At 41.0% G+C, this 137,673-nt stretch overlaps 2 protein-coding genes across 11 annotated transcripts; one reads left to right on the top strand and one right to left on the bottom strand.

The window, feature by feature from the left end:
- Positions 1-3,838: 3,838 nt before the first annotated feature.
- Positions 3,839-20,049, top strand: LOC103050312 (5'-AMP-activated protein kinase subunit beta-2-like). The gene is made up of 7 exons (XM_088153263.1): positions 3,839-3,982; positions 5,137-5,234; positions 13,735-13,826; positions 15,815-15,937; positions 16,019-16,152; positions 16,826-16,894; positions 17,399-20,049. Exons 1-7 carry the CDS (start codon positions 3,839-3,841, stop codon positions 17,474-17,476), a joined length of 738 nt encoding a protein of 245 aa, XP_088009389.1. The 3' UTR covers positions 17,477-20,049.
- Positions 20,050-20,560: 511 nt separating this feature from the next.
- Positions 20,561-117,657, bottom strand: PDE4DIP (phosphodiesterase 4D interacting protein). 10 transcript variants are annotated; one of them, XM_088128521.1, is made up of 38 exons: positions 117,308-117,657; positions 103,257-103,333; positions 97,936-98,044; positions 97,028-97,185; positions 96,303-96,420; positions 85,393-85,509; positions 82,396-82,512; positions 80,728-80,820; positions 78,886-79,104; positions 73,623-73,781; positions 72,303-72,416; positions 71,641-71,778; positions 70,739-70,906; positions 70,236-70,430; positions 69,296-69,439; positions 67,431-67,512; positions 67,258-67,349; positions 66,550-66,666; positions 66,091-66,228; positions 65,594-65,706; positions 65,176-65,303; positions 52,568-52,656; positions 50,367-50,581; positions 47,658-48,024; positions 46,508-46,688; positions 43,913-44,029; positions 43,132-43,606; positions 42,370-42,605; positions 41,422-41,473; positions 40,695-40,918; positions 38,763-38,903; positions 33,467-33,661; positions 30,608-30,823; positions 30,102-30,233; positions 26,683-26,860; positions 25,208-25,332; positions 24,803-24,957; positions 23,091-24,176 (listed from the first exon to the last, which is right to left on the bottom strand). In XM_088128521.1, the coding sequence occupies exons 1-38, from the start codon at positions 117,446-117,448 to the stop codon at positions 23,748-23,750; spliced, it is 6,264 nt and encodes a 2,087-aa protein (XP_087984647.1). In that variant the 5' UTR covers positions 117,449-117,657; the 3' UTR covers positions 23,091-23,747. The 10 variants fall into 10 exon arrangements, with proteins under 10 accessions (XP_007428954.2, XP_087984646.1, XP_087984647.1 ...); XM_025167067.2 differs by having other exon boundaries at positions 82,396-82,515; XM_007428892.3 differs by lacking the exons at positions 96,303-96,420; positions 97,028-97,185; positions 97,936-98,044; positions 103,257-103,333; positions 117,308-117,657 and adding exons at positions 20,561-21,769; positions 22,279-22,325; positions 87,221-88,321 and having other exon boundaries at positions 23,063-23,180; positions 24,045-24,176; positions 82,396-82,515.
- Positions 117,658-137,673: the final 20,016 nt, after the last annotated feature.

The raw sequence follows: 137,673 nt of genomic DNA on the forward strand, positions 1-137,673 counted from the left end.
CCTCTCTGTCGCTCCGTCCGTTTGAGGATGAAGGGAAGAGCTCATTGCTTGCTTAGACCCCAAAAGGGTTAAAAATGCCTTCCAGAATTTAGAGGAGAACTGGACCCCCCGGTCGCTGATCACGCTTTCAGGACAACCGTGTAATCTGTATATGTGTTGGATGAACAAGGCAGCTAGTTCAGGCGTTGAGGGGATGGCTTTGCACGGGATGAAGTGAGTTTGTTTAGAGAAGAGATCAGTAACAGTCCAAATTACAGTCATTTTCCTGCTCTCTGGCAGGCCTACAATAAAATCCATGCTTATTTCTTTCTATGGTTTTTCGGGGCAGGCCACAGTTTGTAATAACCCATGTGGTTTCCCCCCTTGCCTTTTGGCCATAGTGCATACAGGACAGGTAGTTACATATTCTGCCAATCTCTCCTGAGCGAAGGCCACCAAAATTGCCTGCGGAGTAGATGTAAAGTTTTGACAAAGCCAAAGTGTCCTGCTGTTTTATCATCATGGCACCTTTGTAGTACCATTTTGCGAGCCTCCTGGGGCACGTACAGTCTATCTGCTTTCCACCATGCCCCCTCTCTCTGGGTTAGTTCCTCCTTATTCTCCTGGAACCACTCATCCTGTTCCAGGAATCTATTTAAGCCCGTTAATAACTCTGACTTGAGGAGGGTTTTGGTGGCAGTACTTTGTGATCTAGTGACTGCAGCAACCATTTCTGGCCCCTGCCGGTTTGGGATTACAGCTGACACCACCTTCTCCCTTTGGCTATTGTGCTGGGGCAGCCTGGAGAGAGCATCAGCCAAGAAGTTCCGCCCTCCTGGGAAGTATTTTAAAGTGAAATTAAATCTGCTGAAAAATTGGGCCCATCTTATCTGTTTAGGAGACAACTTTCTGGGCGATGTCAAAGCCTCCAAGTTTTTATGATCCGTCCAAACCTCAAAAGTTTCTTCCGCTCCCTCCAGCAAATGTTTTCAATTCATTAAAGCCCATTTCACTGTGAAAGCTTCCTTTTCCCATACTAGCCACCTCTGCTCAGGTTCAGTGAACTTGCGAAATAAGTAAGCACGTGGTTTTAACACACCTTCCTCATCCCTCTGTAAGAGGACTACTCCAGTTGCTACGTCAGAGGCATCTGCCTGAATAACAAAAGGCTTTGTTGGGTCTATGTGTTTTAGGATGGGTTCAACAGTGAATAATTTCTTGAGGGTTTAAAAAGCCTCCTGACATTCTGCTGTCCATTTTAAAGAGGCGCTGGGGGCTTTTGCAGCTGCCGAGGGTTTGTCCTTCGTTTTTAAAAGATCAGTCAATGGGAGAGCTACTTGTGCAAAATTAGGAATAAATTGTCTGTAAAGGTTGGCAAAGCCAAGGAAACTTTGCAGTTGTCTTCTGGTTTTTGGGGCCTCCCAGGCTAGAACCTCCCGCACCTTATTGGGATCCATTTCCACGCCTTTATTAGATATTCTGTAGCCCAGATAGTCAATGCAATCCTTATGGAACTCACACTTGGATAATTTAGCATACAACTGCGCATTTAGCAGTTTCTCCAGCACTTTCCTGACCACTTTCACGTGTTCCTCCATTGTTTCGGTGTAGATTAAAATGTCATCCAAGTATACCAACACTCCTCGGTAGAGGAACTCGTGCAAAACCTCATTAATCAGTTGCATGAATACCCCGGGGGCGCCTTTTAATCCGAATGGGAGGACTCTATACATGTAGTGTCCCAGTGCGCAGCGGAATGAGGTGCGCCATTTGTGCCCAGCTTTTATACGCACCCTGAAATATGCCTCTCTCAAATCTAGTTTGGTAAAAAAATTTCCTTTTGCCAGATGGGCTAACAAATCTTTTATTAATGGGAGAGGGTATTTGTTCTCTGTGCATATTGCATTTAACCCCCCTATAGTCTGTGCATAAGCATAAAGTCCCATCTTTCTTTTCTCTGAAAAGTACTGGCGCTGCCAGGGGGGATTTGGCGGGGACTATGAAGCCTCTGCTCAAGTTTTTTTCAATGAATTCCCTCAACGCCCCCATTTCCTTTTGGGTCATTGAGTACATCTTTGGGGTTGGGTACTTTGCTCCTGGCACCATCTCAATTTTGCAGTCTGTGGGGTGATGTGGTAGTAGTTGGTCAGATTCCTTTTTGCTAAATACTTTTGCCAAGTCCCTATATTGCTAGGGGATTTCCTCCCCTCCTCCTGCGTGGGGCTTCCTCCCTTGGCACTGCTCCTTCAGGGCTGCTGCCCCCAGCTCCCCTCATGGGTTGGGCTCCGCTTGCACAATCCCATGCCCGCCATCTGGAAAGGCCAGAGTCTTTTCCCGCCAGCTGATGCGGGGGTCCCACCGTTCCAGCCAGGACATTCCCAGAATGAGGGGGTAACTAGCCAGCAGCGCGACCAGGCACTTTAAAGTCTCCCGGTGTGTTCCGACTTTTAACTCAAAAGCCTCAGTATAGTAGCGGACCGCACCTCCCTCCACCGCTGTTCCATCCACTTGCCTGAAGATTATGGGCGTTTTCAGCCAATGCACTTTCAAATTTAATCCGGTGACGAGCACAGGGCTGATCAAACTCCGGGAGCAACCTGAATCAAGCAATGCTGTGAGCCGGGCCCGACGAGTTGATCGCGGAGCACGGATCACTACCTCATACGTCATGGGACTCACCCGGATGTCCTCGATCGATTTGCTCGGGATCGGCTGGTCGCGCCTTGGGCTCTCCTCCCTTTCGCCAGAGCTCTCCCATCCGTCCTCGCTGTCTGAAAGGTAGGCCATTCTCAGCCTCTCTTCTTCGCCTCTCGCCGCTGTGCTTTTCCATCGCTCTCGCAGGTTTCTCGGCTTTTTTCCCTTTCGGCGTGGTTTGTAGCCTTGGGTTCTGGGGGCAGGCCGCCATGAAGTGCCCCTTCTTGCCGCACATGAAGCAGGCTTTCCCGGCGGCCGGCGGCCTTGCTGAGGGGGTTAACTCCTTCCTTGCCGGTTTCCGCCCCGTTTGCCGTGCGCGGCGCTAGGGAGCCGCCCTCTCGCCTCCGCGCCATGCAGTTTGACTCTGGCCAGTTGCACCTCCAACATGGAGACGTGGGTGATCCATCCCGCCAAGGTCTCCGGGCACCCCGCACCACGGCCCTCTCGAAGAGCCATGGGTCCAGCCCCTCCTGGAACAGCTGCACAAGGAACACTTCTGGCCAGTCGGGCAGCTTCGCCACCAAGCGCTTGAACTCCAGCGCATACTCAGTCACCAAGCGCGGCCCCTGCTTCAGCTCCCGGATTGCCTCCGCTGCGTGCGAGCGGGCACATTGGTCCTCAAATTGGTCCCGTAGGGCGGTGATGAAGCGGTCAAAGTTCCCCAGTTCTGCGGCCTCCGCTTCATTCAAGTTGTTCACCCACTCAGCTGCCACGCCTACCAGGAAGCGGGACACATAAAGCACCCTCCAGGCATCGCTGGCAAACAGGCGCCCGCATGTGCCCATGCAGATTCTCACCTGGTTCAGGAAGGCGGGCAGTTGGGCAGGGTCTCTGTCATACTTTTCTACCAGCCCCCATCTTCGCAACAGGTCCCCTTCCGCCTGTTGAGGTCGTTGGGTGGCTTGCTCCTGGTCCGCTCCCCCGCCTCGTCCTGCGGGTTTGGGCTGGGGGCCGATGAGGGGGAAGGGTTGGTGGTTCCAGCGGAGCCATTGGGGAGGGCTGGTCGAGCGGTGCCGGCCCCTGTAGGGGGTTGGGAGGTTGCACGGAAGGTTGCGCCAGAATCCTCAGCTTGTCCAATTCCTTCCTCAGTGCGCGTACTTCGTCTTCCAGCTCCCTCACCTGCTGTCCCTCATCCCATGGCGTTGCCACTTTGGTCGGGGTCCCCATGGCCCTCGACCAACGAGGGCGGGCTGGCACCTCAGAGGTGAACCCTCCATCGTCTTCCCAGATGCTCCGGTCTCTCAGTGGGTCCCAGCGGTGGGCCAGTCGCCTCGTTGGGGTCTTCGGTCTGGCGCCCACTAGAGCTTCAGTGAGGGGGATTTGCGTTCCTCCTCTTCTGCTGGTGCCTCTGGTGAACTTTTCTGCAGTTCCTCAGAGGCCATGCTAAGTTGCTGGAAATTCCTCGTAGAGTTTCCTCTTGGGTGAAATCCAGTATCAGGGAGTTTTAGCAAAATGTCAAGTCCACGATGTCCAACTCTCAGTTCTGAAGCATTCTCACGCAACCAGGCTTGGGTCAGATAAATACTTCTTTATTAAGAGGTACATGTAGCTTGTAAACAGAACATTGCTAAAACTAAAGCCTTGGGTAAACCTTCCTCTATTTATCCCCCCTCCCCTTATTGCCTGGCGTCTTGACTCCTCTTCACCTGTTGTTGACCTCTCTCCTTCCTCTTCCGGGCTCTTTGGGCCCCAGCTGCCTTGCCAGCAATCAAGCCAGTCTAAATTGCCCATATATGGTTAAGCTGCTTCCCAACTCCCCTTACAACCATTAACAGCCACCCCCCCCCCCAAGGTACAAGTGGCAGAAACAAATCAATCCAACTCCCAACGAATGCAATACAATGGAAAACAACAACAGTTGGGTGATGCAGGTTCTGATAAGATCTTTCTTTAAGAAGAAAGTAGGCATAGTAGTTCATTGCAAATTAAAAGGCATAGTAGTTAATTACAAATTGAACAAGAGCCAGCAGTATGATATGGTTGCAAAGAATACACATTGGCAGAAGTATAATTTTCAAATTGAAGGAAGTCATCATTCCACTCTGTTCTGCTTTGGTCAGCTCCCACCTTGTCCAGTTTTGAGTACCACCATTTAAGAAGGATTCAGAGATAATGGAACAGGTTCAGAGAAGGGCAACTGGAGATAATCAAGGGACTAGAAGCTAAGCTTTATGAAGAGGGATGGAAGAAGCTTGATATGTTTAGCTTTGAGAAGAGATGACTGATGGTGGATATGATAGGATTCTTTGAATAACCTGAATGGATTAGAAGAAGAACAGGATTCCAATTGATGTTAGAAAAAGCTTCCTAATGGTAAGAGCAGTTCAGCAGCAGAACCAGTTGTCACTAGAGATAGCGGGCTTCTCTTCATTTAGTATTTTAAAGCAGAGTCTAGACGTCTCTCTGGGATATTTTAATTTGGATTCCTGGAGTGAGCAGAGGCTTGATTGGTTGGCTTAATAGTCTCCTTCCACAGTCATCTGCTGGACAGATGGAAGCAAAGAAGTTTTCATCTCAGGATCTTTCAACAATTGGAGGACTAAAATTCCTCTCATTAAAAGGTGAAACAGGGTGGCATGTGATTTTTTTTTTTAAACTTTGTTGAAATGGTATTTATATTGGTGTGGGGGGCATTGTTTGACCCTTATTCTACCCAGGGCAAAAAGCATTGGCTAAAAACTTTAAGCACAAACTAAGGCTGAAATCACCTGTTTTAATTTGGAAGTCCTGAAATGAGTCAGATATCAGAAATGGGAGATTCCTAACATCCAAGGTAATATAAAATATCTTTTTTTTTTAACAGAGCAAATCCATGCATTCAGTGATGTTTAGGAATGAAAAACATGTCTATGTGGGAAAAAAATGCCAGTAGTATACCTAAGCCACCCTCCATACTGTTAATCAATGTAGGCTCCAAGAATTTCATAGGAACCAGACTAGACTAGCTCATGTAGCAGCAAATAATGAACATTAATTACACATCAATCTCTTTTTTTAAATGCTCAAGTGGGATTTAAATCTATTTCATCTTGACTTCAGTTCAAGCCAGGATAAGATTACTTTTGTTGAGAATAAGGGAAAAAAGTTATAGTTCTCTTTTGGCTTACTGGACAGTATTAAGTTCCATAAAATAAAATGCAATTTATATTATCCATCACAAAGGAACTCTTAGTGTCTCTCACTCTGACCTGCCTGTTACTACACAGCCCTACGTAGAAGATAGCTGTAAGCTACAACTTGACACTCTGGCCCTAAAGCTAATGCTATGTGAAAAGTGTTGAACTACAGATTTTGTCTCTGTAGACCAACTGTAGATTTTTTTTATTCTCTCCCCTTTTCAAACGTCTTCTTAGTGTCCTCAGTAGCAAATCCTTGCAGCCAGAAAATGGGCTCTGTTCCCAGCATTTTGCAAGGAAACAAATAGTCCCCTATCCCCACATAGGAGAATCATAATGGTACTAAGATATAGTTGACACTAGGATGATACATTCCATAAGGAATATTCACCAGATTCCTTCTGCAAAATGGAATGCTTCTGCATACCCTGGCACTTTGACAGCATTCTAGTTTCAGAATTAAATAGAGAATGCAACATAACAGTGATAGTTGTTGCAGTGATTAGACTGCTGTTTCAGACTTCACTAAAATCAGGGAAGAATTGTCTTCCTTAACTACCTTGAATAACATCTATGAATAATTTCACCAAAATGTGACAAATGGCTCAAGGGACTAGGGATGGGCGGCACAGTGCTGTGCTGGTTTGCCTCCTTTCTCCAAGGTCGATTCCAAGGGGTGATGACTGGGGAGGAGAGGTCCTGCTCCCAGGTTCAGCTTATGGTCATTCACTCACACACTCACAGCCTGTTGAGGCACACAGATCTTGTAAGCCCCCCTTGCTTTCTACCTGGGTTTTCCAGAGAGCAGACAAGACACACAGCCCTGGGCAAACAGGAGAGAAGCAATTAGGGACATGCACACATCATTTTCAGCCGAACACTGAGGCACAGCAGGTTCTTTGGAATACATGGAGACGCAGTGAATTTAAAGTAACAGGAAAACTTTACTGGTTTCAATGTACATTTGCTCTTTCACACACGCGTGCACACACTCATCCACACTTACCCATGTCCTTCTCAACTAGGCTGCCAGGCACTAGCTAGAGGGACAAAAGTCGCCAAGTCTGGATCCAAAGGTGACTCAAAGATAACTCAAGGAGTAGGCGGGCTTCAGGACCCCTTTTATCCCCCAAAGTCCTTGCTTTGTTGATTCACAAGACTGGCAGCTACTCTTGCCTTGTTAATTTACAAGTCTGGTAGCTGTTGATGGGATTGGGGAGAGTTTCCATGTGCTGAGGCCCAACTTCCTCTCTTTGGTTCAGGTGACATTTTTTCCTTTGTCTACCTCCTTGAAAGGATAAGATTCCTGGCTTTTGCCCTCTCTGCTTATGTGCCTGCTTCACCTTTTAGTTATGGCAGCTTCAGCCTAATCCCACACTGCCCTCAGTCTCTACTATGCAAGGTGCTGCAGTGTTCGACACTCTCCCCTCTTCTATTTAATATCCACATGAGGCTGCTGGGTGAGCTCATCCATTGCAATGGGGTGAGGTATCTGATGATACCCAACTATACATCTCTGCCCCAGGCAAATTAAGTGATGCTGTGAATGCCTTATCCTGGTGCCTGGACACTGTGAGGGTCTGGATGGGGAACAACAGGCTTCAGCTGAACCCTGGCAAGGCTGAGTGGCTTTGGGTTTTGGGTCCTGCTGCTAGGACTATACCATCTTTGGTGCTGGATGGGGTGGCACAAGGACCTGGGGATCCTCCTAGACTGACAATTCCTGCTCAAAGAGCAGGTGGCAGTCATGGCTAGGAGGGTCTTTGCACAGCTTCATGTTGTGCACCAATTGCACCGCTTCTTGGATCAGGGGGCTCTGATCACAGTCACTCATGCCCTAGTCACATCCAGATTGGACTACTGTAATGTACTTTATGTGGGGATGTCCTTGAAGAGTATCCAGAATCTTCAACTGGTGCAGAATGTGGTGGCGGGGGCAGTTATGTGGGCCCTTAGAAGAGCACATATTACACCTCTGCTATGTGAGGAAAACACAGATGCCAAGTTTAAAATTATTCGCTACAGTAGTGTCATTTTTTTTAAGCAATAAAATTTGAAAATTACACATCTTTCTTATGTGACTCCTTTTCTTTTTAAAGGAACTCTGTTTTATGAAAAAAGCTAATATAAAACATGCCTTATAAATGGAGAAACTGGGAATAGATGACCAGGTGAACATCTTCTTTGGCTTAGTATTGCTTTTGAGGCTCCAAATCTTGTATTGCCATGTGTGCTGCAAGAGGGTACCAGGCTATTGCCCAGAAGAATCCCGTTTCTGAAATGTTGGCAGAGTATGAGTCTAGTTGATAAGAACAAGTCTGAAGCATAAAGGTTTAGCAATTAAGGATGGATGCTGGTCTTCTGAAAATTTGCTCTGTTCTGCTGCTCCTGAATCTATCCAAATCTCCTGCTTGATATTGGGAGGGAGGGAGGGAGGTACAAGGGCGGGAAGTGCTTAGGAGTGAGGCAGAAGGTTCTGTAACAGATATGTGAGTCCTCCCATTTGGATTAGGACTGTCTGGACACGCTTCCTTCTAGGTACAAAACATACAGATGAGCTCAGAGGGTTAAGATGAGCTCCTTACCTCCTGATTGCCAGCAGCTGCCCATTTGGGAGGCTTCCAGGCCAATGCAGACGGGCCCTTAGATCACCCCCAGGTGAGGGGCACTCAGTAACTCTCATCTGCACCCCCCAAATCCTCACCCAGAGTGGCCCAGACCCATCTTGACCTGCTCACGGTGAGTCTTTCCAAAGGGATTATTAGGTTACTATCTCTCTAACAATCTACAGTATTTCTTGGGCAGACCTGTTTAAAACAGCTTCATAGGACTGGAAGGGACCTTAGAGGTCATCTAGTCCAACCGCCTGCCCAGTGCAGGAATCCTCGTACCATGCCGGACAAATGGCTGCCCAGTCTTTTCTTGAGAGTGTCAGGTTCGGTCAGCATGGGGCTTCGGGGAAGCTTGCAGCCAGACCACGCGAACTCCACCGGCGGCAGCTAGTGAGGGAAAGAGGAACTGAAAGCGCCGCTAATTAATGGGCCACCTGCACCCAGCCAAACAGGAAAACCGCAGCGGGAGTTTTAACTATACACTGATAACGGCGCGAGCCAACAATGAACGGGGCCGCAGGCAGCGAAACAAGATCGCCGCGCAACACAGAACCCTCGGGCTTGCACGTAACGGGGGGGAACCAACCCAAGCCGGAGGGGGACTGCCAATCAAGGACAATGGACCCTGACCGAACCTGCCATCATGGACAATCAAGAGGGATTATTGGGGGGCCGATAATCCGCAGCGGTAACGCGATCGCGGGGCGGAAAAAAGCGCGGGAAGGGGGGAATATAACGAGTGATGCAATTGTACCAAGCCAGTCCTGGCTTTGCTTGTGACTGCTACGTTATGCATGAGTAAACCTCTTTTGTGAACCACACGTGTCACGGGAGTTTCTCTGTCGAACGGGGCACACCTTACATAAAGCCAGGACTCACCGTTAGCGCTACCCGGTGCCACCGAGGAGCGTTTCCCTTTCTAATACAGGCATGACCAGCGACGAGGAATCTGTGGGTCAGCTGGAGCACGAGGAACCTGGACTCGAGGAGGGACGGTCAGGGCCACCCGGGAGCGACGGGACAGCGGCCAGGGCCGGGGACCCTCCAACGGAGCGGTGGTCAATGTGCATGAACCAAGGGCCAGACAGCTCAGGCGTCACGATGACCCGGGGTTCGGGGGCCCGGAACCGCGAGCGGGACGAGAAGCTCGCCCGACTAGAGGAGAGGATCAAGCGGCGCCTAGACGCCGTGGAGGCGATGCTGCAGACCTTGCTACAGAGAGCAGGACCATCGGCGGTGAGTGATGGCACGAGCAACAGGGGTGGCAGCCCGGCACCCCAGCCGGCACCACCCACGATGCCCCGGTCGGTGGACCTACAGGCGGTGGATGCCCTGAGACTTCGAGGCATCACCAGGAAGTTCTCAGGGGACCCTGAACAGCTGCCACACTTCTTGACGCACATCAGGGGTTTCATGCAGAGGGGTGGTCACCTATTCACTAGGGACAAGGATAGAGTATCCTACGTGGCCGAGCTGTTAGACGGCCAAGCGGCTAGCTGAGTGATCGGACTATATGACACCAACGCGGAATCCCGAGGCAATATCGAGACCTGGCGGCAGCGTTCGGGGAGAAGGAGTCCGACCAGCTCCCTCCACACCGACCCAGTGACTACGCCATCGAGTTAGAGCCAGGGGCAAAGCTGCCCAAACCAAAAATGTACTCCCTGTCAATGAGGGAGATGGGGGCTCTGCGGGAGTTCATAGACAAGAACCTAGCGCGGGGATTCATCCAACCCGCGAAGTCACCATTAGCGGGCCTGGTACTATTCCGGGAGAAGAAGGATGGCTCGCTCCGGATGTGCGTGGACTACCGGGGGCTGAACGCAATCAGCACCGAGTACAAATACCCCCTCCCCCTGATGAAGGACTTAATGTCGCACCTATCCAAGGGGAGGGTGTTCACAAAATTGGACTTGCGCGAAGCTTACTTTAGGGTCAGGATCCGCGCAAAAGATGAGTGGAAAACGGCGTTCAACACGCCGCTCGGAAGCTACCAGTTTTCCGTGATGCCGTTTGGATTAAAAGGGGCCCCAGGGGTGTTTATGCAGCTAATAAACAAGGTGCTGCACGACCTACTCTACTGGGGCGTCCTGGTCTACCTGGACGACATCCTCATCTACACCGAAACCCTGGCGGAGCACGTGAGCCTGGTGCGCACGGTGCTCCAGAGACTGCTGAAGGCGCAGCTGTACGCGAAGCTATCAAAATGCGAGTTTCATCGGGAGCAGCTGGACTACCTCGGCTACCGGATATCCAGTCGGGGAATTGAGATGGACCCGGCGAAAGTAAAAGATGTTCTGGGCTGGGAAGCGCCTCGAACCCGGAGGCAACTTCAAAGCTTCTTGGGGTTTGCGAACTTCTACAGACAGTTTATCCCGAACTTCGCCCAAATCGCCCTTCCCTTGACAGACTTACTAAAAACCAAGGGCACTGGAAAAACCCCCAAGCCCAGCATGACACTCGCGTGGACTGCGAAATGCCAGGGGGCATTTGAGGAGCTAAAACGGCGGTTCACAGCGGAGCCGATCCTGCGCCATCCCGACCCAGATCGGCGGTTTATCATACAAGTAGATGCGTCAGTCGTGGCAACGGGGGCGGTCCTGCTCCAGCCCAGCCCGGAGGGGGCCATCCACCCATGCGCCTACGCCTCCCGCAAATTCACGGAGACAGAGAGAAGGTGGATGGTGTGGGAGAAAGAGGCGTACGCCGTCAAGTGGGCACTAGCCACGTGGAGGCATCTATTGGAGGGGGCAGCTGAACCATTCGAGGTGTGGACGGACCACAAGAACCTCGAGGCCCTGAAGGCCCCGCGTAAGCTATCCCCCAAATAGGCGCGGTGGTCCCAATACTTCGGGAGGTTCAGGTTCACCCTAAAACACATCCCCGGGAAGCGCAACTTCCTAGCAGATGGGTTGTCTCGCATGCCCCAGCACGCCAGCCTACGAGAGGAGATCATGGACTCCATCATCCCTGCCAGCAGGCTGGCTGCAAAGGCGGTGACCCGGAGCCAGACCAAGGGGGAGTGACGGGACGCGGCGCCTGAGGTAAAGCAAGGGTTTGCGGAGGTGGCGGAGCGGGACGCTTGGCTCAAGCAAAACCGAGAAGTGCTAACCAGCCAAGAGGGTTTGTGGTGGCACGAAGGGAAGTTGTACGTGCCCGAGGGGTGCCGACGGGGGGCCATGGAAAGAGCCCACGACAGCCGGAACGCGGGGCATTACGGCTTCATGAAGATGCTCCACTTAATTCGGCGGCAGTTCTGGTGGCCAACGCTCCGGAAGGATGTGGAGGCATACTCGGGGGGTTGCCCGGTGTGCGCGACGGCGAAAGGGGCCAAAGGCAAGCCTAGGGGGTTACTCCAGTCGGTAGCGGACCCCGACGGCCCATGGCAAGAGATCGCCATGGACTTCATAGTAGAGCTCCCGGAGAGTAAGGGGAAGACCACCATTTGGGTGGTTACGGACTTATTCTCCAAACAAGCGCACTTTGTAGCATGCTGGCGAGTCCCCACGGCAGAGAGGTTGGCGAGGCTGTTCGTGCAACATATTTACCGGCTGCACGGCGCGCCCCGACGGGTCGTCAGCGATCGGGGTGGCAACTTCATTGCGCGGTTCTGGAGGGAGTTCCTGAAGCGGGTGGGGACGAAGCAAGCCCTTTCCTCCGCGGTGCATCCGCAGACGGACGGAGCCATGGAACGCCTGAACGGGGGGCTCGAACAGTACCTGCACTGCTATGTGGGACACCAACAGGACGATTGGGCGGAGCTACTGCCATTCGCGGAAGTAGCATACAATAACGCCGTCCACAAAAGTACCGGCTTTTCTCCATTCAAAGTAGCCACCGGGAGAGACTTCGTCCCCATGCCAGAGTTGCCTCAGCCGGAATCCCAAATCAACTCCCTGGACGCCTGGTTTGCCCAAATTGACGCCACCCAGCGAGCGGTGCACGCGGCATTGCAAAGAGCCAAAGCCGATTACAAAAAACACGCGGACCGCAAGAGACTCCCCGAGGGGCAGTGGAAAGTGGGGGACCAGGTGTATTTGTCAACCAAAAACCTAAAGACACACCAGACATCGAAAAAACTCAGCCCGAGGTTTGTGGGGCCGTTCCCCATTGCAGAGGTCATCAATCCAGTAACCGTCAGGCTGACGCTCCCGAAAAGCCTCGGGAAGATCCACCCGGTGTTCCACTGCAGCCTGCTAAAGCTGCACCAGCCGGGGAACGCCTGGCACAAGGCAGAGGGGGTGCCACCACCCATCATGGTCGGTGGGGAGCAGCATTTCGAGATCAACCAGATACTGGACGCCAGGAGGCACAAGGGGCAGGTCCAGCTCCTAGTGCAATGGAAACATTTTCCCAAGTCCCACAGCGAATGGGTAAGCAAAACCCACATAAGAGCGCTGGACCTAGTGCGGGACTTTTACAACAAATACCCCGGGAAACCGAAATAAAGTCGGGGGGGACTTGTCTTCAGGGGGGCGGTATGTCAGGTTCGGTCAGCACGGGGCTTCGGGGAAGCTCGCAGCCAGACCACGCGAACTCCACCGGCGGCAGCTAGCGAGGGAAAGAGGAACTGAAAGCGCTGCTAATTAATGGGCCACCTGCGCCCAGCCAAACAGGAAAACCGCAGCGGAAGTTTTAACTATACACTGATAACGGCGCGAGCCAACAATGAACGGGGCCGCAGGCAGCGAAACAAGATCGCCACGCAACACAGAACCCTCGGGCTTGCACGTAACGGGGGGGAACCAACCCAAGCCGGAGGGGGACTGCCAATCAAGGACAATGGACCCTGACCGAACCTGCCATCATGGACAATCAAGAGGGATTATTGGGGGGCCGATAATCCGCAGCGGTAACGCGATCGCGGGGCGGAAAAAAGCGTGGGAAGGGGGGAATATAACGAGTGATGCAATTGTACCAAGCCAGTCCTGGCTTTGCTTGTGACTGCTATGTTACGCATGAGTAAACCTCTTTTGTGAACCACACGTGTCACGGGAGTTTCTCTGTCGAACGGGGCAAACCTTACAGAGAGCACCCACAATTTCAGGAGGCTGGCTGCTCACTGCATAATAGCTCTCACAGTCCAGAAAGGTGAATACTTCCATTTTAACAAGTTCAATAGGTCTCCTTCTTTCGGTTCATTCATGGGAACTTTCATGAAGCAACTTTGTAGATTCCTTTTGAAACAGTTGCAGCTGCTTAAACAGATCTTCATCTTTTCCTTTGGCTGAGTATGTCTTGCTGTTTTTATCCAAGCCAGAGAAAAGAGTCAAGACAGGCCACGTTCTTTGTGCTCTGTGTTTCTCACTGTGGATCGCTCCCTCTCCTTTCAGCCACAACGACTTTGTTGCTATTCTGGATCTTCCTGAAGGTGAACACCAGTACAAATTCTTTGTGGATGGCCAGTGGGTTCATGATCCCTCTGAGATAATTCCATTTTCTTCTACCTGTCTTCACCCTGGTGGCTGAGAAGCCCTGTGAGGTACAGGTGTGGATGAGGTGAGAAAAGTTGGTTTCTTGCTGCTGTGTCTGCGTATTTGAATAAGCCAGCATCCCAGGCCACAAATGGTCATCTGTGGTAAGGGTATTCTTCTGAATATGGGTAACTATGAAGGGAACGTGGGAACCTGTGAGCCTAGACATAGCCAAAGCATCACTTCCTTTGCAATCATCGTTATTTCCAGTCACTTTTCTAGCTTTCCTGCAGACCTTCTTTGCTTCTTTGGTATCTTGTTCCTTAGGATAAAAATCTGTAACAGTTAATAAAATCTGTATTTGTATGATAAAAATCTGTAACAGTTAATTATGTGGTGGCGCAAGGGCTTAATGACGCTGGAATGATCAGTCAGAGATGATCGGCCCGCCAGCGGTTCGAGCCCAGCTCCGCGGGACAGGGTGAGCTCTTGTCCCTTGTCCTAGCTCCTTGCTAACCCAGCAATTCGAAAGCTATTCCATCTGCAAGTAGATAAATGGGTACTCCCGTTTAGATGGGAGGAACCGGCGATGTTGCGCGAGGGAGAAAAATACCGGTGCTGGCCGAACCCCGAAGGCAGCTGGCAAGAGCGACGAGCGAGCGACGAGCGAGCGGCGAAAAAAGATCTACGGAGGAGGAAAGCCCGGATGGCCCCCTAGCGACCCCTGCCAGTCACACAGTGTAATTATATAATTGTATTTCATATGTACTGTACTTTGTGAGCCGCCCAGAGTTCCCCATTGGGGGTAGATGGGCGGAAAATAAATCAAATGTAAATAATAATAATAATAATAATAATAATAATAATAATAATAATAATATGGTGCTTCCATAGCGTGTATGTTTTTCATAGTAATTCTGATAATTTTGACTAACTTCTTTGTGAAGTTAGGCAGATTTCCACTGGAAATTCTAGTGGTTTTTGATACGGAGAAAGAGAGAACGTTCTGGATTCAGTAATCTGAACCTTGTGGTATTTGTTATACCAGATATTGTTTTTCACTGACTGAATATAAGTATGGTACAGGTTTAGGATCTGTAATTACTGGGAATGTAAAAGGAAATTGCTCTCAATACAGTAGATCTGTGGTAAACCAATTTAAAATGAGATTCCAGATGCTTTCAGTGAGATACTGGGAGGTGACATTTTATTTTTACAGTTTTAAAATGTTTGGCTTAGCTATGTTATCTCAGTAGTGTTTGCAATGGGTTGGTCAGCCCCCCACTTCTGCTCCTCCCCCCAAGACTGCATGACTGAAATTCAGCAGTAAAAGGACCCACTTTGGTGTGTAATCTATAGCAATAAGAAAAGTGGGAAGGGATCCAGGAGATGGTCACTCTCATTCCCACACTTATTCCCATGCTTGAATTATGAAAAACAGACCAAGGTTCAGTGGCAAAATGGTTGAATTTCACTGTCATTGTTTTCAGACCAAACCCACAAAAACGGGTAGGAGTAGGACGCCTCTGGAAAGCAAACTGGTCCCATTCCCACCTTTAATCCTGAAAATTGAGCAAAACAGAGGCCAAACCTGTTCAGCTTCACCCCTTCTAGTGATAGGTGTTTGAGTTGTGGTTCGCACTGGAATATAAATGGACCCCCCCCCCCCCATTTACAAAAACTTCCTAATAGTATACAGCCATCATCTCCCAGTTAATCATATTGGAAGAAGGGAGCTGAAGATGAGAAACAAAGTTCCCATAGTGAGTTCACAGCTGAGGCAAAGTTTGAACTGAACCACAATTGGAGCTCCTGTCCTCTTCCTACATCTGGTCTGAAATGTAAAGATATGGCACTATGGAGTTGGGTCTAGAATGTGAACAGGATCAGGACAGTTTTTATACAGCCCTCCTTGCTTTGTGAGCAAAATCTCTGTGTGTCGAAGGTGACTTAGCATTCGAGGTTAGCATAAACTCTTAATTCTGTCTTCTTTTTTTTTAGCCAGTGGTGACCAGTCAGATGGGAACAATAAACAATCTGATTCATGTCAAAAAGTCGGACTTTGAAGTATTTGATGCTTTAAAAGTTGACTCCCTTGAAAGTTCAGAGACCTCCTATCGAGGTGATTTGTCTTGCGCTCCTAGCATGAACATCCAAAATGATGAGCTGGTTTCTTTTCTCACACTATTTTAATTTTCAGTAGAACTTTCTGGCTCCCCTCCTGGAATTTATGGCCAGGAAATGTATGTATATTGGCCTGAAGAGCGATTCAAATCTCCGCCAATTCTTCCTCCCCATCTCCTTCAAGTCATCCTTAACAAGGATACTAATATTTCGGTGAGTACTAGTTCCTAAATGCAAAAGCTTTATAGTAACTGACTGGATCCCAGAAGGCCTCCATTGTGGGGAGATATTATCTCTTATAGCATCAGCCTGGTCAGGGTTGGTGTGCTCTGGGTTCCTTTGATTAAACACTGCCATCTATTGAGACCCTGGAAATGCACCTTCTCTGTCACAGTGCCTGCCCTCTGGATAAGGGTGCCCCCCAAAATCTGAATGGCCCTCACCCTACTGGTGTTTCAAAGGGCCAGAAGACATGGCTTTTCTCCCAGACCTATATCAAGGGTGAGTCAGGCCCCCTTGGATTCTCTTTTTTCCATTCAAGTCTGGTTCTGTCATCTTGCTATCTTTTATTTCCTATTTTTGTTTTTCATTGTAATTTAAAAAAAAATTTTTTTTTTTTACTTGTGAGCAGCCCAGAGTCATCGAGAGTCAGGAGCCATACACATTTAATTATAATAATAAAAATATAATAATCTTGCTCCAAACTTCATGATTGCAAAATTCTCACAGAACCAGAATCTTGGAGCAAGACAGCCTATGCCTACCTTTGGTGATACAGTATGTGTGTAAGATAATTTTTCATATATGTCCAGATTGAGGTGATGTTCTGACAGGAGATCAGAACAAGAAATAGCTGCATGATGAGAGTCCTATGTGTTTCTTTCAGTGTGACCCAGCCCTCTTGCCAGAGCCAAACCACGTAATGCTAAACCACCTCTATGCACTCTCCATTAAGGTAAATAATGTCCATCTTGCCTGTTCTTATTGTGCTCTAACACATCTTGTTGTACTTGTATGCTCTTATTGTTCTTATTGTGCTCTAACACATCTTGTTGTACTTGTACTCTCTCTCTACTGTAAGAATGGGAGGGAGTGACTTCTTGTCCAATCCAGCATTTCAGATTTCCAAGCAGGATGGAAATGCTTGTAGAGAAACCAAAATGCAAAACTCCAGTAATGCCTGAGGCTTTTAGCTTCTCCCCATCTTGTGGGCTGTTCTGCATTGGTGCCACGGTTTCGCATGACTGTGTCCTCTCAGATGTCACGGAAAGAGCCATCCTGTATATATTTTGATTCTCCACTGTCTTTATTTCAGAACATTTGGGAGGGAGGTAGAGAATGAAATCATACATGTGAAAAATCTCCTAGATAATAAAATTGTATGCATGAATCTGTTTCATCTATAACTGCTGTTCAGTACAGTTCTTCTTCAGCTCTTCTCTTGTGTCTTCTCCCATAGGATGGTGTCATGGTACTCAGTGCCACACATCGCTACAAGAAGAAGTATGTTACCACTCTTCTTTACAAGCCTATTTGATCCCTGCATCTCTCTGTAGGGGCACAAAGACTTGCTTTCTCCGCATATCCCAGAATACCAGTGGGCATGAGGGTGGGTAGTTGATTTCCAGATTCTTTTATCAGAGGCAAAGGTTTGGATGACCCAGCCCCTGTCCTGATTTTTCTGGACAATGAAATCTTCTTTCCCAAACAGCTATTTGGGACATACAACTTGCATCTCATAGTGGCACAAAGCTAGTAAAATCAAGTTTTGGGTGGGTTATTGTTATCTGTTATATATTGCAAACTGTACACGTGGGGTTGGCTTCTTCCTGGGGAACATTAAGAAATAAGGAGTCTTGCCTTGCAATCTTCCCCCTCCACATTCAAAAGGAAAGAAAGTTCTTTGCCACCTTCTTTTCAAATCATATGGCCATTGTGTATACGTCAGGGTGGCTGTATGGAGCCTCCAGATTTAGAGACTGCATATCTTTAAACGTTAACTACTGTGGATAGCCCATCCTCAAGTACTGAAAACCTCTTCTAGTAGGAAGTGAGGTGCTAGATTAGGCACATTTCTGCCCTAGCATAGTAGGACTGCTCTTACGTTCTCAATATCTACTGCTGCAAAGGCCTTCACATGTTTGCCCAGTTTTGTGGGTGTGATAAGGCCCAGTCCTGGATTGCCTGTATAGCTGGACCACTATGTAGCTTGTAGCTTCTGCACCATTCAGAAGCAGTTTCTCCACTGTTGGGTACACCAATGAAAGGCACTACAGTTGTGCTAGCTCCTGGGTTAAATAGGTTTATTCCATCTGCTGACTAATTGAGCCAAAAGACTCGATTGTGCAGAAGAAGTGATATGGCTAGTTATTGAAGATATTGGTTTTGGGCACATGGAACAAGCACGCTAAGGGTGTTTCCACATGGTTGCCATTTTATGGGAGAGAGGAGTTTTGGACTTCCCAGTGCTCAGAAGCAGCACAAAAACCTTCATTTTCAATGCTGCTGACCCGCAACACTGAGTCAAGAAGCAATGGTCAGAGCTGTCTTAGGTTCTGGAGAAAGAAAAAGCCCCTCACCCCTCCACTCCACACAATAAACAACTGTAGAGCTGGAAAGAGACCAGTTTAGTTCTCAAAACCAATTAATGTCTTATGATCGTGCCGGTCTTGACTGGTTCTGAACTGGTGCAGGGCCTTGTGTTGAAGTTCTTTGAGCCAAATCAGAAATCCATTTCAAAATGTAACTGCATCTTAAGATGGAAGTTCTGTTTCTATTCATCACAGTTGGTAGCTTTTTGCTAGCTCTAATCCTGAAGGATGTATTGGCTTGCATGATTTAAGAACTGCTGTGTTTACCTAGATTTCCCATGTATTGCTACTTCTAACTATTAACTGAGTATCTGAACTGCTATGGAATTTAATTAGTTCTGTCTCACCATTGCAGAATAAGTGGACAGAACTTTTGGACTTTTTGAGGGAGACGGGTTGAAATGAGAAAATGGTTATCTTAAGCCTTGCAAGGCTTAAGGAGCTTGTTAATAATCTTACTATACTGATCTCTTTCCTTTGATTCATAACTGTGGAAAAAAGCCCTAAGATTTATCTGAAATACCAAAGGAGCAGGTGACTTAAACTTAGGGCATGAGGCTCTGACTCTATTAGAGCCCCCATATTATGATTTGACAAGATAGCTGAAAGGGCCAGACCAGGATGAACTGCTCAGATGAGCTAACATGTGACCAATGCTAGTTGCAGCCACAGAAGAGGTAGATTTAAGGAGACAGAGCCTGCGCACAGCTTTGGGGAGTAGGAAGAATTAAAAGGGCCTGACTCAGAATAAGTGTGGGTCTTGCATGTCGATTGCTATGATAGAGCAGTTAGTAAGAGTTGCTTGTGGCTTTGGGGCTACTGTAGAACATGGGTACACTTTGGCCTCCGGTTTTGTACCTGGAATCAAGAGCACCGATTTAGCCTAGAACTGCTACTGGAATGAAGTTGATTTGAGGGATGACACTGGACCGTATTCCTTCCACTGCACGCTATCTAATGGACTTGGTTTGTCTTGCCAGACCTAACCTGCGTCTTAATGCAAGGAGTGTAATTTGTTCAGAAATTTCTTTGAATCAGAAAGGGCTGGATAAGCTGAGTCTTCTCTTTCTTGGTATCCTTCTCTTGTTCAGATATGAAACATGGCATGACCTGCTTGCAGTAATAAAGATATGAAATGAGAACAAGCTTAATTCTGAGTTCCTGATATTGGACTTTGAGTTTAGTTTGGAGCTCTTCCTTGGGGTGACCAGCAGAAAGTACTTTATTGCCAATGGCTGTAATGACTGGAGTTCTTTGAGAGCAGCACAGAACAACTTGGCAAGGAAGATAAGTAGTCTCTTATCTGGTACTGGGAGTAAATAAGATCAAAGGCTTTCTGTTATGTATTAATGCCTTGACTTCAAAAACATTTTAGGACAGCTTTTTAAAAAAGTGCCGCAGAACAAAATTATAACAGTTATTCAGTACCAGCAGCAATTAACAGCTGGGATTTTCAAAAAGAGAAACACTCAGACACCAGGTGGCTAAAATGCCAAAAAAAAAAAAAACCCAGACCAACCCAACAACTAAACACAGCTGGCAAGAATCTTTCTTGGGCAAATATGTCATAAGTGGGAGTGGTGCAGAAAAGGAGATCCCATTTTTACTAGCTCATGGGATGGGTACACCTTTCAAAACACGTAGGCCTGTGATCAAAAAAGCAATCCAGTCATGAAGTGATCTGAAGATAAGCATGGCAAAACTGTTCCAGCACTGATGCCTAATGCCCCCAAACTCATTTCTTCTTTGTCAAGTACATTGTAGTAGTCCATCCTGGGAGTTGCTGGTCAGCATGATTACAGCATGAGCCATAGCTGCTAAACTTTCTGTTCTGTGCCAAAAGGTCATTTGTGCTTGTCTGGACAAAGCAGGTAGGGGAAACAGTCCTAAACTATGAATTTGCTTCTTGAAGCCTCATCCTGAACACCATTAAAATAATCCAATCAACCATTTGCCCACTACAGGTAATCTTGTTTTACTATCACCACTGCCTCTCCCAGATCAATGGAAAATTTAAGATAAAACCCTACTTTAGGTCATGTCTCAGGTTTATTGTTGAGCAAACGTATGGGATCAAGTCCATAACATATATATGAGGAGTGAATTGTAGTTCTGCAGACTTTCTCCTCTTATTGTTCATCCAAATAGAGCTACTGTCAAAAAATGTCCCCGGTTCTTAATTTAAACAGCTTAGAAGAAGGACACTATGCTTGATGGTTTTAAAAGCTCTTCCCACAGGGTTTCCCCCTCTTAGAATAGGTTATCTTTCAAGGCCTCCAAGCCAATTCAGGCCTAAAACTCACCTGAAATGGCTCTTGAAATGGCACTTGATTCTGAAGAGAATGGAAGTGGTTTGCAATCATATGAAACGGTGTGATTTTCTGAAGCCAGCAAAGGCTTATTTAGGAGGCAGTGCAGGCCTCTTTATATTGAGAATAAGAAAAATGGATGCCAATTTCCAACATCTGCAAACTCCAGCTTGCTTTTCTTTTTTTTTTAACTAGTGGGAATTCAGATAATCAGAGAAAAAAGATGACTCAGGGGCTAAATGCACCTTATTGTCAGACCAACAAGATTACACTTGCCAAGAATATATCAAGGTCCTAATCCTTTGAAGCAACAGTACAAAGCAACAGTCTTAATAATAATAACAATCATAATAATAATACATGATGTATCCATTCCCTAACCTAACAGCATAAAAAGACTTCTGCACCGTACGCCAAAGAATCAAATGGTAAGACTAGGGCACCTTTGGAGGCCACTCTCTGAGGGTGCTATTCTTAGAGCACCCTTCTCTCTGACAGCAGCATGTGCCACTGTGGTCTAGTCTGTGTATTTGTACACTCCATATACATAGCGTTAGTCTTATTATCATATTGCACTGATGTCGGGAGCATTTCCAAATAAATTTCCTGCTGGAGTCCAGCAGCAGAGCATATGAGGAGATGGTTGAAAAACCTGTGTGCCATGCCACTGACTACATAGGAGTTTTACGCTATGCTAGCCAGAGCTGGTAGCCAAGATGGTGGTGAGGTTCTGGGATGAATTCTGGAATCCATGTCCTCCTGGCCAAAGGTGATTTGGCAGTTTAAGCAGCCTCATTCTCTTGCTTAGCTTAGATGAATTAGGAGTTAAAGTTGGATCTATTTTCTTCATCTTTTGTTTCTGGCCATGTGGATGGATTCATTTCTTCAATAGCCAATGGAAGAAATGGATTTAGGCTGCTGGGACATCCCCTGGAATTAAATGATGTAAAGAAGAGATGCTAACATTTCTACTAGGCTTTGTCCTCTAATACCCCTCCTCCCACCCTGAAGTATTCACAGCATCAGCTTTAACACATGCTAATACCCTTGGTTACAATTTAATGCTCTGACAACAGAAATGTAGAGCAAAAGTGGGCCATATGAACAGAACAGCAGGATGCCCTCTCTTGCCATCAGAATTGGAGCATTTGTATAATAGGGTCAACTGCTGAAGACATTCACCCTGATGTCAGTATTAGCATATTAAGCAAAGGCTCAGCTTTAGGGCTGTAAGGCTCCATATTATCTTGTTAGATAAAAAGCAAAAGACTATGTAAAAAGACTTTTGAGGGCCAGGTGATGAAAGCTAGGAGAGAATTTGCTCCGCAACCTGGAGGCTCCCTTTTCCTGGACCAGGAGACTGACAGCTTTGCATGTCCTCTCCCCCCTCAACCCTGGAATGCCAGCATCATATGAAGGAGAGCTGACATTGAACATACCTCCAGGTTAATCCTTGCTTTCTTCAGCACATGGTATGTCCCAGTCACTGTAGTAAAGAAAACGTCAACCATAACTTGAATCAGTTTGTTCCTCTCTGCTATCCCCAATTCTTCTCTCTGTCTTTATTGCCCACTTAGCAAGTCCATTGTGAGATGTTCCTTTCTGGTGTATAGACTTAGCTGGTGAAGAAGAATCATATCCTCTCTGAAGAGCTTAGCCATTGTCATTGTGGAAGGAGGACTTCATAAGGATTCTTTAGCCTCTTCATCTAATTTATAACTGTAACTATGCTCAAATATCTGAATTTCACTAGCGGAGCACCCCCACTTTAAACTCTGCAAGCAGAATTAACTTTCTTCCTTTTCATCAAAGAGCAGATTGAGACAGGTATCTCCAGTCCCATTCCAGTGGCATGTGGAAAAGTTCTCCAAAGCTTGTTGGGGGTTTGACACTTGAAAAATTCTAGGTCCCTTTGGGCTGAATAGGAGGGCATCACCCCTTCCGACACAAAATTCCCAAGATCCTGTGGGAGCAGCTAGTGTAAAGTTGCAAGGTAAATATGCCCCCCCTCCCCCTTCTCTCCATATTCCCTGGCCCAAACTCATTCAAGAGTTCTGTCAAGCATGGATTCAGATGCACAGAATAAAATGTAGTGGGGAGAGACCGTGACGCTCAGGCAGAGCCATATTACTGGTCTAGAGTTTGTTACTTGGGATGCTTGGCATCCAGAAACAGGAAGTCAGTCCTATTCTAATCCATTTCACAAAAGAGAAGGACACTTACAGTGAGTGAGAATGAAGTTCTCCATGCTTCCTTTAATATGGTTAGCGCTCTGCACACGATTCTCTTGCTCAGCCAACTTGGCTTTGAGTATTTGGATTTCTTCAGCTACTGACTGCTCCTGTGAAAACAAGGATTTTATTCCTTAGGGTTATAATAGCTGGATATTGTTAAAGAAAAAACAAGGAAAGAGTTTTTATTTTTTGAAGTAACCTAGATGTATAGACTCCTCTGGAAGATTAGATGGACTGTAACACTTTGTATGTGGGGAGTACGTATTTTAAAATTCTTCGCAAGCTTTTAAAATGTGTTGGAAGCTACATAGAAGTCTCTGAACCAATGTAAAAGTAAATTTGAGGGTGGGGGGAGGGGAAGCTAAGGATGGGCACATCTAGAGCAAAATGGATGGAGCCCCCAGGTATTCTCTCTTCTTTTAACTCCCCATTTTAATCTCTCTATTGTGATTGCCAAGCTATATTTCTGGATGCTATTCTCACTGGTTTCTGTATCTCTACCCTTCAACATCCCCATTTTATCTTGTACTCTTGCCTTCCTGTTTCCCTCTGCTGGGCTTCTGTATCCCCCCCATTTCCTCAACCATCCATCCACCACACTCCTGTCTCCCTATTCTGTCCCAGAGCTTGTCCACAAGAGCATAGACGGGCTTCCCTCCTCCAGCAACCCTAAGCTATTCAGAATGGTCAGAGGAGACTCTAGATGGAACAGTGTGGAATGACTGGTCAACTGCAATGGATTCAGCAAACAGGGCCATCTCTGCCACAATCCTATGAATTGAAGAACAGGGGAAGTGGTAGGAGCTTAGCAATAATGTTTCCTCATCCCCGTTCCCACTAATGAACTTTTGGAAAATTCGGTATTTTAATATGGAATGAGATGCAAATAAGGGGTGCTTGGAAATCCCCTTGAGTTGTCTAAAAAAAAAAAAAAGTAACAGCAGGATACTTTCCTTTGCAGGTTGCCTTACTGGAGCTGAAACGCAAGGCATGGGAGGCGATGATCTCCAAAACATTGCAAGGAGGGAAGTGGACTTCTCCAGGATCTGGTGCAAAGAAGTAGTATGGACAAGTAATTTCCTGATGTTTTCTTGGCAGAAAATCTGTGGAAATAGAGAGGTTGGTTAAGGCAAATGTCTTGCATTTCCCTCACTTGACTTCCTTGCTAGCCTTTGGTGGTTCCTTCCTCCCTCTGGCCTAAGATGAGCCAGAAAAGCAAGGGACCATAGCTTTTCTCCTCTCCCTTGCCCCAAAGGGCTGGTGAGGTACCTTTTCATAACTGCTGCTCTATCTCACTCTTGGGCCTGCTTAGAAGATTACCATTCCTTGCTTGAAAGAGCACAGCACTGCAGCATTCCCAATAATATGAAGATGGATTTTGAACTATTACTTATCCTGGACATTCAAAGTATTGCCTGAAACTGTTTCCAGTGGTGAAAGAAGGAGCCCTTAAGGAATGTAAATCTCAATGGAACACCCCTTTTACAGATGACCCATAGTTAAGAATGGAGCCTATTGTAGCAAAATTTGACTTAAATACACAATGGTTTGAGTTAAATACACAATGGTTCAAGTTAATTACCCAATACTACTTATAAAATATTACACGATAATACTGTTCCAGCTTACATACAAATCTGACTTAAGGACAGACCTTGGGAATGGAACTTGTTCTTAAACTGGGGACTATCTGTATTCCACTCCCCAGCAACCTAACCTTCCCAGTTACCGTGTTGTCCTGTAGTTTCAGACCAGGCTGCAGGAGTGATGCCATCTGGTGGATCAGAGTCTTGCCATCCAAAATCTGTTTCTTAAGAGTATTGTAGTCCTGAAGGTATCCTGTGACATGGATTCCTCGTTCTGCCAGCAGCAGCTTATGTGTCCCTACAAAGAAAACACCAGGCTGTCAACCCAGGTCAGCAGCTGCAGCTCTGGACTGCTCCGGCATCAGCAGCTATAGCTCCTACACAGTGACTCAGTTGCTGTTTCCTATAATCACAGAAGGAAGCAGAGAACTACAGTATTTGTGCAGGAAGCCTCAGATGGACTGCTGCTTTCTGAAATTGTATAAGATTTCAACTGAGCATCCTGCAGTGTAGTAACAAGGCTTGAGTGGGGAGGAGTAAGGACATACCAGAGGCTGCCTTCTGCAGTGGGCCATACTGTGCTTCATAGACACGTAATTCAGCCTGCTGGGTCTGGAAGAGCACTTTGTTTTCTTCAGACTGCTGCTGAAGCATCATCACTCTGTGTTGAAGCCTGCAAAAATCCCCCCTCCCCCAAACGAGAGTCATGATTGAGGCTTCTGTTGCTGGCTGAGCTGTCAAATGTCTCTGCAGTGCTCATACTAATGTTTCGCCAAAACCCGTGCACTGAAGATTTCACCAAAGTCTCATGGAAGGAGACTGCCATCCCTCACAGACAGAATCATAGGGTTAGAAGGGATTTTGGAGGTCTTCTAGTCAACCCCTGTTCCTGGGCACGAATCCTCAGACCGCCCCAGACAAACAAGATATTCTATTAAGCCTTGCAATGAGTTCCCTAAAAGGAGACTACAAATCTGACTCAAATGGTTCAAATCTGAATAAACTTAACAGTGGATTTCTCTTAAATACAAAGTGTGGCAGATTAGATGACACCACCCAAAGAAGAACTGAAAATCCCTCCTCTCACATAGTCTCTGCCCTCTTAAAGTTCCTTGTTCCTGCACTTTGGCCTAGGAAATTTATATGGCCAGATAGATGAAGAAAGCCCAAATGCAGATCCTCACATAGCCAAGAAGAAGCTCACTGAGAACTGTGGGATTACTGTGGGAATGCCCTATAGAAATACATTCTTTATTCCCCTTTCAGATACTTGTGGAAGGAGAGCAATGCTTCAGCTATATCAAAATGACTCATATGGAAGACACAAAAAGGGGTTGGTAGACCATTCTTATTTTTTTTCTTTCATTTTTCCTTCCTTTTGTCTGCTTTTTCCAGTTATTTTTTGTCCTGAGCTTGTAGCGTTCAATAACTTTTTTTTAGAAGAAATAAGCTAATAAATTAATTTCTACCAAAAGGTCTATTAAAGAAGCCTATACTAATAATAAAGCAAAACAAAAAAACCCCAAGGAATTTAATGACACTTTAGAAACAAAATTATTGTTCATAAGCTTTTATGGATTAAATTCCATGATTGGATGAACAGTGATCCCCAACAAACTTCTGCCATAGTAAATCTGTTAGTCGTTGAATTGCCACACCAGGTCTTGTTGTGAAGATGCACGTCACTAAAAGCAGCAGTGGAAGAGGACTATGGCCATCCAGTCCAGGCCTGTGAGTTTCCTAAATGCATCTAACTGTGATACAAAATGGTGAACTAATGGCCTAATCTGGCAGGGCTGTTCTGATATTTTAAAAGAAACCTAAGAGACTCCTGGAATCTCCATCAGTGCTTCCTAGCCCATCTGAAGTATCAGTCCTTTAGCATGCATAAAATGCAGCCCCTTCCATCTCAAGACCAAAAAATCAGTATGGAGTTTGGTAAGTGCCAGGTCAAGGAAAAGCTCAATCTCCATCCTTCTTTTCCATACCCTTTCTCAGCAGATTCCCACCAGCTTTAGCCCACCTGGAATTGTTCATCTGTAAAGCCAGGAACTCTTTTTGAAGCAGCACAAGGTCTTGCTGCTTGCCCTGGATCTCTTCCTGTAGTCGCTGCTGCTCAGTCCGCTGCCGTTCCAACTGCACCTGGCTGTCGTGGAGTTTTGAATGCGAGGCAAGCAAAGCCTTCTGCAGGTGCTCCAAGTCTGGGAATTGAGAGAGGTGTCTGAGGTGATCTTACAATACATGGGTTTATTAAGGAAATCTAATAATAATATATGGGTTTATTAAAGAGCTCCCAAAGAGCTCTCTACTATGTCCTCATAACAATTTTAGAAACAATTCTAAAAGTAATAGAGGCTACTCTTAGGAAAAATTTTTGATTCAAGCAAGAATCATTTGGTGCTGGCCCAGAAGGAGAATGGAAGGATTCAAATACTGTCTTCTATTCGCCCCCGGCACCTGACGGACCCCTCAGGGTTTCAGAGGGAGCTGGGGGGTATTCCCGTGGATCTGCTGCATGGTCCAGTGGAGGCCTTGGCTGTTGCTTGGAATAGGGAGGTGGCTGGGGCCTTGGACAGGATCGCGCCTATGCGACCTCTCTTGCCACATCGGCCCCAACACTCCCCGTGGTTTACGGAGGAGTTGAGGGTGCTGAAGAGGGTCAAGAGACGCCTAGAGCACCGCTGGAGGAAGACAAAGACTGAATCCGACCGAACATAGGTTAGAGCTGCTATCAAGGCCTACATTGTGGCAATAAGAGTGGCAAAGCGCCAATATTTCTCCGCCCTTATCATGTCCACAGAATGCCACCCGGCGACCCTGTTTAGGATCACTAGGTCCCTCTTTGGCAAGGGGGATGGGGGGGTTCATTTGCAGGGCCATGCGAACGAATTTTCAGAGCATCTGCAGGACAAAGCTGCTTGGATTCATTCCAAGTTAGACTCCAAGTATGGGGCAGGGTCTGGGGAGATACCAGGGGACCGTTCTTACCCAGTAATCTGGGAACAGTTTGATCCTGTTGCCCTTGAGGAAGTGGAAAGGATCCTGGGGACTATGAAGGCCACCATTTGCCATCTTGACCCATGTCCCCCCTGGCTGGTGAAAGCAGCTCGGGAGGTGATATGTAGTTGGTTCCAGGTGATGGTTACTACATCCTTGCAGGAGGGATGTTTCCAGCCGCCTTTAAGGAGACGTTGGTGCACCCCCTCCTCAAGAAAGCCTTCCTGGATCCTACCGTACTGGACAATTTTCATCCAGTCTCCCACCTCCCCTTTTTGGGGAAGGTGGTTGAGAAAGTGGTGGCATCACAGCTCCAAAGGGTTCTGGAGGAAACAGATTATCTGGACCCCTTCCAGTCAGGTTTCAGGCCTGGTTATGGAACGGAAATGGCATTGGTCGCACTTATAGATGATCTCTGGCGGGAGCGGGATGGTGGAAGTGCGACCATCCTTGCTCTCCTTGATCTCTTAGCAGCTTTCGATACCGTCGACCACGGTATCCTGTTGGGATGACTCAGGGAATTGGGGGTGGGGAGCACGGTTGTGCTGGTTCACCTCCTTTCTTCAGGGTCGATCCCAATTGGTGGTGATAGGGAGCAAGAGGTTCCATCCTCGGCCCCTCCTTTGTGGGGTGCCACAGGGTTTGGTTCCCTCCCCGCTCCTTTGTAACATCTACATGAAATCACTGAGTGAGATCATCCGCCACCATGGGATGAGGTATTATCAGTATGCTGATGATATGCAATTATACATCTCCATCCCAGATGAAGTAAGTGATGCCGTGGGTGCCCTTTTTCAGTGCCTGGAGGCTGTAAGGGTCTGGATGGGGAACAACAGGCTTCAGCTGAACCCTGGTAAGACGGAGTGGCTGTGGGTTAATGGCTCCTCTGTATCCAGGACTTTGTCATCTTTGGTGCTCAATGGGGTAGCACTGCCCTAGACAGACCCAGTGTGTAATCTGGGGGTCCTCCTAGACTCACGGCTCCTGCTTGAAGAGCAGGTGGCAGCCGTGACAAGGAGGGCCTTTGCACAACTTCAGGTTGTGCATCAGTTACGCCCTTTCCTGGATCGGGATGCCCTTCAAACAGTCACTCATGCCCTTGTTATCTCCCAGATAGACTACTGCAATGCGCTCTACATGGGGCTACCCTTGAAGAGTATCCGGAAGCTACAGCTGGTCCAGAATGCGGCCGTGCGGGCTTTTTTTGGAGCCCCAAGAAGGGCCCATGCAACACCATTGCTCCGCAAGCTGCATTGGATACCAATTTGCTTCTGGGTCCAAGTGTTGGTTATTACCTTTAAAGCCCTACATGGCATGGGACCAGATTACCTAAGGGACCGCCTCTTCCCTATGACTTCAACCTGTCCCACCCGATCACACAAAGAGGGCATGCTTCGGACCCCCTCAGTAAAAGAACTTCGATTAGCGGGGTCCAGAAGGCGGGCCTTCTCTGCGGTAGCCCCCGCCCTTTGGAACATTCTGCCCCTGGAGGTGCGATTGGCCCCCTCACTCCTGCCCTTCCGAAGGGCCTTGAAGACCTGGCTCTGTCACTTGGCCTGGGGTGGGGAGGGAATACTTCAAGCAGGGGGATGGCTAGCCCCATAGTGGCCAGCAGTCCTCAGGCCGATTTTCCATCTTCTTGGATTTTCCTTTTTTAGTACTGTTTTTAAATTTTAGATGTATTATGTATTTTATATATATTTATGGTTTTAATGTTTTTTGTAAGTTGCCCAGAGTCCCCCATTGGGGGGAGATGGACGGGGGAGAAATTTAATAATAAATAAATAAATAATAAATAAATTTACAAATGTCAGGGGCTGACTGCCTGGAAGCATTGCTGGCATATGAATGTTGCTTTCTGGATGTGAGATCTCTCCGAAAGCTGGATTTTACAAGCTGTTCAAGGTGATATGCTAGCAGGTGGCATAATTAATGAACAGAAGCCAACCAGCAAAGGAACTCTACACTCAGAAGTCACTTACCCTCCTAATGGTTGGACACTGCTTCACTTACAGGAGGAAAATAGAGGGGTTGTTTTTTTTTACCAGATTTTTGCATTCGATTATGAGTCTTAGAGTACTAAAGACTGGACATGTTTCCATACTTAAACCATGGCAGCTAAGGCACTGCTTTTTAATGAAAATGAAGTTAAAGTGGAAATCCCACACAGCATTTATATTGTGTTACTTCATCAAACAATATTGTTCTTCATTGGCCAGACCTTTTAGTAATATCTAATAACTTGTGGCTTCTTTCAACAAAAGTTGCTACCAGTTGTAAACCTCCTACTGACACCACCAGACCATTTTATTATTATTTTTTTTCTGTTAAGTTGGACTTAGTCCAAGAGATGGATGCAGATGGAAGTAAGATCTAGGTACTGACAACAGAGCACCCATGTTTAGTCTGACACTCCAAGAGCAGATCATTCTGCTTTTCTCGCACCATTATTCTTTGCCATTGAGGTGAGGTGTATTTCCAGTTGCTCCCGCAAATGATCATTGGTGTAGATGGACTTCTCTAGGTGCTGGCAGAGAGTTCGAATCTCAAACATGTGTTCCTCTAGAAAATCAGCACCTATGTTCATTTGAAAACAAAGGGTGCAGACAGAATGGAGAAGAGAATCATAGTAATGTTTGAAAGATCTGAGCTAAATTTAGCACATTTGGAAATTCATGGCATAAGAAATTGATCAGATGAAATGCTCACATTTATAAGTTAGTAGTAGTATCATTCACACTGTAACTTGTCATGATAAGTAATGGCATGCATTCTACCCCCAAGGAGGAAAAAAAACAAAGACATGATAAAACTCATCTGGAAACAAATTTCCAATGGTTTATTTAGCTCTTATGCATAATGGCCTAAATAATTTAAAGGACCAATTGGTTTGTGATACTGGAATCAATTCCCTAATATCATTCACTGAAGGGTAGAATCACAAAACTTACCCAAGAGTTTCTGGAAAGGAACGGCTGGTGAACAACATGATGCGGAGGTAAGTCCTTCTCGAGGCTGTCTGAGTGGATGGGTACACCAAGGGCTGCATCTCTCCTCCCGTTGTTCCTTAGATTTGGTCTTCCAATCAGCAGAATTTTGCATATGAAACAAGTGGGGAACATGGTGGAAAGCCTGAGGGCTGCCTTTGGAGGAGATACTTGGGCCACCTGCAGCAAAACGTCCAATAAATTGTTCTGTTTTATTGATGGCAATATAGGAAGCCAAGGTACAGAGATAAATCACCAAATGAGGAATGCATATCGTGCCCACTCCCATAGAAGAGGAATCTGGAAAAAAGGGCCTACAGCACTGTGAATATAACAAAAGGCAACTTGGAACAAAAGTGATTAGGAGAGCTCCTCTGGGCAAATCTTTCATCATAGCACAGGGATATCTGACCGCTAGAAATGAGAGGGTATCACCATATTGGCACAGTTCTACAGGGACAAGCTCTTCCTGTACTTTATAGACCATACTTGTCAAGTTTCAGTAAAACTAGTGCCAAATTTTTTACGAGGAGATGAAATCAAATTGTCAACCATGGTATTGGAGGGTGAAGGAAAATAGATGCAATCAGAAAACATTAGTTCTGGTTCCATCGGCAGAAGAATGGGTAATTAAGTTGTGGGAGTAGGCCTGTGTCCAAAATAACTTTGCTATTGAAAAATAATGTAACTTGGAAACCATTTTAGGATTATAATTCCATATATCAGAATTATATATATATTCCATACATCTGAAATTTAGTTTCTCTTAATATAAAGTCTTAATATTCTAATTTTCACTGACCTGTTAAATAAGGACAGATCTCTTACTCTTCAGACAGAAATTATGTTATTCATGATTTGTACTTGCTAATTATTACCATTGATAATTATATACTAATTGGATTTTAACAATGATTGCAGTTTTTAAAATGACATAAAATATTCAGCTTTGTAAAACTAATGAAATATTGAAATATTTAGTCTTATTTAATTCTGTGATGCTTCTAAATTTCCTGTTTATTCACTTTGTGATTTATTTTTCTTTGTTTTGTCTCTTTGGCCTCTTCTTTGTTTCTCTTTTTTCTTCCTTTCTCGAAAATGTTTCATAAAAATATAATGAAAAAGAAAAAGAAAGTGAATTATTTCTGGACTTTTATAAAAAGACATTGCTAGCCATTTCTTTCAATTATACATTTTCTGATAATAAAAAGATATTGTCAGAAAGAAAGACCTAAAAGGAATGACCAGAAATTAAGAGTTTTAACAATTAGAAACAAATAACAGGACATCAGCAACTGGAATTTCCTAAACTTTGGAAAATCCATGGAGCATGATTTCTAGAATTCTTTTCAATTGCTTCACCAGAAGGGGTCATAGCAGTTGTTTGTATTTTCTTCTGGTGTAAAGAAGTAATATGTTGCATCTGTGTGTACATTTCTGTTCTCCCTATGTGTGTCTGTCTGCCCTCAGAAGCACTGGGCAGAATGATAATCAAAGGATGAGTTTGGCTGTAGCTGGTGCCTGGTAGGTTCTTACCAAACCCAACATAAAAACAGCCTGCCTCAGCAGCATCCATGGATGTGTATGTGTTTGTATGTCAAAACAGCATACTCATGCAAGCCCTGCCTCTTTGTCTCTGTGTGTGTGATGTTAATACATGTCCGAAAAAGGCAGAACTTGTATTCCAAAGCAATGTCCACCATCACCACCCTCTCGAATGGGGTTCCCCTTGAGATCTGAGATCTGGCTCCCACTCTGCTATAGTTTAAAAGAGCCGTGAAGACCTGGCTCTTCACCCAGGCCTCTGGCATTGGGCTTCTTTCCATCTGGTGTGTTTTGCTTGCATCTTTTATCATTATCTTTTATGTTTTATCGATTTTATTGTAATTTCTTTGATTGTTTTGTGAGCCTCCCAGAGTCCTTGAGAGTTGGGCAGCATACAACTTTAATAAATAATAAAGATTATTACCTTGCCCAATTTGACTCCTACCCCCATCATGGACGCCAATGGCCTTTGGGATTTTTCTTCTAGAGATATTAATGAGAGGTTAGGGCACTAACCTTTCTGTATTGTAGTAATAATTTGACTGTTTAACATCTCCATCTTAAGAGGGGCAATTAAATATTTTCCTATTCACAGGAAGATATAGCTACTCTTCCAACCCATTGATCTCTTTCTAGAGGGAAAATACTGAGAAACCAGTGATTATCACTTAAGATCCTTAGCCATGATTCACTTAATCAAAGTTTATTCAATCCAGTTTTTTGGATTTGTACAACACATAAATGATCAAGAACTGGATTCATATAATATGGTAGCCTAAAATAAAGCTAGTTTGTATTTTAGTGTGTTGTGCTGCTATGAGACACCAAAGACATGTAATTCATGGTCACAGAAACCAAGTTATAATTAAAGGTTTTCTAGCCCACCACAGCCCAGCAGTTTTGCTAAGCTGTTGACTGTCTCTAATCAAACAACTGACTTTGAGTTGTCTTTGTGTACTAATGATGAACATGTTATTGTCTGATCAAACTATCTGAACCACCTCATAAGCACAAAATTGTTGGATCAGAGCAACATGAACTAACCCCCCCCCCCAAAAAAGCTCCAAATAAATCACACCAGTGAATCTATCTATGATTGTACATGTTCCTCAGTTGCACTCCCTCTTTGGAACCTCTAAAAGGTCAGCCACAAATTACCAAGGAAAGAAGAAGACAATGGCCTCTGCTATCCTTGGCAATGGTGAAGGGACCATGCAGAACACCATGCAAAGCTGCATGCCAGATGGGGGGCTGGGCCAGGAAGGCCAAGGGGCTCACTTTCTCCAAGCTGCTTCTGCAGCATCTGCAACTCCTGCTGTGCCTCAGCCAGGGAGAAGGCCGGTGTTCTGCAGCAGCCAAGCAGAGGCCTTGGGCCTGAAGAAGTGGGTCCCAAAGGCAGGCAGGAGGACGGTTCTGAGTCCAGTGGAGCCAAAGGCAAACCTGTTGGCTTAGACAAGGAATCACCATGAAAGCCTAAAGATGGAAAAGAGAGGAGAAACAGAGAGAACAGCAGGTTAATTTAGGACATCCTGAAGAGATGGATTATTCCCAGAAGATACAGATTGTAAAACAGGATGGAATGGCTTTTCTCTTCTTCTTTTTTTTAACCTGATGGTAATAATGGATGCTGCTGAGCCAAAATATGGATGAGGAGCTAAGCAGGCATTCCCTGAGCACTTCTTACTCCATAACAGATTGTTTAAGATAAAGTGAGGAAGAAATAAAAGAACCAGCTTCTCAGAGGTGCCTACTAGGATACAGCTATTTCTACCCACATCACTATTCAATAGGCAGTGAAGGGCATTGTTTTGATACACAATTTTCACTCTCTCATAATGTGTGGGCATGCATGTGATAGTGCACTCTATCTTATTTACAAAGGATTAACTTGCTTTATAAAGAGCACAGCGTTTCTTCCCCCCACCTTATCTCTTTGTTGAATGCCTGATTGCCTTCTAAGAGAGCACAGAATTCCCCCACCCCATTTCCTTAAAAGCAATTAGCCAGATGCCTGAAGCCATAAATTAGATCGGTACCAGGCAAAGAAGTTGCAATGAGAGAGGCCCTACATTCCAAAGAAGTTAGGTATTTCCTTGATAACCAGAAGAAAAAAGTTAAACTTAGATTCACCTCTTTAGGCCCACCTTTACTTTTCCCTGGGTCATCCCAAAATTCCCTTGTATGGATATGAGGGGATGTACTATCTGAAATATCTGAATATGCCTATAAAATCTTTGTTGCTTGCTTTGCAAGGTGTGGTTCTGGGCAACACTCCTTGAGCCATCCAGAAGGTTTCCTTGGCCAATAAAACCTCTGTTAATTAAAAGCCTCATCTCAAGCCTTCTTATTTGGCTTTACTGAAACTTGGGAAATAAAAGGTGCCATACAGCAGCATTGGGAAGGGCTTTCTTTTTCTTTCTTAAAAACGAAACAAGAAATAATGGTGTGGTGATAGCAAGACTACTTAGCAGAGTTCCTGCAAGCCAGACAAAGTCCTCAGTGGAGTACAGCAGCACTCTAGGAAATGAAGCTGGCAGCAGTATGGCTGCAGGCAGTCTATTTACTGGGCAGTCTGCCTGCTCCTCAGCTTTGTTCTTTTTAAAGTGCTGAAAGTGTCTGAGTGAACATTAAGGGGAAATAACCTTGCAAATGACACTGTTGTGGGGATATACAGTACTACAGCCACCAACCAAGCAGATGTTCCAAATGAAATCATATCAAGGCAGATGTCTGAGACATCCAGGAAATACATTACTGTGATAATGGAGATTTCAACTACCCCAACATCGACTTGGAATCAAACTCTGAAGCAAGTGAGAGAGCCAAACTTTTTATCATCAAAAAGGTGGAGGAAGGAATTAGAGACTAATTAGCTATACTGGACTTAATACTTACAAACAGGGAAGAAATAGTTGAAGAAGTGGAAGTTGTAGGAACCTTGGGAGAGAGTGACCAGGTGACCCTAAAATTCAACTTCCTGCAGGCAGGAAGAACTGAAGGTAGTCAGTTGTTCCTTGCCCTTACAAACAGACTAATGTTTGTAGGGGCAAGGAAATTGACCTTGTCGGAAATAGGCAAGAACTGTTACCTAGGCAAAAGGGGCCGAAACATTCTTTAAGCCCTAAGACTTAGATAATATCTGCAAGTGGCTCAGGCAGACACCTCCCTAATTCAGAAAAATCTGATATGCTGGATTTAATCCTGACCAACGGAAGAATTGGGAGAAAGTGACCATGCCATCTTGGAATTTGTGACAAAGGCCACAAAAATGGATCAGTTGTATCCATGCTCTAGATTTTAGAGAAACCAATTTAAAATAACTCAGGGAAAAAATAGAAACAGTAGAAAAGTCTAAAAACTTGCTGGAGAAAATAGTTCAAAATGATTGGGAAATTTTGAAAAAAGTAAAAATAATGTACTGATTGCATATGGCCAGCAAGGACTTATTATATCATTTATCTTTTAGTTATAGCAGAGACCAACTTTATAAATTTGTTTTTATTTACTGGTGCGGCAAAACATAGGATTCATTTATTTATAGGACCAATCAACTCACTCTGATTGCTGCAAACACAGTATATCTTGTTTTCAGCTTAGAGTTTGATAAAGCCTCCAAGGATAAGATAGTAAATTGTGAGCTGGACAGAAGAGAGAGATTTTAAAATCTGATCTACTTGACTGATTATGTTAGTAAAGAATATTCTAGTCCTGTGCAGGTAGGGGAGGTTACATGGGTAAAACATGTAGAGAATGTCATTAATTGCTTATGACATTTTGCGTTTCTTCTTATTGAGTTTTGTATGTATTATAAACATAATTATTAAAGGAAACTGCCTAAGAACACTTTTTTTTTCAAAAATCCAAGTTATGCTATTTTTATTGTTTGAAACCCCCCCCCCCCAATATCCCTGAACAATAAAGTTATACACAACCTTCAATGATCTTTTGTTCAGACTGAGGGCTTGTAACTCCAAGGTGATTAAAAAGATGAGGTTTAGATTAATTTTAAGTCCTTAAAAGGCTACATTAAGGGCTCAGAGCATGGTGAAACCCGCAACTCCCAGCTGATTGCAAAAACATTGGTTTCTACTGCTGACTTACCAAAAAAAACCCAAAAACAAACCAGCTGTCTGGAATGCATGAAGGTAATTTCAAGACTTCTCTTTTATCCAGAGAGAATTATCGGCAGTCTGGATCCACATCCAGCTGCCTTTTGGCTGCAATATCTCCCATGGAGTGCAGGGCGTCAGTTTGCTAGCCACACCGGAAGTCAACCTTCAATGGTATCTTTTATTCAGATTGAGGGGTTTGTGGCCTGTTTACTGAGTAAGATGAACCCAGCTGGGATCTGTCTGATACAGGTATGCAATGTCCCTGTGAAGAGAGCAGAATGACTCATCTCACTCTCAGTAGCACTTGTGGTGGATTTTATATTTTATATAATTTATACTGACAAATGCCTTTGTTAGGAGGCTCAATAACTGGTCAGTTTGTGCTAATAAATTATCTGCATCAGTCTGAATCTGAGATGGCCAGATAAAGAACCCTCTGCTAGGCTCAGGGCTAATCAAGATTAATTAATTAATTAATGGCTCTCATGTACATGTAGAGAAGATACTTCTGCAGATGATACAAACCCTGGAGGGGTAGCTAATTCTGTGGAAAACAGGACAGATTCACAGTTATTTTGACAGGTTGAAATGAAGGGCCTCAATCAGCAAGATGAAGTTTCAAGCCATATATTTAGTAGATACATTCTCTCTCTCTCTCTCTCTCTCTCTCAAAAGCACATGAATATTAGTTAGTTAAATTTGTTATAGCTGTCCACTCTGGTAAACTCAGGGATGCTTATAAAATCCAACAATAAAACTATTTAAATCTGTTAAAACTGTTTAAAAACTGTCTTTAGATAGCGACCAGCACCTTGAATTGCTCCCAGAAGCCGACTGGCAACCAATGCAGCTTGCGTAGCAACGGTGACACACGGGCATACTGAGAAGCACCTGTTATACCACTTGTGCTGCTGCATTTTGTAGCAGCTGTAGCTTCTGGATGGTCTTCAAGGGCAGCCTCATGTAAACTGCATTGCAGTAATCTGGTTGTGAGGTGACCAGGATGTGAATAACTGTATATAGTTCCTCCTAATTGAGGAAAGGGAGCAACCGGTGCACAAAAGGAACCTGTGCAAAGGTGATGGCTGCCACTTGCTCTTTGAGCAGTAGCTGTGAATCCAGAAGGAGCCCCAAGTTGTGCACCAGTTTTAAATGGGGAAGTACTACCCCATCCAAGACCAACAATGAAAATGTTCCTGACTCTTGGGTGCCAAATAGCCAAAACCACTCAGTCTTGTCAGGATTGAGCTGAAGCCTGTTCTGCCCCATCCAGACCTGAGCAGCCTCCAGACACTGGATCAGGACATTGGGTGTTTTACCTGCAGAGTCCAGAATTGAGTTGTACAGGTAGTCCTCAACTTAGGATCACAATTGGGACCATAAAATTCGTTAAGTGGTGTGGTCATTAAGTGAGGCATCACATGACCACACCCGATTTTATGACATTTTTGTGGAGATCGTTAAGTGAATCGTGGTTCCCCATTGATTTTGCTTGTCAGAAGCCCCCTGGGAAGGTCACAAGTGGCAATCATGTGACCCCAGGATGCTGCAACCATTGTAAATATATGCCGGTTGCCAAGCACCTGAATTTTGATCACATGACCACAGGAATGCTGCAACGGTCATAAGTGCAAGGAGCCATTGTAAGTCACTTTTTTCAGCACCACCGTAACTTTGAACAGTCATTAAAGGAATGGTCATAAGTTGAGGATTACCTGTACAGCTAGGATTCAGACTTCCGGGGGAGGTATGGTGAACTGAAGATGTCTCCTCAAAAAAGGAGCCTAGGACCATGGCAAAGACCAAGGAACCAGGGTGAATAGGCTGGTTCCTTTGAATCTCTTCAGACAAGGAGAAGATGGGAGATCACCCACATATGCTCCAGATGGCTGCTCCTCATGAGGAGACCACAGAACAGTGGTTTTCCACGGGTTTGAATGCAGGGATCAGTCATCTTGATTGCAACCATGGCGAAGCCTTTTAAAGGACACTAAGTTTGCAAACCTCACTTTCTAATCACTTTTGGAAATTGCCTATTAATAATCTTATAGGCTCCGTTCTTGGGTCATCCATAAACTGGGTTTCTTAACCCGGGACTATCTGTATTCTTTGTTCTACTGTATCACACCTGCATTTAGAGTATTATATCCAGTTTGGGGTGTTATGCTTCACTTTATTCCACTTTATTTTACTTTATTCTCCTCTCCTCTCCTCTCCTCTCCTCTCCTCTCCTCTCCTCTCCTCTCCTCTCCTCTCCTCTCCTCTCCTCTCCTCTCCTCTCCTCTCCTCTCCCATTATGTTTTACTTTTCCAACTATCTACTTCCCATGTTGAGCAACATTATACTGTATTTAATTTTGTAAATAAAAATAAACTGAAGGTTCAGTAAGATATTTTTTAAAAGAAAGAAAAATTGTCAGTGACCTTAATTCAGGTCCCCACTGTTCAGTATGTGATCCATACCTCTTGAAGCCTGGCTGGTAATCTGCAAGGGATGCAGGGAACACCTTCTTGAGAGGCATTCTGCTGGAGCAGCCTGGGATGTAGCTGCAGCAGTTGGGCAAGTTGGCTGGGCAGGAGTTTTGCAAGATCGACTGTTAAGCTCTATAAGAAGCCACAGAGAAGGGAATGTGCATTGAATTTGCATACAGAGAACATTACAGCAACTAGTGAGGAGCACCACGCCCATGGAAGCCTCTGAACCAGAGATATGATGTGCTTTCTTCAGAGAGAATCTTCAGAAATAATGAATACCTGTTTCATTATTGCAAGAACAAATCCAAAACAATGCAGAACTCTCATGTACATCCATGCCAAGCACAAATAAAATATGACTCCCTCAGCTACTCTCTCTCTTTAGCCAACTCCCAGCCTTCTAAAAGACCAGAGATTCCTTTTTCTAACCTTACATCAAGTGAACATTTTCTGAGAGTAATCATGTTCTTATTCACTCAGCATATTTCATGTAAATTGTTTGTAGAACTCCTGGGAAAAACTCCATTTTTAAAGGATAGATTTGAACATTTCTGATTATTAATTCTTGTATTTATAGAGCCACTCCATAACAGACATTTTCAAGAAGACTCACAAACACAGCATTAAAATAATGTGCAAAACAAGACATTCTATCGAAGTATAAACATAGCTAACCACAAAAACTTATAAGGTTTGTACTTGTAAAAATAATTTATGTCAAAACAAGACTATACTAATAGGGACAATTTGTTAAAAATGTTTTTAAAGAGGCTTCATCCTGCCTCTTGTCGTATTTTTAGGACTTAATTCTTTTTAAAATTATCGACATGTATGAATGCACCTATTCACTACACTTTTCACCCCTCTTGTATCTTCCCCAGTCCATGGTCCTGCCTTCATTTTTAATTTTATCTCTGTGATTAAATTGTCAGTGGGTTAAGAATATACAAACTCATATTCCCTACTAGTGTAGGAAAGCTAACTTACAAAGTTGTTGGAGGAAGATACTACTTACTTATGGTAAGGTTTGGGGCTAGGTAAGAAGAGCTTGCCTGGAAATGCTGCCTCCCCCCACCCCCAGCACTTCAGAAAAGCTTGAAACTGTTGGAAAGATGTCTAAAGGCAGACCAGCCCAAGCCAATAGGCCTGGGTTTATGAGGTTGCTGTCTCCAGATGCATGAAGGCAGGTCAACCAAACCTTGAATTTTGGATGAACAGTGATTTTCAAGCCCTTTTTAATGAGTGATTACTGTATCCAACAATTTTCACTCTGTGCAGATTTACAAGGCTGTTGAAGTTCATGAGGAGAAAATACTTTTAGAATTGTAGCACCAAGGTGAATTTACTGTAGAATAATTGACATTCCAAGCAATTAAGATGATTAACAATATTTCAGAGGTCAAGAGTCTGACAACAGCCTCCAGGACTGAGCTGTTCTAGGTAGTGATTTAGTATACTTAGGATATCAACTTATAATATGTAATGAAGACTGGAAAACCTCAGATAGTAAGAAAATTGAGAGTTTGCTTCTTTCATAATTTGCCACATAAGAAAAAATAGAACTGGCTTGATGAGACAGCTTGGGCGTAACTTAGCAGAAGTACATAAGACTTAACATGAAGCCTTATTTACTTGTTAAGAAGTTTACTGAGTGTACCTTTGATTCTAAGAAAATCTTGTTGAGTTTTATAGAAATAGAAGTGATACCACTGATAAGAAGGTTACAAAGTAACATCAGAATTCTGAGCTGCTTTTATTAGCCAAGGATATGATGATAAGACAAGGAAAACAATTGAATTCTAATTAGATTACTCTGGTTTGTCAGATGAATGAGATAGAAAGAGTTACCGATCCTGTTACAGTTTCTCTTATTTGCCAGACCAGAGTACAGTATATCCCTCCAGGTCTTAAGTGCTATACCTTTGTTTAGGAGGTTGTGGACTTGGCCTTCACTTATTTTATTTTCAGTAAGATCATCCACATCAGAGCAGACCTCTGGGCCATCAGAGAGGAAGGAGATGCTGCTGTCAGAGCGGGGTGACTCGGATATAGTGTGGCTACTGGAAGGGGTCACTGAGCGTTCTTGCAGTTTTGCTTGGAGGGTCTTGATGGTTTGCTCCTTTTCTTGGAGCTCCTTGCTCATCCTGGAGAAAGGCAAACCTTGAAGATTAATGGAAATATTGATACAGCTCACTCCTTCCCTGAGCTCAGACTGTACAACACTGCACCTCTCTCTGATGCCCGTGATGTTTGTACTTCTAGTCAGCTGATAAACTCCCTCAGTCTGCAAGTGATCTAAATAATCCCATGAGGATGATGATGATGATGATGATGATGATGATGATTGCTATAAAGGATTTCATACTGGTATGGAATAGACTCCAGTTCAGCATGAGGTATTCAGTAAATTGAATGTATTTTATGAAGCAAGACAACTGTTACTTGACAATTTGAAAAGCGAGTTTTTCTTGAGTCAAGCAACTTGGCCAGAAGGATAATAAATAAATAAATACAAATGAAGTTTTATCAAGTGATAAACTATATAGCCTCATGGACTGTATGCAAAGTATACAATACAATGAATGAGAAGGTTTCTGGAGAAAATAATATCAAAATAAACCTGCATCTAGAAATTCATTAAAATTACCTCATCACAAGCAATTCATGACTTGCTTTGTCCTCCATGTTTAGATCATTCCCTAAAAACAGAATTTTAAAAAAGTTAGTGATTGGGTAGCTTCTCTGTTACAGGACCTACTGATCACTTGGCTTGCATATCCTTCTTTTAGTGGAAAATTAAAAACAGAAAAGCATGGATCCTTACAGAGAAGAAAATGATGCCATTCCAATGTTTCCAACAAGCTTCCTCATTTATTTTTAAGCTTCTTATATATTGCCCCCATGGTTCTACATTTTTCCCTATAATCAGTGTTGGACATACTGTAACCATGTAAAGCCTAACTGTAGGCCTGCTTTGACCTATGCTTCCATTAGCTGTTCTGGACATACACTTGTTAGGCTTAACCTAATGAAATAATGGGGTTTGTTTTCTCTGTTAGGCTGTGTTTGTGATTATGGATTCCCCATTTTTCTCTATTATTAGGAGAGTGTGTGTGTGTTTGTGTGTGTGTGAGAGAGTTCACTAGCTGTCTTTATTGACATCAGTTTTATTTCCATGTTTCATAGTGGTGAGGCACTCAGTCACCTCCAAAGGTTCAGCTCATTTGGTTGGCATCCTGGGCTTGGGCCAGAGGTTCCAACCCTTGTTTTATAGAGTTTTACTCAGGCCCCAATTCTAATGAGGAATAAGTTGCCCATACAGTTCTGAGTATCTCTACTGAGTTATCTGTCACTTTCATCAAATTTCTTTCTTTCTATAGCATTTTAATAATACTCTTTTTCAGTAAGTCCATTTATATGACAAAGGTCACCAAATTGTAGGACATGGACATTTACAAGATTACACCTTTCTGGAACTGTACCCTTTATGCTATAATACTGAAATACTGGTGAAAAGAAAGTTATGGGAACTCTATTTTGAAGACTCAAAAATAAAGTTTCTAACTTTAACTTTGTGAGTGCCTATTGAACTCACTATGGTTTAGTTTTCTGGCCAATCGGCCTGCCAGCTGGTTCCCTTCTGCGAGCTGCTCACGGAAGCTCTGCCCCAAGTAGTAGTCAATGTCAGTGTCACGCAGAAGCTCTTCAAAGGACTTGATGGTGTCCTTGAAATGTTGGTTTAGCATATGACACACCCCTTGTCCCTCCCGCATCATTTGGCGCAGATGGGAGAGCTCCCGAGCCTGAGCTTGGACTAACGAGTCATATTTCCTTGGGGAAAAGAGAGCAAAAAATTAACCAAAGTGGTTCAGAGATCCAACTTCAGGACAAGTAAGAATTAAGGCTTCCTCAGTGCACTTGGTCCCTTTCACCAGAAGGACATCCATACCAGAAGGTATCTCATACATTCAGCATACAGAGAGAAAGGCATTTCACTCACACATGCTGGAGTGAGTTCACCAACTTAACAGGAGAATGGATAACTCAGAACTGATTCATACATTACATAGCAACTCATATGCTACTGTTTTATATTCATTTCACCTAGTGTTTATGTTGTTGGACTATATCCTCATGCTGAGAACTATTGTTTGGTATTAACAGAAGAAAGGAAGCTAGAGTTGCTCTGCAGAGATTTAAACTGCCCAGTGAATTTTAGTTTGATCATACCTTCTGCTTGAATAGGTAAAATAGATGCCTTACTGGCCATTGTGACTTTGCAGAAACCCACACCAATGCTCTGTCAGACCCAGCTGATCATATTTATCCCTGCATCCTGGAATCCCCTCATTCCTACCCCAAGGAGACTGTACATTTCAATTCCTCTGGCAAAAGCAACTTTGGCTTAGTCTCACTCAGATGAGCTTCAAGCAGGGATACTCTCTGGATAAGCCTGGCCAAATCTTTGTTGGGCTGGAGACTTGATGGGCAGAAAGTTCCAAAGCTGTCAGATTGCCAGCCTTCATCTTCATCAGTCATACTGTGGGAAGGAGAGTTGCCCAGAGTGTAGCCTTGCTTCAGTTTGAGTGGCTGTTCGCCCACAGAGCCATAATCACTGGTCGTGGATACAGAGCGCACACAACTTTGTAGATTCTGGATAACTTTGTGGGAACTCTGTAATTGCATTTGGAGGGCCCAAACATGCTGGCGAAGAACTGCAGCATCGTCACATTGGCTGACACCCAGGAATGCCTCGTGTTTTGCTAGTCTGTTTAGAGGGGCCTCCAGTGGCTTCTTCCAATACTTTAGTTCCTCATCATGATCTCTGCATTCTAAGTAAAACAACAAAAACCACTAAGCATTAGGACTAGGTAAGTAATTGAACTTTTCTACCAGGCACAATTGAGTTTGGATTGCAGCAAATTCCAGTTTTCTGACACATTTTCTTTTGTTTGTAAATATAGCAATCATATCTACAATTTGCATGCACAATAATGTACAAAATGGAACTTAGAAATATTCTGCTTTTAGTACCTTCTTATATTAAGAACTCTTTGTTTCAGAGTGTTTAGGAGTCCTTTGTAAGTCAAACAATTGAAAGCATTAAGGATAGCAGCCAGAAGAACATCTTACATTACCGGGACTTGTGGCCTCTTCCCTGTCAGCCTCGTTTTCACTTCTCCCACAGGTCTCATAGCCCAGGTCTTGAATATCCACTTGTATCTGCTTGTTATCCTGTTGTACCATGGGCTCACCTGTCACAAAGAAATGTTTCAGTTATTTTCCCTTGGTCTTCAGCCAGAAATCCAGATCCTTAGAAGATACTGCAAATTCTATGTCATGTATACTAAAAGTTCTGTTAAAAACATGATTAAAAAAAAACCAACTCAGTAGCAAAGTCCAGCAAAAGGCAGGGGTTGTTCACTGAAGTTTGGAGGACTTCATGTGCATATATTTGTGATCAGGGATGCAAAAAAAACCCCACTACAAATTACCCTGGGAACAAATTTGACGGGATTATCCAAAACGGTATCTATTGTAGGGCCACTAGCCACTACAGTTATCTACCTGTCCCACAAAGGAAATCCACAGAGGGACTGGAGATTACACTTATTTTTTATGTGAAATGTTTAAATGTACAAGCTGGCTCAGAGATCTTTTTCATCTTTGTTTAAACTACTATGAAAACACAAGGTTATGTAATCAATGGTCATTCCAGGAAGTTCTACAGAAAGGAGGTATAAAAGCATGCAAGGTGAAATGAATGTAAAACCATGCACCGGGCTTTTTAAAGATTAGAAATTATTTGGCCACATTGTACAGTATGTTTTAAATGAAACAAGTATATTCCACATCCGCCTCATCGAGTCTTGCCATTTTTTTTAAAACCATTAACTTTTATGAAAAAATGCTGGACCCAAAATATGACCTGCCAAAGAGGTATATAGGACAAAGCATAGATTTGAGGCTCAAACAGCCCTACTATCATTAAAATTTCTGTACTTGGATTAAATCTAATGGTATGATTTTAGATAATTTTCAGATGTTCCTAGCTGGAATATTATGCCCTGTCTACCCCCAAACAGGAAAATAGCTCATGCATTGAAGCTCTCAATCATAGTAAAATGTTAACACAAATCTACATTTGCAGTCTTACCATTTTTCAACCTTCTCATGACATTTATCAATTTTTCTTGGACACTAGCTAAATAGTATTGATTTCAATTTCAGTCTTTGCTATATCAGTATCTTTCCCATACAAATTGCTAAACGATACCTTTCAGCATTCTCTCACTTCAGTTTCACCCCAAATATTTTCACTGATTTTATTTTTAATTCTACTCACTCTGCTGGAGCTCCTCTTGTAAAGTCTTTTTACCTACTTCAAAACAATGTTTTACAGTGGTACCTCGGGTTACAAACGTCTCTGTTAACGAACTTTTCGGGTTACGACCAGCTCTGGCCGCAAAAATTTACCTCGATTTGCAAACTCCGCCTCGGGGTACGAGCAGGATACGTGGCCATTTTCCCTCCTGTGACACGGTCCGCGGCCATTTTTCCGCCCCTGACACGTGGTCCGCGGCCATTTTTCCGCCCCTGACACGTGGTCCGTGGCCATTTTCCGCCCCTGACACGTGGTCCGCGGCCATTTTCCGCCCCTGACACGTGGTCCGCGGCCATTTGTCCGCCCCTGACACGTGGTCCGCGGCCATTTTTCCGCCCTTGACATGTGGTTGTAGGGAGGGGGACTCTCCCTCCAAGCAATAGCCGCCTCCCTGTCCTCCACGCCAGAACGGATTAACGGTAATTACATTGAACCTTATGGGGAAATTTCCTTCGGGTTGCGACCAATTCAGGTTGTGGCCAGAGTCACGGAATGAATTGAATTCGTAACCCGAGGTTCCACTGTATTTCTGTCAAACTCCTTCTGCATTTTCTGGGCCTCTTTTAATCTTAACTGAAAGTGTGTAATACATCTGAAGCAGGCAAGGGGGCTTTGGGTCTGGTATGGGTCCTTCAACTCAAGAAAATATACCTTTGATTTAAGGAAGGACTAAGCAGCTGAGACAAAAAAAAAAAAATTAAAATATTAATACTAAATAATTCCCCAAAACAAAGAAAGAGTACAATTACTTTGCATTTGCCTCTGTTAAATGTCATTCTGTTATTTTCGGCCCATTTCTCAAGACTGTTTTGATTTTCATTTGTCTCTTCCAGGTATTAACTATTTAGTCGAAGTGTATCTCATATACTGTATACATATAGGTAGTCCTTGACTTACAACCATTCATTTGATCATTCGAAGTTACAACGGTGCTGAAAAAAGTGACTTACAAGTGGTCCTTGCACTTATGACCATTGCAGCGTCCCTGCAATCACGTGATCAGAATTATTTATGATGGTTGCAGAATCCCGGGGTCATGTGATTGCCATTTGCGACCTTACCAGGGGCTTCTGACAAGCAAAGTCAATGGGGAAAGGTGGATTCACTTAACGGCCATGTGATTCACTTAATGACCATACCATAACAAAAAAGGTGATAAAATTGGGCACAACTCACTTAACAATCACATCACTTAGCAATGGAAGTTCAAGTCCCAATTGTGGTCATAAGTCGAGGAGTACCTGTACTGTACATTTGATAAGCATTCTCTCCACATTTTCATCCAAGTAATTAATTAAAATATTGAAGAAATATGCAGCTTATCACTTTAAGTGGTAGTATTACTCACTGAGCAGAGCTTTGTATTGTTTGAGCTGGGCTATCTGTGCCTGGATGGTGGCCTCTGACACCAAAAGTCTGTCTCGTAATTTGTGACACTGTTGCCTGCTTTGGGGTTGCTTGGACTGGAACCTCTCGGCTGACTCTGTGTTCTTCTGCCCAAACCTGCTTGATACTCTGCCTCCTTCAACCTGCAAGAAGAAACAAAAGTGCTTCAGCCATCAGAAGAAATGGCAGTAGGTGGACTTCATATGACTTGGCCTAGAAGATAGGTGGGCAACATGTGCTGTCCAGTTTGAGCCCCCTCCCTAGCATTTGGCATACTTTCACCAGCAAGGGTACAATCTGTGCTTTGATTTTAAGGGTAGTTTTAAGGGTTGGGATGGGAGCAGACTGCTTTTGGGAGGCTTCCCACTCTCATCCCCAACCATATCAAATCAAAACAAACCTTTATTACAGTCATACACCTATTCCCACTCTAAATCCCCATCTAAAAGCCCCAATAGGGTGCTGAAAAATGTTGGCCATGCACTTTCCTATGACAACAGAGCAGTCAAAGGTTTTCAAGAAGATCAAGATGATGAGTTGTAGCCCTGATACCTGGCCAAGTTCCTCTCATTTGTACCACTCATGGCTAATATTTTATTCTACCAAGATTTGTATAACATGTGTCGAAAATGTTTGTCTGATAAGGACCACATTCTCTCAGGAGGGTTTATGGCTACAGAATAGGCATGACTAAAGCAAGCAATAGCTACGGTTGTTTTAAATTCTTACAAAAATAATATTGCATTTAATTGGCACTATTCTTTTGTTTACAAGTGGAACTTGGTAAATAAGCATAGCTGGTTTTTGTTCACTACTCAACTATCCTTCCCAGCAATCATCCACCTTTCCATGGCCATTGCAGACGATCAGTTCTCATTGACTGTTGGAAGTTTCTCACACCACTATAATTTATTCTCTCTGTACGATGAAAGATAGCAGCAACCACAGTTTTGGACTGTGAGTAGCAGCTGGAGCCGAATTCACAGAGGACAAAGCCTTGACTTTTCTAATATGGATGACCAAAGGGCAGCATGAGCCACAGGTAAATAGGCATTGCTAATTAATTGTGGCAGGTGTTGGTTTAATCAGATTTTTTTAAACCCTGACCACACCTGGGTTTCTTCTGGGCTGCCCATAGTTTGATTGGGTGGGCAGTGCAGTGATGGTGAATGACCATGGACAGCTTGGCAAGTGCACTGCTTGGCCATCTGCTGCTGCTCATTTGCCAGAGCCGTGCTCGCTGTCATCTGGTGAATGAAGGTGCCTCTGCATCCTTGGTTCCTTAGAGTCAATTGTTCTTTGAGGAGGCCAATCACAATCTCTGAAGTGTCCAGTTTCTCTTGCAGTTTCTTGATATCCTGCCTCAAGTCCTCTTCATCTTCCTTTTCATCCTCCTTCTCCCAAACCTCTGACAACTTTGCTTCTCCAACTTGTTCCTTGAGCTCTGCATTCTCTAGACAAAGGCTTAGCAGGGCCTTCCTGTTGAGACACAGGGATTAGCATTCAGAATGAAGCACTATTTAACACTCACGTGGTGGTTATGCAACTCACATGGGACACTTCTTCAATTACCACTCCCCCACTAGTGACAGAAAAAAATATTTTGAGACTCCATCAGTTTGCAGATTGCCCCCTTTAGTTTATTTCAGACAAAAAGAATGGAGGCTCAGTAAGACAGTAGTCATAACACTTGCCTGACATGTAGAACGTTATTGGTTAGAAACCTGGCAGAAATTAGCCTATTTGTTTTTAATTACTATTTTTCTGTCCTTGGGCTATGTACTTTTCCACTGGGCTTCTTAAAAAAATAAGAAGCAGACTTAGTAAAAAAACTCAGCTGAAAAGTAGACAGGTTGGAGAAAGTAATTAAACAACAGAAAGAAACTCATTTCTGCCACATTGCAAACAAGTGATTTTCTATAAGTCAGGCAACTGTTATATTCACTGTACTATTGAGATTCCTGTCTCCTAATAGTAGCCTTAGCAGGCCTTACTGAGCCTGCTTGTATTAGGAAAGGCAAGAAATAAATTATTATTTTAAAACCAAATATTGGGGCTACATATTAATGCTTTAACTTTGTATATATACATTTAATTTAACTGTCCTACTATTAGCTCAGCTGAAAAGTAGGTAGGTTGGGGAAAGAAAAATAATAATTAAACAACAGAAAGAAAACCTATGTTTATATGTATGTGTATATGTATACACAAGTGTGCACACACAGACACATACGAGATATATGTGCATGTAGTGGTATGTTTTGTATATACCACCACACACACACACACACACACAAATCCCCTATGTATGTGTGTGTGTGTGTGCGCGCGCGCGTGCATGTGTATACATATTAAAAAAAAAATCATAGCCTTAGCAGGCCTTACTGAGCCTGCTAGTATTAGGAAAATATAAGAAATAAATTATTATTTTAAAGTTGAATGTTGGACCTATATATATATGTGCATTTTAATACTTGAAATTTGTATATTGCTTTCTTTGACAAAGTGACTAGATTAGTGGACCAAGGGAATGCTGTGGATGTAGTATACTTAGACTTCAGTAAGGCATTTGTTAAAGTAGATAAGAGTCCCTTCTTGATAAACTGGAAAAATGGTCTCACTACCAGATGGATTCACAATTGGCTGAACAACCATAGTCAATGTGTGATCCTTAATGGGTCTATGTCCACATGGAGAGAGACATTTAGTGGGTTACCTCAGGGTTTTTTCCTCGGCCCAGTACTGTTCAGCATCTTCAAGACTTAGATAAGGGAATAGAAGGCATGCTGGTAAAATTTACAGATGACAGAAAGTGGAAGTGATTGCTAATATGACTGAAGACAGGCTCAAGATTCAAAAGGATCTAGATAAACTTAAACACTGGGTCTATCCAACAAAATGTTCAATGGTGAGAAATGTAACGTTCTGCACTTAGGCAGAAAAAACCAGATGTACAGATACAAGATAGGTGGTACCTGGTTTAGCAATAGTACTTGTGAGAAAGATCTTGGCAGATTACAGATTAAGGATGAGCCAGCAATGTGCCACAGCTGCCAAAAAAGCCAATGCAGTTTTAGATTGCATCAAGAGAGGTATAGTGTCAAGTTTACAGCAAGTGATAGTACTACTCTATGCTGTACTGGTCAGACCACACTTGGCATTTTGAACATGTTATGCCTATTTTAATCAAATTGCCCTGCCTCTTCATTGGTTCATGGGCTCAGTTCATTGACAGAACCTGAGCATCTTGTGGATTGTCTTTTTTCATATATTCCTTTTTATACTACTTCAGATCTCCAGTGTAACAACTTGGCTCCTTAAGAAAACATTATATTAAAATGCATTTTAATAAAATGTAATCAATAACACAATAAATTGCAATTATTTATTGTGTTATTGATTACATTCACAGTTTCAAATTTCCATTCAGGTAATTGGTGCAGTTTTGATGCACTATGCATCAAACATAGTGATTGTGGTGACTTAGGACTTTCCTTTTTCCCTGCCTAAAACTTTTATTTTTTGTCAATTGTGCTTTTACTGTGACTAGTTCATGTGAAGGATATTCACCACCAAGAAAAAGTGTATAGTTAGAAGGAATTAAGAAATCTTGAATCAAGATCCCTATGAGAACAAAAGAGCCACTGGATGGTTTAATCTAGATCTTCTTAGGAAGATCTGGCACAATTGTTTAATGTAGACTTCCCCCCCCCCCATAATAATGTTTTTATGTTCCTACACTGAAATTTACTGAGCCCACAGATAAGAACTAAGGCTGCTGGATGCCCAACAGAATATTTGCTGGGGTCAGTCTGGCTTACCTTAGCTGAGATATGGAAGAGAACCCAGCTTCCTCAATCTGTTCCTTGAGCTCCTGTAGCTCTTCTTCCAGTTTCTTTTTCTGTTCCATAACATGCTGAACCATAGATTTTGGAGAATGCAGCATCACCTGCTGGTTGCTTTCACTCTTCAAAGTTGGTAGAGCAGAATAACTGGAATGGCCCATCAGATTGTCATCAATATTTCCCTTAAGGTTCTAAAATGTGCAATTATAATAAAAGGGTTATTCCTAATGAGTCTCAATCTTTTGAAAATGAATGGCTAAATCAGGCATAATGAACTTTTGGGACTCCAAGTTGTTGCTAAACTACAGCTACTGGCCATTCTGCCTGAGGTTGCTGGAAATTGTATGTCAGAAACATCTGGGGGTGCCACAAGCTCCCTGTCTTGGTGTTAAATAAATATAAATGCACAGTTCTAGCAAGAAAAATGTTAAATCTGGGCCTTTTAACACAATAACAACAAACTCTACAATAATTTAATAGTGAGGAGAAGCAGTAACTAAATAGCAAAGCTTAGAATAGTAATTCAGTCTTTTCTAATCTACAGTATTTGCCTAAGAAACAAGCTGTAGTCAAAGTTAAAGTACTTTATTTCAGTCATTATATAACCTTATATAACTCTAGACAACCTTGACACCCATTGGGTCATCCTTTGAGAGAAAGGTAATGCAGTCTGATGTGATGAGAATGAACATTAAATTTTAGGCTGACCATATTTTTTTACCCCAATGTTGGACAGTCCTGTGAAGAGTATATATCATAAATTAAAAAATAATTGTAGTGGCAAACAAACTTCAATAAGTCAATATTTACTTACCTAAACAGATAAACAGAATGACTATGGGTGGGCAAAAAAATAGTGGGAGTGGGATTGACTTCCAACTTCCTGCCAACTTCCCCATTGACTTTGCTTGTGGGAAGCTGGCAGGGAGCAGTCAGAAATCACAACCACGTGACTGCAGGGATGCTGCAACGTTCACGACTTTGCAAATAAAACTGGTGTGAACATCATGGAAATTTCAGTTCCACAGGAGTAATGGGTCCCGGATTTTTTCTTTAAGTTAGCAGATTTTAGATATCTTGATTCAAAAATTGTTGCAGTATAGTGCACCATTTGGGCTAACTTGAGGCTAACTAACTAATTTAAGGCTAACTAACAGACAAACAGATAAACACAATGAGAGTTTTAGTAGTATATAGATAAAACAAAAATAAAATAAAAGATATAATAAATAAAACAAAATGGAATAAAAGATAAGTTAAACAGAGCCAATACAGGTGAAACTTTCTTAGTTCAGATAACCACTTTAGCACTAAGGCTTCAGTGCAGAGACCATAATAAATATAGCAAGAAACAGATAAACAGGAGGGTCAGCAGTTATTGCTCTTATTAAACATTAAAGCAAGTTTAATCAAGTCAAACTGTTCCAACTGAGGTCCTGTCAAATCTTGCTGACTATTAAATAAAACTTGGTGACTTGATAAGAGGCTTCATTGCTCTGAACAGTTGGACAATAATTTGAAATAAAAAGAGTCAATATGGCCTGGATATTGAGCTACTGAAGGGGTGATAAATTTGTGCAGCAGATCTCAGTAGGATTAACAATAAAGATGTGCATGTGGACTGTGGTTTCAGTGGCTCTGGACTTACAGTGACAAAGGCATTCATTAGATGGGATTTTCAGGAATCTCCCTTCCAGGACCACAGTTTGCAGGGCAACCTATTGTTAATGTCGGTATGCTTTGCTATCCCAGTTGTGCAAATCTCTCTTTCCTGCATCAGATATGAAAATATTCAGGCTGAGGATCTGAATGAAATTAAATGAATGGATAATCCTCTGTGAAGGGCTCAGAGAACGTGGGGCTGTTTTAGAACCTACAGAAACATGATCAGCACATACCAGCCACACTTTGCCCTAGATTTCCTTAATTTTGGAGGAGCCATATTACAACCTCACACCTTCTGGGGAGGCCCTGAATTTCTTGGAGATTTGTCCCTCCCCTTTTGACCCCATCCCACTCCCATTCCCAATTTTGAAGGAAGCAGAATACAGGACACAGAAAAGTCTGGCTCCTAAGAAACCTAACAGAGGCTTTCACACGCCACAGAGCGCAGAGTAAAGTCCTTGCCATCACAGCAGATATCTCACTGAACAGCTCTGCAGGTTTTGGGGATTTACCTGTAGGTGAGTGCCATGCTGTATTTCCTCTTCAATGCTATCTGTAAACTCAGTGCTGGCATCTTCAGCATCCTCAGCTACAGTTAGGTCTAGGCATGATGTGACAAAATGAGAATCATCATTTTGAGTCTCAGGCACTTTAATTTCTAAGCACCACCTGTAATTCTGGTTCTGCAAATTTCGTCTACTCAGATCTCTGGTACAGTCATCAGCCAGCTTGGCTTTTGATTTTTACCAACAAAATACTACAACTTTGTGGCTGAAGCCAAGTTTAACCTAAAAAAGAGCTACACTTTGGATTGTTTTGGCAACCATACAGAAATAGTTGGCCATTGCCATCTATGAGATTTTTTTTCTTTTTCTACTTCCCAGTCTAATCTACACTATACTCATCCAAGTACTAACTAATCAGTTCTAAATTTGTTTAACTTATTTGAGATCAGCCAAGAAAACTACACAGACATGTAGCAGGTAACCCCTTTCCAGCTAAGGGCTTTACTAATAAAACAAAACCGAACAGAAGAAAACCTTGCAAGTCTCCAAGGGCTGAGGAATCTATCAGTTAACCTAACCTAATAACCAAATAACCTAATTAAACTTAATCTTATCATTAATCTGATGGTAACATTAACAATAGGATTAAAAGAGGAAAAATCAAAAACACAAAGGGCACAAGCTGCAATAAAGATAGCAAGCAAATGATAAATAAACTAAGTAGAAAAATAAGAAAAGAGATTAATGGTAGGTCTACCTGAATACTTTTCAGTTTAGAAGTTCAATCTTACAGCAGCTGCTGGTTTCAGGAACTGAGTCCACTTATTTCCAGCTCTGTACCAGTTTATTTGAAACTAAAACAAAGTGATTTTGGTTTTTCCTTTTGAAATTCTGTAGCTGTGTAAAGTTTGTGGATAGGCTGTCTTCCCATTGGCAGAATTTTTGCCTCACTCTCCTGGCTCCTGGATTCAATGCAACCATTACTCCCCCTCCCACTTGGGCTTGCATGTCCTGATCCAGGCGCCTTTGGTAGGCATTTGTTTAGAAGGGATCTTCCCATAGTCCATCTACCACAGCACTATGCAACCATGTTTACAGCTATTAGCAAAAAACAAAAAAACAAAAAACAAAAAAACCTGATTGGAAAAATGCTGATATGCTATAATTTTGCTATTATTGCTTATGAGAAGCTTTCCCTAATATGAAGCTATTCTGTTACAAATTTTGCCTTCCTACGAGTTCCTCATGGTACATTGTCTATATATCCCCATTAGGGACAGATGCTCTAGGTCAGAGGTATCCAAACTTCTTGGTTCATGGTGCCCCTAGCAGTTCCCAAACTGTGCACTGCGGCACCCCAGGGCATCGCAGCAATTGCTCTACCAGTTCCATTGATTAAGTGGCAGAATATCCCGCAGTGCCCCTGTGAGTTCATTGCGGCGCATAGTTTGGGAAACATGGCTCCAGACCAAATATAGAATCAGATACCTCAGCCCCTCCTGCTCTTAGAGACAGAAAAGGTTTGGCCATTTTAAAACCCAGAGCAGAACTCTGTTGACGTCTGAGGATGAAAGCTCAGAAAAGTGTGGGACTTTCAGGGTTTCCCACAGCCTCTGATTAAAGTTTGGAATCCCAGGAAAGAAGGAAGCACAGGTAATTAAGCAGAGAAACCTTTGCTTTAGACAACGGCTATCTTTGTAGAAAAAGATGAACTGCTAGCCAACAATTTGCACTGTGTTTTTAATTTTTTTGTTTGCTGTGCTGCTTATGAATTCAACCTTTATTTGTACTTCGTATTTCAGGATGGCTTGAAATATAACATTTTTATTTAGAATTTACTAGTGATTTGCAGTAATATTTGGAACTTGCTGCCCCCAGTATCTTCTCACAGATCCTGGCAAACAGCTTTATTTGTAGCAGAAGAGCCCCATCTTGGGTTATTCTGGGAGCATTTCATTTTCTTTGAAATTTTCTTTTTTAACTAAGTTGCCAGTGTTGTATTACTGGGAGCTGAACAGCTATTTAATTTATTTATTTTTTTCAATATTGAATGTTTGCATTTTAATATTTAAAGTAAAAGGGGATTCTTACATTTTATCTTCCTTCTTTTTAATGAAATTTGCTTTTGTTTATCTTCTGCAAGCTCCAAATAATCTCCAAATAGAGTGGGGAGAAAGGCTGAATCCTCTAGACACCACACCTCTATGCTACATGGCCAGGAGATTTTACTATTGACATTATTTTACTTTTTACTCCCTAATAAGGCGGTATAGGTTATGAGAGTCCTCCCTTGAATACTAAGATCAGGGGCTGGTCACCAGATGAGGTGCCCTCTGGAAGATAGGTGGTGGCAGTGAGAACTACCAAACTGCTAATTCAAAGCTAGAAACAAAGGGAGCATGAAAAGACCAAGAGGGTTTCTGAGAGGAGAAGCTTGGATTTCTAGCCTTCCATCCTATGGGCTCAGCCATCCGCAACACACATTTTTTTTCTTTTGGGAGTCCCCCCAAAACATGGATGTGAGTTGGGGCACTAGCAAGTTTCTCTTTTAGCTTAGGGAATAGGATTGGATGTTTTTATTTTTTCAATTTCCACTTGGTCAGTTAGATGGTGAGCACAAATTAGTTCATCTTGCTTTTTGTGAGTTCTTCGCAGAAATTAAGGCAAGTCAACTTCAAATCACTTTGTCAAGCATTGGGGAATGGAAATTGTATGGTGGCATAAGGCCCCTAAATGAATCAAGGAGAGCAGTATGTGTGTGTACACATGCACATGCGCATACACACATGCACACACACACACCTCCTAATTAAAAAGTGCCCCCAATATCACGGTAGACTAAAATCAGTAAGGAAAAGAGATGGAGAATGAGAGAGAAACATTCTGCATAAAGTACTGGCTACATAGTCATATATCAGGACATGTTTATGTTCAGTCTGTTTGCATTCCTCATGCAGAGAAGACTAGTAGAGCCATACATGGAAAAAGAAATTCCAAATGAACATATGGGGTATAGAAAAGATAGGGGAAAACAAGATTAGATAGCTAATGTAAGATGGATAATGCAAACAACAACAGAATTTAAGGGTTACCTTTGCTTACCAACCACAGGAAGGTCTTTGGTAGTGTAGTTCATGCTAGAATGTGGAATATATTAAGAACCTACTGTAAGAACTGAGTTTGGAGAAACAGAGAGGTTCAGAGTAGGAAAGGAACTAAGACTGATGCATATTATCCCCATTTCTTTAAGATATATGGTGAATGAACATGAGTGCATAATAACACGATTGGAAGAGATGCCAACTGGATTTAAAACAAGAGGATGAAACACTAACATTTTGAGATTTGCAGATGTCACCACCAAAAATAAGAAACACTTACAAGAGCTTATTATAAATGTATGGAAAGTGGAAAATCTGGCTGAATGTTACATATTAAGAAGACAAAGGTATTATCACCTAGCATGTTTAGAGAACTTAAGGATGGCAAAGAAGTGAAGGTAGCAAATAGTTTTGTTTTCCTAGGTTCAAGAACAGACAAAGATGGAAAATGTACTGGAGAAGAAAAGAGGAGGTTAATCTTAGAGAGAAAGGCAATGACCATGAAAGATATGGATATTTATATGACAAGAAAATAAGAATAGTTAAAACAATATCAATCAATTCTGCAGGACACAAGCCCTTACTTTGAGGATGATTATGAGAAAACAGCGATACCACTGGTGTGTCCCTGGAAATGCTGTGAATTGTCACTAAGAGCATATCTTTGTCCATATTGTTGCAGGAACTGGGCTTGATTTGATGGTATTTAACCAAAAGCAGCAGAAACAAGTAACATGGGGAAAATATAACTGTGATATAGAATTTTTATTTGCTATCAGTCCTTTTACATTACAGCTATAAGAGGAGGAAAATGATTACTTTGCTTGCATATTAAAATAAACTTAATTTTAAAGTTTTAAAATAAACTTAATTTAAAATTAATAAAACTTAAACTTATTTTAAGAGTAAATTTATACACACACAAATACACACACACACACACATATTTACATGGTACAAATGTGAGCTATGGAAATAATGAACAATATCTCCATGAAGTTTAATATCTCTCTCATTTGAGTGGGGATCATCCAAACATAACTTGTTCTATCCAGGAGACAGTTAAATTGAATGGATCACCAAATTCATCAACTGAAGCATCTCAAAAGAAAGCAAATAATCCTTCTCCCAGTCTCCCAGGTAATGGGTACAAGAGCAGTATCTTTAGGGTGAGATACCGATGTTGCTCGATCATACTAAATAAGATTAGAACCTTCTGTAGTTCTATAAAACCCAAGCCTGGTTCCTTATAAAAGACCTGATACAAAAGTGGTAATAATCCTGTACTGTACTGTACTGAGAGAACAGATGTTTTGTAAGATGAAACCTTTCTTTCCCTGTCAGTCTACATGAATGATGGAAACGGTTTAAAAAGAGCCTCTCTACGTGTTTGAAAGGAGTTTCCATACTTGTGAGCACACAGTTCTTCACAAAAGTCTGTAAAATTCCAGGTCACTCTCTCTACAGCAACCTGTTATTTGTTCTTTCTGATGCAGCAATGTATTAAGGCCTTCTGAAAGGATTAAAACTAAGTTAAGCTATCTAAGCCTAGACACCAAGATCTTGTCAGCAAACAGCTTTGAAGATTACCTTCATCTTGATTCAAATAATTCACAGGAAACAAAGAAATTAGATAAAATACTGTAAAAGAGACTCATCTGACAGGATCTTTGTAGGAGCACTTTTATACTTGCAGGCATCAATAGTGGGACATTGATGTCTGCTCTGGATTATCCTCTAGGCTTGCAAAGAGATTTACAGCTTTTCAAACTTTCTTACAATTTTATGGAATCTAAAAATACCCATTTGGGCTATTCACTTTCAGCAGAAATTTATTCTGGATTCTGTTGTTGAGATGAAAAAGTTCCTTTGAACGTTATTGTAAATATGCTCATCCTGGCGCCAAAGTACTTTTTTAGAATTCTGCATGTCTCACAGACTGAGTCAACTACTTTTCAATATTTAGGACTTTTTTTTCCCCTTCCTGAAATATGGTACAATTTACTCTGTATGGTTGAAAAGGCAACAATAGCCTTTTGAGGTGCCCTGGCTACAGTTTAAATACAGCACAACAGCTTGACAAGGCACCAGAAGATGAACCAAATTCATTAGTTTGTACATAGACTTGAACAAGCACAATTCTCTGGTGTGTATGTATGTGTGTGTATTGCCAGAAACACTTGGTCTAGCATGATCCTATAATGATCAAAATACAGTATTACTATGAGAAAATCATTAACCATTGGGAATATGACTTTCTCCTGGCTTTGTACAACAATGGGACCAAATCAGGATATAGTTATTGCCTATATAAAGGTAAGAGGTTTTTCAGTAAAAACCCTACAGCCATATGACAAGTTGTTGAGTTGGTATTAGTACTGGATATTTGCTCATAAGAAAATTGTAAGTACTTCCTGAGGCTCAAATTGAGTGTAATGAGTAATTGATCTATGAAAGCTAAAATATTTCTTTTTTGAATTGCTGCTATTAGTTCAATGGAGTAGATACTCTCATTGGAGAGCCAAAATAATTCTAGCTAGATTTGAGATCTCTGGATTTTGGGGGTTTACAAGTTAGCTTCATTGTCTTTGCCTCAACAATGACAGTCTCAAGTGAATTGCAAAAGTTTGGCTCACAAAGAAGAGAGACCTTGGTAAAACTGAAAGCCTGAGTCCACATGTCAGTTGAATGGAAGTGTTGTAGTAAAGAATATGATGTACATCGTGATAGCCTCTAGAAGAACGTTAGAGAAAGAGATTCCTTGATCCTGCAATCCACTCTTCATTCATGACTGGCAAATTCTAAGGCATGCATATCTTGTTCAGAACTCTGGAAAATAACTCTTGAGCTTAATACATCAGGAACAGCAGGTTTTATTTTTTGTCTAGGGAAACCTTTCATCCCATTCTTTAAAGCCTCTTATTTGGATCTGCATTTGTCATGGTGCTATTCCTTCCTATTTATGCACTCTGTGGATCTTCTTATCTTTTCTTTTCCAGAGGAAAGTCTTGGCTTCCTGTTGTTCTCCTTCCCAACCCACAGAGACACAAGAGCAGGAGGGCTAAAAAACAGAGAATGATTTTGTGGGAGTCCCAAGACCCCTATATTCACAGCTAGGGATGAGACTGGAAGAAGGGCAAGAAATTCTTACAATTAAAATAATAAACATTGTTTGGGCATACTAAATTGCTTGTGATTTGTTTCTGTAACAGTGGCATACCTTTTGCTACTCACATTTTTTTTTCTGTATAACTGAGGCATTATTAGTCATTTGATACATAGAAATTTAGCTGCACTTTTCTGAAATCTTGATTTTAAATGACTTTTCTAAAATACATGTCCTCAAAGCGTTCTATATGAATTACTTGAATTTGTTTAGCCAGTTGAGCAATAAATACTATATCTGCATGAAAACAAACGTGGGATAAAAATCTAATAATATATTTTCATGCAGATATACTATTTATTTTCAGGCTGCTCAGCCTGAAAGCCTGAGTCCACATGCCAATTGGAGAATGATAGGTAGATAGATAGATAGATAGATAGATAGATAGATAGATAGATAGATAGATAGATAGATAGATAGATAGAGACTCAAGCTGGCAAACATACATAATACTCCTGCCTCCTATTTTCCCCACAACCACCTGGGCTGAGAGAGAGTAACTGGCCCAAAATCACCCAGCTTTCATGCCTGAGAGAGGCCTAGAACTCACCAGCTCCTGGTTTCTAGCCCAACACCTTCACCACTGCACCAAACTGGTTCTCATATCCCATGCACCTGGAGTCTCACCTTTCATTATTAAATGTAGGAGAGCTTCCTTTTCCTTTTATTCTACCAGTAAAAACTGCAATAAAATGCAAGGTTGGAATGTAGAATGCTCTTTTCTTCAGGATACTCTGTTCCATCTCTTCTCCCACGGAATCAGTCAGCATGCTGTGACCATTGAGCATGTTGTCTCCTCATGGGGCACTTGAGGAGCCTTCCTCAAAAGTGTTCCCCTCTTTTTATATTTCTGCAAATCTTAGGAGCTGCACAAGCATCCTGCTTTGTGCATCTCCACTAGCCCATAAGAGGTAGCTTGTAGAGTAGGGGCAGCTGCAGGATAAAAGGGTCCCTCCCTTCCCCTGGGCTTTGAGGAGCTCACCAGTGGTCTAATGGGAGAGATCTTGCTATCCTGCTGGAGTCAAGCCAGTGAGGATAATGGGGGCAGGGGAGAGATGCTTGTGGCACTAGGATGAGCTAGGGATGACTCGGGGACAGCAAGGATTATATTTTGGAAGAGCTCAGTAAGACCTGCTTGAAGAGATACTCCGTTTTTGGGGTCATGGAAGGAGGAGACCTGTATTAGTTTATGGGAGCCAAATGTCAGAAGGATATAGTTGCCACAGTTGATCAAGGACTTGTAATCTATTTCAAATGTAACCTGCATCTCATAACCACCCCTTCTCCTTCCTGTTGCCACATCCCAGTTTAAATCAGTCTAGCCATTCCACGCATCTGATGAAGTGAGCTACATTTCACAAAAGCTTATGCCGTCTAACAACATTTGTTAGTCTCAAAAGGTGTTACCGGGCTCCTTCTGATTTCAGTCTTGGGCAAAGCATTGGAGTTTACCACTCCCTCTCTCAGAACAGCACACTGCTCATTTTGGAGAAACACTGAACTTGGTAAGATCCCGCTTCAGTAGTTTAGTACTGTAACATTTAATTACAAGACAAACAATGTGAACTCAGTACAGTATACAGGATTGTGCAGAGTTCCAGGCATCATACCTACTTAACAGGACTTCTAAAGAATATTTTATTAATTGGCTTTATTAATATTACACTGGGTTTCTGTGTGCAGAAACTGTAGTACAGTAATCTGTATCACTGGCCACGGTAACCAATCTGCAGTATATACAGATGAGATTGCTTGTATCCATGCCAAAATTACCATTTTGATAGAATCAGAGAGAAGAAAGGGGCAATGCAGCATACCGTATAGTCATGCTGTCAGACTTACTATACTGTCCTGCCTCTACAATCTGAGTAGGTGGCAATATTTCTACAAAAAGTAGGCATCTAAACATTGGCTATTGTTCAGGAATAATTTCAGACAATTATATCTATTAATGACTGAACCTTTTGCGAGTTGTACAATGGCTCATGTTCATCAGACTGCTTGCAAGCCCACTAGCAGAAAGGTGGCTTAAAAGAAATTTGCTAGGAAGGATGCTAGGAAGAGTGTACCAGCCCCTGGGCATGCAAAATCCTTATCATTATTGCCCTGGGACTGTTGCCCTTAGGGAGATCATCACTACCAAAAGTGTAATAAACTCCTGCTTTACATGCTGCCTTTCAAATTCCTGGTGCTAGCAATCGCGCAGTATTTCAAAACCAACTTGTATTTTCAGATCTCAGCCTTATAGGAAGCAAGAAAAAATGATTTGGCAGGCCTTTTTGAAGACACCAATTTGTGTGCCCAGATTCTGCCTACTTCCAGAAACCCAAATGTCAATTTTACCATTTTGGAGTAAAAGTGCTGAAGTATATAGGAAGGCACATTCTGACTGAATGTTAAAAAAAAAAAAAATCCCAACAGTAAGAAGAGTTCAAAAGTGGAACTAATTACCCCCAAAAGTGGTGGGTTTTCCTTTACAGGATGGATTCAAGTGGATGCTGGACAACCAATTGTTTGGAATGCTTTATTTTGGATTCCTGGAGAGAACAGGAAGTAGGATAAGTTAGCCAGGGCTGCTAGCTACTTCAGCCTAGCTATAAATAACTACAGTGGAATAAAGTGCTGAATTAATTTGTGAAAAGTCGATGGAAGGTTGCAGTTTAAACTAAAAAGAAGTAAATTTCATTTGGAAAAGCTGGAGATGGTCATTTATTGGGGATACTATAGTAGTGGATTCCTGCCCTGGGCAAGTTGGGCTTTAAAATCTTTAAAATTTTTAAATGTAAGATCTTTAAAATCCCTTCCAACTTCTATGATTCTATGAAGACATTTGCATAATATTGTTAAAACTCTTAATATCTTCTTTTTCTTAACCTAATGTGACTATATAGTCCCCGAAAGACTATCAATTTTACAGTGAACACATGGTGGGGAATAATTTTCCTACAGACTCCAGAAAGTAGAAATGTACTTTTTTATACAATCAAAATAATTCCCTAAAACAGACCAAAGAGTTTTGCTTTTCCAAAGATTCTAGCTAAAAATTGGCTCTATTTCCTACCATTTTGACATGCAAATCAAAAAAATCAAAAAAAATTATTATGATCATAGATCAGAAAAATTTCGAGATGCAACTTTTCAAAAACCTGTGTATAAGCCCAAAGCAATCTTGGTGGAATTAAAAACAAAACTGAACAAAACAAAAACCCAACTCCCAAGGGAAAGCAATATCCCTGCCCACATGGTTTTGAATCCCACCTTCACCTTCCCCAGATCAGTCTCTGCCATCAAAAACTTCTTTACCCCTGTAATTAGGATATCCTAGCTAGTATTTGTTTTGTTTCTTTCTGTTTCTCTTGGAATCTTTTTTTTTTATTAGTCTCCTTGATTTAATTTTTAAAGTAATTATGTGTTTTTAATGTTTTTGAGTATAGGGTATTTTGGGCACTGCACATTTCAAGAATGAAAAACAAAAGCAGCTATTTAAACAGCTATTAAATTAGTTCACAGAAGCTGGGGGGAACCATGACACCATACATTTTTTGGAGTGGATGGATAAAAATAAAATATGAATAAAATAAAATGTAAAAATAAAAAAAAACCCTGAATTGAATCCCTACATACAGAGAGAATCCTCTGGACATTTATAGTAAGAAGCCAGTCAGTCAAGCACAGAATCTGCCTAAATTAATAAAGCAATTTATAACTGTATAGTTTTGATACCAAGCTTGTATTACTAGGAATCACATAAATGCATATTTAAAAGTAAAGAGCAAGCATGTAAGCACACATGCAACATCCCTTGTGACTGCCGCTAACTGGGAGAGCAAGTTCCACCTTTTCATTCTATACTCTGGTCCCAATAACTACTACTCACATCCCCCACCCCAAAGCCTGCTGCTTCATTTCACAGGGAAAGGGCAATGAGAATCTCCCTTCCAGCTCTAATAGCACACCGGGAGATTGACTGGGTAGAGAAGAAAATGGTAGATTTAAGTTATTTGACCTCATTCCAACCAAACTTTCTGCTTGCAGAAAGAAGTGGGCCAGAGATGAGCGAGCATGCATAAATAAATAAATAACTGAAACAACAGAATAACAAATAAAAAACTTTCGATCTAAGTAGGTCTCCTGGCTTGAAAGCAATGACTATTTTTCTCTGGTCTTTGGAGCAGGTTTCAGTAATGATAATTGCTGTATCAGTTATCAGAGGATTTTCTTGCTACAGTACTTAGTTTTGGAATATTTATGATATGCCTAAAGAAATTCATCTACCTGCCAGAGAGATGATATACCTTCCTGAATAATGATAATAAAATAAGGATTACAGAATTAGACCAAAATGTCTGTCTTGGAGATTGGCCAACCAGATGCTCTCATAAGCAGTCCAGGTTCCTAAGAGCCCATCTATGCCAAGCTACTACAGGCACATTACCTATGGATTTTCTAGTGGTCACTTATTAAAGCTAGTAGGCATTGTCCTCTTTCAAAGCCATATCACTAGTCGTTCCCATCACACATTAGTGAATTTCATGTTAAAAGTTTATATCAATGAGCAACAAAGGACAGAGTGTCACAAGTCTGGCCAAATCAATCAACTGGCAACTAGATTCAGGCAACAGCCTGAAGGCAAGTGTTTCAAAGGATATACAGTGTCATTGTGGAAGAGATGTGCATATGCAAAATATCTTATGCCATTTCAAAGTCAGTAACAAGGGTCCTGACTTTCCCAGTTGCAAATGCACTCATAAATTCGTTGGAGGGCTGGGAGCAACAGCTTACCTTTCTAATTGAGACTGCCAATCTCAGGCCAGAAAAATCACTTTCCACTTCATATATCTGGGGAAAGTGATGGCAGTTTATTGATTCTCCTTGCATATTTTTCTTGTCATCAAACTATACCTTTAGTATTCTAAAATTTGTAAAGGAAAAGAGATTTATATCGGCTGGCCTAAATCAGTCCTGATGGTTTAATGAATAATCTTTCTGGTCCTAATATTCCTTTAACTGAATTGACTGGGGATAATTATACTGACACGTCACATGTTAGATGTCTGTGTTTATGAAATGAATGAAACGGGACAAAGTTTGGTGTTATTTGTTTACTCTGGCACCCTTTATATATCAGGACCTACACAAAGCTCTAATAATATTCAGTAGCAAAGACATTTAATGTGAAATAACACACATATTTTAGACAACATCATCTAATAAAACCTAATACATAATTGAAAAATGCTTATTCAAAACAAACTGTTGAAACACTAATGTGATTTTGAAAGCTGTATGTATGTAACAATATCCAAAACTATGAGGAATTTAAAATTATTTTGGTAGTATTTTCTTCCCAATTGCTTCCTGGAGAAGATGTGTATCCTTAATGAGGTAGGATTCCTCATTACATTAGTTACCAACATTAAACCTGCACTTTCTGAATACAGTACAGCACAGAATCTGTACTATCATTTAAGGTTTCAGTGATCCTATATATGTTTGTGCGCATGTGCGTGTGTGCGTGTTACATTAGGGACCTTGGGAAGAAAAGGAAGACTATGTAAATCAACACAGAAAAATCAAATGGTAAGTAGTAATTTATCTTCACCTAATTAGAAAAATTCTGAAAGTGGTTGGGATAAGTGTGAAAAGCATAAAACCACACCAATTTATGTAACTCCAGGAACTGTGACATTTGAGGTATTTTTTCTGGCAAGAAAAAACAAGGCTACCACTTTATGCAAGGAGAATCAATAAAATAGAACATATATTGTGCCTCTGCAAGTTTGTACAACATTCAGGTAAAACATGGGAATACTCTGTTTCTGATGAAGCCAAACCTGAGTGGGAACATAGCTCTTCACATAATTTTAAGATGACCTAAAGTAAGATTATGCTGTTTCTAGACTTTTAAAAATGTCTTACATGAAAACATGGGGAGGAACTCAATAAAAACAAAACAATCAAAACAAATGCAGCAAATTAAAAAAACAAAACGTATTCCTGCTCTCCACATCTCTATAAAATATGGCACATAACAATTAACCACAAATGGGGGATGGGAATAATCTTTATTTAGCCAAACTGAAGGGAGGGGAGAAAGAAAGTGGGTGCAACTAGAAAGGAATAAGGAATTAAAATGTATTTATATTCCCTCTGGTAGGCCCATACTAGGAATGTGAATGATGCACGCATAGCTTGCAGAAAATGCCATTTCCAGCAACTACTAATCAGCCCTCCCAGTGTCAACACAAGCTTGCTCTGTTAGTTCAGCTTCCGTCCTGTGCCAGGGGCAGTGTGAAGGCCAGAGCTCAGAAGGCATGCTTGGGCGGGATTGTCACACGCTCCCCCACCTCCTTTGCTATCCAATGATTCCAGCCTGCTCAGGCACTCCTGGCTTCTTCCAAGGGCCTCTTCCAGCTGTCCACGGAGTGCCTGGACCTTCTCCAGTTCTACTTGAAGAGTCTGTTCTTGTCTGGAGCTGGCGAGGCCAGGCACAAAGGGAAGGAGATTAGGACAAGTTTATATAAGTTGTTCCACCAAGATCTACCAACTTGTTCTGAACACATAGTATGGATCCTACGTATTAGGGTTAACCTAACTGTTGACATGAAGAAAAGAGTAGAAAATTATTGGCATACAAACAGACCCCCCTCTACCCCCGCTCCAATATTTTGAACCTACAATCTTTTTTAAATATGCAGTGAGTAACAGGAAAATATATCCCAATACTTTCTGCAGCTAGAGAAGGGGAATAAATAATCTCCTCACCTGTCAGAGTGAGCATGAAACTTCACCAAAGTGCAATAGAGCTGCTTTTCTACTTTCAGGGTTTCATTCAGCTGATTCTTCTCTGCTACCAAGCCCTCCAACATTACCAGCAGCTGCAACATGAACAATCTACTTCACTTGGCAATAAGTGTAGATTTTACTGCTACATTTAAGCTTGCTAAAAGTCCCCAGATTGGCTCCTGGTGACTGCCTGGATTAATCCCTGCAGTTTTCTTGTCAGGTTTTTGAAACTGAGAGAGAGGGATTGGCCCAAAGTCACCCAGCTGGCTTTGTGCCTAAGGTGAGACTGGAACTCACGATCTCTAGCCTGGTGCCTTAACTGCCAAACTGGGTCTCAGTGTATTTTACAGCAGTGCCATGAAGATAAAAATAACACAATATACAGAATCCCATTTCCTTTGAAGAAAGGCAGAACAGAAGCTTAAGCCATGCTAGCTTGAATTCAGCACATGACAGAGACGCCTTTTAAATCATACCTGCTGCCTCTTGTTTCCTATGGGTTCCTGTCCTTGTGGTTCCATTTTTGCTACCTTTTCCTGAAGCATCAAAACTTCTTGAGTAAGTCGTTCAATTGCTGGCATTTCTTCAGGGTCTATCAATTGCATCTGCAAGTCCTGAAAATGAAGAAGAATGTATTCTGGAGAATTAAGAAAAGCAATTCAGGGTTCTGGAACTTGCATCATCACAGAGTAAGCAACATTGCTCAAAACTTTAATGATATGAATTTTCAAAGAAGAAACTTTCAAATTAAAAGTGTAGTACAGGTCTAGGATTAAAGACAAAACAAACAGGTCTGTTTTATGTGAAAAATTCTACTGCTTATAACTATTTGATATTAAAAATGTCAACAGATAAAGAAACAGGAAATCACTGCTCACTACTAGAAACACTGTAAAGAAAGACAAAACTGAAGATACTTTTGTAAGCAGCCCAACCTTAATTAGTTCTTCTTTGATCTGGATGCTTCTAGTAAGAGATTCAATATCAGAGGCTTGAACTTGCAGCTCCTCCTCTTGGGAAGCCACCACAGACTGAAGAGCAGAGAGTTCCAGCTATGGGGTTGAGACAGGAGAAAACAAATGGAAACAATTTTGTATGCAGAAGTTCCAAAAGCCCTTGATAGTGATAGGCCAACCATTTGGCACAATGGCCTTTTCTATAATGGGATTTTCGATCCTATGGTCTAAGAGTCCAGAGCTATCTTCCTTTCATTGGAAGAATAGATGTTAGGCATTAAACACTATTTCTAACCAAGTTAAAAATGGAGCTGCAAATCTCATTGTTACATGGGTCTCATAAGAAGAGGAGAAACTGCTCCATAAAAACCAAAACCATCTCTGCCTAAGGAACATTAAAACCAAATTATGGAATAAAGCCACTTCCTAGTGTGTGGAACCCAATAAAGCTGAAAGCTCTGTAAACATTAAACTATTACTCACAGATAGCAAGGTTAAGGTTCTGTGAACAGCAGCTGAGGAATGGAAAAAACCTACTGCTCAACCTACTTACAGCTTTCATGGGTTCTTTCTCCATGAAAAGAGATCAGAGATATACAAGTCCTCTTTCAGATCAATATACAACTAGCAAAAAAGTTAGGTGTTTTAAAAGTGGTGTCTAGATATCTCAGGATTCCTCAAACTTACTCTACTTTCTCTTTCTTTTTGCGTCAACAATTCAAGCTCCTCTCTTGCTTTAGTAAGTTCCCTCTCGAGTTTAGCAGACGTTTGCAAAGCATCTGAAGAGAAAGCAAACTAATCTTAGACAAACATTATTTAACAGATGGATCAGATTGTTCAGAAATTGTTTATGAACCAACCTTTATCCCACTTGGATCTATTGTCATCCTTGTTAGAAATCATGGCTGGGATACTCTTGCTAGAACCTTCTTGCCTTGGTGCCTTAGAATAAAAATTTGCATACTTATTTACCAACATTTTATGTATTTTGAACAGAATCTTCAACTTTAAAGAAAACAATTTGGCTGTGAAGGACCAGACCAGTGCCAGCTAAATTATGCCAGCTAAACATTCTTCTATCCAGGAAGCATGGCTCCTACTCATCTACAGTATTCATTATTGTTTTGGTCTCGTTAGCCTCCAGGAAAGAAAATGAAAATTCAAAAAATTTGGCCTTTCTGATTTTCATGTATGGGCTAAATTTGCAACATTAAATTCTTTTCTAGAAAGCAGGAGTTCTTAGCATTTAATATTAAGTGCAATAGGGCATTTCTTCAGTTTAGATGTTTGTATACCACTCTTCACTTTAAAAGAATCTCACAGTTTTGTACACTGCACAAAAATACCTAAAAATTAAACATATTAAGAGGCTTAAAGCCAAAATCAACAGTATGCAAGCTGTAAATTTAAATTTTAAAAAATGCTTTTCAAAAGCCATTACAAATATTTTTTTAATGTGGTACCAAAATGAGTGTAGCATTTGTGCCAGGTTTTCTATTTTATTACATAAAACAGTTTCCCTTATGATCCCAATGAACTTCAACACCACTATGATAATAAAAGCTGTCATCATTCCCTCCTCTCTCTCACAGCTTGAACCTAAAGAGAAAATTGCTTGCAACATTGAATGAATGTCTACAATTTCCCCATCAACTAAATGGAAAGGGACAAATAAAAAGGACCCCAATTGATTTATTTATTTAAAAGACTTGTATAGCCACCCATATTATGAACCACAGCTCTGGGCAGTTCACAAGACAATAAAAACACTAAAAACCAAACAATCACAATAAAAACTCCTGGTGTCCTAGGGCAACTTTCTCCCACATATCAATAGTGCCTTACTGGACTATTACATATTACTTGATATGCATTCATTCTTATTACATTATGGGATTTCAATCACTTTTATTCTCAAAGGACCTGAATCAACATCTATTCAATAAATTAGTGAATTAGGTATAGCAGACTCCCTGTCCTTCAAATTTAATTAATGCAAAATAAAAAGTAATCGTTTTCCTTCATTGTTTCTGATGGCAGGGGGTTGCTGTGGGCAAGTGCTAAGGAGTGCGGGCAGGTGGGTGGGTGCCACAGGTAGGCACTAGGGAATGTGGGTGGGTGCTGCAGGTGGGCAGTGGCGGGGGGGGCAGTCATAAATATGAGCCCACCCAAATTTTGATCCCATGACCATGGAGGCACTGCGAATTTCAAGAACCAATGATTCAGCACCATCGTAACTTTGAACAATTGCTGAATGAATGGATGTAACCCAAAGACTACCTGTAAAGTTGTTTTGGTGTGATTTATTCTTGATAAACGCATGCCAGTTCCAAGTACTTAATATATTGTTTCAAGTGTTCATAACCCAACCTCTTATTAACCTATTCTAGAATTGTTTCCTTTATTGATTGAAGCTGACAGACCTACACACCTGCCTATTCCCCCTTTTCAAAGGTGGACCTATTGCTACTCATCTCAGCTATTCTACATACAGTAAATGCTGAAGGACAGCAATGCTGAACAGTCACCAAATGTTTTGCTTAGATACAGAACCCTACTTGTGATTGCCATTTGTTTAGCCCTTGCCGCCCTTTTCTTTCAATTCAAGATTCACCCAGCTGAGCCTTCTATCATTGCCTCTTGCCATCTGTGGCTTGCCTGATACTCATCTTTGTGAGTATCATGATACTTATCTGTGCTGCCCCATAAACCCAAACACTCTTACTTCAATAGAGTCCTCCTGTGGTACAAACTGAGCAGTAGAAGTCTCCGTTTTCTGTTGAAGAATTTGGCTAATCAGTTGCTGATGCAGGACTTGCAGCTCACAATTTCTCTCTATTAGTGCCTGTGCAATTTTCTTGGAATGTATCTAATTAGGAAACAAGGCCAGGAGAAAGGAAGGCAGGAGTTAATAAATGGGTCACCATAAAAATGTTTAATATTATATTTATAAACACACACTCACACACACTCACTTTGTTGACCAGACAAATATAGTTTGTTCCCAATATTACAGAAAAATGTAAAAATATTATTGGTCATCACTAATTTAAAAGAAAAATCAAAATTATCAGGAAATCCAAATCAGCATAAAAACAAAAACTAGAATGGGTACCACAGCCATGGCACCTTTCTTGAGAGGTGATGAAAACACACTCCAACAAGCATTTACCACCTTCGTCATTCAGGCAGCCACAAAGAATAAAAACAATATCTAATAGCCCTTGTCTCTCCAAGATTTTTGTCCATCTTCAGTTCATAAAAAGCATTTTTATACAAAGCAAATAAAATAACATAAAACTCCCATTTAGCCAGAACAGTTTCTGTTAGTATGATATCCAGGCTATAGCCTCTGGACATTCCACCAGAAGGTACTTGGAATAACTCTGCTGAATCCTCCAGGGATGTGATAATGGTAAAATTTCATCATCAACAGCAAGATTCTTGGTTGTGTTGTGATTTGATTATATCAGGCTCCTCAACCCATGAATAAGTTTTCTTAAGGCCTGAACAAGAATACATAGATGGCTGGAATGGTCATCTATAGGGGAAGGTGCAACATTGGGCAGGAAGCTGACCTAAATGATATGTAAGATTCCATTCAATTCTTTCCTTTTGTGATTCTATGATCAGACTGATCTGCTCATTCACTCTGCTTCACTTACATGGCTTTGCTGTTCTCTAGTGTTCAGAGCTTGAAGTAAGTCCTCGAGCTCAGTCACTTGTTCTACAACTTGCCGGCTCTTGTCCCTTAGGAGTTCTTTTATGATCTGATCCTTCTGCTGAAGGTGGAGGTGCAGGGCTTCCACAGCATCCCTCTGTCCAGGCTCCAGATTGCACAGCAGTGTTGCTGAAAGGGTCTGAGACAACAACAAAGATAAGCCTGGATGAGATCAGCCTTCCATCCCGTACTGTTTTGCTGCTAACCTAACTGGAAAACATTAATAGCAATGCTCCATCAACACCATACTGTTTCAGTAACAATATCAAAATGCCTAAGCCATATCTGTACCATTGCAAGAGCTATTTAACAAACTGGGATAGTATCTCTTATGCATCCCGGCCACTGTGCTCTAGATCTTAAGATGACATAATTGTTCTCTCAGGTCTGGAACTGCTGATTCCTTTCTCCAGCTTCTTTTCTAACAAGTTGAATCACAAGTCTTACCTCTACTTCTTTGCTTCTGTCATGCAGCTGCTGGATAATTCCTTCTTGTTCAGATTGCCACCTGTGAGATTTTGCTTCTATATTCTTGATCAGCCATTGCAAATTCTGGTTGGCTGCTAATAGCTTCTCTAGTTCCAGGTCCTTGGCTTTCAGCAAGCTCTCTAGGCACTTTTAAGGTAAACATGAACAACAAATAGCTCAAGATGGGACAAATCAAATCTCTTTCTGGATTTCCTGATGCCCAAAATAATCAGTATTGATTCCATCAAACCCTTCTTATGGTTTTAAAGCCAATCATGAATTTTGTCTCTGCTGTAAACTGCCCAGAGTTGTTTCAACAAGATAGGCAGTGACAAATTTGACATATATATAAATAAATAAAATCATATTAGGACAAAGGATAAATTCCATGGTGAAGCAATCATGTTGTACTCATTCAAGTTCAAATTCAGTTTCTTACAGCAGAGATAGGCAATTTACTGCCCCTACCTGTTTTGGACTACAACTTCTACAATCCCCTACCACTAGCCATGTTGGCTGGCATTCATGGTAGTTCAGTCCAAAATAACTAAGAGCACTAGATTGTCTTCCCTAACTTATAAAGTTATATACAACCTTATATAACTATATATAGTTAAAAAAAAAAGAATTTTATATAGCATTGAGATCTTACAAAACTGTCACAAGTCAGGATAGGCATGCCCGGATAGATAAATCATTGGCCTGCCAACTCAGCTATATATAACTGAACTAAAAATTAAGTATTAGCTGTGAACTGCTTCAAGTCAACCTCAAGCCATGGCTGTGGAAAACAACTGCATTTTAGTTTCAATCTCACTAGTGGGCAGAAAGCCATGGCCTATAAAGTAACCACAGCAATTACCCTTAGAGTGGCAATTTACCTGGATGGTAGCCTTGTTGCCAGAAATAACTTGACGTAGTCCTTTCAAATCATGATCTTGCTCTTCCATGGACAAACAAAGCTGGTTCAGTTCCTGTTCTCTGTCTTCAAGTGCAGAGAACTTCTCATCTACTGCTTGCTATAATAGAATCCCATCAACCCCCAGAAAGAATCGCATGAATAATGAGACACAAAAAGTTAAATAATCAGACTGGGGGTCTTGCTGCACCTGTCACAACCTTCTTAAATAAGCGTTACTTTTTCTTGGACTTCCACAATAGCTGTGTGTTTCAAGGAAAATATGCATTCAGCTTAAGGGAACACTAACATGAGTGCAACAAGATTGTCCCATCTCCTTAATACAAACACATATTTTCTTGGGATCAAGCAGCTACCATTCAAGTTGCAGCTTTTTTAAGGAGGCCTTGGCAGGTGCAGTAAACATGCTCATACCCCAGAATTACCTTTTCCATTTTGGAACTGAACAGCTGCATATTTCTAAATCAGAGAAACACATCTCTCACACCTAATTTAAAAAATTAAGCTGGCATCTTGTTCCTGTATCCCACATAGGAAGAAAAGGAGTACAGTGCCTCAAAGTCTATCACAAACATAAACAAAAATTAATAATCAAGAGATTTTCCTAGATGTCTCTGTAAGTACCTCCAAGGCAGCATCTTTATCTTTAATTAGTTGTTGCAATTTCTGTACCATTTTATCAGCTGTTGTAGAATTTTTGTCCAAATTCTGTTGATACTGTAAGAGGTCCTTAGATTCCTGGGAAAACAGAAGGCCTATCAGAACCATCAATAATCTATAAGAAAATGTATACATTTTTTCTATCAGGAAGTGCCATGAGTATCTAGTGACTTCCCTATGGTATTTTCAGGATCTAATACATTTTTTCCCAAGATTTTTTAATTCCAAATTTTTATTTTACTGTAAAGTGTCTTCTAATAAACAGCAATTATTTTATTGTTAACAGTTTCCACTTTTAATTGAATTGTTTCACTTTATTTTTTTAGACATTTCTGTAGATAATTTTATTAGGTAATTCCCATTTTGAAAAGAGGCATATACATTTCTTACATAAAAACAAATAATTTTGTATGTTTTCCTACACTTGTTACAATACAATAGAAAATGCATCTCTTCCCATTCCCCCAGTTTTGGAGAATATCTTCACTGTCCATTTGAGGTTAATTACCCTAATCCAGTAATTGGATGTTATTAGCATAATACTGCTCTTCCTAATTATAATTTGTAAATAAGGTAAAAAGAACTGGTCCTAATACACATTTCTATGGAATGCCTTCAATATGTGAACCGACCAAATTTTCTTATTCTCTTGAAAGAACTTTTTATTTGATGGCTACAACTTGATAACTACAATTTGCCTTTTAAAAGTTGTAGCAAAAGTTGTATGCTTATCTATTCATATACTGACCCCTTCAGAAAATTCTAAACACTTTATAAAAAAGAATATTAACTTTGTAGAAGCCATATGACTGTTTTAATAAGGTAAATAAATAAAATATTTTCTGTTTTAATAATGCTTCCCATCAATTTAGTTTGCCAGTCTGTAACTAAATTCTGAAGTTCAGTTATCTTTTAAAAATTGCCATTGCCATTGATCATATTCCAGTCTGATATAGAAGCCAAACTATGTACATATTACATATGGCTTGAAAGATCTTACCTTCTACTGAAAAAAAGAGCTTTTAAAGTGATTATGCAGTGATTATTTATATTTATTTATTTTTTATTTATAATTTGAATTTAGATACCGCCCATCTCACAAGGAAGTGACTACTCTTCAGTTTCAATTAATAGAACAGCCTCTACAAAATAGGTTCTTAGGCCTTTATTGATTATAATTTTCAATTATTCAAACTTTCTTTTTCTTCTCCCCTGCCACTCCAAACCCTTGGGATGGCCTTCAACTAGTCAGAGTTTAAAAGCCCATCCCTGTCTGCTCCTCACCTGTAGAAGCTGTTCCTTGCAAGCTAGACTGTGTGTCAAATGCTTAATTTTCTGGTCTTGTCTATGCATCTCCAACAATTTTTCCTTTTCTAAAGTACAACATTGCACATTCTTGTTCTGTAAATCTGTTTTTAAGTGCTGAAGTGTAGCACAGAATTCCTGAAAGAAACACACAAGTTTCATTAGCTGTGCAGCAAATTAGAAAAAAAAGCCCCTCAGTTGACAATTAATAGAAAAATAGAGTTAGGTTAGGGAGTGATACATTTAATTACAACCCAAGATCAGATAGAAATATTTAAATCAAAATAAGGGAGAAAGAGAAAATTATACTAGATCATCCACAGCTGAATATTTAACAAGGAATTCAATGTCCATACCACTAATGCATTTTTAGTAGCCTCTGTTCTGAAAGCACAGCAAGTAGACAAAACTTAAGCAACATTGTTGTAGCTTCCACACATTATAGAGAACTTCAGTTATGCACATTGTTTAAAATACCTCAAAGTTAATACATGATCCATCAGTTTTACTTTTCCCAGCTCTCACAAGCAGTCAAGTTGAACAAATTCTCCCTCTGGTAACCAAAAATAAACCACTGCATCTTAAAATAAAACCTCTTCTTTAGTTTACACATGTCCTCACATGAGTAAATAAATAGCAGGATGCTATAAACCCCGCTGTACACTCTTCTTAAAGAGAGGAGAAGCAATGCTTGTTCCTTAACCATTATTCTAGTCCTATTGAGCCAAGTGAAATTAAGAGCTGAGAAAGGAATTCAAACTTGCACACATCTCCTTCAGTAGACTTTTTCCAGGATGAATTAAAACCATCCTTGAGAGTCAGAAATGCCCCAAAACCATTGGAAAATATTAATTTCAACCAGTAATTTCAACAGTATGGCTAGGTTCTGGTTCAATAGATGACTTTCTTTGTATGATGAGCAGCAAGGCATTGAAACACAGTGTGATGTTGTAAAAATGCTTTCATAAATGCAGACTGCCTTGCCATCTTAAAGATCTTCATAACATGCAGACTGCCTTGCCATCATCTTAAAGATAAAGTTTCCCACTCTGGTTTAAAGTAGTGTTCTGGAAGTCATGTGATTTTATCTTCTCCTAAAGGTTTGCTGGGCCTTTACTACATGCCCTGACATCTTTTTTTTGCCATGCTCCTATGCTGTTGCCTTTATCTATCCCCAATCCATAAGCGAAACAGACCTACTGTAAGTTGCCTTTAGTTGTACTGATGCTAAAGTAGTGCTTTCCTTCTGAAGTCAACAGCTGCAAGATATGTAAACATGTAATGCTTTTCTCCCATTACTTAAAAGGCAAACTTGGGTGATAAGTAATAAATGGGATTAGAAAGACATTTATTGCCCATTTCAAGCAGAAACACACATTCTCTTTCCCCTTGTAGTCCTTGGGCAGCCTTGTCTGCTGCCATTCTGCTGTTGTCACTAATGAGGTGTTATAGAAAACATTGTTGGTTTTCTTATTAACCATCTTTTTGTCTTTATCATGATACACTTAATGTTATTTGTGTGTTTAGTAATATATATAGACCTATCTCTTCTTTTTCTTCCTTAGAACAATTTTTCCTCTCCTCTCTGAGAGAACTTATTAACTGATTCTGTGGCTTATGTTTCTCTCCTCTGCATGTCATTTAAATGAATCAGAGAACCTTTATTGCTGAAACTAATTGATCAAAAATAGTCAAGAAGCATAGTCTTGCATAGTCTATGCAATAGTTAAGAAGCATAGTCAAGAGGCATTTGCCTATACCAGCCTTTTGACCCTGGAGAAACCCTTGAAATATTTTTTCAGGCCTTGGGGAACCCCTGCACATTCAGGCTCAAACATAGGCCAGAAGTTACAAATTATATTTGTTTCATGTGTAGGCCTGTATATATGCATTAACATGTTCTTAAACTAAAAATAAAGAATGAAATGCACCTCTTTAATGTGAAACCTGTGCTTGTTTTTTGCTGCACAAATACTCAATTCTGGGCCGAACTTGAGTTTTGGAGATCAGTTGTGGGAAATTTTTGGCCTCTGCAGGTTGTGGTTTTGTTTTTGTTTTTTGGTGACTATTTTGGGCTACTTTTAAGGGCATATACAGTTTTTGAGCAATATATCAAACTGTCATGAATGATAACTGCAAAATGCTTCACAGGGACACAGATGATGCTGGCACCCTGAGTCAGGTCAGCCAACCTCCTCCCCTCTCCCTGCACCATCAGCACCTCATTCCCCAAATCCAGCTTCTCCTTTCTTCCCCCCCCCTCCTCTCCCAAGGACCCCTTTGCAAAACTAGAGGGGAGCTGATGCCTTGCAACCTCCAAAACCCTTTCCCTTAATATGTGGACTCCTCAACCTCTCCTGAAATCTTGGCACCCTGATGCCAAAGCCTTCACCACCACCACCACCACTTTTTCCTTCCCCCCACCTTCTTCCCTGTCCCCCTGCCACCGCCTTTGTAGGTGGCTCCTGCTGCTGCTGGTGCCACCCAGTCCTTGATCTCCTGAGCCCACCCTGAGACAGACCCCCCCTGGGCCACTGCGCCTGCAGAAAGGCAGGCATGTGCCTGCAGCCACTGGTGCCTGGGCCAGCCCAGCCCCAGATCTGCAGAAAGGCAGATATGTGCTGGCAAGGAGACCCCAGCACAGAGGCCCTGGCAGCGTCTCTCTCCCATGGTCTTTCACCCCCTGCTGCTTCTCCTTTCTCTCCTCCTCACTCCTTGGCTCCTCCTCTCTCACCTCCCCACTTGCGTGCGAGTGCACAATCTCTGCCCCCACCTGGGGTCCACACACACTCTAGCGGGCCAACCCAGTGTTGGAAGTTGGAGACTTTTTCTTTGGTCTCTGCTTTTTTTAAATAAATCAGAGTCTCCCAAGGAACTCCTTGGGACTTCTTGCGGAACCCTAGGGTTCCGCGGAACCTTGGTTGAGAAATCCTAGTTCATACCTTCTCCAAGAGATCACTTCTCTAATAATGCACTGATACAGTACTGGAAAGTTCTCCCCCTTGAGTGAACTCTTCTCACTACAGGTAGTCCTTGAGTTATGACTGCAATTGGGACTGGGATTGACCACATTGCTTAATTATGGCAATCCGGGCAGTCCTGGTTGTCATGGTAACCCAAGATGCGCAGGTCATTAAGTGGGAAGCAGAGGGAGTCCCAGATAAGGAGCTTGGGGGATGCCGCAGGGGAGTAGGGGAGGCCCTGGGAGGCCCAGCACAGGCTGGGCAGGGGGTGCTCAGTGCAGTGTAAGCTCAGAAAGGCCCGGGAATGGGGGCGCAGGGTCCATGTGATTGCAAGGAGGCTGGGGAAAGAGGGCATGGGGTGCATGCATGTGTGCGATCGCAGGGAGGTCATGAAAAGAGGGCATGGGGTACATGTGCATGTGTGCATAATTGCAGGGAATCCAAGGAAAGAGGGCACTGGGGTGTGTGCATACATGTGTGCAATTGCAGGGAGGCCAAGGAAAGAGGGCACAGGGTGCATGCAATTGCAGGAAGGCTATGGAAAGAGGGCGTGGGGTGCACATGTGTGAGTGCAATAACAAGGAGTTCAGGGAAAGAGGGCACAGGGCACGTGTGATTGCAGGGAGGCTGTGGAAAGAGGATTCAGGGTGTATGTGTGCGACTGCAGGGAGGCTGAGGAAAGAGGGTGCAGGGTGCATACAAGCAAAGAAAGATTACCCCAGCGACTTGCGACCTTCCTTGCCAGCCTCCCATTGACTTTGCTTGGGGGAAGCCAGCAGGGAAGGATGCAAATGGCAATCATGTGACCACAGGATGCTGCAACTGGTGGTAAGTGCTGGTTGCCAAGCACCCAAATTTTGTTCACATGACCATGGGGGTGCTGCAATGACCAGAACTTCGAGGATTGGTCATAAGTTCCTTTGTTCAGCATCGTTGTAACTTTGAATGATTGCCAAACAAATGGTCGTAACTTGAGGATTACTTGCAGTCATCTATCTGATAACTATGGAGCCTCAGAGACTGCGAAAGGGTAGAGAGGATGAAGAACAGGGAGTGAATCCATTATCTATTGGGAATTCTTGTGCCAACACCTATTCTTTTTTGCTATCAATCACTAAGATTTATTGTTTGCTTGCTGGTAACAGTTCCATGTGCTCATTAGTCCAATACTTGTTCTAGTCTTTTTTCTCCTTTTCCCTACGTGTGTATTTTGTTCTGCTATTACTATGTCAGAGAGCTTCTGAGAAAAAAAGAAGATTCCTGTCTTTGAAATTTTAATTAAATTATAAGGGAGAGAATTTCCTTATCGGGAGAAGTATGCACGCATTAGAATATTTTATCAAGTGAATATATTGTTAAAATTCTGTTGGGACCCATTATTGCTCTTGTTTCAATACTTATCCTGGATAGGCTACTGCAATGCACTCTATATGAGGCTGCCTTTAAAAAAACTCTGGATGCTACAGTGTGTCCAGATACAGCAGTCAGTATGTAGACTCCTGACACTGGGGGCACATTAACACTTATCTGTAGGTCTTGCACTGGCTTTCACTTGGCTTCTGGCTGCAATTTAAAGTACTGATTTTGACCAGTACTTGGCACCTGGGTACTTGCAAGACCACTTACTCCAATCAGAATTGGCCTGACTTTTAGGCCATTGTGAGTGAAACTACTCTCCATTTCTCATTTTGGGGAAATAAAGAGAGCTGACTCCAGAAGGCACTGTGTTTCAGTAGCAGCACTGATTCTGTGGTTCTCTCAGTGGAGGTCAGATGGCATTTAGGAAGATGCTGAAGACTGAGCTGTTCCACAGAGCACTCTAGCTGGACTTAGTCTTTATTATTTATTTATTTCTGATTCCTTGGATTCCTTGGGTTTGATTTTGTTTTAATTGTTTCTAATTTTTACCATTCATATTTTAAATATGTCTGTTTCAGGTAAACCCTCAAGAGTTTATTTGGATTGCAGCAAGATGTAAATACAATAATAAACAAGCAAAATAAAACAACCGTGGGTTAAACTGCTGTGTTCACAAGAACATCACATAGTAAAAAATACCAACTATGGCCAGACTAAGTTACCACAAATCAGTTGTGTGAAATTTCTACAATATTGCTTATGTGAAGGGGTGGCAGGTTCCAATGCAAATGCATATTTTTTGAGTCTGAAAATATAACAAGAGAAATACTGAAGCTACTTGGGCAATCAATGAGAAGAGGAGTTTATTTGACCCATCTAGGCCCAGATTCTTCCATATAAGTAATAAGGTCACACTGTACCTTATTGTGTCTCCAAGCTGCTTCTTTTTGTAGCTGTTCTTCTTGCAACGCTGTCTCTAGAAACTGGCTGGTCCTTTTGGCCTCAACCAACTGGCGATCCTTTTGTTGCTGGGCCCACTTCAGTTGTTGCACTTCCAACTGAGTGAGGAAAAGGGCATTCTGTACATCAAGAAACGCTATTTGTTGTTTCTGTTGCAGTGAAGAACAGCCCTCTGAGTTCTAATAAGATACAAAAGTAGGAAACAGAACCGAGGCAGTTCAGGCAGAGAAATCACTGATCGGTAAAATGCTGACATTAGCATAAGTTTTAAAAATGCACTCTGAGTATCACAGGGCATCAGAGATCTCCACAATTGTGATAATATTTCAGAGTCTTCATGTGAAGCTGTGCAGAATTCAATGATCTGGACAGCTGTCCTTGGATGGCCGTAGATGACTTACTAAATAAAGGCAGCTGCCATTATCATTCACACTCTCAGCAACAGAATTGTTGCTTCTTTTAGTCTTTTTCCCAGCAGTAGAAGGAAACAGGAAAAACAAAGGTGGTACTTGAACCATACCAGCCAACCACACATTCCCTCTTATTCAATTCATATCCCATGAGAAGGATCAAAGCACTGGTTTGATTTAGATTGCCTGGAAGCTAAGAAAGCCTTAATTTGGCTTTTTAACAAATATAAGGAAGATCTGCAGGCATATTCTATTATCAAAGAAAAGATAATAAAGGCAATTGTTCAGCTGGAAAAAAAGGGAAGCAGTTAGAACTTCCTGGCAGCAGCTGATAGTCACAGCCCGGGCCTGAAATTCAAACCCAATTTGGTGGCATATAGCTGCGCAACCAATAAATCATCCACCTTGCTCCACTTTTATAATTCCAGTTTACATGCAAAGTCACTTCACCTCCCTTCCTTATTGGGTCTATTTCTTTGAATAATTAATGTCCTCTGACTTCCATATTCTAATCATGATTCTCATCCCACTGGGTTTCTTAATACTTAAGTGATCATTGTTGCTTTCCCATGTTAGGATTTCTACTTCTTCCTGTTTGTTATCCATTCTCTGAGCACTAGTGTATAGACACTGGAACCCGCGGATGTCATTGTTGACTCATCTCCCTACCACTGGAAATTGGAGATTTCCAGATAATATTTCCAGGTTTGTGACTCCTCCATTGCCATATGCAGCTATGTACCTTATGGTCTGTGCCTTGTCTCCTGTCCCCTTCTTTAAAACCATTCTATTAAGCTTTGCAAGGCTCTAGCCGAACACATTTCTCCCTACCCTTGTGAGGTGCAGACCATCCCTGCCTCAGAGCCACTTATACTGATGAACTAGGCCATGGACTAGGAACCCAATTATTTCTTGAAAACACCATCTTCTTAGCAATAGTTGCATTGTCTTCATACCATTTCTACACACTATGAAGTCCTGAAGTATTTTGAATACTAGCAAATCTATCAATTTCTTTCTACTGTACACTTTCTACTGTAGACAGTAGATCACTATTGTTCTACCTGCTCACCTTAATTATTGGCTATAAACAGATAAAGAATTAGCTTCCAAAATACCCAATTATTTAACCTTCTTCCTTTGGAAAAGTAAAATATTTGCATCTTATAATATGCTACTGTATCATCTACGTCAATATTGGAAATGTTTTAGCTGACATTTTGCACTTTTTCTGGATTTAATGGGAAATTTCCTTTGTTTTTAGTATACATTATATTTTAGAGCTAATCATCTTGTAAAACTCAAAAGAAAAAACAAACCTGTAAACTCAAATGTTTGGGGGATATAAAGAAAAAAAATCTTAATTTTAAAAAATCCAAGAAACAGCCATACCTGTAATTGCCCAAGCTGGCTCTTATGTAGCATGTCTTGTAGTTTGGCTATTCTCTCAGTCTGATTTTGAATCACATGATTCAGTTCTTCACACTACAGGAAACAAGACCAAGCTATTTGAAATCAGAAAGCAAACCAGAAGCAGAAGAAAAAGATTGTCTTTCAATCGTCTAGGAGACATAACCTCCAGTGGTGGCGCTTGCACGGGAGTCGGGAGCAGTTGCCGGTAAGCATGAAACTGCACTCGCCCGAAAAAGGGCGCAAAGCAACGGAAACCCTGCCTCCTGCACTCGCCAGCTGGGCTCTGCTCTAGGAAGGAGGCCCTGGCAAACCACTTCCGAAACAATTGCCTTGAAAACTGCAAGGACTCGTCCAAGCAGTCACTGCAGGGTCAGTAATGACTGAGCGCAGGCAAAAAAAAAAAAAAAATTCTCTCTCCTGCTGCCATTTTCTCAAGGACACTGATGACAGTGTTATGTTTCTCTTCAAGGGGAAACATGAGTGTGGACTTGAAACTAGCAGCATTTCAGTTATCAGCTTGAAATGTTTATATCAGAAGTAAAGCTGCCAGGATAAGAATTCCTCTACAGGAAAACAGAGAAACAGGTGCTAGTTCAGTGATAATACAACTGTAAATGGCTAATAAGGCTCTACAACCAAAGTATGAAATCTGCAAAGTAATATTTGCATATTTAGGGACCTAGGAATGTGCTAGGTATGTAAAGAGTTCATCAAGTTACAATCCACATGTCCTTTTGAAGATAAAAAACAGTTAATTATAACAGGAAACTTAAAAACCACATGATTATCTTTATGGAATAACTACCAAGTGTCAACAATCATTGTGCATTTTCAAAAATTAGACAGCTATTGAGAAAAGTTGTTTTGTTGCCATATTTTTTCTATTTATTGCCAAAATGAATTTATTAACATCATGTGGTTGTAGAAAAGCATATGAGCTTAACAGTTGGCTCAAAAGTTGAACTTTTATGCATTAAGAATTTTCTGCTCTGAATAATTTCAAATTTCAACAGATTCTTACTTTTGTTCTATAGTTGACCACTTGTTTGATTATGAAGATTAGTGTGCCCTTGAAACATATTAATCAAAATATAAATTAATGCTGAGTGTATTTTGTAATTATTTTTATAATAATCACAATAATGCTTTATATATTTATATATATATTTAAAGCATTATTGTGATATGTATTTACATACACACACACACATATATATTGCAAAGCAATTGTTGCTATACCATAACTCAATTTCTTGTTCACAGTATTAAAATTATTATTCATGGAAGTTTCTTTTGTAAGATTAAGGCATTCTTATATATGAAGGCAGATCTTATCTAAACTGCAACAAATGACAGCTGAAATTATCTTATTTCAGGACACTAGTAATATCTCACTTGCTAAATAACTTTTATGAAAACCCTGGGGAAGAGGGAACATATGCAAGTGGCAATTCTAAATGGGCGAAGAGTATTTTCAGTATCACTATACCTTGACACATTTATTGGAGGTGATTTCAATCAAGTACTTGACCATTTGCAAATAATATTATAGGCTGAGAGGAAAGCATCTGTTACTCACAATTGCCAGAAAATTACTCTTCAGTCATTAGATCTGTATCAGCATTTATTCTTCAAAGAATTACAAACCTCATTTTCTTTGCTCTTCAACGTCTCATTCAACTTCTGGATTATGTGATTCTGTTTCTTGGATGTGTGCTGGACAGATTTCAGTTCAAAATTCATTTCATTCAATTTCTCTTGCAGCTGCTGAAAACCATAAACAAACATATTTTATATCATTAATTTTTATTTTTATAGTAGGTAAATATTAATATTCTACTGAGTTGTCACCAACCCCTCTCTGTATTTGCTTCTCTGTTTTAAAGCAGTGAATCATTGCATCAATGAAAAATTACAGCCCTCCAAATTTGAAGGGTTTTTAAAAGAAATCTGAGAATTATAGGTTTTCTTTGAAATCAACGTTGTAGCTCATATAATTGCAGATTAAACGCCAGATACTGTATAGTTTTCAGGGCCCTCCACATTTGCCCTTTTCTGTTGTCCAAATAGCTCTGATCCATATGTATTTTCATCTACTCAGTAAGTAGATTTAAGAAATATATAATCAAATTGGAGAAAAAGTAGGTACCCACAGGTTTTTGAGATTAAGAAAAGGTGAAGTAGCAGCAAATTGTCTTCTGACTACAAAGTACCACAAATATAACTAAATACAGTAAAGCATGTAAATACTTCAGCGAAAAGGTATTACCTTCTGCACACACAGACATTTTACATATATGCAAATTCAGGGGAGAGTAAAAGGCAAACTACAAGAATCTCTGGCTTGCTCTGATGCCTGATTTGAGTGCACGATTCCTCTCATTCCAATAGCCTTGCAAGTATACACTTATTCTATAACAATAATATTTTTCTATTAAGGGAATGAAGAAATGAATAAAGGAAAATATTACCAGATTCATGTAACAAGGTAATCATTATATTCTATTCTGACACCAAAAGGAGCATTACTTTTTTTCTTTTAAGAGCTCATCACAGCTTTAAGTTGAACAGCACAAAAAATGGCAAAAGGTTGTCTAAGCATTTATTTTTTTTGGTCAATTTTCTATCTATAGCATCCAATAAATGCTTTATTCCTCAATTGATTAATATGTTTTAGAAGTCAGCTACCAAAACATGATGGAAAACTACTCCAAATCAGAGCTGGGAAAAAATTAAGGAGAAAATTAAGACTTATGTAATTTCTTCATGTGCCAGACGCCAGTTTTTCTGGGGCCTGAACTTACACACTAGTCTTAACTGAGCTTACTGGATAATCCCCATAATATTGCTTTCAACCTGCACAATTACAGGCATAAACATAGACTCATAGTCCACATGAGTTATGGAAATACTTATGGAAAGAAGATGTGCACACTGTTGGCACATTAGCTTATAGCAGGTTTTTAGATTTCCATATAGGAGTTTTACACAGAGAGATCTGCTAATTTAGTGAGAGATAATCTATATACAACAAGGCTTTCATCTTGATTTTAAAAAATAATACATTAACTTTCAGATAGCATGAACAAGAGAAGGGAAATTAATGGCTGAAGAATAAATTAAGGATAAACTCACTCAATTTTTTTGTAACTGAGCCAAAAAATAAACTTCAGAATAGCTGAATTTTCACCAGAAATCCCAGATGGTTCTATAGCTACTTACCTTCAAATAAGCCTGAACGGCATTTATTTAAGACATCATCAATATGCCTTTTTAAAGGCACAAAAAAAATTATGGTACGGATTGACAGTTTTTAAAAATTATTTCTGTATTATTTCTATATTACTGCTATATGAATGTACGGGTTGGATCTTGGAGATAATCTGTTCCAACAACATGCTCAATGCAGAAAGCCACTATGTTTAAGCACCTCCAATAGGAATTTCTTCCTGATGTCCAATTAAAATCAATTTCTTGTAAAGGTAGTCCCCAGGTTAAGAAAGCCTGGGTTACAGACAACCCATAATTAAAAACGGAGCTTATTGTAGCAAAATTCAAGTTAAATGCACAATGATTCAAGTTAAATACACAATGGTTCAAGTTCATTACACAATACTACTTGTACAGTATTATGCAATAATACTGTTCTGGCTTACATACAAATGCTCTCTCTGGACAAGCTCCAATTTGTCAATGTCCTTAAAATGTGGTGCTCTGAACTAGCTGCACTATTTAGGAGCAATCAGACCAACGAGAATAAACAGGAACAGTGACCCCTTTTAATTCCAACGCTACGCTATTGATGCAACATAGAACTGCATTTGCTTTTTTATGCTTTTCCAACTTAACAAAATGTTGGAAAGAAATTATGCAAATAGCTTTGGATTCTGCCTGCTTGTCTCTCCACCAGCAGCCTAACTTTCCAGAAATTGAACAGGACAACATTTGATATACTGTAGTCAGAGACGCCTGGAAAAGAAAAAATGAGTATGAAGAGAAATTCAATCAAGAAAATATTCCTCCTCTGCATCCCTATGATGGAAGTTGTTTCTTCGAATGCTGCCAACTGTTCTATTTTCACCTACCCCTTCTCTTGGACATGTGACCCTGAGTATAAGCAGCTTTGCCCTGTCCTGCCCAGTGCACATATACAAGTACAAAAGGCAGAAGTACAGAAACATGCAAGATTTCTTTACACAGAAGAAAACAGAGATACCTCCAATGGCCACTGCTGGTCAAGGGATTAGGAAGAACTCCAGAAGATGTATGTCTATACTTTCCCCGCCTCGCCTGCAGCTGCATCACAGTGTTGGTTCATTCAGCTACCAATACACCCCAGATTTTTTTTTCATGCACTGCTGTCCCCACCATCCGATACTCATGCCTTTGATTTGTCCTTGTTAAAATTCGTCTTGCTGGGTTTTGCACAATGTTTCAGCTTGTTAAGATCCTCTTGACTTCTAAGGTATTTGCTTAATTCTCTCCAACCTTAAAAGCCAAAACTGCACTAAATCAGGAAGGTGTATCCTAGCTTCTCTATACATATGCCAGCAAATGCCAGCACACTGACTGAAGATGTTACAAGTAAAAACAATTCTGTTGTAGCCAAGCTAATTTACAATACTTTTGAAATTAAATAAATACCTTATTCATAGCATTTGAACAGCTTTTTTCCATAAGTTCTGTATTATTTAACAGAGTTTCCTCTTCACTGAATGACATTTTACAGTAAGTTAGCTGCTGATTAACATCACACATATTCTGCGGAGACAAAGAGAATAAGAAAAATAGTATTTGCTGAAATATGTGCCTTCTTTATCTTTCGTTGTTATGTCATTTAACTAAAACTGCTTGGAAGAGGCAAAGTGCAGCATTTATTAACAAAACTCAACTTTCTTCAAGCTGTTGAACTTGAGTGGATTTCTTAAAGCATCATTATCTTTTTTTTTCCTGGTTTATGAGGAAGCCTAAAAAATATTCAGCTTCTTTAATAAATAGCAGAGAAGTTTGAAGGCAGTTTTTGCAAATCATTTCAAAGTATAAATTATGCACAGGCCTAGATAGCGACACCTTTCACTAACATATCTTTGGAATATCTCTCTGCAGGACAGAAGTAAAATTAACTAGTTTTTTTAATGGAATGCAGCTTGTACTCTAATATTTTGGCTACATTGTTAGCAGAACCTAACAATGTCCGCTAAGAATCTGTTATATTGAACAGATCAGGGTAAAACCATTGTATTTATCTGAATGTTGATTCTTTGTGTTTAGAACATAGGTATTTTATTATTGTATTTTCTTTTACCTATTTTATCCTGGAAATAGACCTTGCATTTTACCTTTATTTTATTTTCTTTGATATGGTCATAAGACTAATCAATTATCTATCTATCATTTTGGCCATTATATTACCCAAACAGATTTTTTTTTCAGCCTATGTGTGAGCCCCTCCTTTTTTCTTATTTGTGATCAATTTAAGAAACTCACCCTAGATCAGGTATCAATACAGATAATCACGTACCAGTTTAAGATCAGTAGCCCTTTGTAGCGTTATATGATCTCAAGCAAGACTGCAACCTTGTTTATTGACTTCAGTAGGATTTCTCTATGAATACTAAGGATTGTGCATACATAATACTAAAACTATAGAAAGCAGCTTCTCTTCCACAAATTACGGAATAATTATAACTTCACGATTTTAACAGAATCTGAATTTAAATGAGTTCTCTATTGTCAAACAAACTAGAATAAAACAAAATTGCTGAAAAGAAAGTACTGTCATTGGAAAATTGGCTGCTATACTGTAATTACAAGCATCTCTCTACTTTCTAAGGGTAACCGAAATTAGCATTTATTGCTATATAAATGCAGTTAGAGGTACTCTTTGTTAAGTATAACCACTTAAAGTATAAATAAAATTTACAAAATTTGAATTGCTAGCAAAGTCAATGAAATTCATAATAAACTGCAGTCTCCTTGCACATGATATCGGGCATGCCAGTGAGGATAGTCTGCAGTTGATACTTTGTGACAATTGCTACTAATTCCCATTTTTAAAAAACCAGAAGATATGCCAATTTCTTATGTGAAAATCCTAATCAGACCACAGCTAGCACAAATCTGGACTAATAAACTCAATTCCAGAAGAAATCTCTAAAAAAGAGAGATAATTCTTATTTTTAAATATAAGAGTAATGTAAGGCAGAAAAGAGTACGTCTACAAAAATAACATTAATTTTAGTCATTTACAAAGCAAAAATAACCCAAGGCTAAAGGAGAAAAAACTCCAGCCAAAAAGACCAGAAAATGAAGATAAAATTTTCAGAAGCCAACAAGAATGGGTGAAGAAAGCAAGTAGTAAACTGTAGGTGGATTACAAAAATATTGAATCTCAAGCCAAAATTGAGTTTTAGGTACAGGATGACAATATTCAAGGCTTTGAAAGGCAGAATAGGCAGAAATAATCTTCTACCTTAGTTCGAAGTGGAACATAATCCATACACAAGTCTTCCCACAATTCCTGAAGATCAGACATCTCCAAGGGAAAAGCTAAAGCAAAACCAGGTTGAGATTTCAGCACCACATTCGGGAAGCCAGAAGAAGAGCTTTTATCGAAGTCCTGGCAATGAGAACTTGATTTTACAGGAACAGGCAACTTGCTCCCCCTGGGACTCTGGACTGGCTTGCAGTCAAAAGCTTTCACCAAACTAAGGGCTACCTCTAACCTGTTGCCCTGAAGTGACAAGCTGTGGGCTCCACAGTCACTTATACAGTTACACGCCGTGCTCCTCTTTGCGTCCGTTACCGTTTCCTCATCTTTCGGATGTGATGCACCGGCTATCGCGGTTGCGTCCAACGACTCAAGAGACGATTCGGGAGTTTCCCCTTCCACGCTTTCTTCATCCAAATTCGCCTTGACGCTTAGCAAGTCAGCAATCACTGGCTCACATATAGGTAATTCTTCACTACAAACGTTGGCAGAACACCTGGATGATCCACAGGAGAGATTTCTTGCCACCTTCCGGGGGATTTTGCAAATTGCCTCATAGTCAGCATCCGCAACGCGCAGCACAGCGCAACCCCGACACCGCCTAGGACGGCTTTCTGCCGCGTGGCACGCTTGTGGGTCCCCAACGCGCTCCTCCGGCTCTGTCCAGCATTCAAACCCTGAATACGCGAAGTCTTCCTGGAGGAGAGCCGAGTAGCGGAGATCCGGCAGGCTAGACGCGTCCGCCGTCTCGTCGGTGGGCTCGTCATTGTTCTTCCTGTATATTCCGGCGATACACAGCTTGAGGCGGTCCTTTTCTAGCATCAGCTTCTGCAACCGCTCAATTGACAGCGCTTCGATGCGGGCAATAACGGTATCAAAGCGATATATGCGCTCCAACATAAAGGCGCACTTGCTGCAGATAAACTCGTTTTTGCCATCCCGGGAAATCTCCTTGCCCAGGACATGCGAGAGCAAAACCTGCAAGTTCAGCTTCGCTGCGGTGTGGAAGATCCAGCGCCTTTGGTTGCCACAAAGTTCCCGACCGCAAATCCGGCAGGATTCCCTCATTTCCCCAGCTTCCTCCTTCGGGGCCTCCCCTCTCTTTTCTCTCTCTTGGTCGCCGGAGGAACTATTTCCCGGCTGCGTTGGTTTTAGCTGACCGAAGCATCACTAACCCAGCCGGGTCAGATGGGAGGAACCAGATAATCCCCTCCCCACGGAACAGCCTGACCCAGAAACGCCCCTCCTCCAACCTCACACACCCCTCCGGCCGAACCCAACAGCTGGTCTACTGGCGACTTCGGTATCCAAAAGCGCCCTCCTCCAACAAGCTGAACCGTGCTACTAAGTCCCCCTTTCCCCCAGGCTGCCTCAGGAGCGGGAAAGATGCTGCAGGAGTAGCCAAATTTTGATAGCGGCCCAGATTTCAAGATGGCGGCCGTGACAATAGCAACACTTTTAGCGCAAAGATTCTTGGGGAATGTAGTTTGCCAGCAGCCCGAGCAAGAAAATACCGTAATATATGCTGAAGATGCCACATCATCACTCCCTTCCCGCCGGCCTCGAACCGCGCCCTTCTTTTATATAAAAGCGCGAGGCTGCCCCGCGTTCAATGCATTAAAGGAATGCATTAAGCGTACCTTCATATAGAAATTATCTTTACTGACTCCGAAACTTTTTGATTTGTTGATTAAAGATACACAGAGCTGTATAATCTTGTTTCTATTTAATTACTGTGTTGCAGATGCCGAACAAGTCCCACCAGTCCGAGACAAAGGCTCAAATATGAATGGGTGAACTCCATACGAGCGTGATCGAGTTAAAAAAAACGGTTGAGATGGTTTGGTCATAAAGAATGAATAAGGATTAAACTGCAAAACAGATACATATATGGAGGAAGAGTGAATGGGCCAAAAGGAAGGGGAATTCCATCATGTTAGTGGTGGTGGTGAAAGGGAAGAAATTTAAATAACAAAAAGCAGTATGGAGGTAATGGAAGAATGATTTGCCAGGATAGAGGGATATGCAGAAGTATAGTGAATGGTGTTTGGATAAATCAGATTTAGATTTTTTCTTCTTTATCTCATGCCTTAATTTCTTTGGCTATTTTTTACTCCTTTTCAACACTGCATAATGAAAGAATGAAAGCTTACATGTGTTGGTTACATCATCCCAATGCACCAAAATATTTCTTTAGGAGTACAGAACAGAAGGATCACCTGGTATTCTCCCTTCCTTCATTATTTTGCTGCCATTATATACACAGAAGGGTTAAAACTGGAATAATCAAAGGCCACTCCCTTTGGGACTACCCATGCTAATTTTCGATAGTATTTTTAAGCAGCTCTGGAAAGTACTGTGGCTTTTGATATAAATAATGTAAATTGCTGCGTGTTATTCAGTCTGTGTTTTTGCCTGCCTTTCATCCATATTTGCCAGTTTTTTTTTCTGTTTGCTGCTGTTTAATAAATACATATCAAACTAGATCTTTGCTAGTTGAACTTAGTGGTGTGTGCTTGCTTTGAACTGGATATAGGGGTTAACCTTTATCTAGGCCTTAAGTAAGTAGTACTATTGCTAGAAAAGCCTGTTTGATTTCCTCAGCTGGTTCAACAAACAAAAGTATAAAGCCGAGAAAACACTTTTTGTGGTTTGCATTAGTCATGCCCATCATTGAGTGATGTGGCTATCCCACTAGTTGAATAAAAGGTTAGAAATATACTGAAAGTAATAAAATTAAGGGCAGAAGGTTAAAAGTAAAAAATGTAAAAATGTTGATTGAATGTTCAAAATGTTGCAGACTGTATTTTTAACTACAGTGATTACAGTCACATCCATTATATGTTGGACTCTCTCTAGGGCTGTATCAGCAGAAGTACAGCATTGAGATTATAGGAAGTGATAGCTCTGCTTTATACTGCTTTACTCCAGGAGTCAGACCACTCCTGGAATGTTGCACCCAGTTCTGGTCGCCACAATACAAAAAGGAAGCTGAAGAACTGGGAAGAATGCAGAAAAGAATAACAAAGATGGTGAGGGGCTTGGAGGCTAAATTCTATGAAGAACTGTTTAAAAGAACTGGGTATGTTTAGGTTAGAGAAGACTTAGGCGATATGATAGCAATCTTCCAATATTTGAAGGGCTACCAAGGGGAAGAGGGTGTGGATTTATTTTTGCAAGGATAGGACAAGAACCAATCAGTGGAAGCTTTACACAGAGAGTTTTAAACTCAAAATAAGGAGGAATGTCCTGACCGAGATTCATGGGGGCTTCATCTCTGGAGGTTTTCAAGCAAAGGTTGGACAGTTATTTGTCTGTGGACTCCTGCCCTGGATTTTCAAGGTCCCTTCCAAACCTATGATTTTTTTTAGGAATACATGGTAAGGAAAACTGATTTTTTTATTTTTATGAACTCATTTCAATTAGTGCTCAAAATCACATTCAGTTAAACATTTGTCATCCTCACAAGAACAAATAGTGTCTCTGCTTGGATCTATTTCTCTTCTTTCAATATAAACTGGATTGGAATGTCGTATGTATCCAGAACTAGAAGAAGGCGAGGATCTAAGCATCCTGACAATAGCATTCCTCTGTGTCTTTGTCTCTCATTCCGGCACATAATTCCTCTCTGCATCTGTCCCTAATTCCTAAGACCTATACTGCTTACCTGCTACATATATACTAAAGATTTAAGAAAGGCCATTTCCCCACTAGTGACTTAGAGCAATTTCTATAGTACCACCTAGCCATCATGGAAGTGATATAATGCCTGTCCCCTTTTGCTTAGATGACTAAAAAAATGCTGTTAAGTTGTTAGTGGGGAAATGACCACAGAAAAGTTTAATGTAATTGCAACACTGTGTACCACCATCACATCAATTCTTTTCCCATGCAAAGCAATTCAAAGAAGCTTGCTTAAGATAAGACAGATCCTGTGATTCGTACTTACCCAATCACTTTGTCTCATATTATCTATATCTCCCTTATTACAATCTTATGCTAGAAGAAAGTCCCAATGGAATTTATTTCTGTGCATTTTTTATAGTCACATAAGTCACATGCACTATCCTCTCACTAACATTGTTAATGTCTGTTGGGTGGGAATTTGGGGGGATGTGAAAAAAATCACATAATTGGAGCAAAATTGCTGCAAGAATGGACTGCCAGACTGCCACTTGAGGTGGTGAGTATATATGCTTGTTACTGAGGCAACTCCTACACACTGCATCCAAATCTCATCTATGTGTGCTGCTTTTGTGCTTCGTTTTTAATTTTTAAGTGAAATATGGGTAGTTAAAGGGAATGAAGAAGACTAACTTGGTTGGCTGAGATTTTGGTATCTATGCATTCTTGTACATTATTTTTTCATCTTGTTGATATTGAACTTTGGGTGCATTTAAGAAACTGGAAATAATATCTGTGTTGGTTGGTTTGCATGGGGAGCTTTGGCTCTCCTGTTTCACCGATGAGCTGCTAGTATATGAGTTAAGTGCTGATATTGTTGGCAGAGCCTTGTAAAATTATAATAGTGGTTTATTTTGTTCTGCTGTTGTAATGTTAATGGCAGTACTCATTAACCAGCCTTGCACCTGTGCCACTCCTTTGAAATGCATGAAAATTCTCATATGTCATAGCAATAGATGTGTAAGTGTACCTGCTTCGCTGTAATGAAGCATTCTCTCTGGGAGATGCTAATGAACTGGTAATGAGGAATGCTGATGAAAACTCTGTGTCTTGTGTTAGATCCAGCGCTTCAGTTAAGAACAAATTTTTCTGTTGTGCCCATGAGAGCTGCTTTGAATGTCTATGTATATTTTTATTTTTTTTAAAAAAATCATCACTTTTGCAAATACAGTATTTCTGCAAATTGGTAGGCCAGTAGCACTCAGCAAGGATTACCACAGGGATCTTATATCCCGTAGCTAAAAAAATATGGGATCAAGGACTCAGACCAAGTTCCTATTATTTCAGATGGCGTAAGCAATCAGAAAACTTTGGATTTTGTTCCAACAGAATATGGAATACTTGAGCTGAACTTTCTGATTGAACATACCAGGTATAGTACTTTGTTCTGAGCTCAATAAAAAAACATCGTTTCTACTTCAAGCACACCCTTATATCACTCTTGTCCTGCACTGCTCTTCTGTTTAACTATTTTTCTGACCCAGCTGTGTGTGTGCATGGTTATCTACTGTAGAGCCTTTAGACTGCATTTAGATGATTTTGCTCTAGTACTGTTCTATATTGCAGGGAGGCAGGACCTACTGCAGGGAGCAGGCCCAGGATGAAGCAGATTATCTGGACCCCTTTCAGTTGGGATTCAGGCCTGGATATGGGTTAGAGACAGCACTGTTCCCCCTTGGCAAACTAAGTGATGCGGTAGACGTCTTGTCCTGGTGCCTGGAGGCTGTAGGGTTTGGATGGGGAACAACAGGCTTCAGCTGAACCCTGGCAAGACTGAGTAGCTCTGGGTTTTTGGGCCTTCTGTTTCCAGGACTTTATTGTTTTTGGTACTGGATGGTCCAGTACCAGTACTGCCCCAGACAGACCCAGTACACAATCTGGAGGTCCTTCTAGACTCGACTCCTGCTTGATGAGCAGATGGCAGTCATGGCTAGGAGGGCCTTTGCACAGCTTTGTTCTACTTCCTCAACCATTAGGCTCTACTCACAGTCACTCACGCCCTGGTCACCTCCAGAATGGATTACTGTAATGAGCTCTACATGGGGCTGCGCTTGAAGAACATCCAGAAGCTTCAGCAGGTGCAGAATACGGCTGTGCGAACAATTATGTGTGCCTCTAGGAGGGCACACATTACACCTCTGTTCTGCAAGCTGCACTGGCTGCCAGTTTGCTTCCGGGTGCAATTCAAGGTGCTGGTTTTGACCTCTAAAGCCCTACATGGCATGGGACCAGGTTATCTGAGGGACTGCCTCTTCCCAATTACACCTACTCATCCCACCAGGTCAGGCATGAGGGGTATGCTGCGGATCCCGTCTCCAAAGGAGTTCCACCTGGTAGGATCCAGAGGCATGCCTTTTCTGCTGTGGCCCCCCGCCCTCTGGAACATCATTCCCCCTGAGGTGAGGTTAGCTCCATCTCTGTTAGCCTTCAGACAGGCCCTTTAAACATGGTCTTTTCACCAGTCTTGGGGATCCCAGGGAGACCCTGCAAGGTGGCTGTATGAGATTAAGTGATGTTTGTTTTCCTGCTTCTTGGGTTTTATCTATTTATTTTATCTGTTTACTATATCTGTTTATTTTATTTATTTTTATTATTTTTAAATTATTATGGAGTTTTTAACTGTTGTGTTGCCACCCAGAATCACGTGTTTGTGAGATGGGCGGCTATATAAATATGCTAAATAAATAAATAAATAAATATTCAGTAGGAGGAAAAGACAAGGGGAAGATCAAACAAGAATTACTCAGCTTGAAAATTCTGATAAACCACAGAATGTAGAAACAATTTTGAAAGTAAAAAAGTATCTTGAATATTAAGTTACCTGTTTACAGGGTCTTCATCACAGAAATAATTTATGATGACTAAACATTCCTTTAAATGCTGAGAAAGAAATGCATGTGGCAGGTTTCATGGGAAAAGGTTATACATGAAATTTCTTCAGTGCATTCAAGCTTGAAATCAGAGTCTCTTTTATCATGCTAGATTCTACCTCCACTCATCTAGCTCAAAACCCCACTCCCTTTATTATGAGATTTATAGTACATGACCACATTCTGCATCTATATTGACAAGTGGGATCTCTCACATGGGAAGCAAAGCAAAGAAGATAATGATTTTTCCAGATTTGTTCAGAAGTGGGTTATTCAGTTAATCTCCTCTGGCAGCTGAACAAAAACATATTAATTTTTTTTATTTTTTCAAACACTATTTTGTTTGTTCTTAGATTCTGGCATGAAGAAGTTATTTGATCCAGGTGCCGCAAAGAAAGTTACTGCTGTGGCATGGTCTGAATTTAAAAAATAGCTGTTCTTTTTTTTTTTTTTTTACTTTTTAAAGGAAATAGGTTGTCAGCTATAGAGGAGTTGTTTGTACAGTGTTTTTAGTACACCTCATCTGGGAGTCCCAGTAGAAGTAGATTTTGTGTTTCTAGTTTTCTTTGTAATTTTTTTCCTTTTTGTTTGTCTGTTTATTTGGCTTTCTCTGCCTTTCTATTTTCTTTCTTAATTATTATCAGCCAAATTTTCAAAAGAGGCAAATGCAATTTGAGGCTACATCAAGAGAAATATATATTTCAGATTATGGAAAGTAATCATTCCAATTCATTCTGTTGTGGTTAGACTCCACCTTGAATTCATATCCAGTACTGGGAAATCACAGTTTAAGAAGGCTTCAGACAAACTGGTTCAGAGAAGAGCAATTAGGATGACCACTGGATTACAAACTAAGTCCTAGGAAAAGAGATTAAAGGAACTGGGAATGGCTGGTGTGGCTGTGTTCTGGAAGTTTTGTTTCCTAACATTTCGCCAGCATCTGTGGCTGGTATCCTCAGAGGGCAGGAGCACAGACAGGAGCAGTTCTCTCTGTGCCCAGGATGATACCTTCAACAATACATGGAACTGGGAATGTTTAAGACTTGAGAAGACTGGGAGGAGTTATGATAGCATTCTTCACTATTTGAAAGGGTGTCATGCAGAAGATGGATCTGCTTTATGACATCTCAGAGGACAGCCCCTGGAACGATGGATTTAAATTAAAAGACAGATTCTGGCTCAGTGATAGAAAAAATATTGTAAAAACAGTTCAACAGTAGAATCACTTAGCTAGGTAAGAGGTGGACTTCTCTGTAAGCAGAGGCTGGGCAGCTATCTAGTGTGGACTCTTTAATTTGGAATCATGAAAAGAGAGTAGGTTGGACTTGATGGCCAAAATGGTGTCTTTCTTGTATGATTCTGTGTTCCTTCAGAATACAATGGCTATTCACAGGTTAATTCTTCATAGATCTGTGCAATTAAAAAAAGATAATGTACCACTCAAATTAGAAAGTAGCCGTCTCATTAAAAAATAAATATTTGAAGGGAGCTGATAAACTGAAAACTTAATTTAACTGCTTCTGGGATTTTGGGAAGATAAGGGAAATTGTCTTTCCCTTCTCCTCCTCTTCTTCTATGACACAGTTGTCTCTTGCACAGTCCCACCACCACCACCACCACCACCACCATCACCACTCCCTGGCCAGCCCGGCTTTTAGAGAGGCTATTACAGAATGAAGGACTGAAGTTGCAAGGAGGAAATTATTTACTTGTTTAGTGGGAATTCTGGCTAAAATCCCATTTCAAATGGGAGATATGCAGAAAGTTATGTTTATGCCAGAAATACCATCTGATATTATTCCTTGTGAAGTTAACAATTTTGAGATTCTTGCCATGTTACAATCACTAAAATTGTTGATTTTCAGAATTTGACAGTAAGGCAGATAAGAGAGATCAAGAAGCAGTTAAAAGAATAAGAAACAAAGATTGAAACAAAGAAGGAATTAATTGCAGGTTTAAGTGCTGAAGACAGCTTTGATAAGCTCTTTATGCTGTAAATAAAAGAATTCAAACTTTTTTGTCTTTGTTCACCTTGGATGTAATCCAGGATTTACTAGCAGGCGAGCTAAGTGCAATTGCTTGGTAGTTTAAGCATTCTTTAGCACTCCTCTTTTTGTTATTGGAATTGATCCTTTCTTTTTCTTTTTTTTTAAATATAATTTTATTGAAAGTTTTAAGAAACGAGTAAAAATTAATACAAACGAAAAGAAAGTAAGAAATAAAAAAGAAAGAGGAAGAAATAAAAGAAAAAGCTAGAGTACAAAAAGAAAAAAGGTAGAAGAAAAATAGAAAAGAAAGAAAAAAGATCTTTTCTAGTACTTTGGCCACTGCTGTGTTTTCCATACTTGCTTACAAACTGCAAGGAAGGACTGCTGTGCTCAATAACTGTAGCATCATGCCATCTTCTACTCTGTTATCTATTCAACCATCCTAGTTAACTTTCTTTCTAAATTCATCTCACAGGTCCATTAATCTAGTGCTCCAAAAGCATGTGTAGAATTTATTATTACCTGCATTTTCATTTCCTGGGGTTTCTCCAAACACTGCAGCAGATTCTGTTCCTCTGTGGATTGCAGCTCAAGGAGCTGTTCCTTCTCTTTCAGATTCTTTATCAGCTCCTCAATCTTCCTGTAGAGGGGAAATGTGCTGGTTAACTTAGCAGGGAAACACTGGACAGAGGTGGCTTTTTGACATCACTGCTTTCCGAATGGCAACTAGACCATGCCAAACATTTACAATGAACCATTTAACGTTTTGAGAAAAAGACTGATGATGATGATGATAACAACACAAGAACTACTATTACAACCACTACTACTACTGGGATAAATTACTTACCTTTGAGTGACATACTAAGGGATGGTGCAAAAGAAAAACTAATTTGATTTGATTTAAATTTAATTAAAATTAAATTAAGTGCAGCTAATGTTATTATTTCCTATACAGATATATTTTTCTACTATGAAATTAATATAAAATTATTGGTACAACTTTTGAAAGAGCTCTGATATACCTCAGGCTTTGTTGGTTGTAGTTTGTGTATCCCAATGTATATCAACAAGACTCAGAATTAAACATACAACACATATCACAAAGAAAAAGACCAAGTTTGTTCAGGCCTCCATTCAGAAGGATTTAAAATGAAAATAAAACACACTTCTTGAACATCACAAAATATTTTCCCCTCATGAGTGGAACACACAAATGCAGTGATACAAAAGCTACAGATACGCACTTGTCCTTCTTTGCCAGAAGAAGAGCGTGGCTTTTTTTAATTTCATCTTGCTTCTTAGAAAGCTCCATCAGCTGCTTGTTGAGTTCCAGACAGCGTTTCTTTTCAACTTCAGCTAAGGTTGCCATCCTCTCTGCTTTGGTTTTTGCAGACTGCATCTCCTGGAGAGAGAACCCAGGGTGATACCAGACAGATGATTTAATCTCCAGAAGACTTAGACAACTGAGTATCATACTGTTTTGCACTGGAATATGAAGGAAGATGCATAACCTATCATGGTGGTTGTTGCTGCATCTAAACCAGAGAGCAGAGTGGTTGAAAATAATGTTAATTTATATTTATATGAGATGTTAAAAGATTTCCAAAGGTAACATTAAGTCTGTGGGTTCCTGGAGTAATGATTGTACAGTGAAGGATAGGCTATTCACATGCATCAATTGGCCATCTTATAACTAAATAAATGCAAGAACATTAACATTCCTTCCATCGACATTTCTTCCAAATTCTCTGAAATAATTTCTAAACACACCTCAATCCCTTTTGAAAATGCTTCAGAGTCATAGCCAGTAGGGTTGCCAGAGATGGGACTAGCCTTTGCAACCATGTGGCTTCCTAATGTTTTCTTTCAATGAAATAAGAAAGTGATTCACCTCAATGGAAACACCACTTTCAGCTGCAAAAAATAGAATCTTGGACTCCAGATTGTCCCAAATATCCACAAACTATAAGCTCTCATACTGGAATAATGCAATAACCAGTACTAGGTTTAAATGTCTTCTCTCATGCTTTAAAATATGACTGGCTTTGTTTTGAAAGATTTCTTTCCATGGGGCTTCCTGAAATTGTCCATAGCCATGACAGCAAACAGTATAGCTTGATGAGGTCAACCAAAATAGTCAGCATTTTCTTACCTCTTGCAGTGTCTGGATTTTTTTTTCCAGGGTCTCACAGACATGCTTATTCTTTGGTTGGTGACAGATCTCGGCTTCATTTTTATTGCTTTGGTTCTCTGCTTCTGTCCTGAAATTCATAGTTTTAGATGATGGTCAAAGAATGGAAAATATGTTTTCTTTCTAATGCATAGCAAATCTTAGTGTTCTGGAAGTTTTGCCAAACTATTTGGATCAGACTTGGTCCAGCAACAACAAAGCCTGTCATGTTTTGGTTGTTCTGGGTTTCAGCAGAAATAAAATTTGGTAGGAACTCTGAGTGATTTCATGGAATAAGTGGGGCACGGCTGGTGTGCATCATCCCCTCTTCTCTCCTCTGCACTGCCTCTATACTAGGCTGCCATTCTTACTAGCAACTTCCTTTCCTTTCTTTACTGCCTCTTATCTGCCACTGCCAATGTTCCACCCTGGCATATGCCACCATACTGCCCACCCCATTATCTTCCTACCCTGCCTCCTCTCAGCCATTGCCTTCATACATATATGGGCCTGTGCATCTGTTCCTTATTGCGATGATTTCAGGAGTAAGTAATAGTCTCCCAGCATGGGCTATCCCACTAGTCAGCCTGCCCCCGGATCTTTCTAAGGCCTTCCCTTCTCTCCCCCGCCTCCCCTCAGTTGCTGTTGTGGATGATGATGCTCACGCACACCATTGACAAGGAACCCTGTTGCAAAGGAAAGAGCTATTGAAGGAGCATCAGGAGAATTTACAGTAATACCTCGGTTCATGAATGCTACTGTTCATGAACAATTCGGTTCACGAACAGCACTGTTCGCAAAATTTTGCTTCCGTTCACGAACTCCGCATCGGGTGACAAACACGACCCGTGGCCATCTTCCCTGCTCTGACACGTGGTCGTGGCTTCCTGTAAGCGAGGGGGACTCTCCCTCCAAACAATAACCGCCTCCCCACCCACCTTCCTGTCCTCCATGCCAGAAGTCGCCTCAAGCAAGGTTAGTATTCTCTCTCTTCATACTGTACTGTACTGTACTTTGTTTCATATTTTTGTGGTTTAAAAAAAATAATACATATGGTTCAGAACGGATTAACCTTACTTACATTGAACCTTATGGGAAAATTTGATTTGGTTGGCGACCAAAATCAGTTGGCGACCACATTCATAGGGGTCAGAACGGATTAACCTTATTTACATTGAACCTTATGGGGAAATTTGATTTGGTTCGCGACCAATTTGGTTCGCGACCAGAATCGTGGAACGAATTAAGTTCATGAACTGAGGTACCACTGTACTTTTGTTTCTGGACATGCCCTGCACAGAGCCTATGGACTTGTCAGTCGGACACCAGGTGAAGTGAGGGAAGAATCAGTAGGTGTTGCCAGAAAATGACAGCAAGTGGCTGTGATTCACCCTACAACCTTTGGTGCTGCTTGTAGCTATTTGCTCAGGCTAAATAGGAGAAACAAACAGAATTGACTCCCTTACACCCATATATCCCAAATCCATAAATCCAGCAAGAGAAGGATGGCCTACTGGCAAGAAGGAATATTCCAAATGGAGTTGGAGGACACAAAATGCCACTGCCCACCACTAAATTAATAAAAACAGTAGAAAGTTTGGGCATGTGAAACTCACTGTCAGCAGAAACAGCCCAAACTCTGTAATGCATTCATTTGGACAATAAACAGCTGACAAAATTCAGCTCTTTCTCCAGTGTAAACTGACTGGGGCACTGGTCCCTTTTAAAAAAAAACACAGATTTAGTACTCTTTCAAAAAACCACCAAATGGGTTAAAAACATGTCTCATGTTCTTCTAGAACTGTGTTAATAGAACCAGGCCCAGTGATTGGAAGGTAGGAGGCAGCCCCACAGCAGCCTAATATGGCCAGTAGGGTTAGATAGATACCAGCCCTGACCACCAACATTGTCCAGCAGGCATTACAGATTTTTCAGATGGCAAGATTTCTGTCAGGAGAAAAGGGAAAATATTACTTTAAAACTGGAATAGCTAAATACATATTTAAGCTGCCTCTGTGGTGGTTTGGAGATAAAATTAAGCTAATCATATACATTGGAAGGATATGTCCCCTAAAATAGAGTGGCATCTTTGTGCAACAGCAAACCCTTAATTATAGAATGACTCTTTCAATGATTATTGGGACTGACTGACTGGATATCTGTCTGTCTGTCTATCTATCTATCTATCTATCTATCTATCTATCTATCTATCTATCTATCTATCTATCTATCCATCCATCCATCCACCCACCCACCCACCCACCCACCCATCCATCCACACATACAGAATTTCTTAACCTTCTCTCTCCAAGCTTTTCTTTAACAAATCTTTCTTCAGATATAAAGAAATAAAGGGTTGCATGGTGGTTCAAAGTTGATCTCCCAAAGGTGATTCTCAGTACATAAGTGTGTTAATGTAGATCTGTCTGCAATACCTTAACGCAGCTGTAACTTCTCCCAGGACTGCCCAACTGATGCCTATCCCTAATGAAATATCCCATCATATCATACATCTCATTAAGACTTAACTGATATATTAAGTGTATCATAAATTGGTGTATTAAATAAAGTGTATTGTGGTTTCGTGCTGTTGAGGAATTTAAAGTGTTGGGTTGTTTTTGGTCAAGGCTTTTACAGGGCAGTTCATAAACAGTCACTTCTGAAGACAATGTTCTTTTAAAAACCCAATTGTTCTGTTATAAACAGAGAGGAATACATTTATAAAACTCCTGCTGCGACACAACTTAATCAGATCTCATCTTCAGTGTAGTGGTATCATCAAAAGTTGTAATCACCTAGATGGAAATCTATCTAAGTTTCTTTGTGATGCTCAGAATCAAAGGATGTATTTTAGTTTTTCTACAGTTTAGAGTACAAAATGTGATTTTGCATGGGGAGAAAAATATTTTCTAACCCAAATCCTAGACATTAAATGGCATTCAACAAATGTAAAGCAAATAGCTTAGGGAATAATGAGCAAACCCAACCATATTCTCAAGCCTCAGGAAAAGAGAAGCCATGCAGTTTCATAGTTTTAGCAGAGGTACTCCACTTGATCTATGACACAATAGATTATTTTTATTATATCTAGTACATTCTCTTGACCAAAACTAAAATCTTGTCTGTCAGATGCCTCAGGAATCACTGCATACATTCACAAGAGTTCAGCAAGCAAGAAAACAACTTCCCGGCTGAGCCATACTCCTAGTTTCCCAGCTTTCATTTTAAAAGGAGCAATTCTCTTGCCTTTCTAGAAGCCAAGATAGGAGACAAAAATAAGCACCAACTATTATTTCTAATATCTTTGAAAGTAAGAACTATTCCTGCTTTTCAGTGTTTATAGCTAATGAACAATCAGTTGTACAATGATTTGCAGATACACTGTGAGGAGAATATGGTCATATTCAGCACTTTGAACTCGATCTAGAAGCAGACTGATGGAATTACTCCTGCACAGAATGACTTCCTTTTCCTTTACCTGCCATTTGCTTGTCCAGGAGCACCTCTGTTTCATCTAGATATACCTCAGTTTCTTTTCCCTCATTCAACTTGACTTTTATCACACAGTTTAGAACTTACAAAAGCTTCCTTGGATTTTTCAACTTTTGAGGATTTCTGCTACAGGCGGAAGTATATTATCGAGAACACCCAAGTTTACCAACTGAAACAGAATACGTAGATCTAGTATATCAATTTCTTGACACAATTATGTATTTTAGTAAATGATGCCTAGCTGCAAGTTAGCAGGACTACAGGTAGTCCTCGGATTACAACAGCAATTGGGACTAGAATTTCTGTCGTTAAGTGATGCATCACATGACTGCATTGCTTAGCAACAGCAATCCCGGCAGTCCTGGTTGCTGTCGTAACCACAGGACCACTGCTGTCGTTAAGTGGGAAGAGGTGGGAGTCCCAGGCAAGGAGCACAGGAGGGTGCGTAGGTGCCATGGGGGTGGGAGTGCTGCAGGCAGGCAATACACAGCATGAATGGGTCAGTGGGATTTGTGGGTGGGTTAGCGGGGGCTGCAGATGGGTGCTACAGAGAGTGGGCAAGCTGGCAGGGATCATGGGGGGGGCACTGTGGGTGTGTGTGCACTATGGAGTGCAGGCAGGCAGGGGGAGCTCCTTGGAAACAACTTCCAGGAATGACTTGCAACCTTTGTGCCAGCTTCCCCATTGAGTTTGCTTGTGGGAAGCTGGCAGGGAAGGTCACAAATGGTGATCACATGACCACCAGACACTGCAACCATCGTGTGAGCTGGTTGCCAAGCTCCAGAATTGCAATCAGGTGACCACGGTGGTGCTGCAAAGGCTGGAACTTCAAAGGCCAGTTGTAAGTACCACTCATTCATCGCCGTTGTAACTTTGAACAGTCACTGAATGAGTGGTCGTAACTCAAGGACTACCTATAGCAGAACTGGAAGTTTATTCTACAACACTATCAGTTCATCGTTCTTGTTCTTTTATTGTGCAACTGGCCACAAAATCCAAAATTACAGGAACAAAGGTACAGTCCCAAGAACATTTATGAAGTTCAAATGCAGTGTTAACATAAAATTAAATGCAATGCAAAAGGTAATGCCAAAAAGTTATTAAAAGTTACATTAGATAATGGGAAAAATATCAACAATATGTAATTAAAGAGACCTCCAAATCCTCAACAAATGTATCCATTTTTCCTGATGCCATCTGCAAAAGGGATTTTCCCCAGATTCTACCATTACTGTCTATGCAAAGCCCAGTACAATAAGTGTTCACAGGATAAAAGGAATGTTTAGCAATAAAGAGCATGGTTGTGGCTTAGTGGTAGAGTTTTGGCTTTGCCCACAGAGAATTGCAGGTTCAATCTCTGGCCTTTCCAAGTATGTCTGGGGAAAACCCCTTGAAAGATATATATGAGAATGAGTATGGTTTAGCACAGGGGTAGGGGAACTACAGCTTGTGGGCCAAATCTGGCTTGCTGCCTGCAAGCTAATAATGGACAGGTGGGCAGGTGGCAGATCACCAGGCCTTAGCCTCAGCTGAACCGACAGGGAGAGGGGTGGGGCTGAGGTTGGGGGTGAAGCATCCTGGGCAGCAGTGGCTTATCAGTGGCCTCCTTGCTGGCAGACCAGTGCCATCCAATGGCCGCCATACTTCTTGGCCTTCAGGCCCTCTGGGCCCACAGAGGTCGAGGAGAGGCAGGATCTGGCCCTTCACAGAAAAAGTTTGGTGCCCCTTGGTGTAGCATATAACAATTGTGACTCCTGCTGATCAGGGAATACGTTCATAAAATTTCTATCTACACAATACTCTTCACTTACCATGCTTTATCCAAGCTTTCCTGCTTCTCGTGGAGCTCTTGCTTCAGGCTCTCCACTTCCACTTTTAGCTCAATGTTCTAAAAAGAACAAACAATGAAGAATCATCATAATCTACTAAACTATACTTCTAAACTTCCTGTGCTAGAAATTCAAACTCCGAAGTGAGTTGCTTTTTATTTCAAACATACTTATGGAAGAAACAACCTAAACTCTTTAAAATAAATACATTTTAATGTATTTTAATATTTAAAAAAATATTTTAAAAATATTTTAAAAATTAAAATATTAAAATAAAAATTATTTTAATATTTTAATTTTAATCCCTGAAATAAATTTTAGGGATTTATTTTAAAGGTGGGATACAAATAGTTTAAATAAACATACAAAGAATCTTTTTTTTTCTTTTCATCTAATACTAGGGACACTAGTATTTCCACAGGGCACTATTTTCATTCCCTGTTCACCCCTAGTATCTCACAAAACAAACTGATTGATCAAACAAACTGATTGATCAAAAAGCTGAAAACAGCTGTGGAATGCCTCCAGCAGATGAGTAGGAGAGTTTAAAGCATGCTCCCTAAATTCCCAGAGTTCCCATAAAAAAACACTCCTCACCCCACTCCACACAAAGTAAAATAAAGCTAGTGCCCCTCTGTCCAAATTTTCAGTAGATATTATGTGCATTTGCCTAGCCATTTGGGAAGGAAGGAAGGACGGACTATCATGAGTACACATTCCTTCTGCCTCCTGCAGGCACCCTGGAGCTCTCCCCAGGAGCTCTAATCATGATTGTGGGTCATAGTTGGGTGACCAGATATCTTGGGTTTGCAAGGACAGTACAGGATTTGGGGGAGGCACACTGGGCATGGGTACCCACCCCCAAACCAGAAAAACGATCCCATTTCCAGGAACCCATCCTGGCTGGCTAGCAGCAGTAGTGTGAGGAATAGGAGGTTCATCTTGTGGCGGCAGCAGCAACAGCAGCAGCAGCATGGGAGACAGAGTGGGCAGTAGCAACATGGGAGCAATAGTCAATGGCAGGTGCCTCCTGGTGGAATAGGAGATGGAGGTGAAAGAGAAGCTTTACTCCATTCTCCGTTTCCGTTATCCATGTGCACCTGTGCTCACTGCTGCTTATTGCACCTGGTAAGTGGCAACTGCTTTGGAATTTTGATGTTTACTGCTGACAACTGTAGTAAATAAGATAACTCAGAAATGAATGTAAGCTGCAGAGACCCAGATGGGGTGCCCATGTGGGCAAAATGGTTTTAAAATTTAAAACCTACCATCACAAATATACTGAATCGGGTACAACATAATTTATATTTTAGTTTACTCTGTGACCACAAAAGTCTTTCCAATGCTAGTCTTCAAAGCATTGCTAAGAAACAGAGAGATGCCTCCTAAATGCAAACGTTCATTTAGCGACAAGCTACAGAAAGCCTTCCTCCTTTTTTTGAGCAAGTTGGAACTATACAATACAAAAGTATATTGCAAGAACTACAAGGCAACATTTTCTGTTACTCGTGGTGGTAAGTCAGACATATACAAACAACAAGCAAAAAGAAACAACCCCCCCCCCACACACACACACACAACACAATCATTGGCTGAAACTAGAAGCAGCGGTGTGATAAATATGCATGTGAATTAAATGAATTAGCATTTCAGCCTGATATACAATTTGATAGCCATACGTGGAGAAGTACAGCTTTGCAAAACCTATTCACTCATTATGGTACTCTCTTAGTTGCAGCACTGCAATATATTAGACATGGAGCTGCTTTTGAATGTGGTTGTAAATTTCAGTTAGTTAAAAATAGGACAGCCAGATTTTTCTCCAGAATAAACAAGTATAATCATATTATGCCAATGACTGGCTACTTGTATTATGACTTTAGTTTTTCAAGCAGGAATCTCTCTTCCTCTATTCATTTAACTCAGGTCTAAGATAATCAGGCGAAGGCACCCATCAGCCACCCCACCCAAAGGAGCAAAGACAGCTGGTTCTGCATCTGTGAAATAGTTGATATGCAGAGGCTCACCTAGTTCTACCTGCACAGAGTTTCTTCAAGAGCATATGAAGAACTTTTTATTTTTCTCAGCACTTTAAGAACTATTATATTTTTGTACTATTCTGTTGTGCTTCTGGATCTTTCTTTTGCTCATGGCTTTATATTGTTTGAAGGAATCGGAGAATCAGGGTTCAGCGTATTTTAGAGAATATTAAGTCTCTCAAATGCAATGCAGTATGTCTGCCACTACAGCACCCAACAGATGGCTACCTAGCTTCCCCATAATATCTTGTCAGGGGTGCAAAAATGTGGTCTGCAGACAGCATGCAACCCACCAGCACTCATTTTATAATTCACAGAAGTCAGAATTTAATTCATTGGGGTCGCGGCCCAGCCCACTCCTGCAGATGCCCTGTCTTTACACATAGTTTTTCCTCAAACCATATTGACAAACTTACAAATATTAGAACAAAACAGGACTATAGTGGGACATTGTATCTGCAAGCATCTCTCCATAATCTTACATTTAATATCCCAAATCTTTAATCCAAAGTTTTTGCAAATAACTAATATGATCTTAGTAACCTGTTGAATGGCTTATAAAATACTATAGGTTTGGAAGAATCCAAAGCAGATCTCAACTGATAATATATGCAGACCAAATTATTAACTCATAAGGTGTTTTAGCTGAATATACTGCCATTCCTGCTCTTAGTATTAAGAAATGTCTCTTAATACTTAGATAAAAATCTGCTTTTATATAATTTCCATTCATTGCTTTTAGTCCTGTCTTCCTGAGCAACAGCAAACCACCTGCTCCAACTTTCAGATATTTGATGAGTGCTATCATCTCTCCTTAATCTAATTTTATCTAAGCTAAATATGACCGGCTGTTCCCTTAAATTCTAACCACCTCAACATCTTGAGCATTCTTTTCTAACAGTGCTCCAGTTTGTCAATATCCTTTCAAAAACAGGAATGCCAGACCTGCCCACAATATTCCATTAGTAGCTTGACAAATGTAGGCTAACGCTGAGCAATTATGTCCTGTGACTGGAACTCTTCTGTGCCCAGAAGCCTAAGACTGCACAGGTTCTTTCAGTAGTTGCACTGATTTCAGTTTGTCATTTACTGGAAAATATCCTTTCCGTACATACTGCTTTCAGATAAGGATTCATATTAACATCTTTGTATTAGCACACAGCAATAGGAATGGATGAGCTTTTTTTTTAAAGTACCATAGCAGATGATAATTAGACACTATATATGTATATGGCCAATCAGGAAGTCCTGTAACAACAGAGGGGAAGTTTTGCAGAACCCACACAACAACTGGCTGAGTGAGTCTACTTAATGTAAGCAAAGGTGTTTATTCGTGGAAAATAGGGGCAGAAAAAGAATGCTCAATGCTCAATGCTTTATTACTATTTATTTTGCCAAGTTAAAAAAACTCCACAAAATAGCTAATATATTATTAAGATCACAATAAAATTAAAAATCCTGCAAGGGATTCTCCAAGCTGTCTTCATGGTGTTTTTTTTTTTTTGCAAAGGCGAATTCTTAGAGTATAATAGCACAGCCATTGTGTCTGTGTTAACTGCAATCTTTATTTTAGATTGAAGCTCCCATATTATCTGACCAGTTAATAAAAACAAGTTATTTTCACTTCTTGAAATTGTCTTGAAAAAATAGCTTGATTTGAATAGTTCTACTTTGGCCTTTCCCTGCTGCTGAGTTAAAATGCTATTTGCCAATCTTTGAGCTGGCAAAATACTGTATACCATGTGACATTTGCTGCCCCTAATTGCTGGGCTGTTTCTTGCCTTTATTGTGCCTGTTCTGACTCCCTGCCAAAGGATGCTGTAATGATTATGCATGTGCAACAAATGATAAGCAAAGTGATTGGTTGATTCCTCTGGCATTGCTCTTTAGCACCATTAGTGGGTGGGAAAAAAACATCTGTCAATCACAAATGCAGAGGGAATGGGGCAAATCTGGATGCAGGACTCTGTCATCTCTAACCTCCTTCTTGCACCAATCTTCCTAAACCATACGCAATCATAACCTAAATTAAATAAAGTTTTAAAAAACAGATTGAAATCATGAAGGATGCTGAGTCACAATCAACATTCTTATTTACCATTTCCTTGGTTTTCCTTTCTAGAGGAAGGCAACAAATTCCCAACACCTAGATTTGTCTGTGTTCTGTTCAGGAGGCAAGCAGGGTGGAGGTGCCCTGTCATTCCACTGTTATGCTGTTTCAGCCTCACAGCCATAGAGTTAAAGCACCAACAGTACGGCTGGCTGAGTCTAGCACCCCTGTGCAGTTCTGATACACCAGTGGCGTTAGGAGAAAACAGTAGAATAGCAGCATATGAAGCTGACTACTGTAAGGCTAGGGTGCATGCCTGCATCAGCCTGGACCAGTCAATATGTACCTTTTTAACCCTGCACACTTCTGGTCAGTGAATTTCGCCTCTGAAATAACAAATGGCAAACTGTAACAGATTTTACACATCTTGCAGCTGTCATTGAATAATGTTAGTTTAAGTGGGAAAACACTGTTTTAATACAGTGGTACACCTATGGATGACTTAGGGCTGACTCACTCATGGGCTGCTAGGGAACATGAAATATTTTGATATAGAGTAGTAGTATCTTCCAAAGGCATCTGGAAAGCTGACCCAATGTTAAGGGGCCTGAATAATTATGGAATCATAGAGTTGTAAAGGACCCTAAAGATCATCTAGTTCAACTCAATGCAGGATCCACTAGAGAATGTCTGAAGTCCTCCTTTAAAGGAGAACTCACCACTTCATGTAACTGCCCATTCTACTGGATGACACCTTATGCAATCAGCATGTTTATCCTGATCTCTAACATGAATCTCCTTCCTTGTACAGGTAGTCCTTGCTTAACAACCATTTGTTCAGCAACTGTTTGAAGTTACTGAACAAATGGTATTTACAGCTGGTCCTCGAGGTTATGGCCATTGCAGTGCCCCTCAGTCATGTGATCAAAATTTGGACACCTGGCAACCTGCCCGCATTTACGACTGTAGGGTATACTTCAACTCCCCTCACCTGCCTATCTCCCCCCATTTCTGCTCTTTTGGCTGCCCTGCATTCTGCTGTCCCTATCACCATACCTTCCGTTGCCCCTGTTGCCCCAGCTGACCTTTGCCGTCTTCTTCCTCTGGCTGCTGATAAGGCCCTTCCTTTCCACAACAAATTCTTTCAGCTTCATTGCTATAACAAGTGAATTTCTCATTAAACATTCCCCACATGCAAGATTGGATGGTTGTACAGCTATTCTTTGCGTTTCACAATTAGCACAAGTTTTGCTGAATTCTGTATTTATGGACTCTGGCAGGAAGATCGAAAGCACCGTCCTTTTTATTTTTCCTAGGGTTGGGCTGAAGTTAGAAATCCTTGACATACAGACTAAAAGTTTCTCAGCTAGACAAACTGGGGGGTGTTCAGACTAGATGCAGCCTCACTGGATGCAAGCTATCATAAATAAATTTTACCAAAGAACCCTTTAAAAATGGAATTGGCCAATAATGTTCTCAATTACCTAGTTTGTAACACATTCCCTTCCTTATTTTTTTTAATAATTATTTTCCTTCTCACAACAGTTTGCTTCTGAAACAGTTTTTCAAGACTTGTAATTCAAAAAGGCCTGCACATGTTTTAAAACAATTCCCTGATATTCAGCTATACAGAAAAGAAGCTGATTCCCTCTCTCCCCATTTCTGAGTTTTTCAGCAGGGATTGAACAAAACCACCAAAAAAAAAAAGTCTCTTACATTTGTGAGACAAAATGTTCCCAATATATTTAGTATGGATTAAAAAGAAATAAGACTACATTATGCACTCCAGGTTCTCAAGGTTGTTTAAGATAAGCAACTCCTTTATGTTTATATTTAATGCATCCTATTTATGGCCAACTTGGTGGGAAGGAAAAGGAAAAGATTCCTTCTGAATAAACCACATCCTTTAATCCTTGCTATGCACTCAGGAGTTTCATTCCAGCAGGTGTCAGTAAAGCCTACTAAATCATATTTGTCTTCCTGCATTAAGAGTTCCATCATTTTCAAATCATAGGAGAGGATGGGGAAAAACTATTGTAAAACAGATTTTATAATTCTAAAATTATCCTTATTGGAAAGCATTACAAAGTTCATATGGCTCTGTGCTGTAGGGAAGATACTTTCACTAAAACACACACACTACCACTGCTGTCACCATGAAAAACAAAGTTTGGAGGGATAAAACTATTTCTTATAACTATTTTCTGGGTAAGCCCTCATCAGCATGTGAGCTTCATTTTGTAAGAATAGATTTTCACATTTAGTTAAGGAATGTAGGCCTTTCCCAGTGCACCATTTATTTTTAAATCCCACCCGATACTAGTAAATCTGTATTGTTCCAGAGGGCAAAAGTAGAACTGGAGGGTTAAAATTACGAGGAAAGGGATACAGGCTAGTTATCAAGAGGAATTTTCTGCTTGTGTAAGCTGTCAGTGGAACAGACTGCCACATAAGGTGGTGAATGCTCCTTTACTGGAGGACTTCAAACAGAAGGTAGATGGTCATCTGTCAGATGCTGTAGCCAGCTGCCTTTTTATTTGTGAAACTTACCTCTGAGCCTCAAAATGTCTCTTGGGGCAGAGGCATTCTTGGCAATAAAATAGTGGCTGGGAGCTGATGCTTTTATTAAAGATCTATTTAAAAATTAGTAAGTACAGGGAGCATGACATATTCCAAAGCAGGTGTCTGTGTGCATATTGGTCATGGGCACCACTCTGGATATTTTAACTCCAAATATAAGGGCCCAGAAGCTGTAATAGGCTGACAGAAACAGACCGTGAGCCAAAGTGCTGAAAAGCACATGCAATATATGAACAAATCACCATGACCCAGTTAGCCAGTTTGTTGCCAGGGATGGAATTAGGAATAAGCTATTAGTAGAATTTAGACTGCATAAAACTGCTGAGTGGAAATATATTCAATTAAAACATTTTGTTTGCTCAAACTGGGCATGATGTACTAGTAGCTTTTGAAAATTACGTGTTTTATCAGAAAGTGTTATGGAAGACTCTAAAGCTATAGTTTATTTTTAAAGAGAAAAATATTACCTACATCTATATTTTCAATTTGCAACTATTTTGTAATAAAGTTGGAATAACCTGTTTTAACAAATCAATGTTTTCATGTCTTAAAATTGTGTTAAATATGTTTCTTATGATCTTTAGCTTTGGTGATTCATCCTCTTCGTGTTTATTGGACAACTCAGTGGATGTTTAAGAAGGGCTGAGGGTCAGCTTTTTTATTTGAGGAGACTTTGACACACATGATTTAGGCTTTCTCTACAGTTGCTTCATTTTGGTCAGATATCCAAACTATTGTTAATATTGTTTTGCAAATAGAAATAAAGTTTAAAAATGTGAGTGTGATGTTGAATTATATACTGAAAACTTAGAATGGAATCTATGAAGAACTTTGGATTTATCAGTCTTGAAGCATAGCTAAGGGTTAGGGTTTTATTGTTTAGAAAGAAACTCCTACTCTGGACTTAAAATCCTACATCTAAGGTGTATGCTTGCTTTTAGCCTATGAAATGGTTGTCAATGCAATGGAGAGGATCAATATGATTTGTATGGGGAAGATTTAATTTGCTTTTTAAAACTGAGTTGCCGTTATACATATATTATAATAATGTTTATTCTGTTTGTTCCTTCTTTTTCTTTTTTTTCCCTTTGTACTTACTTTTATTTTGGGTTTTCTTTTGCTTTTTTACATATATTAATTTGTTGAAACACTATTTTTAAGTAGATTTTTAATTTTAGTAGTTTTTAATTAGAATTTTTAATTTTATATTTACTATAATATCCAAGTTAAAAATTCTACAAAATGGAATATGTGGGCTCACCCTGATATATTCAGGGTTCAGGTCAATAAAAGAGAGATTTGCATCAACTCTGCATACTTTAATTTATAACTGTATATGGAAATTCAGAGTACAATTATTCAGATTTAACAGATGACAAAGCCAATTAATTTTGCATTTAAATTATACGGATAATTCTTTAACTGAAGTCATGATCCCTGAATTGGAAACATTAACATTAAAGACTGAAAGTGAGGCTGAGTCAGAGGTCAGGGAGACCTTACTGGTGATCACTACACCCACTTGATTCTCCTCTTCCCTTTTCTACAGGGACCTGCACATTACAAACCTAATTCCAGCTAGCCTGCCTGCCAGCCAACTTCACAACAGTCAGCATTTGAGCAAGGGGCTCACTTTACAATGTCTTAACTTCAGCAAAACTTTGACCAAGTATTTAATTATACTACAATTGGCAAGCTAATTAAACGTGGGCTAGAATCATGACATTTGAATGAAAGCAAAGGGGGCTCTAAAATTGTGACATAGCTCAAGAATGTCAAAGATTTAGGTTTCATCAACAGAAGTATAATTTCTAAACTGAGACTAATCATCTCACTTTATTCTGCTTTGGTCAAATTCCACTCCAAGTTCTGGGCATTGCACTTTAAAAATAATTCAGACCAACAGAATTAGGTTCATGAAAAAAAAACAAAAAAGGATGATTGGGAATCCTAAATAAGTCCTACAAAGACCAATTAAAGGAGCTGAGTATGTTTAGTCTTGAGAAGACATGACTGATGGAGGATATGTTGGCACTCTTCAAAAATCTGAAAGGGTGTCACACAAAAGGCCAAGACCTGTGTTTCTATCATCCCAGAGTGGAAGATATGGAATAATGAGATTAAATTCGAAGAACAAATTTCAGTTAAACATTGCAGGAAAAACACCAATATGATCACCAAAACACAATTACTAACGAGGTAGTGGTTTCCCCCTTTTCCTGGATGTGTTCTAATTGGATGCTTTAATTTAGATTCTGAAATCAGTGAGAGGTTGAATTTATTGGCTTAAAAGTCCTCTTCCAACTCTATGATTCCATTTTGATTTAGGGGTGGGGATCAAGGAGAGGAGAAAGATAGAGCAAAGTCTGGGCAGGATGGAGAGTTTGGAAAGAGACAATATAAAGAGAGGATGGATTTATCTTGTTTCTGCTCTAGTCAACTGACATGGGCATAACTTGACAAGGAGATGTGCAACTCCCCTCCCCTGCCCCCCCCCCCACACAACATAAGCAGAGCAGAGCTACAGTAGAGGCTGATCAGAGAAACATAAATACCAAGGAAAACTAATTACAAATACACAAGACTAGTAACAACTACTTTGAATATTTTAAAAACCTCCTATCCAGATTACTGCATCTTTTAGGAGACCAATAAACATTTTCACTCTTCTACATTTGGGTCTCTCTGTCCCTTCTCCCCTCATTTTCCCCACTGCATAGAAATAGAAATATGCGTCCTTCTCTCCCCAATTGTGACCTCTGAAAATTTATTTCCAAAACCATAATTAAGCTTACAAAAATATCCTTTCTTCCTAAATTTAACAGTCAGATTGAGAGGTAGTGATTTTCTATAGATTACAGGAAGTAAAGAGGGATTAGAAACCCTTCCTTCATCTGCAATCCCTTTAATTAATCATCTGGTATTTAAGCATAGGATCAAGTCTTTTACTGGTACCAGTGGAAAAGTGTTAAGAAATAGATCAGGTACACAAGCCTAAGACTTGTGGTTACAAACCACTGCAGCTAAGCTAGAAGAAAATAACTGACTTCCCATAAGGAATAATGGCATGGGATCATAGATCTGTGATAGTACCCTCAGTTTATTAGATTTAATCCAGTTGGCTATCACTTTCAAGCACTGATCTGGGATATCTGCAGTCTTGCCTAAATTTAAGAAACAAGAAGAACAAGGAGAGGGATAAATCTGATGTTATCTACATACTGTTGATGACGAATGCCACATTTCTAGACAACTCTAGTGGTTTCATGGAGATGCTAAACAGCACATTTGCCTATCTGACAACAAAGTAGAACTGCTATAGGATCAAGCAGCACCTTAGCACTGCCCTCTGAAGTCACTGAAAAATGGTTTCTCCAATATCCAACTTGGAGACCCTTGCCAAAAGGATATCATGGTTTATGCTATCAATAGCTGTTGAGAAATCAGAAACAAAGAAGAGGGTCAGAAAGTCCACCACCCCCACCCCCATTTTTTCTCTTTCTCTCTGTGTCTTTGAGCAGTCTCTGTATCCATGGTGTGTTGGATACCGCAATACAGCACTTGGCAAATATTTAACGAACTAAAAGCAGCAGCATCACTTCTTTTTTCCTGAGACAAAGCCACTATGTGTGATGCTGCCATATTACTTTTCCTAAAGGCTGCTGAGTACCATACCTCAGTCATAAACATCTGATCAAGTAACCCAGCTATTTATAATTTCTCTATCTGACAGCAGCCAGCCATTGGCTGGCAGCTCCATAGCATGTCAGCTGCTCTTGCTTTGTCAACAGCAACTGTCAACACCATGGTGACCTTTCTCTTGCAGAATATGACTGCAAACTCTTACGTACAAGTCCTTATTATCAAGATGTGAAGCTGTGTTATACCTAGTTAATACTGATCCAGTGAATTGAGAAGAGTCTATTTTGGTTGGTGGTGGCTGCTATGATTTTGAGTCTTTCCCAAAGTAAAGGAGTTGTTTCACCCCTCCCCATTGGTATTTATTTTTCATACTGTAAAAATTGTCCATATATTACTCTCCTTTATGCCCTAATTTATATCTTATCCTTAACAATCATGCTTTCTCAGAAATTTTTGATGGAGAATTTTGTCCAAACATTTTAGTAATCCATATATAGTACGACCATTACAACTTTTTCTGAACTTGATCCCTTTCTAGTGTGTTCAACTACAACTTCAGCTGTTCTCCAACTAGCATTAATCAATATCAAGGTGACCAGGGATTACAGAAGTTACTCTCAAATACATTGTGAAGAGACCAGTTTGAGAAGATTGGTCTTGCTGGATCACTCTATCTCTACAGCTGTTGATACTTTTCAAACATTCAAAAAAATATACAGTAGTAAGACAGGTATTGTCCCAGTTGATGCTCCAAAGCTTACTCCTCTATAAAAGGGGTACACAACTGTGTTTGCCACAGAATCCCATTCACCAACAGTATCAAAAGCTGCTGAGAGATAAAGCAGTAGTAACAGTAACGTTCCTTGTGTCTTTCTCCCATAGGAGAAGGAGAACCATTGCTACTTCTGTCCCAGGATCAGGCTGGAACCCAGACTAAAGAGCATTGAAATAATCTCCTCCTCCAAAAATGTCTGCAGGTGCCCAGAAACTACTTTCTGAATCACCATGCCCCAAAAAGGAGCAGATGACAGTCAATTCTTGACCACTCTTAAAAGTTTTGTTGTATGATGAATTGATGAAATGCAGTGGAAGCCACCCATTTCAAAGCAATTAATTTCACAGCAAATCTTTTACCACTTGCATTCTGGCTTCCTTTACTGCCTGGAAGTCCTCGGAAAAACAGAGAGTCCAGTTCCTCTTAACAGCTTGTTTTGTTTCTGCTCTCCATAATCAGATTGGTCATTGATAGGATCATCAGCAAAAATGTCTGGAAAATTTCCATGTACTAGGAACACTGTTGTATATGTGGGGGAGCTTTCCCTTTTCTCTCTGGAAGAGGGACTTTCATTGCTCCAGAAACTGCTGTAGTTCAGAGGACAGAGCACTGACTGAATTTTGATTTTTGCAATCTCCATCTGGTGGACCAACCTTATAAAGTCTGAAAGGGATGAAGATAATAATACAGCTGGCTTCAAAACCATGCTTCATGCTAGCAACAGGCAATACTAAGGAGGGATCAAAATGCCTAAGGAGGGATCAAAATGCCTACCCCAGTCCTTTTTTCCCCCATTTTCTCTTAAAAAAACTACCCCAGCATGTCATTTAAGCTTGGAGAAATGCCCTTTACTGGTACCAAGTGAAGGTTTTAACTGCACTATTGACTGAAGGAGGTAGATTTACATGGATTGTCAGTAAATTTTGTATCTGGTGACACTCCTAGCATAGATGTTTTAAAACAATGCTTTTAGATTCTCTATTATAAAGAGAGAGAAAAACTCCAGATAGATTATTTTTTTATGGAATGTAGCACACTGTAAAGGATTTTGCTGCAGCAGCATCCCTAAGTTGAGTATGATTGATAGATATAGATATAGATATAGATATAGATATAGATATAGATATAGATATAGATATAGATATCATATATATAATCATTCTACTGGTAGATTTCTTTGTAATTTGTAGTAGATCTCCAACAGTTTTTGACTCCTGATATTTTAAGAGCAAGTTAACCATCTGATCTTGAAGCAATGCATTAGCTCTCAGTTTCAGTATTCCTCATCTGTAAAATAGGAGTATTAATTGGATATTTTTGAATTTTTTCAGCTTTGTAGATAGTTTTAATGCTCGTGTTCACATGGCACACTGAATCCCAAATGAGCCAACCATGTTTTAGCTTAGCATTCAATAAGAACCCACCTGTGTGGTAGGTTTATGATTCACTATTATATCATGGTTCATTAACAATGGGTATCTGTATTGTGCAAACATAGCCAGAAATCTCTATTAGAGTACATGATTGTTAGTCCCTCAGAAATAGGTTTGTATATATGTCAGTGTGAGGTTCACTGCATGTCATAGAAATCCTTTCTTCTGAGCCTTTATTTTGTATTTAGCACTAACTGGCAGAGTCAACATTCTAGTAAACAATCAAAATAGACTACACAAGCTTGAAGTTTGCTTGTCCTTCATTCTGCCACTAAATGAATGGAGAATGTGCCCCCAAACAAATCTGATGTCTCTTGTAACAGCTGCATATTGCCAAGAAAATCAACAGTGACAGGCAAGCTGTCCTTCAAGAAACCTTTTCCACCATTTCTGACCTTTATGTGGAAACTCCCAGATAAGCATCTAAGGAATATCAGGATTCCTCACAACACAGCTTGAAAATTATTGTTTCAACATTTGAAATACTGAGGTGGTCTCCCCAGCATTTTAAACAGTAGAAAGTTTTAGATACAGACTTTTATAGTTAATTTGTTGAGAAAGAGTGTCAGAGCAAAAATGGTATGGATTTCTGTTAAGGTACGGAGTACAGAAATACTGGTTAGCCCAAGTCTGTCAATCAAAACATCTGAACTTTCTGACAGTTTCTTTCAGTGACCACCCAGATAAGTTCTGAAGTATTCATTAGCTGTACATTAAAGCCTACTTTCCATCAGCAAAACTCTGATTAATGTCATCTTCAAAAAGTGAGATTCATTTGCCCAAATATGGTATTGTATTTGATATTTTAGTGTTGTCACACTATCAGATGATAAATATCACCTTCTAGGTTCAAAGTTTAACATAAATTATTAATGTTGTTTGATTTAATCACCAAGTAGGCCAGATTATACTGATGACCTTCATGATGTAACTTGTTCACAAGGTGAAAGGGGTGGTATACATATTTAATAATGAGAGGATTTGTATCTTTAGCCAGATGCTATTACATTTATTTATTAAAATTATGTTCCACCTTTATTTTTTACAACTGAAGACACTGTACATAAGATCCAGGCACTGCAACTTTCTCACCTTGGTTTGCCCTCAGTTCCCTGAACATACACACATAAATTCATATGCACACTTGATATATCCCACCTATTCTTACTGCATTTTTGGAGATAACTCTTCAATAACTCAATAATAACTCTTCAATAACTCTTCTTAAATTAAACTCCATAATTCATAAAAGCTGCTAAAATGAGAATTCTCTTGGCTTCTTTAATGAAATAGCTATTAGTCCTGACTGAAAGCCAACTTTACCAGAAGTCTAACTTTCAGTGACAAAACAAATTGTCTAAGGAGCAGCCCAACATATTGAAATATTATTAGCTCCCTACAGTGACTTTTTTTCAACAAAGCAAAGTATAAAAATAAAACTAAACTCTGCCTGAAGATTCAGACAAGCTCAGCTGTGGCATCACGTCCCCCTCCAGCCCCAACCACCAGCTCACCTGTCTGTAGATGTCCTCTCTGTTGTCTTCATACTTTTGCTGTATGTGCTCCTCCAAGAAGTAGATGCGCAACTTAAGGCTGAAGTTCTCCTTCTTCAAGTCGTTGAGGTGCTGAGACAATGTACGGTATCCATTAGACATGTTTGGGAATCCATGGGGTGGAAATCTTCTCACACCCCTTTCACTCCAGTAACATTGTGAAGCAAAAAAAGGAGAGGAAGGCCAAGGAAGTGGCTATACTGGCATATGGGAGGCTTACGGTATCTTAGAAGTGAAGCTCAAAGTTTGGATATTAGCTGCACTGTGGAGCTAAAAGCACTGCTCAGTGCATGAGGAGCATAAGAATCACTTGCTTTTTTTATCTCAGGGAGGTATTTAAGACATTCCTGGCAGAGGCTCTCATGGACAAACAGACACATACACAAGTGGTGTAATCTGAGCTGAGGATTGCTCTGTAACTCTGCTGATACTTCACAACCATCCCACACCAACTGCAGGAGATTAATAGCTCTGAGGGAAATAGCAAATCTGGCAACTAATCTTTCTCTTCAGGACTATAGGCAGATAGTGACTGCAGCAGGTGTCAGGTGGGTAAGACAATCAAAGTACAGCATCATGACAGAGGACAAGTAGAATAGGAAGAAGCCCTCAAGTTCCATTTCTATGGACTAGCAAGCATTAAAAAAAAAAACAGAAAAGACTCAAGTGAATCTCCAAATAAACCTGTGATTTGGCTTGGCAACCTGCCGATAGTTCAGTGGTCTGACAAATAATAGAAGTAAAACCCAGGATGTTATGGGGTTCTGAGGCTTTAGTCTGATCAACCACTCTTTCTTCTGAATTGTCTGCTTGCATTGCTAGAAAGGAGACAGCATTTTTTCAAAATTAAATTAATGGACAATCCTACTAATTCAAAATATAAATAGGAAAAAGAATGGAGGCACTATTTTGAGAGAGGTATAATTCTTATCTCAAGCAAAAGTGGAATTATGGTCATTGAGCTGTTTTCTAGCTCTGATTAATATGAGCTAGAGTAAAAATCCCTCCCTTGATATGATGCGAATACAAATTACATTTCCGAGGAGCTAATACATCCAGCACTGAGTAAAAACATCATCTTTCTCACTCAACTTTCACCCTAACTTGCTGTTATCTGAATGCCATAAACATTATCAATGAGAGCACAATCCTTTACCATTATACCAGGGTCACTAGAGTCCCATGACACTGATTCAGTAGAGTAGATGGGGAAACAGTTTGGGGCAGGGTTTTTTTTAGTGAGTGGAATGGTTGAGTGGAATGGAAACAGAGGTGATGTCTTCCCCAGTTTGGATTGGCTCACTTAAGTTGACCTATTTCCTGGATTGTTATTTTGAATTTCTTATTTATATAACATTGCATTGGGAACAAGGGATGCTTTCCCACCACCATATAAAACCTAGAAGAAATTTAAAATCTAGAAGAGATTAAGAAAACAGCAGACCTGCCTATATACTTTCCCTTTCAAAAAAGGCCAATCTGTCATAACAAATTAGAGGCCTGCTGTCTTCAGCCCCAGATTTTTCATCTTCTTGAACTCTCCTTTCCCTTTTTTAGAAATGTTTTTAAATTGATGTTTTATGTATTTATATATATTTGTGGTTTTGGTGTTCTGTGTGAGTCGCCCAGAGTTCCCCCATTGGGGGGAGATGGGCGGGGGAGAAATTTAATAAACAAACAAACAAAGCTATTAGAAATTAGAAATTCTACACACAGAACTTTCCTGAAAACTCTATGTGTCGTGTTTATTTTTGTCCTGCATTTTTTCAGAATGTGATTTTTAAGGATTATTTTTCCTCTCCGAAGAAAAGGTTTATACTGAAACTGATCCTAGACAGAAACTGAGGCAAACTATCACTACTTCTGCACAAGAATTTTGAATCACTTTGAAACCACCTCCAGATCTCTGTAATCCCATGATATCAGCTGTATTTAAGAGTGAGCCAATTTATTTTTGACTCAGCTGTGGTATATTTGAAACTGCAGTAAAACTGCAGCTATATGGGCAATCTGTTTCCACATTTGGAGAACTGCATCATCTGAAATGCCATTTATGCTGGGGGAGGGGGTCTTTTTTTTTTTTTTTTTGGTTTTAGTCTCCTTGCAAATAATTTAGAATTTCCCAATGATATAAGAGGAAATAACTAGAATTCTAGGACCCCGCTTACCTTCTCAACATTTCGCAGAGTCTGAGTTTGTGCTATGATGCTCTCCTTAAAGCCTCCTGGAAGCCTCTTAGTAAAAGATGCCTCTAAGCCAGTCAGAAGCTCAGTCTGTTCATGCACTGTGGAACAAGCCATGTCCAGGTCCTCTGTGATGGGGGTCTTCATCAAAGCACCTGGGTTGAAATAGCTCAAGATCCGTGGCTGTATTTGTTTCCTCTGCTGTATGGCATCAACAAGTGCTAGGTAGGGGAGAGAAGATAATGTCAGGTGAAGATAATTTCTTTCTCATAGCCAGACTTCAGATACAATATTAGCCTAAAAGCTTGGCACTGGAAGACTGGGACTCTTGAGTCATTTTTCCTGCTGGCTCCTCTCACACTGGAGGGAGGGAGGGAGGGAGGGAGAGAGAAAAAGAGAGAGAGAGAGAGAGAGAGAGATTGCATAAAAGAATAACTGTAAAGCAGAGAGTTTTGAAATAATTGAAATTATTCTCTAGTCAAAGCTGTTTTTCTATGCACATTTCAGAGAGTAGACATACTATCTGAAAAGAAACCAGCATATGGGGAGGGAATAATGCTTCCTGGTCTTTTGACTAAATCAAATCTAAGAAGAAATTCAAAAATAAATAATAATAATGTAGAGTAGGACAACATACAGTAAAAGTTAATAGAAATGCACACCATATTGGAGTACTTTCTAGAAGGAGGAGGAGGAGGAATAGAAAATCAGGGAGCATTTAGGGAGAAATGTAACTTTAAGAGTGTGTGAGAAAAAAACAGTCTTAACAGTTTTTTACAGTAAGAAAAAATGAGAAAAAGAACTTGGAATATACAGAAAAAGCATAATAATCTTTTTGTACATAATCTTTTCCACTTCCATATAAATTCTGCACATAAGGTGCACCTGGTTCCTGTTATAAATTAAAAATGTCCTGATAAGTTTCTCTTCCTCATCTGATTGGGAAAAGGTATGTGAGAAGGAAATCAAATTCGTCCCCCTCCCCCCATGTCAGCAAGAAGTCAAAGCTTCCCATTTGTCTCAACCTACCATTGTCTATCTTAAACAGCAATCAAAGCATATGGCTAAATGATAGTAAGAATGGGCTCACCTAAAAAGATTAAAAGCTAATAGAAAGACTGAAGAGTCCTCACCCTAGCCCAAAATTAAATAACTAAAGACCTGGCAGGAAGGGTCTTAAACCTTAAACCCCAAAATCGAATCATAAAAAGATTCCTTCCCGAAGAGATCTACATTCCAATTAGACAATACCAGGTAAGGCAAACACAGGAAACCCCAGCGCAGTAGAGTGCCTGACCTTAGAATGCTCCCTTCTAAAGTTCTACCCTCCCCTGGAATCCCAGCTAATTACCTTTTCTAAGAAATACTAGAGGGCTGGTTTCCCTTTGTACCTTTTAAGGATCTTCCCTATAAAAGGGATTCCTGGGAACCCCGGAGCAAAGCCTCCTGGACAGCTGATCGTCTTGTGTATCTGGCCCTCGTAAATAAAGTCTTCTCTCTCCTTCAAGCAACTGCCTGTGTGTTTATTCCCGGCTCGGAGACAAACCTCGTAAGTTTGCATTCTAACAGGTATAAGGTTATAATTGCCACTTAGGCAATTGAACTTCCCCTACTAAGTGCAGGAAGCCAAACTGAAGCATTCCAGACATCTGGATTCTGCCTGAACATATCCAGTGAAACCCACCACCTCATTGGGTATCTCATTTCCCTGTTAAACTACTCTTACTAACTTGCTTAGAACACTCAGTTGGAATCTGCCTTCCTATCACTTAAATCTATTCCATTTTTTATTCTGGAATGAGAGAGAACAGGACTGTGTGCTTCCCCTCAAGTATCTGAGGAGTGCTATCATATCCTCACTCACTCATCTTTTCTCAATGCTAAACATTCCTTCAATGTCTTTTCTCTTTCTAGTCCCCTGAACATCACTGTAGCCTTCCATTGAACCAATTTTAATTACTTGGAATCCTTCTGATTGTGATGCCCAGAACTGGACCTAGTAGCTGAGTTGGGTCTGATCAAAGCAGAATAAAATGAAGTAATTTCTGTGATTTGGAAAAAAAAAATGTGGATGCAAAAAATGTGTACTGCAGAGAAGAATGGATCTGCAGTAAGAACTATAGCACTAAGGATTCAGAATGCAACTAAAAACAGAAACTTCCTGTCCTGCAAGACTTGCTCATACATTCTCACAGAGAGGAATAATCTCACATTTTCTTCCATATATTCAGATATTGTGACTGACAGCAATTTAGATACTTCTTTCCAACTGGAGGAAATATACTATCAATTTACTGGATCCCATGTGTTACTGGAATGATGACTTTTCCAAAAATCAGTAAAAAAACAGAATTCATGACATTTTATGAAATGTTTACAATTATCAAAATGTAAGAGTTGGGGAGAATAAGGGAAAAAAAGAGAAAGCAGATGGAAAGGGAAAAGAAGCAACCTCCTCTACTGCTCGCTTATAGCTTATGACAAATAATCTAGTGTGTTGCAGTAATTTAACCTGAAGATGGCAGTACAGGTAGTCTTCGCTTAACCACAATTGGGACCAGGATTTAGGTTGCTAAGCAATGCAGTTGTTAAGCAAATCATCATGTGACCAGACCCAATTTTACAATCTTTTTTGCTGCAGTCATTAAGTGAATCACCGTGGCCGTTAAGAGAATCACATGGTCGTTAACTTGAATCATGCAATTCCCCATTGATTTTGCTTGTCGGAAGCTGGCTGGGAAGGTCACAAATGGCAACCAAGTGACCCTGGGACACTGTAACCATCGTAAGTGCGAGCCGGTTGCCAAGCACCTGGATCACGATCACATGACCGCAGGGATGCTGTGATAGTTGTAACTTTGGGCACCGGTCATAAGTCACTTTTTTTAGCACTGTCGTAACTTTGAACAGTCGCTAAACAAGTGGTTGTTAAGCGAGGACTACCCGTAGCCTAATTTTCTTTTTGCAGGAAATCTGTCCGCCAACACAAGCAAGGCCAGCTCTGGACATTTTGGCACCCTAGGCAAAGTCATATCCTGGTGCCCCCTATGGTTTGGTTTATCTTTAGATTTTATTAGGAATTTCAAAAAGGCGCCCTCTGGTTTCTTTTTCTGAGGCTGTGAGCTTTACACATATGGTTTTTAACTCCCCGACAATTTTTTTTCTTTTCTCAGACGTTTTCACCCTATTTACACAATATGTGATTTTAATTAGATCAGTACCCATTGTTGTCATATGGCAACAATCCTGCAAAAATATATTTAATCTTCCAGCAGGTGCTCTGGTTCACAGAGTGTGCAGTTACTACTTTTCACCTTTTTATTGTGTTTTTTGGAAGCCTTTCAATTTTGGTGTCCCTTAAAATTTGGTACCCCTAGGCTGGTGCCTACTCAACCTTAGCCTAGAGCCCTGAACATAGCCATACAAAATAAAACCCAGCTTTTTTTTTTTTTTAAGTTTTAGGGGAGAAGGAGTTACTGCTTCTCATGGATATATAAGATACCAATTTACCTCAAGTTTAAGCTCTCTCAGCAGAATATATCTCATTATGGCCCAAACTGATCTCAAAATAGCAAAAGCTTATCTTACTTGCTTATTTCATATATAATGAACCCACACCAGAAACAAACCTCAGTCCCTAGAGATCCAAAAATCCATCAATGCATCCAGATCATTCAAGCAAGCAACATTTTCTAGATGTAAATAATTATATCAAAGATGATTGCTCTTTCTGTTAAATCTATTTTGTTCCATTACCTTCTCAAATTCCTAATCTTGCATTACGAGATGAAGCTTGCAATGTACAGAAACGAAAAGAAATGCCATGAACCTTGGAATGGATCTGACAGTGGAGGTGAGGTGCAATCATTTCCTAAGCAGTAGCAAAAAATGTGTTTTGTTTTGAATTCTGAACAAAAGAGTCACTTGAAATTTCCATGAAATCGTTTAAAGTTGGCCATGTTTCACTGGAACAAAACTCAGAGTGGCTTGAGTATTCTGTATTTCATGGATATATAAGATATCAATTTACCAGGCTCCTTGAATTGGACCTGAAAGCAAGCATGCAGCCAATGCAACTCGCGAAGCAAAGGTGTAATATTTGCTCTTCTGGGAGCACACATAACTGCCATACCACCGCATTCTGCACCAGTTGAAGCTTCTGGATACTCTTCAAGGGCAGCCCCATGTACAGCTCATTACAGTAGTCCAATCTGGAAGTGACTAGGGCATGAGTGACTGTGAACAGATCCTCCCAATCCAGAAAAGGGCACAATTGGCACAGAGCACAGAACTGTGCGAAGGCCCTCCTAGCCACGACTGCCACCTGCTCTTTGAGCAGGAGTCATGAGTCTAGGAGAACCCCCAGTTGCACACTGGGTCTGTCTGGGGCAGTGCCACCCCATCCAGCACCAAAGATGATATAGTCCCAGAATCGGCAGGACCCCAAACCCAAAGTGACTCAATCTTGCCAGGGTTCTTGCAAATATATTGTGCAAATCTGAATATGCTGACATAGTTGGTCCATTTCACATTATTATTCAATTTGTTACGTTTTATTCCAGAAGCGGAAATTGGGAATTTGTATATATTGTGATATTTTCTTTTAAAAGCATGTTATGGAAAAGTGCAAAGGAAAATAGAAAACAATCTGTGAATGACTCCTTGTGTTCCAAAGAAGCACACTTCCCCCACATCCACTGAAATCACTATCCTGAAATCAAATATTATGCACCATCATCAGTATCCTTTTCTCTCCCAAAGGACATTGAAAAAGAAAACAAAAAGTCATTCATATATCACATAAAATTGAATATAATATTTTCAAGACAGCCAAACAGTATGAAAATTATGAGACTTTAAAAATGCTTCAGTGAATCTATAAAATAAACCTTTACTTCACAACAGGAAGTAAACACACCCATAAACACTCTCACATAAAATGTATCCCATCACCACAGGTTATTTAGAGGCAGAAAAATGAGGCAATCACTCCACTTCCATGCCAAACTGCTCATGACTGACAAACACGATTTGATTACATAGCCAATAACACACTTTCTCTAAACTGGGCGCAAACACATCTGGACTGCAACATTCCTAAAAGCCACAAGGTGGCAGCAAGGAACTGGAGTTTTCTGGGTCTGTTTGCTTTGGTCTGGTGGCCATCTGGCCTTTCGCAACCCTGAACATGCTCAATCATTTAAGTCACTCACCAAGTTTGATTAATTTGATTAACATGACTATTTAAAATGGATTGACCTTCTTAGATTTATGGAAGTAGATGGCACAGCCCCTTGCCTACTCCCTTTCTACCACTGTTGTTCCTTGCCTTTTACAGATTTGGGCTTTTTAATCACATCCTCTTAAATTTGTTCAAACTTGCTAAGCTTTAATGTACCTCTACCTGAGCGCTTTCTTTTATCAAATGGCACAGGTGGCTGTTTGCACTCCCCAACTTCTCAAGTATGTCTTGTCTTCACTTCTACCAAACTTGACTCACTAAGAAAACCAGGGAATACCAGAGGTCAATCAGTGGTAACTATTAGGAGAGTTCTGAAATGGGGCTCAAACAGTGTACCATCCTTTGAGACAGTTCTTGGAGGATCAAAAATCTTTTACTCTTACTCCGCTCAAAAGAAAAAACATTATTAGTGTCCCTATCTATATTTTCAATCCTAATTGTGAGCATGGACTTCTGGAAGGGTTAGTTCAAAGCTAAAAAGAGAATCTTCCATCCCAGCTAACAAGTGCACCTGCAATAAAACATTATACAAAATTTGGATTTTTGATCACTATAAAGTAAAACATAGAGGCTATGGAATGAGAAACTATAACACAAATCATTTATGTCCAGAAGCTGTAGGAACAGTAACTACAGAGTTAAAAAAAAGAGAGAGAGAGAGAGAGAGAGAAGTAAAATTTTAAAAAATGTGAAAAGCTATAGGTTAATTACAATTTAAAAATTAATTAAAATGTAAGTATTAATATAATGTGAGATAATATATTGTACTAACTAAAAAGCTCAAAGAATAAACTTCCACAAGAGAGCTTATTCTCTGAGTCATCCTCAGCTGTTAAAGATTCTTAATGTTTTCCTCTTTAAGTTGGCAGTAAGCTATGTTCAGTCAGTGTCACAGTCAAGTGACTCCTTAGGAGGTAGAATTAGTCTGGCACTTACTGTCCACTTTAGGCTGGTGGGAGTGTGCCCACTCCCCTCTGGCCTGTGGGGCCTGTCTTCCAGGGCTGTTCTGCTTTAGGCAGTAAGAGAGTCCAGTTCTTTCAAACGAACTTCTCCACCTGACCTCACCTAGTCTGGCTTGAACAGCTGGGTCAGTCTAAGGCAACTGACTAGGTGTGGCTTGCTCTCTACTGCATGACACAGCAACTTTCTCCATGCCTGCCAGCTGTTGTTGGGGCTGCTTTTGGATGCAAGTTTAGTAATCTTCTGGAATTGCATACAGCCTTGTTCAAAAGGAGCCTGACATCAGCTGATCCCTTGGCTCTCTTTGAACACCCACACAAAAACCAGCCAGAGTGAGTTTTGACAGATGGCAACACCCACTAGGCTAGCCATCTGTCAAAAGTTGCCTCCTCCCCAGCCCCAGCCCATATTAGGAGAGAGACTGGTCAATGTTTTCCCAGTAGCTGAAGATGTTCGATGGCAGCAGAGAGAAAAGAAATTGGGAAAGCCCATCAATCCTGTTGCCCGGATCATGCCGTAGTAGGACAGGAATCACCACTGGGAAGTAATGAATGTTATGCCAGTAGAGTTTTCCACCAGCTCAAGCACTGGTGGATAGCACTTTAATTCAGATGTGGGGAAACACCATACATTGAAGAATTGGAAATAGCAGAAACACTGGAGAAAAATGCTGATGTAATACTGGAGTTTTTTATTTTAAGGGAAGACAAAACTGGGCATAGTTAAACATGCATGTTGGACTTCAAAGAGCAGATTTTAAGAAGTTCAGAGAAATGATAAGTAGAATTCCATTGCACGAGAAACTAATGAAAAAGGAGCTCAAAATGAATGGTTATTTCTAAAGGGGAATTCCTAAAAGCACAATTGCAAACAATTTCCATGAGGAGAGAAAATGGAGGAGAACAGAAGATGCCAGTGTGGCTTTGGAAAAGGCTTAGTGAAGTTCTGAAAACACAAGGCACATACTACAAACACAACGATGGCTTGATCACAGAGGAAGAGTATATATAAGTAACCTGGAATTGTAGAGTTGAGGTCAGGAAAACAAAATCACAGAATGAGCTGAGGTTATTGAAGGATGTTAAGAATAACATAAAACTTTAAAAAAAATCAAAATAAAAAAAGAGAGAGAAGAATCAATATGTCAGCTCTCAGTGAAGATGCCAAAATGCTAACAGGTAACAAAGAAAAAGAAGAGCTACTCAATTCCCATTTTCATTTAGACTACTCCAATAAAAAAGGATGCATCCCACCAGGAAATTGTAAAAAATAGGATGAAGTACAGGATGCTTACTATGAATTTAAATCTCTAGAACCAGATGAATCACATCCTACAGTACTGAAAAAATAGCTGATGGTCTGACTGAATCCTCATATATTTATCTTTCATAAATCCTGGCAAAATGATGAAGTGATAGGTGACAGGAAGAGAATAAATGCTGTCCCTACCTTTAAAAGAAAAGAAAAGGGAAGATGCAGTAAAGTCGTGGCCAGTCAGTCTGACATCAGTATTAGAACAGAGTCTTGGAAACAATTAGCAATTCCCAGAAGTCTTCTTGAATGTGTAAAGAACAAATCTTGCCAGACTAACTGGATCTCATGTTTTCACAGAATAATTTCCTTAATAGACTATGGGAATGCTGTAGGCATAATGTATCTTGATTTCAGTGAGGCACTTAACAAAGTATCCCATGATATGGTGATTAGCAAGCTAGTTAACTGTGACTTAGACAATTAAAAAGATACATAGTTGGCTTGAAAATTGTTCTCAAAAAATATTCATCAATGGTTCCTCAACAAATTGGGGAGTATCAAGTGATGTACAACAAGGATTAGTCCTGGATCCTCTGTTTTTATATATTCATATTAATAACTTGGATGAAATGATGGAGGGAATTTGAAGAAGATAGAAAATTGGATGAGATAGCTAATACCCTAGAAGATGAAAATAATCAAAACAATCCTGATTGATTAGAGAAATGAATGAAATTTAACAGAGATAAAGTTCATTTTGAAAACAAATATGAAATGCACAGGCATAAAATAGAGGATACCTGGCTTGGTAATGGTACTTGTGAAAAAGATCTTGGGACAGTAGCTGACTGCAAATGGAACATGAGCCAGAAGTGTGATATGGCTACAAAAATATCAGATACAATTCTAGGCTTCATCAACAGAAAGATAATTTTCAGATCCCAGGAAGTAATTATTCTAGTATGTTCTGTTTTGGCAAGCTTTCACCTCAGGTACTGTTTCCAGTTCCAGGCACACTTTTAAGATGGATTCAAAGAAACTAAAACAAGTTCAGAGTAGAGTAACAAGATGATCAGTGAACTCATTGTATCAAAACCCTCTAATTAAATGTGACTGATGAATTTGCTTGGTTTGGCTGGATGGGAAGTGGATATTTGGGGCAGTTTTCCTTGTTCTGGATGTTTTTTGGATGTTAAGGGGCTAATATAATTACAGTATTGAAAAGTCTATGGTTCTTAATTTTTGTTCTCATCCACCTGGAACACATCACTGTTCCTGCATAACTTTTAAAGCCCATCTTTTGCTGAAGGGCCACTAAAACCAGGAGCCCATCGCCTGGCTTCTCTCTTCCCTTTTACCTAAATCAGTTTCCTGATCCAGCCCATTTCTGAACTTACACCTTCATCATACAGTATATTGCAAAGCTGTTTGATCGTACCTGTCTTCCTCCCAGTCCCACCGATCAATTTCCGCCCGTTTCTCAATAGGCCTCCACAGAAGCATCCCCGCGCAGCGGCTCCCAGGAATTTTCCGATCCTATAAGTCATCCCCCTCCACCTTCGCCACCCCACACAGCCAGGCTCGCACACGCGTCGGCATTGGGCCATCTGCTTCAGTTTTCCACGCCGATCCTGTCCATTCACACATGGAAGGCCGGGGGTGGGTCAGGGGAGGGAGGAGGCCTCTCAAGCAATTCCTCCGCCGGCATCTCCTCTCAATTGCTGGATTGGCCTACAGTCCTTCTCAGCGCTCTCCCAGTACAAGGCTCTCCCCTGGTAGTTGCAGCTCTGCCCCGCCGGGCGCCCCCCTCCTTTGCCCTCCGCGTCCCTCCCTGGCCCCGGGCGAGCGCCTGGAGAAACCGACGCGGTTTGGCTCGGCTAGGCTCGGCTCGGCTCGTACCATCATCCAGGACGAGTAATCGGCCAGCGCTCAGGCCTTGGCCCTGTGGCGCATCCGTCCTCCTGCCGCTTCACCCACCGACCTGCCTCGGTCTCCGCGCCTGCATCCTCAACGACGAGCAGATTTAGCACCGACATCGGGGAGGGCGGCGAGCATCCTAGGAAAGCGACTGAAGGGGCGCAGACGAAAAGGAGCCCCCGCTCTTCCTCACGTGGCGCAAAAGACCCCTTACTCTCGCCCGGAGGCTGCGCCTCTCTTCCCAGGGACAGATCTCTGGCCGGCTGTGAGTCTTCCAGGTTCCTCTTTGCCACCAATATCTAGGGATATTATGCGTTCATGTACATTGTGCAGTAATGACTGTTTCCATTGGAAACTTGTCATGAAGGAGATCGTCCACCGGCTCTGAAGATATACGATACGAGGTATCCCAGTATGCATTTGGGGAGGTAAGAGCACATAATTAGTAGGCCACCCTGACTGAGCTACATTTCAGTTCTTGCACAGATAAATAACTGAACACTAGTGACTAGTTTCTGTATCATGGAATCTATGTGTGTGGGAGAGGTTTGGTTGAAGTTCAAAAGTTTTATCTGTCTTCCTCTTGATCACAGTGGAGCTTTGCAGCCACCTTGTGACTACTTTTGTGCTGCACTGTAAATGCAGAAATTGTAATCAGCATAATAAATTGACCCATATTTCCTCCTGGCCTGCAGTATTATTACATGGAAGTTGTATTACAAGGTGTCTGCTGAAGCACATGGAAAAATCAATGAGAGGCAAAAGGCTTGAGAACAAACTATGCTATAATTGCCATAAACAGGGTAGCAGAAATTCCTATTTTATGGAGGAGGGATATATTTATCCCTCTGACTTAAATATACCATCCTATTTTACATATTCTATTTTATGGCAAGTTTAATTTATTCATATACATCTCACCTTTACATAGAAGGTGCATCTGAAGGAGCTGAAAACAGATAAGCACAATAATACATAAGAAAAAATGGGCTACTGAAAGTTTCAACTCGATATGCTTCCCTTAGTGTTAATCAATCGTGCCTACTTTTTATGTGCTGCTGAGATAAAGCTATTTTATTTTCTCCTATTTTTATGAATGTATAGCCATTTTATTAGCACATCTATAGGCTTTTAAAATTATTTGATGCTTATTTTCATAGAATCATTGTGTGGAAAAGGATCTTAGAGGTCATCTTATCAAGACAGGATCCACTAGAGCCTCTCTGACAGATTACCATCCAGCCTCTGTTGAAGACCTCCAGTAAATGGCCCGGAGAATGGACACTACATTGTGCGGCAGCCTATTCCGCTGGCTGATAGCTTGTACAGTCAGGATGCTCCTCCTGATGTTTCGCCTGAACTTCCTGCCTTGTAGTTTTCACCCACTAGTTCTAGTCTTACTTTCTGGGGCCGCAGCAGATAACTTGACACCCTCCTGCATATGACAGCCTTTCAACTACAGTATTTGAAGATTGTTACTGTATCTTTCTTTGGTTGTCTTTTCTGTAAGCTAAATGTATCCAGATCCTTTAACTGTTCCTCACGGGGCTTGCTTATTTTCGGTGTACTGTTTAGTTTCTTCTATTCATTAATGTGGTTAACAGTCATTAATTTTAATGGTCTCCACTTTGTTTTCACAGGACAATAAAGCAGATGACAGTACAATTTTAAAATAAGTACCAATATGGGAAATGCCTCAATTATTTTTTCCCCAAACAATACAGGATTATGGAGTTACATTATAAAAGAATTGAATGGAGTACTATGTTCCACATGTCACATTCATTTCATGAACTTCATATATTAACACAGAAAGGGTTAGAGTGTTACAGTGGCCCCAGACAGAAAATATGGGTTGTATAAATGATAAAACTGGTCAGTACAGTCACAAATGTATCACATATCCATTAATTCCATGCACGACTTTTTCACAAGCCTCAATAAATCTTTTTTTAAATAAAAGATCCCTGGTAGGATGAAGTTATAGCTCTTTCTCAGCAGCAGAAAGAATCAGATACCCCAGTATAGCAATGGGAAAACAGTAAGAGATGGATGGACCCAGAGAACCAAAGTTATGTGGGGAAAAGGTATAGATGGGAGACTCTTCTCGCATTCCCTTTTCCCCAGCCCAAAATGCTCCAGCTGCTTGCCCAAAGGTCCATTAGTGAGCTGTCAGGAGCATGGCCTCTGTTTTCCAGCACAATAGGACAGCAGCAGCAGCAGCAGCAGTTTGGGGGGGAAGAATGGAAATGGGAGTAGCAGAAGGAGCAAATTAGAGGGAGCAGAGGGGTCAGTTTTTGCAGGTGGGTGGGTGGGCTACTCACTAAGGGTAGTATACGTCAAGGAATGTCGAACTGAGGAAGCTGCTGCTTGCATTGTTGTAGTTATCACAGGAGCTGGGAGTACATTCCCTTATTATTTACCTAACTCAGATTATTTCCTCTCTTTCAATGTCAGCTGCAGAAGTTATACTTTACTCTGCGCCAATATCCAGCAAGAAGTACTGTATTGGCAGCTTCTGTCCATCATTAAGAGCCTTACAAGAGAATCAAAACTGTAGAGGGAGACTGCTATATTACTTGTCCTGCCACTGTCATAGAAAGCTCCCTAAAGTTATTTATTTGCAGTATTTGTTTGAATTTGGGACACAACTCACATGGTGGTATATAATGACAGGAGATACATCTGAATGCTCAAAATCGTAAGAATGCAGCTCCAAATCTCAGAAATTGCATAAAATAATTAACAAAAGTCAGATGGGAATATGTTCCAGGCACACTTGAAGGTTTGAATGAAGGTACATTTTATAAATTCCCTAGGAAGAGAATTCCGTAATTAACTTGACAGAAAAGGAACTGCACCAAGACAGCCCTGTCTTTGTTCCTGCCAACCTACTTGACTATTCTTGTGGTCACTTGGGGAAACTGTAGGTGGTCTTAATGACCGGGTACAATCATGCAGGAAGGCAACCTTTGGGATAACTCTCACTGAAATCATTTTACTTTAAAGGTCAACACCAGCAGCTAGAACTGAACATGGGAATACACTGAAAACAATACACTTGTACAAATTATGGTCAAGTAATCAGATCCCTTGGTGCCAACTAACCTTACATAGCTGTATTTCATAGCAGTTGGAAAATTCTGAGCCATTTTCATAGGTAGCCCCATGCAGTGGAATAGACAAATAAGGACATATCTAGTGTAATGAGGTTTTTGAAGAGTGCACTCCTCAAAAATGTTTCAGAGGTTATTTAGATTTTGTCCAAACACAGCACTTCTCTGCTATTCAATAAAGCAACCTGGCTTTTTATAAGTTTCCATGCAAGCCTGAAGACAAGATGTAGCTAAGTTGAGAATCCCGTGGATGGGTTAATGGGCTGCAAAATCCACCAATTAGAATGCAGCAAAAATATACTGAAAGCTCCTAATTCTTTGCTGTCATCAAGTGACAGCCTAGAGCAGTGTTTCTCAACCTTGGCAACTTCAAGCTGTGTGGACTTCAACTCCCAGAGTTCCCCAGCCAGCCATGCTGGCTGGGGAACTCTGGGAGTTGAAGTCCACACAGCTTGAAGTTGCCAAGGTTGAGAAACACTGGCCTAGAGTCTTGCGGTCTAGCAATGGTAGACCTAGGTGCACCACTACAAAATCTATGAACTTAATGAGATAAGCCCTTTATCCCCACAAACAAGTATGCTGCTTCCCTGCTTACGTTTTGATATTGGGTTAAGAATGGCTTTATTTGTCCTCAGATTAGTCACATATGCTTTTCCAGATCCTTAAAGCCTTGGAGTGCATCCGGCTCCCAGCAGTGTTAACTCTCCAGAGGCAGTAAGACTGGCCTAGTTTAGGAGTGGCAATAGGTTTTGATGGAAGGATCTAGATCCAAACCCAGAAAAATCTGAAGAACTCCTAGGTGATTAACTTGTTTTTTCAAGAACAAATAATCACTTCACGGTATCTGACCTTCTTTGCCTCACGTAGACCATTCCAAGAGACCTGCTCAGATCTAAGACACTATTCCTGAAAATGCTGAAAAGAAAAAATAGAGTTGCATGCCATCATTGTAGTGACGACATTTCATTGCAATAGGTAGTATGTATTTCACTACAGTACATAGATTTCACAGACTCTTACGACATATTGCAACATGGGTTCTGTGATGCAATCAGAACATGCCAGAAGGGCAGAGCAGAAAGGGTTTCAAGTTGTCCATTGGGGTTTAGACTTTCCACCACCTTCCATAAACATTTATTTTGCAACTTGGAAACCTTTAGTTCCTTGATAAAATAAGGAACCATCTAAAGATGAAACAAGAGGAAAGGATGCTTAAGAACAACCCTATCAAGAGTTTTGTCCAGCTCCCTCTGGAGGATATTGTGTTCTGTGGTGGAATTAAAAAAAAAAAAAAGAGTTTTGTCCAGCTCCCCATTGCAACACACATTCAGATCATCAGTAGAGAAGATATTTTTTTTATATCACTGGGATATCCCAATAGTAGTGAAGTTATCAGAAAAAAGCTGGAATTATGATGATTATTTTGTTATTTTTCCTCTCTCCAACCTGCAGGTATGTTTTAACCAACAACGCAATATTTTCTATTTTGAATACTGCAACAGAGAATCCATTTACCAGAGTAATTAAGTAGCAGAGCAGTGCATTTATTTATAGATAGATACAATATAGTTGTCCTGGATGCAGATATTGGCTTAGCCTAGCTATCAATAAATGCTAATAGACATTCATTACATTCTGAAGTACTGTAAAAGCTAGATTTATTAAGAAATATATGAGAATGGGAAAACATCAGTTTTGGAGGGAGGGAGGACCTCTCCTTAAACCCAGAGACTAATTTTAAGTATGAAAAGTCAGCACTAGGACATCTGTCTTTCACCATTCCCTTACTGGTCAATATAGGCTCCTAAGGGCAGAGAGATGATGCAGTCTCTAACAAGAACTTCCTCTTCATCCTGCCTCCCATCTCCTGGGATTTCATCTCCCCTTCTGAAGTGATGGCACTCTGGTGCTTTGCCACTGTTCCTCTGCTGCTTTCTGGATTCTTTGAAGGGTGGTTTTACTAGTTATGATTATTACTATGCTTACTTTTTTCAGTGTTCTAGAAAACAATTGTAGTAAGGGAAGTGCAGGGAAGGTAGCAGGACACTGTTAGCTGCCTTTCTTAATGCTTCCTGTTGGTCAGCTGGATGGAAAGACATGGTAGAGAACTACAGCCAGCCAGATTGCTCCTGCAGTTTGTGAGGAGAGGCTGGAGACCATAAGGAAGGATCTTTTGTATGTGTGTACTGTACACTCACATATGTGTATGCCTATGTAGAAATGGAGTCAGGTTAAAACAAGTCTATTTCAGACAAAATTCTGTAATTTGTTCCCTTGTCTGTTTGCAGCTTGCCTTGAACTTTCTCCTATGATGTCATTGCACCCATCTGTAGCAATACAGATGTTTGCTGATTAGCAGATTCCACCTTGTCCTGCCCCAAGTCATGGAACATGCCATCAATACTTTTAATGATTTAATGATAATCTAATGATTTAATATTTAATATTCAATGAAAATTTAATGATTTGATTTGATTTAATTTAATTTAATAACAATTACTCTTAATGCCCTCATAAAATAACAAATTTACAAAGCTTGCCTAATCCTATTGCCTATATCACACATCACTTCTTTTTGCAGAAAAGCTCTAATATATTTTCTCCCTCATCCTTCAACTTTGATTTGATTTTCCATGTCATACACACACACACACACACACACACACACGTGAAGAGTGAAGCCAACCGAGCACAAGTAAGATCCTTTATTAGGACTTAACTTGTGGTGATAAGAACAGGGAAGCATACTTACTTCGCTACCCTTATTGTGTCCAGAGATAGCCGGATGGTGTCCTGTTCAGGATGACTTCAACCAGGGGAGCCCTTGCTGGGCTGCTGTGAAGAATATTCTCAGCATCCATCAGATAAAGTTGCTTGACCTCACTCAGAGTTGGATGCTGGCTGGGCAGATCCTATGGAAGTGACTGAGGCACATCTGGACTCTGGACTCTGCTATCTGAAAAGAATTTGAGACAGTTACTGCTGAGGAAGTTGGAAAATTCTTTGGGGCTGTGAGTTCTGTTATCTTTGTACCCCTCCTGGTCAGTTAAGGCCTCCTAGGAGATGGCATGTAGTTGGGTCCAAGAGGTAATTAATGCCTCTTTGAGGGAGGGGGTGGTGCTGCCTGCACTGAAGGAGGCAGTGGTATGGCCCCTTCTTAAGATGCCAGCCTTGGACCAACCATGTTAGACAACTTTAATCCAATCTTAGACCTTCCCTTCTTAGGAAGGTTGTTGAGAGTGTGGTAGCTTCTGAGGGTTCTGGATGAAGTGGATTATCTAGGCCATTTTCAGTCAGGATTTAGGCTGGGCTACAGCACTGAGACAGCATTGGTCATACTTATGGATGACCTGTGCAGGGCCTGGGACAGGAATGGTGCATCCATCCTGGTCCTCCTGGATCTCTCAGTGGCTTTTGATACTGTCAACCACAGTATCCTTCTGGGCCAGCTCCAGGGGCACTGTTTTGTGGTAGTAGGGGACACTTTTTTCTCCTCCTTCCTCTATGGCAGGTTCCAGTTGGTATTGGTGGGGGGGGCAAGAGGTCAAGTCTAGGTCACTGCAATGCAGGGTCCCTCAGGGCTTGAGTCTTTCACCCTTCCTCTTCAACATCTACATGAGATTACTGGGAACTGTCATCTGACAGCATAGAATGTGGCATCACCAATACACTGACAATGCCCAGTTATATATCTCCATCTCTGCCCAACCAAGTGATGCTGTCCCAGTGTTGGCCCAGTGCCTGGAGGCTGTAAGGGTTTGGATGGGGAGGAATTGGCCTTGGCTCAAACCTGGCTCTGAGTTTTTAGTCCCCTGGTTCAGGTGAGATATGAGCTTTGACTCTTGCCAGGGTTGCATTCCCCTGGATGGAGCTACTGCACAATTTGGGGTCCCCCTGGATTTGTAGCTCCTGCTTGAGGAGCAGATGGCAGCTGTGGAGGGGCCTTTGCACTGATTCAACTTATGTACCAATCATGCCCATTCCTGGACCAGGAGGCCTTGTCCATGGTCACTTATGCTCTGGTCACATCCTAGTTGGATTACTGCAATGCACTCTACATGGAGCTGGCCTTGAAGGCCATCTGTAAATTACAACTTGTCCAGAATGAGGCAGCATGTAGAGTTTTGGGTGCTCCACAGTTTACCCATGTTATACCACTGCTGCATGAGCTGCACTGGCTTCCTTCTGTTGTAATTCAAGGTATTGGTTATCACCTTTAAAGCCTTGAATGACACAGGGCCACGTTGTCTGGAGGACTGCCTTGCCTCTCCCTGAAGGTACCTGCCTATTCTAATAGTTCTGACAGGGTGAGTATGCTCCAGGTCTCTTTCCTTAAATGTTGTCATCTAGCAGGACCTAGGCAGTAGCCTTCTTAGTAGTGACTTTGGTACAACCTTCCCTCTTCCTCAAGCAAAATATATCTAACTAGGAATACAAGGCAACAATTTTGTGACAGTTGTGTGTGTGTGTATACTAATCTATACTTCCTGAAACCCAGCCTCATTTCTCTTCCCTTGGAGATCTGGCAAAGTCATCCTTAGTAATTGTAGCATGCAGTAAATATCTACTCAAGCAATAGTTTTGCAGGACCAAATGACATTGGCTACAGTATCAAGGGTTGATCTCTCTGCTTTTCTTCCAGTATGATATTCACATATCAGTAATAAACTTTGTCTCTTTGAGCAAATTAGATAGTCTTTGTATAAAAAAAATAAGTGGACAAAATTTTGACATTAGAAGTTACATAATTTAGAAAGCATAAGGTAATCACTAACCCATTATTGACCTCAAAGTAATCATTCTCTTGCAAAGGAGGTTCAGTAGGTGGCTCTAAAATAAAATTCCATTACTTTTGGCCTAAATAAAGAAAAAGATTTACTATCTTATTAAAATTCATAAGGAATGTAAGGTGTCTGTGTCATGATTTTATTGTGAATGTCATATTAATATTTTTATACTATAACGTTTTAACTGAATTATTGCAGATTATACTTTTTGCACACTATAACCATTCAACCTCATGGATTACTATTTTTCTGTTTCCCATGCATTCATTTACACCTTTCAAGTGAGGATAGCACTGCATGCCTCTGATGACATAGAATCCAGTCCATGACAGCCTATTCCATCCTACACCTAAGACTCATCCTCCCACTCACCACAGCTGAGGACACATTGCTAACCATTTTAAAGAGAGATGTTCTTATGAGATTGCCTCTGTCTCATTATCAGCCCATTGCAGAGACAGCCTGAAGTCATATTTAGTTGTTTTGCTATTAACATAGTGTTTTCCCTCTTCTCCCAGCACAAGTCTTACTATACAAACAATCCACAGAACTTCATTGATGAGGCTGAAGATGATGAGGTCAGGGGCAGAGATGCCCAACTCCTATTTACTGCTTAAATATGCTATGGAGATATCTCCTCCTCATCAGATTGCTGTGCACTGCCTTCTCTGGCTATTTTGACTTGGGCTGCGAAAGAGATTGGACGCCCGGCTTGTGCAGCCTTTTTATTGTTGTGGTTTTTGACACAGTAACACTGATCTCTTGGAAGACCAACCCTTTCCAAATGAATGTTAGCCTTCCAGGAGATGGGGTTTTTATTTGCCAACTATCAAGCTTCCAGATGAGATGAATGACAGTTCTGTAGTCC

Source organism: Python bivittatus, unplaced genomic scaffold (assembly GCF_059951505.1).
Source record: "Python bivittatus isolate LINGU-HERP-01145 unplaced genomic scaffold, Pbiv_v1 ctg000700_np1212, whole genome shotgun sequence".
NCBI lineage: Eukaryota > Metazoa > Chordata > Lepidosauria > Squamata > Pythonidae > Python > Python bivittatus.

Coding starts and splice junctions, on each gene's coding strand:
- LOC103050312 (XM_088153263.1), top strand. CDS start 3,839: ATGGCCCTCGACCAACGAGGGCGGGCTGGCACCTCAGAGGTGAACCCT. Junction 5,235..13,734: donor AAAATTCCTCTCATTAAAAG/GTGAAACAGGGT, acceptor CTCTCCTTTCAG/CCACAACGACTTTGTTGCTA. Junction 16,895..17,398: donor TCTATGCACTCTCCATTAAG/GTAAATAATGTC, acceptor CTTCTCCCATAG/GATGGTGTCATGGTACTCAG.
- PDE4DIP (XM_025167062.2), bottom strand. CDS start 88,306: ATGAGGGAATCCTGCCGGATTTGCGGTCGGGAACTTTGTGGCAACCAA. Junction 66,229..66,549: donor TCAAAGAAGAACTAATTAAG/GTTGGGCTGCTT, acceptor CTTCATTTTCAG/GACTTGCAGATGCAATTGAT. Junction 48,025..50,366: donor TCTTCCATATCTCAGCTAAG/GTAAGCCAGACT, acceptor GTGTCTCAACAG/GAAGGCCCTGCTAAGCCTTT.